Raw genomic sequence first — 144,179 nt, 5'->3', positions numbered from 1 at the left:
TCCTAACAGGCCGGATTTGGTCACCACGGTGCCAAATCTGCCTGAAGGCACATGAAGAGAGGAGAGACAATGTGAGTACAGAAACTTGCCTTCCTTAACAAGATGTGACATATTACAGCATCCCGTTTGGATTCTCCTGGCTCTGCTCAATTACTCCTTGCTGCTACCACCCAAAGATTTTGTGTTCTAGGATGATCTTATTTCTAAACCAGCTTTGTCTCACTTTGGAAATGCTTCTGAAAAACTGTTTTATCAGGAATCATGTGGATTTATCTCACCTTCATTAGCGGCTTGCTTCTAGTTTGTTATTTGTACTGGGCTGTGGAAACAGCTCTGCATTACTGTACCTCTACCAGAGACCTGAGACCAGCCAGTCTGCTGCACTTCAGGGTCCCTCACAACTAAAGGTCATCTTTTCCTTCATGCAATGGTGGGTGTCCAAGGTGGGTCGTGGGTTTGATGGCACCACATTGTCTAAGAATAGGGAATGAGGCTGAGTTCAAAAACATCCTTGAAGCCAGGTAGCTTCCCTAGAATCACTTGGTCAGCATTTCATGGAACAAGATCTGGCTCAATTTTGCTCCTGCCTGTGTGTAGTCCACTGAGGGCATCACTAGCGGATTTAAAAGCTGAGATTTCCAGCTTTTAAAGAGATATTTAAGACATTTTGCACTAGACGTTAAAGAAGAAAGAAAAGAAGTAATTTTTTTGGGGGGGGGGGGGGTTATGGGTCAATAGCGAATCACCTATAGAGAAATCAGTAAAAATTGATTTTTCTTTTCTTTTCTTTTTTTTTAAAGCCAATCCTGATCAGAAAACAGGAGGTTTGGGTTCAAACACGGTCAACAGGAGACCGAGTCGTGGAGTCCATCAAATAAGTTAACCAAGTTTGACTGCAGGCACAATTCAGAGCTCTGTCAACATTGAGGTAGATTCCAGCAGCAGACTGGCTGAAAATGGGTCAAAATGAGGAGAAAAGCACATTCCATGTTGATGATGGAATGGGGGAAAGAACAGAGCACAACAAAAGGAAACACAACAGAATACAATACAATACAATAGAAAACAAAAATAATGGAAACCTAAGTTGAGTACAGGTGACGATAGTGAGAGTTCTGGAAAAAAAAACTCCATTTCAAAACTTTAACAATGGCTATTTTTTTAGCTTCACAACTACAAAAAAAAAGATTTTTGATATGGTTAATCTGTCTGTGAGATACTTCAATATTTTTGCAGAAATTGGAAGAGAGAAATCTTCCTTTACTTAATTTCTATAAATAATGGAAATAAATTGCAAATAATTGATCTTCCGTGAACACGGAGTGAGGGAACAAGTGGTGCAGCAAGCACAACATCAACATATAGGGTTTAGGATGAGCAAAGCTGCAGGTGGCCACAAGCATTTAGCAAACAGCAGCCAAAGAATGACCTCCAAGAAAAATGTCAAAGGAAGGAGTGGCTGAGGTAAATGAATAAATGATAATTCTGATGCAAAAGATTTCCATTGCAGAGATAAAAATGTGGGTCCAGATGTGGCTACAGAATTTTCCATGTGTAAGAAAAGCTCAGAGGTCAGGTTAGCTCACATTGAAGAAAATATGCACTCTCATCCGCCTGGGATTAGAAACTCTACTTGAGTTGTTGAGGCCTCCTACGCATCCCAATTTTTCATTTTCACCCCTGAGCTTCAAATATTGGAAAAAAAGATGTGCACGACATCTTCCACAAACTCCTTAGCGGAGTCAGCGTGCTCACAGTTGACTTTCAGCAGCTCGCTGCTCATTATGGATGATAAACACACTGAACCTCCTCCCGTGCCGTAGATCTACCTCACTCCCTCTCTTTCTTTTTCAGATCTGTTGGCTCCGTGGTCCAGGATCATCATGACTCCTCATCATATCAGCTGAAGAACAGAACATTTATCAGCTGCAGTGCTCTGCTGATTATCTCTGTTGGCTAATTGACCGTGCTCCTAATTTGGAGGTTGTCGGTACAAAGCCAGGATGCTGCACTAAGATGCTATCTATGTAGCAATGCACCTGTCGCTACTTGAATGTCTGGCCCTGCAGCAGGACGTTGCTGTTAACATCTGGCCCAACTGAAACAAACTGGAGACAGTGAATATGTGAAACAGTCAACCTCTCTGGTGCCAGAAAGTTCTCGTTAGTCTATTTGCAATTATCAGATGTTTCTGAGTCAAGCAATCAGCAAATAGCAGAAATAATGCCAATCATTTCTTGTGAAGGAGCAATAACCACCAGCTTATTTCAGAGCCTTTGGCTCAGGAGCTAAATCAATAGTGGGGGAAAGAGTGCCAACAATAAAGAACAAATGCTCATGCCTTCTTTTTTACAGTGTTGAGCACCACTTTGAAAGCAGAGTTGACTATAAGCTTATACAAAATTTCATTAGTGAACTTTTCATTTAACTGATCAAATAGTGAAATAATTAAATCCCGTTTCTAGAGATCGTATTTATCAGTGGCTACAGTTGACTGAGCTCCACGGCCGGGTTCGTGGGTGGAAATAGGCAGCCACCGCACTGCGGTCACAGGTCTCAGTCTCAGTCCAGGAACAATGACATCATGGAGCAGTCAGAACTACATAAAAAACTACACACTCACCGGCCAAACCAACCTTAGACGAAAGAAAGAAAGACATGCTAATTCTATAGTGCAATAGCTAAAGCGATCTGCACCAAAGGCTGTAGTCAAATCCTTCCCTGGATCCCGAGTGGATGATATTGAGTCCAACCTCAAAATTACTTTTTAAAAGTAAATGGTAGATACAATAAAACGGTAATATATGTTGGTGTTAATGACGACTCACTGCACCAATCCGAAGTCACTAAAATGAATGTGGTGGAGTTGATGTGTAACTATTCCAAGACAATGTCAGACTCCGTAGTTTTCTCAGGACCCCTCCCTAATGTGACTAAAATGTGTATCCGCATGTCTTCATTCCACTGCTGGTTAATGAGGTGCTGTCCAGCTATTTTGTCATTACTGGTTACATTGAAATTCTTATCACTAGAAACAGGTTTTCTCTCTGTGGTTACCTGATTGGGCCAAGAATCATTTTCCAGCGGCAGTTCCAGCAGCATCGAACACAGTAAACTATAGCGATATCTCTGAAGACCCCTTTGCTAATGTTAACTCCCCTAGATTAAACCGACCTCTAAATAACACCATGGATGGACTTAGAGACCCTCTGGAGTCTCGTATGCCCCTTAACAGAACGATTAAAACAAAAGAGATTGACTGTGTGATTTAGTCCTGAAACTCCCAAGTTAAACCAAAGAACATGGCCAGAAAGGAGATGGTGCTCCACCAAGGTAGAGGACTCTCCCTTAGCCTGGAAAGTGAGTCTCAGAACATATAGGAAAGCACGGTGTTCTTCTCAGCACTGCAGCCAGGCTAACAGAGAGCCAAATCGCCACTGGACCAACCATCCCCTTAAACTTAATTAGTCATGATTTCAGCTTCTATAATACCAATATTTATGAACATTAGAGAAAAGATCTGCCAGGATCTGACCCCTGTCAACTTGAATTCCACACTAACTGGCTCATCTTTAGACTCAGATACAATTACTGTAAAACTGAAAATTGCCTGGACAGTCTCACACTCATTAGCAATTTTGATTGTAAAAGATGATATATAAATAAAGATTGATTTGATTTGATTTGATTAGCCTTTCAGTCTCTCCTCACTAATTCCTCCATCCACACCATCGATCCGTCTCTTAGACCCCATCCCAACTACACAGCTTAGGGAGATCTTTCCATCTATTACCACATCTCTGTTTAACCTAATCAGTCTGTCTTTATTATTTATTGTTCTAGCACAGTTTTTAAGGTAGCTGCTATTAAACCATCCATTCATCCATCCATCCATCCATCCATCCATCCATCCATCCATCCATCCATCCATCCATCCATCCATCCATCCATCCTCTACCGCTTATCCGGGGTCAGGTCGCCAGGGCAGCAGCCTAAGAAGAGAAGCCCAGACTTCCCTCTCAGGAGGGGCTGCTATTAAACCATTTATCAAAAAACCTACACTTGATGCTTCAGAGGTAGCTAACTACAGACCAATTTCCAACCTTCCCTTTTGTCTAAGATCCTCGAGAAAGTGGTTGCCAGGCAATCTCAGTCAGGATTCAGAGTTCATCCTACTACAGAAAAAGCACTTGTGAAAGTCGCTAAACACCTTCTGACAACATCAGATAAATGATGTCTGGCTGACGTGTGTTCTTGTCCTGTTTGACCTTAGTTCCTTGGTTTTCCCAAGTTGGATTAATTAGCCTTGAGAAATATTGTGCACTTTATTTCCTGTTTGAATCTACTTTTTGCAGAAAAACAGTTTATCCATCTTCCAAGAAAATATTGATTCCTTAATAAAGTTCTTCCTTTTAATCACACCTCCGCCATGTGTGCATCTGGGTCCAGTTTCGATCTGTGATGGACTGTTTAATGGTACTCACTGTGGACTCCTCTTTTCTTATCATCATTAATTTCATTAATTTTGAAGATAATGGCCTGTTGAAGTCAAAAGAACCACATCATCTAGATTGCACCTAGAGCTCCTGTTGTGTTGATGTTGCATCAATTCCATGTTCTCGACTGCTGGACGGTAGACAAAAATCTCTGTTGTTTTCATAGCCTCACCGTTCTCCTGCCATGCCTGAGTGTTTGCCGAAGGGACTGCTAAAGCCGCTTTCTGCTCAGCCTCTCTGTTGCCTCCAACAGGCAGAAAGGCTTGATAAGACAACTTGACAGCATCCCTCACTATTGCTGTCCACCAATGTGTTTGAGCATAGAAGCTCCGTCAAGCACTGATAACCTCACAGTCACACCTTCGATCTGCCACCTCATCAATATACTTCAGTAAAGAGGAGCTTTACCTTTTATTTTTGTGAAGAAGAAATGTTACGCTCACTCCACGACATTGTGCTGAACTCGAGTCATTACAGTCTAAATATTAATCTACCATCTAAATATTAACAGTTATAGACATTAGTTGTGCTTCATTTTTGCCAAAGATCTGCCACAGACTTGTGTTTTCACCAATCAGACAATCGCCAAGATAGTAACATGACTCCATCATCAAATAGAATTTGCCAAACATGACCACACAGTCTGTGGCAGCATTGGCAGCAGAAACTCTTACCTGTCTGATATATGTGAAGCGTTTCAGCTGCTAATGCTGCAGTATACCAGAAAACGTAGGGGCTAGTCTAACCAGAGCTTTCTCACACACATATTTACACATCCTTACACACCTTAAAAAACGCATCAATAAAACGATATGTTACATATAATAATTATTGGAGATGCTATGAAAGTGTAAGTAGAGAAATTACATCATTTTCAGCATATAAAATAAGCACTTGAAGGGAGAACCACCTGATATTAATAGTCAGATTTTAAAAATGGATAAACAATGAGCAAATGCACCTTCTCCTGAACTGTACAAGGAGCGCTGGAAGCTTCACGCTGAATTTAACCTTTGTCCCTTTTACCAAGTTGAAAGTAATTTAATGTAAAGCAAAAGTAAGTATTATGAGAACAGTGGAGAAAACTGTCAAACCCCTGGCTAATCAACTGCATGGGTTGAAAGCAAAACAGCATTTTGCTATACTGAGTATAGACTGATAACAGATGTATACAATCTGACCACAAGGAAATCGATGATACGTTTAAATACTTCTACTCAAATATATACTCTTCAGGTTGTACGACAAACTTTAATATTATGGAGAACTTACCATCCCTTTCACGAGACCTGAGGAACAACCTTGATACGCCATCACCCAGGAGGACATTTTGTAATTGGGAAAATCTCCTGACCCGGATGGGCTCAAATCAAAATGAAAAAAGAAACAAACTTTAACTGCTGACCTGTCAGCATCTTGTACTTCTGATTCTTTATATTCAGATGGATTTCAGTCAGGTCTGTATCTCCCCATTGCTGAATCTAGCCAACGACCAACTAGCTTGTGCCTCATACAGACCAAGTGTGTTACCAAACACAGATGTAAAGATTCTTGCCAATGTGTTGATCCAAAGATTGGCAATGATTTTTATTTCTGTAGATTCTCCAGATTAAAATGGAATTATTAAAAGACATCATTTGTTCTGCAACATTCATTGGCTATTTAACATCCTACATCCCCCAAAAAAATCTGTGGTACCTTCCCTCTGTGGATGCTAGGAAGGCATTAAATACTGTAGAGTTGAAATATCTTGTTTTGATGATCAAAAATTGGGCTTTAGTCCCATCTTTTTTATCCTGGATCAGAACTTTGTATAAATGTCCTCCAGCCTTGGCGCTGACCTATAGCCATTTCTCAGAATACATTAACTAGCACCGTTGGACACAGCAGGGTTGCCAACTAAGACCACTCCTTTTCACAATTGCCAGTAAACCTTTTACGCTTGCATTGTGTAACAGCAGGAGGTTGTGGGGGATATGGAAGGGAGAATTTAAACATAAAGTTACACTGTTGGCAGACAACAACAACAACAACAACCAGAAACTTATTTACTTTAACTTCTTCTAAAATTTGGTTTAATTTTCAGGATAATAACTCAATTTAAATAAAAGTGAATGTTCCATATTAATAAAGAAGCTTCTAAACTCAACTACACAGATATACTATTAAAGGTAGTGAAAGATCATTTTAATATCTTTGAGAATTCTGTCAGAAAAAATGATCTATTGCAACTTTTTTCTTTTATTTGATCACATAAAACAGATTTGATCAAAGTGGCCTCCTTTCTTTCCGACCTCAAGTGGAAGAATAAACTCAATTAAAATTAAATTGGTTCCAAAGGTGACAGTAAAGGTATGAGTTAGTAACCTCGTTTCGTTTCCTACCCTCTTAGCTGCCAAACTTTTGCTTGCATCTAAAAGAGCAACCCAAAAGTTAAACACTCAAAAATTTAGGAAAAGTTTTAGACTACAGCCTTTTTAATTTTTTTACAAAAACCCAATTGCTACTAACAATCTAGCCATCTTCTTCAGTGTCTCGTTCCCACAATAATGGGTATTAGAGAATAAATTCTACAATTATGGGGCACCTTCTTGATATTTTAGGAGAGACCCACAACAATAATTTGTGCGTAGACCCACCTCTTGTTTCTGTTATTGTTCATTTACGTAAATTCTGCCTGTATATTCACGTGTGTTTTCTAACATGGCTGTTTAGTTGGGGTTTGTGATGTGTCTCAGATGAATGTTGTTAAGATCCAAAATGATCCTCCCTTACAGTACCTGTCTTGTTCGTATTGTCTTCAATAAAAATGCTTTTGGCCCACTTAACCACTCAAACTCTTTCAGCTTGTGTTACTACAGTTTTTGGTATTTTTTTTATTTCTGTTTCTGTCTATTGATTTTTGTTTGTATATTTGTAAAGTTTAACAATAGACTATAATATAATATAATATGATTCTTTTGTGGTTCAAGGTGGTATAACCATCACCAGCCTAATGGTTTATATTTGTGTAGCTTTCCATTGTTATGAGAACCATCTTCAGTGCTTTATTACAATCATCCATATGACTTTCAAGCTTCTTTAAGTGTACATATTACTGAAAATGATCACAGACTCAAACCACAATGAATGTCTGATCATGTAATAAGACAATAAAAACAACAAGATGAATGAATTGCTAAATTGAATTGAACTACTTGTTCATCCAACAAAATGGGCAGTAATAATGCCTTAATAACAGCATGAAGCACTTGACTGTTGGTTTTCAGTTATTCTGAAACCCAGTTATCCGTCATGCTGCATTTATCTAGTAACTGTTGCAGTTTGAGGATGATTGTGTGTCCGCTTTCATGTCACGCTAACCATGCTACCTCAGAGGAGACGTGCTATTAAGTGTGGAGCTTTTGACCTTATTTCTGGGTCTCCTGGTACTGTATGTGATTTATGGTCACAATTTCCCGTCATTGAGCCAAAAGTGGTGTTTTTCTCTGCACCTTTTCTGGGTTGACGAACACAATGCTGTCATCGTTTCCACTTTCAGGATTAACCACAAAGCCAGCAGGATGAATGCTGGGGTCAGTAACTACAGTCTAGCAACTACAGTTTATGGTTCCTGCAGTGGCTTGTCCTAGCTTTACATTTCAGTGTGGGTCATAGCCTCCATCCTAGTAATTGTGGCTTGTCAGCTGAAGCAGATGGTTAATCTTGCTGCTGTTGCTACCTTTGACACCCTTTACAGATTTGATCTTTCTGTTGAAACATGTTAATGGTGAACAAATCTGCAATTTTAATTCAAAATGAATAATATTTACATACATTTCCCATTTGAATAGGATCACCTGTCCCTTCAGCTCAGTTCTATGGGGCATATTAAGAAAGAAATGTTAAACATGTTTCAATGAGGTTTTTTTTTCATCTGCCTGGCACATCTAAACACTATGCAGCAACAGTACATGACCTACTTCCAAATCACATTTCTGCAAACTCAACCGGGTCAGAGCAACTCCAGCCAGGAAGAATATGGATTTATATCCAGTTTTCAGTTCGGTTAGTGTTGTTCCTGATTTACAGCACTTAAGTTTCTTTCTATATCAGTAACCTCTATTGTATTGTATTGTATTGTATTCTATTCTATTCAGATCCCTACACACAGGTCACAAAATAGAATGTCTTCTTTGAATGGTACTGACTGCCTTCAAAGTTTTTCGCCCTCGGATTCCACTGACTTTGACAGTTTGATGTGAACGAGTCTCCGCATACATCTGGCGAATGAAGCAGGGGAGCGGCTGTTTCTGGGAATACTGGAAGTCTAATAGGTGAAGGTGGCTTTTAACGTAACAGAAAATCCACAGTGTTGAAGTCTCTGTAATGCAGCAGAATGGACTATTGTCCACTATAAACTTTGTTTTGACATGCTGCCCCCTATTTACTCAACCATAAGAATTTTGGATTGAGGCCTCTTTAGTGAGGATGATGCACCATGTTAGAGGGCCAAAATGGCTTACAAATAATTTGAGGAGCCCAAAATTTAGTCTGAGCTGTTATTTTGACGTCCAAATTATCCAAGTGTCGGTCCAGTTGAGCATCAGCTGGACGCACAAGTCTGCTCCATGGAGGCACCACCTCACAGGCGTAATGTAGATGTTCCTATTATTCTCAATTACATCAGGAACCTCAATCCACCTGTTGTTTAGATCTGGCTGGTTAGTCGGTTCCTGAATCACCCAAGGTCATGATTTGGATCTTTGTAGTGAATCGGGACTAATGAGTCACTAGTGACCCGTATCCTATCCCCCCCCCCCTTTTTTTTATTTTACCAATAAACACTATTTACAATTTAAGATCTGAGGATTTCGCTGGCAAGCATTCACATTTAACTCACTGGAAACACCAGACTCTCAAACAATCCATCTGGATTGGTTCACTAACCCAAGTCAAAGAATCACCAGAAAAACCGCCAACTCAAAGACCTGGTTCACTGATTTCACTCTAGTAGTCAATCATTGTAATAAGTGGTTAAACTTTCTATTGTTTGTCGTGTCGCAGACAGGAATATGCTGATATTAATAACAATAATAATAATACTGTAATATGATGATGAATATTATTATTATCGCTAAAACTATATATGGTAGGACAGACTAATGCAGGATATTTTAACATAGCTGCAGTTATATTAAAATTTGCTGAGTATATATAAATTACTGTTTACATTTTCTTTCTTAATATCTACACATTTTCTTGTTGATTTGCACATCTTACATTTTTGAGAATCTTGTGTTGGATTTAAAACAGTGTTTTTTAATATTAGTCATGAAGCCACATTTCCAGAATTACTACAAAGACTGTTGTTGATTCTGCAGCTCATAAGGCCACAACACTGTCTGTTTCTGGTCAGTCCGTCAGTCACTCAATCTCAATCTTCACATACTCCATTATCCAAATGATACTTTAGAAAATGTTGCCTTTGGTGTGAGAAGGTGGATTTTTTCCCCGAGCTCCGACAGAAACAGAAAAGGATGGAAAGCAAAAACTAAAGAAAAAAGGGAGAAAAAAAAGGTGGAAAAGCTGAAAAAACGCCAGTGCTGTCTCTGTTTGGCCTCCCTTGAGGGGAAAGCTTTTGTAGCACCTCTCTCATCACTTCACTCACTGCTCCCTCTGAAAATAGCACAGATAAAGGGTGAGAGAGCGCATCACTGAATTCTTAATATCCTCAATATGGACAGTGATGCTTTTCTGTCAGTTGCAGGCAGTGTTGGGTTTGACCACAAAAGCATTACATATAATGTGTCATTATGAACATGAGGCTGCAATTAGGGAACAACTCTAACCTGTCAATCACGCAACAGGACGCTTTAATTGAAAATTTGCAATTAAAAGGAAGGGATCCTTATGCTTAGGGCCATCATGTGCTTCCTTTCGCTTTGGGAATATTGAATATGTTCTTATCCAGACATTTTGTTCTTATCCAGAGTCCACTTTTATTTAAATCATTACAAAAACATTAAGTCGGCCTGAAAAGCACAAAAGCATTCCCAGACATATTTGTGTGGGAATCTTATCCCTTCAAATGTGATTATTGGACTCTGGAACTGGTGCATGTGGTCTCCCTTGGAGAGTGTTGGCAGGCTGTAGGGAAAACAGCCCATACTGACACCCCTGCCCCGAAACACCCACAGACTACCAGAGGGTTGAAAAAGCAAAGTAGACAGTGACTGTTGTTACTAACTCTGTAGTTCCAGTAACTATCATAGACAGACAGATTTACATAATTAGAGGTTTGTCTAATCATTAGGTTAACATCTTAGTCATGCTGCTATAGGCCAAGGCTGCCGGGGTCCAGAAACATGATCACCTGACAGGCCTGTCACCCCACTGGGTCATGCTTTCCTCTCCTCTCCTCTCCTCTCCTCCTCCCCATCAAGTAGACTAGTGATGCTATGTCCTGTGTAGTTTTTCTGCCCCCCCCCTCTCTGTATCCATTTACAGGTATCGCCGCCTTCAGAGCTGTATACTGACCTCAGACCCCGCTGACCCACTCAACCAGCAGCTTATTCAATTCAATTTAATTCAATATAATGTATTTTTGTATGTATATTCTATGCTCTATGCTCTCCTCTCCTCTCCTCTCCTCTCCTCTCCTCTCCTCTCCTCTCCTCTCCTCTCCTCTCCTCTACCTCCCCTCTCCTCTCCTCTCCTCTCCTCTCCTCTCCTCTCCTCTCCTCTCCTCTCCTCTCCTCTCCTCTCCTCTCCTCCCCTCTCCTCTCCTCTCCTCTCCTGTCAAGGTTTCTTCCTGTTAAAGGGGAGTTTTTCCTTGCCACTGTTGCTTGTCTGAGGTTAGACCCTGGGATTCTGAAAGCACCTTGAAACAATTAGGATTGTAAAAGACGCTATATAAATAAAGATTGATTTGATTTGACTGTGACAAACCGCATGAAACATAAAACTGAAAAAAGAAACTGTCCCTTAAATCAAACATGATGATGCAAAGCTACTCACCTGTGTCAATACTTTCTATATAACTGTTTTGTTTTTCAGCTCAAGGTTGGTTTTCCAGGATATTTTCTTTGTGACTTTACAACTGAGTTGGTCGAGAACTACAGCACCATCATTCACATTCTAAAACAGACAAGCTGCCGCTTTTTAGTTGATAAATTCTGAATGTAACAATGATCCTACTTGATCACTTTTCACAGCTGATCACTGATCATGGTTGATCAGTGGGTCATAGTTGATCAGTGGTCACAGTTGATCAGTGGATCACAGTTGATAAGTGGGTCACAGTTGATCAGTGGACACAGTTGATCAGTAGCTCACATTTGATGAGTCGGTCGCATTTGATCAGTGGGTCACAGTTGATCAGTGGTCACAGCTGATCAAAGGTCATAGTTGATCAGTGGGTCACAGGTGTACCAGCTTCGTCTTTGGAGAAAAGGGAAACAGTTGCACTCTGCCTCCATAGAAGTATAGAGTTTAAGCTCTAGCATAAATGGCAGATGTCTGAGTCCTACTGCCTGCACCGCCTGCCTGTCATCTCCAGCTAGAGAATAGAAAGTCATAGCTATTTGCCTGCTCCTGTGCTGCGTTCAAGCACTGAGGGTGTACAGCCAAATAATGTGAGTGAAAGCAAGGAGTCAGAAGAGATCTGTCTCTCCTCATGTGTTTGCCTACATGCATTAATTTTAACATTTTCATTCATTCATTCTTCATTTGGCTTCAGCCTGGCCTGAATTTAGTACGGAGACTTGACGCCCAGGGCACTGAGAACACAAGCAAAGATGAATTGCCGCAATTTATCATTAAAATGTTTGTGCAGTGCATTTTTTTCGAACCCGGCTGACATGATTATGTTATTCATTGTGTTGTTGTCCGTGTTGTGGCTGCACAGCTTCCCTACAGCTGTGGTTGGAGGTGGAAAGTCACTTGTCACAAGCATCAGTATCTTGGCCTCAGCCCTCATCCTGGCTGGCGCAATATTTGGCTGTTCAATGATGGACAATTTACTCTCTTAGTTAAACACAAACATACATGCTGACTGCTTGTTTTGGTGCACCTAAAGATCTGCACCTTACCTCAGATACGGCAGTAATTTAATGCCTTCTGGAACGTAAACATGACACAACAATCCGGTTAAGGAAAACAAGCATGGACCACAGCCACTTCAGATACTAGAACACATTTTTAACAGTGAGGTGCCTGATCATTACCTCATGGATGCCTTAAAGGTACCATTATTCCATTTATCACCATGCAAATAAAGTAGATTAACAATCCATCTCCATGAAAACAAGATTTTAAAAAACCACAAACCAACTCTTTATGAGATGCACTGATAAAAAGAACGACAACACTTTATTTGATCATCTTCAACTGGATATAAGAGTAGTCTCTGAGGGAACAATGGCTCATTCACAAGCACAAATAAATTCCTCAGTAACTCACAAATTCAGTGTATGTTTGTCAAAATCAGATTCAGAAAAAAACAACAATTTTAGCTGTTCAGGGTAAATGTTGCACCATCCTAACTTAGCTCTCGACAAACTGTGCGTGCATGTGTGTGTGTGTGAACATATGTCACTGCCATAGCACCAGTTGTAAGTAGTAAATTCTCCATCAAGACTTGCAGTATGATTAAATAGTGGTGCCTGGCCACATCCATCATGACACATAATCACTGACTAGGTCACATGGGTCATGGCTACACAGCTAATGGAGTTCATACGTAAGAGGGTCTGACCACACAATATATTTAATAGAGAAATCAGCCTGTGTAATTGAACGAAAGCCAATTATTTAGAAAAGTGAGACATTGTTATTTTTAAATAAATGTTCATCATTCTCTTGAGGCAGATGTTTCAGAGGCAGATATCCTAACATCAGAAGTTGTTGGAATCACTAAATTCATCCAGAAGGTTGAGCTGTCCCGGCCCCAGGAACGGAGCACAGTGAACAGATGTTGTTCTGGACAATATTGTCCTCCTGTTTACCACCATGCCTCATCTCTCACTGCTTTTTCCTTATTGGCTAATATCACCAGCTGACTTACATTTTTAAATCTTTTGTCCTTCAACCGACCTGATACTCAAGTTCTGCAGCATGTGTGTCCAGATGTATTGTTGTTCCCATGCATCAGCATTGTGCAACCAACATGTATATATCTAACATGTACAACTAAAAACATGGTTTCATAAGGTTTAGTATGAATTTGCCACTTCTTCACCACACACATGGTGAAGGCAGGTCTACCCATGGATGAGTCACCAGCTCATCCCATGGCCCTGTGTGAGCATTTGTGGGTTTGGTACCTTGCTCAAGGGTACTTCAGCACTGCTGGGTATGGATGGGTTCATGGATTAATGATGGATGTATGAATGGTGAATGATAGGTTGATGGCTGAATGATGAATGGATGATAGATGGATGGATGAATGGATGGTGAATGGATGGATGGATGGATGTTGGATGGATGAACAATGAAGAGATGATAGATGGATTAATGGAAGGATGATGATGAATGGATGGATGAATAGATAAATTAATGGGTGACCTTTTCTGCTGAAGTCCTCAGAAGCAGGCTTTTGTGCTCTGAAGCCTTCTTCTCCTGGTCTCCGCTCCATGTTTGTTGGTTACCATCCATCCTGGACTAATAAAATAGACGGTATAATAGATGGAGTCTCCATCACTTCTCCTCCACCACTAAACGACAGGTCAGCCCTCCTCCCATCACCCTGCTGTCTATCTGTCACTGCAGTGATGAGCTGCAGAAATACCTTCATCCTCTTTTTTTCCTGAGAGTTGAAGAAGCCTTTATAATGAGTCAGGACGGGGCTTATCTCTCCCCAACACCTGTACCTGTGGCATAAGGCCTCATGCTGAATGGGAGGCAACAATGGTGACCTTTGTTCAACTTCAAAGGATGCTGCCAGCAACTTGATGAGAACCATTTTTTTCTTTGATTTGAAATGACAATTGACTGGCTGCAGCTACATACATGTGCATTATACGTGTTGTAATAAGAGCTGGCTTGCAGGACTGAAGCCTAATTCCATCCCATTATTTCTCATACCACAGAGAAGGAGCTACCTTCGGTGTAGCTCTGTGCTGCAGAGCCTCTCGGCAGACAGCCAGTGAGTCGGCGCAGTGTTAAAACACTTAATCAATATGTAGATTTTAATTAGCTGTCACTGGGCCTAGAGTACAACAGGGTAATAGGGATTTGTTCATGACAATCAAATCCCAGGCATGGGTAAACGCTAACAATGTTCTTATAATTGCAGTTGTTGATTGTTATGGATACGGCTCTTGAGTCACAGCCTCCCCAGAGGATGAACAGAAACACTCACAAATGGGTAAAATGTTGGAACTTGTTGCTTTCCAAATTTATATACTGAGAAGTTGTAATTGTATGTTAGCATCCGGACAGAAACAAGGCTGCACTAATATTATAAGTCATTAAGCAATGAAATAAAAATGGCCTTATTGGGTGAGCCTTTGCCCGCTGCTTATATTTAAAAAGCCCCTGGATCACTATAATGTCGGCATTGACTCGATGATCATATTTGACATGATACAACCCATCATCGTTCACAAGAGACCAAACTGGGAAAACATAGCCAGAGAGTGCATTACAATACCAGGAATCTGTGTTTCAGACAGTAATGAAACGCGGAAAATGGTGGGACAAAATAATAAAAGCTAATGAAGATTCATGGCTTCGTTTTTTTAATCCCCATCAATTTTTAAGAGCCGTCATCACAAATCAAAAGAATGTCTCATATGCAATTTATGTCCCTCTCCAGAGTCGCCTCTATGGCTTAGCTGATGAAGACAGCGCTGCCTTGACTGTCTGAGTTCACACTGATGCTGTAGTAACATGAAGAAGGTGGATCTCAGTGTGAATGTGGAGTGTGGATCAATATTTGAATGACTGTTGAATAACAGCGCTGTCTTTAAAAACAAAGATGTGAATGACCTGCGGTCTTCTCGGTAACACAGATGTTTTCTCTGGGCCTGTAGGCTTTTCTGCTTCATCTGCTGTTCTTTCCTGCAGGTTTCCCTGGGGTTCCATGCTTGGGCCTATTTTCTTCTCCAAGGCGTTTCTTCAGCAAGTGCACATTTTCCATTTCTATAGAGTATTTGCATATTGATATGGCCCTGAAGCCATGGGACATACTGTCCACCGAACCAGAGACCTGCACTTTGTTTGTGCACCAATTTACAGTATGTACATTTTTATTTTTTTCTTCACTTCAGATTTCAGCCATGAATGCCTCTGTATGATGGCAGAGGGTAAAAATCCGCTCCCTCTCTCTCTCTCCCACTGCTCTCTTTATTCTCTCTCTATCTCTCTCTCTCCCTTGACTGATAGTGATTGAGTGTAGTGAGCGACTGTGATTTCTCTCTATTTTCTGTATTTTGTTTGTGATTTATGTGTTTAGTGTTATTAGTAATTGGGGGGTCGACAGGTTTTTTTTTGGTGGTGGTGGTGGTGTTGGTGGGGGGGCTCCACAATGAACAGTGACTTGTTATTTTCCTGGATGAAGGGTCCACAGTGTAGTGGATGGTGGAGAATAGCATTGTCCTCAGAGATGCCGTCACACCAGTCTTTTGAATCCAGTGGAGCACCACAGCACAGGTGGCACTGGGCTGCTCTGGCTACATTGATGGATGCCCATTCAAGTTGTTTTTTAGCCTAGAAAACAGGAATGGTCAGAAGAAGCTCACCAACTACTTGCATGCTGATGACACCTCTGCCATCACTGAGGCTCCTGGGAACCAACATCACACCACATGTCATTATGAAGAACTTTTTAAAACTGAAATGGTGGCGGATCTCATTGCTTTGCGGAGATTATAAGGTAATCTCAAGGTGCTAGCTTTCCAATACAGGGAAGTGGACATATGATACTTTGGACATTGACACTGGTCTTATTTCCTTAGACCAGAAAAAGGCATTTGATTGGGTTGAACACCAGTAGCTGTGGAAGACACTTGCTGCCTTCAGGTTGAGCCCAAGCTTTATTGCCAGGTTTTGTGTTATATACATGATGTTGTGAGCATACTGAAATTTGATGGTGTTCTAGCTGCTCCTTTCACTGTCCAGAGAGAAGTGTAGCACAGAAGTTCTCTCTTTCTGGAAAGCTGTAGTCTCTGACTATTGAACTACTACTCCACAAGTTATGAAAAAGTTTGACGTGGGTTTTTTGTGAGATTTCCAGGGTGTTTTGCAGTGGTAAAATGGACAGTTTCCTGATGGAATGCTGATGATGTCATGGTGGTTTTAAATACCCAGAGAGACATTCAGGTTTTAGAGGAAATGATTGAGATTGGTGAGGGCCATCTGAAGAGGTGGAGATGGCTGTTACCCTGCATGTCATATAGAGGTAGGACACTAGTGATCAATAATCTGGTGCACCGGGCCAGCAGGTGTGCTGGCTGCAGTTGGTCCAGTGGCTGTTGAACAGACCCCAGGATCTGGTGTGGAGGTCGCTGGCTTGGCTGACCCTGCAGGGCATCGGCGGACTGGGATTACAGGATTTTACTGGATTTTAAGACTGTGAGTATTTTTTTACTTTTTTTTAATCAAGACTTTTTAGCAACTGGACGCTGCTGTGGAAGCAGAGGGTCCAACATGAATCCTTGTTATGACTACTGAGGGAACTGATAGGCCATGGAGGTTTTCTGTGTGCCCTCTCCTGGGCAGGAGCAACAGTTACCAAGGCTCTGAGTGTGGCAGGAATTACCACCCTGGGAGCCATGCTGGAAGTGACTGGGCCTGACCTGCAGGAGGCAACAGAGCTGGAAACACATCTGGGCTGGAGATTGAGGAGAAACATGGAGTGACTGCTGAGCCACCTGAGAACCTGTCTGATGGGATGAGAATGGCAGCTGCTGAGAGAACACAGCCCTCTTCTTCCTGTCCTGCTTCCTTTTCTCCTCCCTCATCATTCCACCAGGACCTGACCAACAACATTGAGAAGACCCTGGAGAAATTGAGGGCAAAGCTCTGTCTGGACTGATGGGGTGGAGTCTGATCCGACAGAGGCTGCAGCACCAGACATGGTTGCACTACGCGTTCAGAGGGCTGTCCTCATGCTCCATGCTCCTCTCTACTCTGCACTGACTACATGATCCTTTCCAAAGCCTTGGCCATCTGTCTGAGAGAAGCCATAGAGCAGGCTTTGGTCCTTTGGTACCAGAGTACTGTGTACCTGGCAGGTCCATGGTAAAAAAAGGTCTGACGCATTTGGGATGTTTTTGAAGTCTCCAGTTCATTTGGAGTGAATGTTGGCTTGATTGCTTTAGAAAAGGCATTTGAATATGTTTAACACAGCTTTATGTGGGAAAATTATGAAGGTTTTTGTTCAGCACTGGTCTGTAGCTAAGATCCAGGACCTGTAAGTGACTTTGAGGGTGTGCTGAAGATCAGTGGCAACTTGTGGTGGTTTTATCTGCTTGCACTGTTGTTTTTATAAAAGACCATTTGGCTGTATATGCAGTTTTAACACTTACAAATAGATGTGTTGTGTCGGCTGCAAGAGTGAACTGGGGCAAGAGAGAGGCTCTGGATGACACTGAGTAGTATCAGGGCCTCCCCGTTCTCCCTCATGGTCTGACCTGGAGGAGAGATGGCCTTAAATACCTGGTGTGTATCTGGGAAGTGAGATCATGTTAAGAAAAAACTGGGAAAATGTTGTGGAAAGATAGAAGAGTAATGGTTAAAATGTAAATGGCAGCACTCACAAATGTCGTACAGAGGAAGAGTGCTGGTTGTAAACAACCTCAAGGCCTCGCTGCTGTGGCAACATTTGGCCTGTTTGGAGCCACCACCAGGCCTGTTGGCCCAAATCCAGTTAAATCTGGTCACCTTCTTCTGGGACAGATACCACCGGGTGCAACAGTCAGTTCTGTTTTTATCTAGAGACCAAGGGGGCCAGGGCCTCATCCACCTAGCCAGTAGAACAGCCACCAGCTACAGTTAGTTCCTCACAGGGTCTTCTGAGTGTGGAGGGAGGTGGCCAGCTGCTTACTCAAATGTGTGAGCAACATGGGACTCGGTGCTGCTCTGTTTTAACTGATTTTAAATGTTTAAAGTTTCGTGGTTGCCTTCATTTTATCAATATTTTTAAATACTGTGCTCTTTTTAAATACAAAAGTATCAAAGACTCTGTCTCTGTCCTGGCTGTTGAAAGAGCACTGGGCAGATGGTGGTAAAGCAGCTGGTGGATGTAGCAGGGCTGAATCGTGCTGATGCTTGGACCCTGAGTTCTGTGTTGTGACTTTCTACCAGTCTATGCGACTCGTAGAAAGAGCTCAGTCTGGAGCTCTGGAGACAGGCCTAGGTCTGAGAAGCTCAGCAGCCATCTCCTAAACATCTGCTACATGGATAAGCTAGTGGAATGGGACTGCTCAACAGAGCTGCCACTGAGTGGATGGAAAGACTTGGTGGACAGAGTCCACAGTGGGGGACTCTGTACAGACATCCAATATACAGTAAATATAAGGACTGGAGACCTTCAGCGTAGGATCCTGCATGGTGCCATCGCCACCAATGCTTTGACTTTGGTGTTAAATGCTAGTGTTACGTTTTAACCCTTTTGAGGGGGGGTTAACGTAGAGACTAACAAGCCACCAGGGAAGGACCAAAACAGTTTATCAAGATTGTGCTTTATTTCGTAACACACGTGCATACATCAAGAGTGGAGGGAGAGGTGGAACAAACGGGTCTGTGCCAAAACAAAAGTCAAAAAACAGGGCATCTGAAAACATCAAAAACACAATGGTGGCCACAGCCCATAACCTAGTGTAACTAACAATCATAACCTACGTGCAGCAATGTATGGGGTACCCCGTCCTTACCTCGTCCCACCTGCCCTCCACAACCTCTCCCTGTTCAACACTGAGCGAGAGAGCAAGCCCCCATGAAATTAGGGGGGAGAGCCTTTAAAGCGGGCCTCCGCTGGTGATTGGTCAGCTAGACACAGGGGAGCCAATCCTAAGATCCCCGGAGTCCACAGGTGGTGTCTATCTTCCTCGTCACCAGCACTGCCTTTCGGTGTTCCACCACTTCTCAGCCTCTGGATGGCGCCACTCTGGGAGGTCACCAGCAACAAAGAACACAAAGAAACACCAACAACTCCCCTGACACGTAACACTAGTATTTCTCATGTGTGTCCATTCTGATATCTGTCTGAGAGTTTTTAACACTGAGGCTTGAATTGTGCTTCTACAAGGCAGCTGCAGGGACATGGAAATGTCTTGAGTACAGTGTCTGAACAAGAGGAACTCAAATTCACAGCCAACCTCACTAATGGTGTTTGAGTGATTGCTTTATTAATTCTACTGTAAATGAAAGTGTTTTTAAAAGGCTCTATGTCTCTCTCAGCTTCTCTCTTTCTCTCTCCATCTCTCTGCCCCTTTCCCTCTTTTTATGTCGTTGTCAGTTGTGAGCTTCCGTTCTCTGGTAACATATTGCGTCTCTTCCTGTCTTCTCAATTGTTTGTTGGTTGCACTGTGCACGGTGTGTTGTATTCACTTTACTTAAAATTTAACACTTGGGACATTCTAGTCATCTGATAACAGTGAGAAATAACCCATATTTAACAAACACAGGGCTCCGCCGATTATCAGTGTTAGCATGGCCTCACCATCTGTTTCACCCGGTGTCTTTGTCTGTTCAGCGTGTGAAATGTTTAGTTACTCCTCTGCCTCCTTTAGTGAAGGAAATAGGTGCAGAAAGTGTAGTTTATTTACGGCTATGGAGACGAGACTTAGTGAGCTTGAGACTCGGTTCCGCAGCTTGCTGTTAGCTACAGTTGCATCAGGTAGCCAGGAGAAGCTAGCTGCTGCGTTGCCGCCTAGCATAGCTTCAGCTAGCGGTCCCCCGGCAGCAGCCGAGCAGCCGGCTAGCCAGGGCGGCTGGGTGACGGTTCGCAGGAAGTGTAGCCCAAACCAAAGGCCCAAGGTACCACCCGCTTCCCGTGGCTAATTGTTTTTTCCCAGTCGGCGACACACCCGCTGAGAAACTGACCCTGGTAATTGGCGACTCTGTTTTGCGCTACGTGAAGCCGACTCCAGCGACCATAGTTAAGTGCATTCCGGGGGCCAGAGCAGGCGACATAGAAGCCAATCTAAAGCTCTTGGCAAGAAGTAAAGATCAGGAAACTACTTACGCGGCATGATGCTGAAAAGTTAGTCCATGCATTTGTTACTTCCAGGCTGGACTATTGTAATTCTTTATTATCAGGGTGTCCAAACAACTCTTTAAGAAGCCTCCAGTTGATCCAAAATGCTGCTGCCAGAGTTCTGACAGGTATTGACAAAAGAGATCACATAACTCCTGTACTGGCGTCTCTTCATTGGCTGCCCGTTAAATTTAGAATAATTTTTAAAACCCTTCTTTTGACCTACAAGGTCCTCAGAGGCCTAGCTCCATCCTACCTGGAGGAGCTAGTGAAACCTTACCAGCCCAATAGGCCGCTCTGCTCTCAAAATACTGGTCTACTTGGTCTTGTCCCCAGAGTCTCTAGGAGTAAAATGGGGGCCGAGCATTTAGCTACCAGGCCCCCCGCTATGGAACCAGCTCCCTGTCCAGGTACGGGAGGCTGACTCCATCTCTACTTTTAAGATCAGACCTAAAACTTACCTCTTTGAAAAAGCCTATTGTTACTAATTCTGCAGTTCCAGTTACCATCATAGACAGACAAACTATCACACTTAGGGGGTCGTCTAATCATTAGGTTAATATCTTAGCTATGCTGTTATAGGTCAAGGCTGCCAGGGTCCAGAAACATGATCACCTGACAGGCCTCTGTCACCCCACTGGGTCATGGTTTCCTCTTCTCTTTATTGTGGTGTTTGCGAGTTTATATTAGTTTATCGAGTGTTTGTGTGAGTGTGTGGGGCGGCCGACCGCGTGCGGCCGCCATGGCGGCCAACGCCGGTTTAACCGGCTTGAGTCGGAAGCACGGAGTCAAGGTGGGTGCGGGCTCCGTGCTTAATGTGGAGGAGGTGGCGCTGGCTATGGGCCAAAAAATTGACCACAGCTCAATTAAATGTGCTATGAATAGGGCGGTAGTGCTGTTCCTGGCCAAGGTGGAGCAGGTTAACATGTTAGTGGAGACAGGGATCATGGTGGTCGGACAGTTCGTCCAGGTAACTCCGCTAATACAGCCGGCGGCACGGATTTCCCTGTCCAATGTGCCGCCGTTCATTAGCGACGAGTTTCTGGTACGGGAGCTGTCTCGGCATGGGAAAGTGGTGTCTCCCATCCGCAAAATGTTGTCGGGGTGTAAGTCACCGCTGCTGAGGCACGTAGTGTCTCACCGCCTGCACATGGTCCTCAACAATAGGGCGGAGGAATTTAATTATCATCGTCCGAGTGGACAATTTTGATTACACACTTTTTGCAACCTCCTCCGCCCTAAAATGTTTCAATTGTAATGAGGAGGGGCACCTGGCCAGGGCTTGTCCTAGCCACGTTGTTCCGGCCGTGGTGCCCCCGGCGCCGCGGCCCGCTCCGGTGGCGAGGCGTCGTGGCTCAGTGCGTAAGGGAAGCTCCGCTGCCCCGGATGGAGCGACAGCGGAGTCGCAGATGGAGGAGAAGCGGGACGAGTGTGTGCGTGAGAGTGAGGTGAGTGGAGGGAGCGAGATTGTGGAGATGGCGGTGGAAATGGATGGTGAGAGTGGTGAATCAGGGGGGAAGCTGGATTTAACTGGGGAGGTGTGTGATCTGAGTGGTGTGATGAGTGAGGTGGTGTGTGATTTAAATGAACTGGGGGAAAATGGTGAGGTGATGGGTGAAACAGTTGAACTGGATGAGGCAGGAGAGACTGGAGACAGGATCCAAACGGGTGAGCAGGGTACAGTGGGTCAGGTGATAGGTGAACTGGATGGGCCAGGGATAGTGGCTGGTGAACAGGGTGAAGGAGAAGTGAGCACAGGTGAGTAGGGCGAGGGAGCAGTGAGCACAGGTGAGCGGGGTGAGGGAGGAGTGAGCACAGGTGAGCGGGGTGAGGGAGTGGCTTGTTCCCGCAAGCGGAAAAGCACCATGAAGGACAAGGGGGGCAAGACCGGAAGGCTGGAGGATACAGCAGCAGACACAGACACCAGCGACTGCGAGTCTATATCGGACGGCCGTGAACTGTCTGGCACAATGCCAGACAGGCAGGAAATTGACCTGTACCCCTCAAGCTTGTTTAAAAAGTTCCTTACCCAGACCAAGGGCATGAAAGGCCTTGATCTGGGAACATATTTTCCTGACAGGCTCCGTTTTATCCGGTCAGCGAGCTTTTTAATTAGAAATAAGGCAACGTCAGGCCTCACCGACCCTGAAATTTACAGGCTCAGGAAGCACATGGGCAAAGCAAGAAAACAGCTAAATTGAAGAAAAAAAACCACATTTTACCATGTTTCCTTGTACTTATTTTTTACTGTCTTTGATTTTAATCTTTCCCCTCGGCATGAACACATTCAAAATGGGAACGTTGAATGTCAACGGAGCCAGGGATGCAAGAAAACGGGCACGAGTGTTCGACACAGCAAAAAGAAAACGCATTGATGTCCTGTTCCTCCAGGAGACCCACAGCAACTGCGGCATAGAAGCTGTCACAGCCCCTTTTCCCCAGTTCCCTCCTGTCCCAGTACTTTTCCACTGCCCTGCTCACACCACACCCTGTGGTCACCACACCTGCTCTCAGTCACTGATCACCACACCTGCTTTCAGTCATTGATCACACACCTGCTCTCAGTCACTGATCACACACCTGCCCTCACTCATCAATCAGCTCACCTACCAGTGTATATATTCTCCAGCCTCACACTCACTCAGTGCCAGATTGCTCTTCTGCTTTCATGCGAGACTTTCCAGCGTTGTTTCCCTGCCGGATTACCCGTTACCGACCCTGCCTGTCTTCGTTCTGCCTGCCTTCGTTCTGCCTGCCTTGCCTGTTCCCCGGACAACCTACCTGCTTTCTGCCCCTGACTACGACTTCTGCCTCAGCGTCTCTGGTTCCTGTCTGCTCACCTGGTTTAGATTTCTCCGCCCGGCTCGGACTTCGCTGCTGCTCGTCCCACTCCCCGAGCCTGCAACCCATAGACTTTGTGCGGGCCCAGAGCCTGAAGAACGGACTATTTCCTGTGTTTCCTTGTCTGCCTGAGTTCCTGTTTGCCCGTGTGTTAATAAAAGTCATTACTACGGTCCAGCTTTCCAGAGTGCTGCATTTGGGTCCAAACTGCACCCGTCACAGAAGCGGACTGGGAGAAGGAGTGGGAAGGACAGGTGCTGCTGAGCCACAACACCACCCTCAGTGGTGGAGTGGGCCTCCTTTTTTCAAGGGGCTTCACTCTATCGTCCCTGGAGGTGGAGCATGTGGTGAGGGGACAGTGTCTGATGGTGAAAGCGCGCCTCCAAAACCACTCCTTGGTTTTTATTAATATGTATGCTCCCACCAACGGCACAGAGAGGAAGAGCTTTTTAGAAAAAGTTGGCACTGTTTTAAATGGTTGTGGGAATGATTTTTTTTTATTCCTGGGTGGGGATTTTAATTGCACAGAGTCTTTTTTAGACCGCAACCATGCAGAGCCTCATCCAGCCTCGCAACATTGTCTGAGACAGCTGGCCTATTCTCAAGGCCTGGTGGATGTGTGGAGGACGATGCACGCAGACAACAGGCAATACACTTGGTCCCGCTTGAGTGAGGGTAGGATCTCCTCGGCCAGACTTGATCGATTTTATTGTTTTAAACATCATTTTACTGTTGCAGCATCACGCCAGTTGGTTTTAGGCGAAGTCGCCGTGAAGAACATCTTGCCCAAGAGTGCATACTGGCATTTTAATTTCAGTTTAGCTCAAGATAACAGCTTTAGAGATGTTTTACTTCTGGTTGGGGTTTCGAGAGGAAAAAAATCTGATTTTACGTGCCTAAGACAGTGGTGGGACCATGGAAAAGTAGAGATACAGCTCCTGTGCCAGCAGTATACTCTCAATGCCACGCAGGACACACGCAGGTCGATCAAAGACCTGGAGATGGAGATAGTGGAGCTAGAGGCGATTGGCAACTTCACAGGAGACCGAGGGTGTATTGAAACCCTCCAATCCAAAAAAAATGGCCTTGGCCAGCCTGCTGGACAGTCAGGTACAGGGTGCACTGGTCAGGTCCCTGATTCAAGACCTCACTGAGATGGATGCTCCCTCTAGCTTCTTTTTTGGGCTGGAGAAGAAGCGCAGACACAACCTAATAATCGATTCACTGTTATCGAGCACAGGGCAGGAACTCGTAGAGCCGGGACAGATAAGGAAGTGGGCAGTGGAGTTCTTTTCCTCTCTGTACGAGAGTGAGTACCACAGGGATGACGGCTTGTTCGACGAGTTCTGCGGGGACCTTCCTCGGGTCTCTGGAGAGACAAACTCGCGGCTGGACAGGCCGCTGCAACTTGACGAGCTCCACACCGCACTGCTCGGCATGAAAGGAAGGAAAGCTCCAGGTGTCAATGGGCTCACGGTAGAGTTCTTTAAAGCCTTCTGGGACATTGTGGCCCACGACATGCTGGAGGTCTTTAACGAAAGCCTGGCCTTGGGTTCCCTGCCATTGTCCTGCAGGAGAGCGGTGGTCACCCTCCTGCCAAAAAAGGGCAACCTGCCGGAGATTAAGAACTGGCGCCCTGTGTCTCTGCTGTGTATGGATTATAGGATTCTGTCCAAGATGTTGGCTTCCAGGCTAAGAGAAGCTATGGAGCAGATCATCCACCGGGACCAGACTTACTGTGTGCCCGGCAGGTTCATAGTAGTTAACGTCCACCTAATTCGAGATGTTTTGGAAGTCTCGAGATCATTGGATGTCGACACTGGTCTCATTTCGCTAGACCAGGAAAAGGCTTTTGACCGGGTTGAACACGTGTTCCTCTGGAAGGTGATGGAGAGGTTCAGGTTCAGCCCTGGCTTCATAGCGATGATCAGCGTCCTGTACTGTGACATTGCGAGTATGCTGAAGTTCAATGGCAGTCTGTGTGCTCCCTTCAGGGTGTGTAGAGGCGTCCGGTAGGGCTGCGCCCTCTCCGGAATGCTCTACGCTCTCTCCCTCGAACCCCTTCTCTCTAGGATCTGTACAAGCGTGGATGGCCTCTTTTTACCCTCCTTTCACAGAAAAATAGTTTTATCTGCTTACGCAGATGATATAATAATAATGGTGCGCAGCCAGAGGGACGTAGATATTTTATCTAATTTAACGGTTTTATTCAACCGCCTGTCCGCGGCCAGGGTCAACTGGCAAAAGAGTGAAGCCCTGGCCGTTGGCAGGTGGGAAAATGGTCTGCCGGTCCTTCCCCAGGATCTTGCCTGGCGGAGGGACGGCCTAAAATACCTAGGTGTTTTTATTGGAGATGAAGAAACCGAAAAAAGGAATTGGCTGGACGCATTAGCAAAAGTAGAGGGGAAAATTCAGAAGTGGAAATGGCTCCTCCCCCGCATGTCTTACAGAGGCAGGACTTTTGTCCTGAATAACCTGGTGGCCTGTGTGCTCTGGCACCGGCTCAGTTGCATGGAGCCACCCTCGGGGCTACTAGCACAACTGCAGACAAGAGTTCTGGCCTTTTTTGGGGGGTGGGGGTGTTGTACTTGCCTAGAGAGGAGGGAGGACAGGGCCTCATCCACCTGGCCAGCAGGACCGCTGCTTTTAGAATACAGTTTGTACAGAGATTTTTAACAGGGCCGGCAGACCTGATGTGGAGAGATGTGGCCAGATGTGTCTTCAGACGGGTGAGTAACTTGGGGCTGGATGATGCTCTGTTTTTAACTGACTTTAAATTCTCAAAATTAAATGGGCTACCTCCATTTTATCAAAGTGTTGTTAAGGCATGGGCCCTTTTTAAAGTTGAGAAAAGAACCAGCTCTGACTCTCTGTATTGGCTGCTAAGGGAACCCACGGTGCACGGAGCCAGGCTGGACGTCTCGGCCGAAGCCACGCCGAGGGTGACGGCTGCACTGTGGCGGACCCGGACCTTACTCCTCCAGCACGTAGTGGCCGTGGCAGGGCCAGACCTAATGGGCACGGAGGCAGTGGGTTCCCTGTTAGGCATCCACTCTACCCAGGCAGCTGAGGGGGTGCTTCGGCTATGGAGGAATAGACACAGCACGAGAGAGAGGCGTATCCTTGAGGAATACGGCCAGGGGACCGAACCCGACAGCGAGGACCCCTTCCCGGAGATCAGGCTGGCTGCCCACCTCGGGAATCTAGACGGTCCTCTCCTCAGACCAGCAAAGACCTTCTCCCTGGTAGCAGTCGATAAGAAGACCTTATACAACGACTGTGTGAGGGTACTAAACAGGAGAGGACTGTCGAACAGGAGCACCAGCGTGTGGGCTGATCGACTGGGAGGGGATGGAGCCCGCCCCTGCTCGAGGGTCCTTTACAAGCCGCCCCTGAAGAAGAGGACCGGGGACCTCCAGTGGAGGATCCTACATGGGGCTGTCGCCCTGAACGCTCTCCTCTCCAGAATGAAGACTGCTGTGTCGAACCAGTGCCCGTTTTGTTCCGGGCGAGAGACTGTTTACAGTGAGTGTGAGAGGCTCACTGTACTTTTTAATGTCATGAAGGGAGTTTTTAATGGTTTTAAGGATACCTTTTCTATTAGAACTTTTATTTTTGGTGCAGGATACAACACAAAAGCCGCTCGTAACAAGTGGCAACTCCTGAATTTTATCTGTGGTGAGGCAAAAATGGCAATTTACGTCTCCAGGAAAAAAAATTTCAAAAACTGGAGATAGTGATGGCGCTGTAATGTCCGGTGTAGGCTGACGTGGGAGTTTGGGTTTTATAAAATGAACGACCTCGGCAAATTCCAGGATATATGGTGTCACAAAAATGTTTTATGCACTGTGACAGAGGATCTTTTGCACTTTGCACACCCCCTGGTTGGATAAATTGTATTGTATTATTGATTTCTTAATATTTATTTATTTATTTTCATTGTGGTTGGTGGTATCATTATTATTATAACTATTATTATTACTATTATTGTTATGATTATTATTATTACTATTATTGTTGTTCTGTGGTTTTTCTAAACGGCGTTTTGTGGCCCTGTGTAAATTTGTGAATTAAAGTATTTTTGTAAAAATCAAAAATCTCTTCTCTTCTCTCTTCCTCCTCATCAAGTCAACTAGTTATGCTGATTGTTGTGTAGTTTTTCTGCTCCCCCCCCCTGTATTCATTTACAGGTATCGTCGCCTTCGGAGCTGCATCATGACCTCCAGCCCCGTTAACCCACTCGGCCGGCGGCTTGCATAAATATTGTATTTTTGTATGTGTTTCTGTGCTCTGTGCCTCTCCTCTCCTCTCCATTCTATCATCTACCTGTCCTCCCCCCTCTCCTCTCTCTCTACCCAGCCGGCCATCAGCAGGAGGGCCCCCCTACATGAGCCTGGTCCTGCTCAAGGTTTCTTCCTGTTAAAGGGGAGTTTTTCCTTGCCACTGCTGCCTGTCTGGGGTTAGGCCCTGGGATTCTGGAAAGCGCCTTGAAACAATATTGATTGTAAAAGACGCTATATGAATAAAGATTGATTTGATTTGAGATTGAATTGATGTAAAGCCAAACCCCTTGTTACTTGCTTGGCACTTTAGTGGTTCCTGGTGGTGGGTAAGTGTAATTGCAAGTATAATAGGGAAAGGTTTGTGACGTCACCACGCAGAGGCGTGCCTTCCTCACCTGCAAGGTGTTTCCAATTGTCCTCATTCCCAAGTTAGAAAAGCAATGAGACAATTCTCGAGGTGTTTGCTCGCAAGATCTGGAGGGACAGTTGGTAAGCACCATTTTAATTTGTTTTAAGCCTTAAATTTCAGTGTGTCGGAAAAAAGACGTAATACTGTATTGTGACTGCGCTGATCGTTGTGTTAGAACGTTCACTTTCACAAACAGCACTGTTTACAATTAGGATGTTGGTGTTCAGTGAGAGGTGCAGGCCCAAACAGGTATATTGTTGTAGTTTGTAGCGACTAAAACACAATTAACCCTGGTTGTCTTAGTGCAATTATGGTGTAGCCTACTTCCTTGGTTACATTATTGCGACTTTGCACATTTATATTTATAACTATTGGGTTTTATGTGTAATATGTCTGAATTTCTTAAATATGTTCATTTCTTTATTGTTAAGCAATTTCATATGTTTATATTTTTCTTTTCTATTTCAAGGTTTTTCACCTAGTGGCCACTGGGCTACCTGCTGTGATCTTGGGCTGTCTGTAAACTAAAAGTCACCCTGATGAAAATGTTATAATAAAGGGAAAAAGAAAACGGAAACCCAGACTGTTGCCTCTGAGTGAAACCCTACTAAACCTTCAATCTTGCAATTCCTTTCAAGTTGGAAAATAAGGGCAAATAAAAGAGAAAAGGAAAACCTTTACCCCCAAAAATAACTTGACAATTGATGTCTTGCTCTCTCTCCCTCTTTGTCTCTCTGCCTTTCTTCCTGTGTTTATGTCCCTCTCTCTGTCTCTGTGTTGATGATGCTGGGAGCCTGTTGGGCCCGTTGCCAATAATTAGATCTCAGTGAGGCTCATCCATATGGCCAAGATGTTCAGCAGTCACCTCAGGACCATTTAACACGTCTGTTTAACATTCAACACCTTGTCGAGAGTTAGTCGAGATCATTTCTATCTATGACAATGGAACAATCATTTAGTCATGAACACTGATTTCTGCTGGCTTTATGTGATCATGCTCATGCACAATGTACAGCATATTATTTAGGTAATGGGTATGAAATATTTGCCTAATAATTGCCTAATAACTAACTTAATTAGTTAGTTATTCTTCTCTGACTCATCTGGCCTCTTCATAGGTCTCCATATTTGGTGGAGTTGGTAACCACAATGGGTTTTTCAATTTGTCTTCATTTTCATCATCCACTCTACCAATAATTATTATTGCTTTTTTCCTATGTTCTTCATTTTAAAAGCCTGGACTCACCCCCAGAATCTGCAGTCAAGCAGGTCAAGCATGTTAACAGGTCAAGCATGAAGGCCAATCTAAGACTCACTCCCTCCCTGACACCCAGGACTTCATTGTGAAAAGAACTTCATATTGTCTCTTTCTTTTACAGTCCATTCCTCATAATATCTTCAGCTTCCTTCTCTCTTTCTCTGTGGGTGCTGAACTATACTTTGTCAGAAGGTATGCCAGAGGGCAAAACATGCTTGGGTGAATTTATTTGCACTTGAATTGTTATTGCACTTTGGTTATATGTCACAGCTGGAACTGAAAACAGATGGAGGTCAAGTCATCGGTACTCATAATTCATGAGTTACTCATTTGTATGTGTTTGTGTACTACATGCCAAAGGTATTCAGACATGCTAAGGGAGTTCCTGCTGGTGGCTGCAGTCAACATATTTGCATGGTTCTTTGGCTCATGATGGGAATTTCAAATCATTGGTTACTTTGGTAAAGCATGTGAAGAGGAGCAGGAATTAATACTGTTTTCTCTAACTGGTGGGGCATTTGCACTTGCATCTGTTACTAGTGTTGACGTGTGTCCATATCCCTGCGATGGGGGTATGAGTAGAGTGTGACTACATTTGGCAATGGTTATTTAGACAGAGCATTTACACTAATAAAAAATATCTCACAAGACTCTGCAGACTCTATTGTTACAAGAGCAGGCTCGTCCACTTCTTGTATCTTAATGATAACATTTAAAAAGATAAGAGCCATCTGAGTGTCACTGCTGGAAAAAATAGTTCAAACTAAATATTCTCCAGCATCACTATATTGAGGCAAAGAACCACAAGCTCCTTCAGAAAGTGGTTAACTGAGGCTGAGGAAGCTCCAAATGATTTCCTTTAATCTGCTGACTGAGGAATGCTACACAGATTATTAGGCCTCCTCTATGTCCTAAAAGAGCTGCAGCATAAATAACATATTTTGTGTAATGATGAGGATGATAAGGTACACATCAAGGAAACTGGAGGCCACTCTGAAGCTGCTAAAAGAGGAATCAATAAGAAAGTCTGTGCAGAAGTTGCAGGACAGCATAGAGAAGGTCTTGGATTCGATCAAGATCATAACAGATTGTGACACAGTGAAAAGGAATATGAAGTATATAACTGAGAACCTGGGAAGGGTTATTATTATTGAATAGGTTCAACTGCCCCCACTGCCACTGTGGTTTGCAATGTCACCTCCACCTTGCCAGTTGGACTCCCAATATGCTCTTTATTTTGCTATTAAATAGTTCCTAAATCTTATTTATTTATGGCTTTGAAGTGTACACTCTATGGACTGTGCACATTGTTACTGTTGGGCTTTTCCTGGGAGAAGGGAACTGCCCACCCTCTTATGAAGCCCTGCTGGATGAACTGTCACTCTGCCACACAATAAACCTTTGCTGCTTGTTGTTATCTGTCCAGCTTCCCTGTGGATACAGCCCTGTCTTCTGCTGTAACCAAAAAACATACAAGCCACCACCACCAAGGTTTGATACCAGCTTCCTTTATTTCAACAGCCATGTCACCTGAGGATGTCTCACCAGAGCCAACAAAAGCATCTTTTACCCACTCAAAGAAAATCACAGGTTAACTGTGAAGCTCAAAACCAAAAACAAAGATCTCCTTGGGATCCCTCTACCTGCTCACAGCCTTCCGTGTGCTCGTTGCTCACTCCACTGGCAGAGCCTTGGTCTGTAGCAGGCTCTACACCAGAGCTAAGCCAAAGTTTCAATCAATCAATCAATCAATCAATCAATTTTTATTTATATAGTGTCTTTTACAATCAAAATTGTTTCAAGGCGCTTTCCTGAGTCCCAGGGCCTAACCCCAGACAAGCAACAGTGGCAAGGAAAAACTCCCCTTTAACAGGAAGAAACCTTGAGCAGGACCAGGCTCATGTAGGGGGACCCTCCTGCTGATGGCTGGCTAGGTAGAGAGAGAGGAGAGGAGAGGAGAAAAACTCCACAAGAATCAGCATAACTAGTCTGCTTGATGAAGAGGAGGAAAGGAGAGGAGAGGAAACCATGACCCAGTGGGGTGACAGAGGCCTGTCAGGTGATCATGTTTCCGGATCCCGGCAGCCTTGGCCTATAACAGCATAGCTAAGATGTTAACCTAATGATTAGACGACCCCCTAAGTATGATAATTTGTCTGTCTATAATAGTAACTGGAACTACAGAATTAGTAACAATAAGCTTTTTCAAAGAGGTAGGTTTTAAGCCTAATTTTAAAAGTAGAGATGGAGTCAGCCTCCCGTACCTGGACAGGGAGCTGGTTCCATAGCAGGGGGGCCTGGTAGCTAAATGCTCGGCCCCCCATTCTACTCCTCGAAACTCTGGGAACCACAAGTAGACCAGCATTCTGAGAGCGGAGCGGTCTATTGGGCTGGTAAGGTGTTACTAGCTCCTCCAGGTAGGATGGAGCTAGGCCTCTGAGGACCTTGTAGGTCAAAATAAGGGTTTTAAAAATTATTCTAAATTTAACGGGCAGCCAATGAAGAGACGCCAGTACAGGAGTTATGTGGTCTCTTTTGTCAATACCTGTCAGAACTCTGGCTGCAGCATTTTGGTTCAGCTGGAGGCTTCTTAAAGAGTTATTTGGACACCCTTATAATAAAGAATTACAATAGTCCAGCCTAGAAGTAACAAATGCATGGACTAACGTTTCAGCATCATGCCGCTTCAGTAGCTTCCTGATCTTTGTGATGTTTCTCAAGTGAAAAAGGCACTTCTAGAGACTGATTAATGTGTGAGTTGAAGGAGAGAAAAGTTACTCCTACATTCCTCACAGAGAGACTAGATGTTAATGAGATACCATCTAGAGTGATCCTGTGATCTAATCTATCCCTGAGAGGTTCGGGACCAAACACCATGACCTCAGTTTTTCCTGAGTTAAGGAGGAAATTTGAAGACATCCAGGACTTTATGTCTTTAAGACAGGTCTGAAGCTTCACTAACTTCTCTGTCTCCTCTGGTTTCATGGATAAATAAAGCTGAGTGTCATCAGCATAACAATGAAAATTTATCCCATGCTGCCGAATAATGTTCCCTAAGGGAAGCATGTACAAGGGGAAGAGGATTGGTCCAAGTACAGAACTTTGAGGAACTCCATAGCTAACCCTACTGTATGAAGAGAGATCACCATGGACATGAGCAAACTGGTATCAGATAAATATGATCTAAACCAGTCTAGTGCTGTCCCTTTAATCCCAATCACATGTTCCAGTCTATGTAACAGGATGCTGTGATCAACTGTATCAAAAGCAGCACTGCGGTCCAGCAGAACCAGCACAGAGACCAGTCAATGATCTGAAGCTATAAGAAGTTTATTAGTAACTTTAAGAAGTGCTGTTTCTGTGCTGTGATGAGCTCTAAAGCCTGACTGAAACATCTCAAACAGGCTGTTTATCTGCAGGTGCTCCAGTAACTGAGTCACCACCACCTTCTCAAGAACTTTAGAGATAAAAGGAAGGTTGGATATTGGCCTATAATTTGCTAACACATCGGGATCCAGTGATGTTTTTTTAAGCAATGGTTTAATCACTGCCACCTTGTAGGACCGGGGTACATAACCTGTCACTAAAGAACCATTAATCTGGTCCAGGATAGAATTGCCTATCATTGGTAAAACATCCTTCAACAGGTGTGTTGGGATGGGATCTGAAAGACACGTGGTGGTCTTGGATTTTTGAATTAGCGATGACGCCTCAGAAAAATATATAGGACTGAAGGAGTTTAAGGGCTCGTTGGAGAACCTGTATGTTCCCACAGTCAGCACATCTGGTGATGGTCCAGTTGTTGGGATGGCCTGGTTAGCTTTTTCTCTGACAGCTAGAACTCCATTAGTGAAGAAGCTCATGAAGTCTTCACCACTAAGGGAAGAGGTTAATTTGGCCACAGTGCTGAAAAAAAAACTGGGGTTGTTCTTAATTTCCTCAATTAAAGAAGAAAAATAAGCTGTTCTAGCCTTGCGGAGGGCCTTTTTGTAAACTAATAGACAGTCTTTCCAGGCTACATGATAGCTGTCTATTTTACAAGAATGCCACTTTCCTGCTTGAGGGTCCTGATGATGATATGATGATGTGAATTATACCAGGGGGCACACCTCCTCTGATTTACTATTTTCTTTTTCAGGGGGGCAACAGAATCAAGCGTGATTCTCAGTGAGGTTGCTGCACCTTCAGCAATAGAGTCAACCTCAGCAGGACTAAGATTATAATGATTGATCCCTGGGGAAACACACAGTGGTCCTGGGATCAACGCAGGGATCACTTCCTTAAACTTATCTACAGCATTATCTGAAAGACATCTGCTATAGTAAGACTGTGCTGTGAGCATAGAAGAATCCTTAATCATAAATGTAAAAGTGATCAAAGAATGGTCTGACAGGAGTGGGTTCTGAGGGAACACTGACACATGTTCTACCTCAACACCATAAGTCAGAACTCGATCTAGGGTGTGGTTGAAGTTATGAGTTGGTAGGTTTATCTGCAGGAGGAAACCAACTGACTCGAGTAATTAAATTAAGCCATTTCTAAAGCTGTCATTTACAACGTATAAAATTAGCCAAATTACTAGAAATGAGAGAGGCACCATCCCGTGTGGGACGGACACCATCTCTCCTAATCAGACCAGGTTTTCCCCAAAAAGTGCTCCAATTGTCTATAAAGGCCACCTGGTTTCCGGGGCACCACCGTGACAACCAGCGACGAAGCAATGACATGCAGCTAAACATCTCATCGCTGGCCATATTGGGGAGGGGACCAGAGAATGCTGCGGAGTCCGACATCGTTTTTGCGTAGTTGCACACCGACTCTATGTTAATTTTGGTGACCTCCGACTGACAAAGCTGGGTGTCGTTGGCTCCGACGTGAATAATAACTTTACCAAATTTACGTTTAAGTCTCGCCAGCAGCCATAAATTTGCTTCTATGTCGCCCGCTCTGGCCCCCGGAATGCACTTAACTATGGTCCCTGGAGTCGGCTTCATGTGGCGCAAAACAGAGTTGCCAATTACCAGGGTCGGTTTCTCAGCGGGTGTGTCGCCGAGTGGGGAAAAACGGTTAGCCACGGGAAGCAGTTGGTGGTGCACCGTGGGCCTTTGTTTTGGGCTACGCTTCCTGCGAACCGTCACCCAGCCGCCCTGGCTAGCCGGCTGCTCGGCTGCTGCCGGGGGACCGGTAGCTGAAGCTACGCTAGGTAGCTCCGCAGCAGCTAGCTTCTCCTGTCTACCTGACGCAACTCCAGCTAACTCCAAGCTGTGGAACCGCGTCTCAAGCTCGCTAAGTCTCGCCTCCATAGCCGTAAATAAACTACACTTTCTGCACCTATTCCCTTCACTAAGGGAGGCAGAGGAGTAACTAAACATTTCACACGCTGAACAGACAAAGACACCGGGTGAAACAGACGGTGAGGCCATGCTAATGCTAATAGTCGGCGAAGCCCTGTATTTGTTTAAAATGGGTTGTTTCTCACTGTTGTTATCAGGTGACTAGAATGTCCCAAGTGTTCAAATTTTAAGTAAAGTGAATACAACACACCAAGCGTTTAATATTAAGTAAAGTGAATACAACACACCAAGTGTTCAATATTAAGTAAAGTGAATACAACACAGTGTGCACAGTGCAACCAACGAAAGATTGAGAAGACAGGATGTGACGCAATACGTTACCGCTCTGGGATGAGGAGCTGGATGAGGAGATGAGAAGTGTCCCTCATCAATCCTGTGGTTGTACTGCAGCAGTCAGCTCCTCCCCATGAGATCAGCACATTGGACAAAATGAGGCCCTGCAGTTGTACATCCTATTCCCACAGGCTGAAGGAGTGTACCTGCAGGTCCAATCTCTCCCTGAACTGTGGAGCAAAAGGACACTATGTTTTTTTTTTTGCCAAATTTGACCGTCAAAATGCTTACCATGCCATCTGTGTCAGAAAAGATAAATGGCCTTTAACACCCCCAACCAGGCATGAGTATTTCGGATGCATCTTCTTTTACTGGCTTTACCATATCAGTTGCTCTTAATTGAACCTCAGAAAGGATCTGTGAGCACAAATTTTAAGGTCTCACTGAGTCATTTTTGTATTGCACAGTGGAATTTAGTCAGATATACTGTATATTATTATTATTACTGCCGTTCAAGCCACAGCCATTTAGCAGTTAACATGTGACCTAATCTAGGGAGACAAACTGCATCAGTTGTCTAAATTGTGCACATTTAATTACAATCAAACTGTTATGCTCAGGAGGACTGGCGGTCAAGTGTGGCGGAACCCCAAAGAAGGCCGACAGACACGGGAATTAAAAGTAGCTCAGACGATTTTAATGAAACAAAATAAGGACAGGAGGGAAGAAACTAAATGAGGAGGGAGGCCGAGACAAACTATGGGGGGGCGTGGGGGAACGTCTTGGATGCGGCAGACGAAGAGAGGGCGAGAGTCCGCGGGGGAGTCCAAGTGTCCAGAGGCCAGGGGGAATCCGTCCGAGGAAGGGGAAGAGGAAGAGGGCAGAGGAAGAGGGGCTAGGAAGGTTGCAGAGGAGCAGGGGGAGATGCTGGAGAATGCTGGGAGTCGCAGGGAGACACAGAGAGGCGCCGGGGGTCGCTGGGAGTCGCTGGGAGATGCAGGGAGACACAGAGAGGCGCTGGGGGTCGCTGGGGGTCGCTGGGAGTCGCTGGGGAGCCTGGAGAGATACTGGGTCGACGGTACGTGTTGCCAAAACACCAGTTAGATCAAGCACTGGCCTGAGTGCAGAGGGACCTTTTATGGGTGCAGAGTCGTTTGGGCGGATTGGGTGCAGCTGGAGGAGAGGGCACGGGTGGTAGTGGTTGAGCTGATTGCACAGGAGGAGGTGGGGCCAGAGTAGGAGTCACAACATAAACTTCTCTAACGTTGAACCAACTCTTGTCTGCCCATCATGTAACAGCATTCAGTCATCAGCTTCATGGAACAGAGTAATATATAATATATAATATATAAGGTCATTTGTACAGATCATTTGGCTAATCTAGAGCTTCTCCTTGCATTGTTTCATGCTCTATGAAAATGAAGAGAGCGTTGACGTTTCATTGTCATCAGTTACTTTTGGTTACTTTTGGCTCATGTTGTTTTGGTCTGTTCTGTGGATGAATGAAAGACGCTTTCAGACAATGGAAATGGGATGGTTAAAATAACAACACATATACCCAGATTAATAACCATAAAATAAACCAGGAACATAAATCAGAGCTAGGAGACAAACAAAGACTGAAAAAAAAAAAAAACATGAGGAGACAGTCGTGGTAAATTTCTTCTGGTGATAGTTCAGATGTGCTGATAAAAAAGGAATCTTCGTAGACACCGACTTGGTTATGAGAGATGTTTATTGGAGAGAACAGTCAGGTATCAATTGGACGCTGCAGCTTGTCCGAGGGAGGTTTTGCGGTCCCGATGGTGAAGATCTCCGAAGTGCTTTGTTCGGTAGACCCTTATATATGATCAAGTAAACACATTCCTTTCTTGTGACCTCGTGACACAATATAACCAACCAAATGGTATAGAGTCCAGTCTGAGGGCCCAAGAGCCTGTGGACCCCTGTACTCCTTCACAACAATTCCCCATAGGGGAAAAACAAGACATTAAATCACGAGCACAGAAAAGCATAGGTGACAGGACACAGATGGAACATATTTGAGATGGTGCCAAAGTGTCTGAAAAACAAGTTAAGATCTTACAGAGGTAAAGGCCTGCTGAGGATCAATACACAGGCTTCAGATACTACACAGTCTTACATGGACTTGCACACTCTACTTCAGACTGAGAACAAAACGATGTCCATCAAAAACACACTCTCGTAAAAATGTGACAGAAACACAAATGAGTTTCTAAAATAAAATGCATTTTATGCTGACGGTAACTGGATTCATGACAGTTCTCTGCAAAAATGGCTCATTTTTTATACATGGTGTGCACTGACGTGATTTTGATGATATGCAGGATTGAGATGTTGGCAGGAAGTGAAGAACAGTAATTGGAAATGATGGCAAGCGAGTATTCAAAAGCATTGGTTGAGCCTGTGCATAGCCGAGAATATCTTAAAATAGTAAAAGATATGGGTTATGATCTGTACATACTGAAGGTAGTGATTTTTCTGTGCTCTTGTCAGAACAAGGGCCTTAATTTGAGGCTTGATGTCACAGTTGCTGTTTCCCATGATATCATAACACACTGCTCTGTATTTTTGACACTTTTAGTAAGTAGTTTCATGACAGTAGTCTTACAGTTCACAAATTTTTAACCCATGTACACTGCCGAGTTTTGTTAAATCTCTGTGCTTCCAGGGACTAATTTCGGTTGGTGCAGCCACAGACAACCCAAAACTTCGACATGATCTCAGTTTTTTCGATAAGCAAATCACCTCCTGCCTCCCATCTGCAGTTGTGATGTCACTCGCAAACTACCTATTTGAGGATACATTTGAGGATACATTTTTTGCTTTTCATGAACTCTGCAAATCAACCTACTCAAATATGCAACAAAACCTTCATTAATAATTGATTGCTTGATTCAGCTGCTGCGTATCAAGTCTTTGTTAGACTCCATGTGTAATTGCCAAAGGGAGGAAGTGGCTTTCAAATGCTACGATTTTTCATTAAACTTCTGACAGAATAAATATTTTATTTCTAGGAGATGGAACACAAGAGAAAAAGAAAGCTTTAGCATTTACAACCCCCACCTCCTGAGTTTCAAAGAAAGCCACTATTGCAGCTGCCTCCTCTGTGAAATTGGTTTAAAACTATGTAGAAATGATGTCACCTAGCATAGCTTAGCTATTATAAAATACACATCTCAAATGAATGAAGAGTGGAAAAACCCTGAGATCATTATTCTTAGTAATACCATTTAAACAGGCCAAAACAACAATTAGTTTTATTTTTCTTGGGAAATTTGAAGCACTTTTTTTTCATGAAACAATATTTTCAGTGTGAATTTGTTGACATTTGTTCGATTCAACGTTTGTTCTGATGCCCGCATCACTGATACTGTAGATATTTTAGGAATTTGAGCAAATAACTGTTAACATCAAACATTTGTTGAGAATTTTTTTGGCAATTTGTCACCCTTAATTGTTTCAGATCAACATACAGTTTAAGTTTAGACAAAGAGCACTGGTATGAATACAAGGTCCTTTGGCCTTTAAATGATCGTTTCATTATTTTAGCCAAACCCTACCTGGTAATTGCTCTCTAACTGGTGGTCCAGTTAGGGAGTTTTCCTCCAGGATTTTCCAGTAGACAGCAGAAATTATAGTTCCAGCATCACAGCAGGTGGTCCAGGTCCTGAGCTCAGTCCCAGTTCATCATCCACCACCACCACGTCTGTCTGCTGGTAATCAACTGTTAGTTTGACCACAGATTAAGGTTTCACTTCCCAGTTAACAGAATATTCTCTCAAAAGTCTGGGATGTTATTTCAGCAAATATGAGGGAAGCCTTTGTGTTCCCATGAAACCATTTTCCATGGTGTCTTTCTTGTTGTTGGGAACTCTGACTAACAGAGCCCAGTGAAGCCTGCAGTTGGGCTTTGTAGACCTTTTTCAGAGTGATGTGTGAAGATCTCGATGAATTTGTGTCTCATTTATTCAGTATTTGCCACTCCTGTCGAGATGCCTCACTTTTAAAAAAAAAAAAAAAAGAATTTAACTTGTACATCATTTTTATTTTATTGCGTTAAGAAAGTATTTATTTTCTTTATCACAAATTTTTACTTTTAAAAATACAAAACAATGGAAGCAGATCCTCAGATCACAGTATATTCATTTGATGCTTTTATTTTAATCTCCTTTAGCAAGTAAATTCACAGAGGAAAAATTCTATATATATATATATATATATATATATATATATATATATATATATATATATATATATATATATATATATATATATACACACACATACATACATACATACAAAAAGATCACACTGGGGGACACGTCTTTCCTTTTTGTCCCTTTTTTCATCCACACTTCACACATTTGAGAGTGCTCATCATGTGTCCCTCATATGGTTCCACCTCTCAGAGGATGCAGACGTCAGGCAGAAAATGAGGTCTGCAATTTAATGATGCACAGCCATCGACAGGCCTCCCCGATCGCCTTGCACTTCAAAAGTGATGGATACTAATGTATCACCAAAGGAAAATCTGTCAGGAAAGGAGAAAATGGAATTGCCCGAATACAGGAAGAGGACAAGCAGAAATGGAGCAAAATGACCCACCAATATATCAGTGATGCCTTAAAATAGGAGGAAAAGCAGCATGTTTCTAAAAATGTACATGTACTGAGAATGGGAGTTTTTTGTATGGGAGTATGACTTCCTCATTGAGGATACTGTGTGGTGCAGGCAAAGAAAAGAGATAAAATCACTTCCAGTGTCTCACTTGTCCATTTTCTTTTTTTTTCCTGCATGAGAAAGCATCCATCTCAGACAGAAAAAGCCTTATTCTGCCTCCGAGACCTGGGCGAGAGGGTATTGTTCAATGGAGCAAGGCATTTCCTGCAGCAAATGAAGACCAAAATCCATCCTACAGCCTGAATTATTAACAACATACAGGATTAAGAATCCTGGGATTTACCAGAGACAGGGGAGGAGAGAGGAGAGCAGAGATGAGAGGGAACAAGGGAAGGTGATAAGAGAAGCTGGTGATGAGATGCAGGTCAGTCTCATTGTCTTTTATCAGATCAGAACCATTAAGCCCTCTGCAAATACCACAATGACCATTCCATCCTCTGACTATAACTGGAAAGAGAACTTTTGGAAATCAGGAGTATTCATGTCACAGTCTGCAGTGTAGAGTCCATCATAGCTGCTGCTGCTCTGTCAAAGCACAAATCATGTAGAGCAGACTCAGATACCATATTCTCCGCTGATCCTTGTAAAGGTTATAACATTAGAAGTAACAGTGAACATTCATTTCATCCCAGCTCTGGGGCTAATACGCAACATAATCTAGGAAACTGAAGAAATTGGATGACTAATGTCTGCCTTTTGTGGTTTTCCAACATAAATTGGAATAAGTAGGTATAAGAATAATACCAACTATAATTATATCAGCTGTCTCAAGAGCTTTGCTCCTATTACATTTAGCCATAAGTCTTAGAGACAGCTGCTTAAATATACTTGGATTTAATGTATGTGATCATTTCATTACCAGACGATTTTTTTTTTCTGTAAAGTGCTGCTATGACCTAATTTGGATTCCAGCACCTTTGGCCCTTTCTTGTTTGTTCTCTGACCGAGAGGTCCTCCGCTGGATATCCCAGGAAGCAACACATCCCAACTAACTGTACAGAAGCAGTACATTATTAAAGTAGGAACACATAAACTATGCATTTTCAGCATCTAACCTCATGTTTTCCAGGAGTGAAATCAGCAAATTCCACCGAGAAAAGTTGAAAAATATTCTTGAGCTGCAGCTTCATGGGCACCGACATTCAAACAACCAAGATGAAATCAGAAGCCTAAAGACTTGAGTGAAAGCTAAGATTGATGTGCAGCTTCTACTTGGACTGAAAGAGTTGGGATGTAACTCCCGTTGAGTCCCCTAAATGAGACCACAAAGAGCCTGAAAGGTTCTGTGTGTACAAAAACAAGTACAAACTGTTGGCGCAGAAAGACGACTGCATCTGTCAAATGATGAGAAGGTGCAAAGTAGTGGGAGTTTCTGCAAATGTTTGCAGCTGGAATGTGATTTATCAAAGTGGGACGTGCTTGGGATGCTTCTGCTCTATATTACATTACTGCAACCATCTTTTCACTGGACTGTCACAACATTCAGAGGGAAGACATCGTCTCATACACAATACAGCTGCCTCACCTCTGGCGTGTGTATATGTATGTGTGTATATGTATGTGTGTATATGTATGTGTGTATATATATATATAGTGTGTGTGTATGCATGCGTGTATATGAGTGTGCATATGCATGTGTGTGTATGTATGTATGTGTGTTTATATGTATGTGTGTGTGTGCATGTATGTGTGTGCTACGTACACAACTGTTCCTGTCATATGTTTAAATTGATGTTGTTTTTCTTTAGTCTTGAAATGCTTCATGTATCTCTTACAGGCCTTTTAAAATATAAAACACACACAAGACGTCTTCGTCATGGAAGCTGCTCTGAACATAAAGGAGCCCTGCTGTATCTTGATGAGGATCTATATCAATGAAATATCTGCAATGTATTTGTATATCTGTTGGATGTCCCTGTGTCAACCGGCACCGATCCCTACACAGAATAACAGAGGGTGTCTATTTCAGCAGTCACTGGGCAAGAGGCTGGGCTAGACCTTCGACAGGTTACAAACACACACACGCACAAACAGAAACAAACTTTGGAGCCAAGAGGCACATTTTTAACCAAGCCAGTGTGCATGAGTTTGGGCTGTGACTCAGGCAGGCATGGCGATAACCAAATAGATGGAATCAGAACCCAGAATCTTCCCAAAGCTACGCCATAGTATTAACCACTACATCCCCATACCCTCTTAATTTATAACTGATCAATATATTTGGGACATTGTCTACATTACAAAATTGTTGTTAATGACACTTGACATAAAATGCCTTCAGCGTTCTGTTGTATTTACTTAATGTGTTGCTATGTTTGAACTTTAGGATATAAAGGTCAGGGGGACATGGTAATTCTTAAAGTGTTACTAACCCTCTAACCTGACTGCAACCACACAGAGATAAAAAAGCTTGAGGGTAGAGATGAGGACAGGGGTCTGGAGGGAGGGTGGTGAAGGCTGATTGAGACATTCATGCGGGCAAGACTTGAGAAACAGTGGAGGATGACAACATTCTCAAGCTGGAGCCGTTCAAGACAAAACATGAAATAGATGGATTTGGAGCTCGGCATATACCAGTACAACAGCAGTTAATCTGTGTGAGAGGATATAAGGAGCAGAAGATCGATCAATCAATCTTTTTTTATACAGAGTCTGTTACAATCAAAATAGTTTCTAGGCTCTTTCCAGAATCCTAGGGCCTGACCCCCAACAAGCAACAGTGGCAAAAACTCCCCTTTAACAGGAAGAAACCTTGAGCAGGACCAGGCTCGTGTAGGGGGACCCTCCTGCTCATGGCTTGCTGGGTAGAGAGAGAGGAGAAGGGGGAGGACTGTTAGAAGATTAAATAGGTAGGAGAGGAGAGGAGAGGTAGAGGAAAGGAGGGGTAGAGGAGAGAATAGGCATAGATCATACAATACAATACATACAGAAATACATTATAATAAATAAAGTATGGTATGCAGCTCTGAAGGCGGCGATACCTGTAGATCAGGGGTGCTCATTACGTCGATCACGTAGGTAGTACTGGTCGATCGCGACGTGACATTAAAAAATATCAGCCTATCATTCATCCCGTCACTTGATTGATATACAGGGCAGCCAGTTAGATGACAACTGAATTTGACATTCAGGTAACCAATCAAGTGCAAATGACGACGCTAAGTGCAGCAGAACTTATGATGTCAGCCTATCATCAATCCCGTTACTTGATTGACATACAGGGCAACCAGTCAGATGACAACTGAATTTTGACCTTTAGGCAAACAACGGTGTTAAGCGCTAAGCTATTCAGCAAATTACCTCTGATTTTAAGCCATCGCTAAAGCTTATGGTCATCAAAATGAATGAGGGAGCGGGACAAAGTAAGAAGACAAAAACATATCACTTTCATATAGGCCATTGCAAACATCTACTTTCTACATGAAGATTATCAAGTCCAAATACCGTTCCACCATGACTGATGAACATTTGGAAGTGTGCTTGAGGCTGGCTGTCAGCAGCTACTGTCCGGACTATGCATCCCTGGCTGATTCAATTCAGTGCAAGTCATCAAAGTAAACTTTGGCAATTACAAAAAAATTGTTAACAGTTAATTATTATGTGTGTTTTGCAATATTGGCTCATTCGGTGATGGAAGGTACATCAACATACATTGTACATACAAAGAATCCTCAATACATTTGAAAATAATTAGATGTTTTGCACTTTTTGTGGTGGGTCAGATCAATTTGAATTGGTCATTTTGTAAGTAGCTCACATGCTGAAAAAATGTGAGCACCCCTGGAGTAGAGTCTTCCCTTTGGTGGTGTGGTGCCCGAAAGAAGGTCAATCGCGCAGTCATACGGTCGGTGAGGAGGAAGGGTGGTTGCCCGGGCCATGCTGAACACCTCGGCAAGGTCGTGGTACCACTCTGGAACCCCGGCCAGATCTGGAGGTGTGACGTCAGAAGCCGCGGTTGCCTTCGGGGCTGGCGCTGACGTCAGGCAGGACCGATGACACTCAGCTCCCCACCCTAGGATCTCCCCTGTCTCCCAGTCGAGTTGCGGGTTGTGGCGGAGCCACGGGTAGCCCAGAACCAAGGGAAAGTGCGCTCCCTCCAAGATATGGAAGTGTATCTCCTCCCGGCAGTTGCCCTGCAGCAGCATTGTCACCGGGCCCATCCAGTGACGGATGTTCCCTAAGTGATGCCCATCCAACGCTTGGGCTGGGATGAAGGACTTGTGTCTCGTGTCCAAGGGCCAGCTGCCGAACCACCTCTCCGCCGATCAAGCAGGTGTCAGCACCCGAATCAACAAGGGCAGCTAGGTCTTGTGGCCCCCCGGGAAGCAAGAAGAGAGCCTGGAGTGAAATACTGGGTTGTCGAGGGGAAGCAGAAATAGGACTCACCAGTATTCCCCCAGTTACTGGTGAGTCTGGGCTTTTACTGGACAGGTCGCCAAAAGATGACCTTGTCCACCGCAGTAGAGGCACAGGTGGAACTGACGCTGCCGCCTGCGCTCCTCCCCTGTGTGCGAGGTGCGGCCAAGCTGCATGATTGCTAAGTCAATGGCCCCATCCAGCGAGCTGGGAACGTCGTAGGCCACCTTAATGTGGGCTGCTAATCCGTGCAGGAAAGTGTCCACTAATGCGGCAGGGCTCCACTGGCACCGGCTGGCCAGGGTGCAGAAGTCAATAGAGTAATCCGACACAGACCGCTCTCCCTGGCGGAGTGCCAGCAGTCGACGTCCTGCAGAGGACCGGGAGTTCCCCTGCCCGAACACCTTGTGGAGCTCGGCAGCAAAAGCGGAGAAAGTGGAGCAGGCCTCCGATTGATGCTCCCACTCTGCCGTTCCCCAGAGCCATGCCCGTCCGGAGAGATGAGAGGTGGTGTATGCTACCTTGGCTGCCTCAGTAGTGAACGTGCGGGGCTGCAGGGAGAACAGCAGGGAGCAATTCACCACGAAGGCTTGCATGACTCCGGATTACCCTTGTACCGCTTGGGTTTGCCAACCCGAGGTTCGGGGCCCTGCTGCAGAATTACAGGAGCTGACGCTGGTACGGGGGAAGTGGCGGGCACCGCCGGTTCCAGGTGAGCTGACAGCCAGCTGAGCTGTCCAAAAAGTGCCGCGAACGCTTGCTCAATAGCCACCGTGGCGCGTCTCGCCTCCGCAGCGGAAGCCTCCACCGCCTCCTCATGCTGCTAAAGGATTCCCTCAATCCATTCCAGTCGGTCCAGTGAACACGGATTGTGCGCTGGGTTCATTATTGGCCAGATCGTACTGTCACGGACCAGATGAGAACCCAAATGCGACACCAGAGTTTGGCTAAACACCGCTTTATTGTCAGAAACAGACAACAGACACCATTCACCGAGGAGCGAGCAGAAGAGAATAGTTGGAGACAGGCAAGGTCGAGATCGGGCAGAAGGCAGACAGAATTTACCGGGGAGCAGGCAAAATAGAATGGTCAGGAACAGGCAAGGTCGGAACTGGGCAGGCAGGCAAACAGGAATACGCTGGAAAGTCATCTGAACACGAATAATGATCTGGCAGGGAGCAGGTGTGCCTCCAGGGATTAAGAAGAGGGCTCATTAGAGTCCTGATGCACAACAGGTGTGCGGGGTGAAGCGACTCACGGGCGAGATTGCTCGCAGCTGTGTCAGAATGCTGAAAAAATGTGAGCACCTCTGCTGTAAATAAATACAGAAGGGGGGGAGCAGAAAAACTACACAAGAAATAACATTACTAGTCTACTTGATGAGGAGGAGAGGAGAGGAGAGGAGAGGAGAGGAGAGGAGACCATTTCCCAGTGGGGTGACAGCGGCCTGTCAGGTGATCATGTTTCTGGACGCCGGCAGCCTTGGCCTATAGTAGCGTAACTAAGATGCTAACCTAATGATTAGACGACCCCCTAAGTATGATAATTTGTCTGCCTATGATAGTAACTGGAACTACGGAATTACTGACAAGAAGCTTTTTCAAAGAGGTAGGTTTTAAGCCTAATTTTAAAAGTAGAGATGGAGTCAGCCTCCCGTACCTGGACAGGGAGCTGGTTCCATAGCGGGGGGCCTGGTAGCTAAATGCTCGGCCCTCATTTTACTCCTAGAGACTCTGGGGACAAGACCAAGTAGACCAGTATTTTGAGAGCGGAGCGGCCTATTGGGCTGGTAAGGTTTCACTAGCTCCTCCAGGTAGGATGGAGCTAAGCCTCTGAGGACCTTGTAGGTCAAAAGAAGGGTTTTAAAAATTATTCTAAATTTAACGGGCAGCCAATGAAGAGACGCCAGGACTTATGTGATTTCTTTTGTCAATACCTGTCAGAACTCTGGCAGCAGCATTTTGGATCAACTGGAGGCTTCTTAAAGAGTTGTTTGGACACCCTGATAATAAAGAATTACAATAGTCCAGCCTGGAAGTGACAAATGCATGGACTAACTTTTCAGCATCATGGTGGGTCAGTAGTTTTCTAATCCTTGTGATGTTCCTCAGGTGAAAAAATGCACTTCTAGAGACTATTTTGATGTGTGACTTAAAGGACAAATTTTGATCAAAATTTGCTCCAAGATTCTTCACAGAGAGACTAGATGCTAGGGAGATACCATCTAGAGTGATAATGTGATCTAATCTATCCCTGAGAGGTTCAGGACCAAACACCATGACCCCAGTTTTTCCCGAATTAGGGAGAAGGAAATTTGAATACAACGATCAATGATCTACTCGGAGAGGAGAGGAGAGGAAGCCATGACCCAGTGGGGTGACAGTGGCCTGTCAAGTGATCATGTTTCTGGACCCCGGCAGCCTCGGCCTATAGCAGCATAACTAAAATGGAATAGATGGAATAACTAATCTATCCATCCATCCATCCATCCTCTACCACTTTCCAAGGTCGGGTCGCAGGGGCAACAGCCTTAGAAGAGAAGCCCAGACTTCCCTCTCCCCAGCTTCTTCATCCAGCTCGTCCGGGGGGATCCCCAGGCGTTCCCAGACCAGTCGAGATGTTGTAGAGAGTCGACATAGTCTCTCCAACATGTCCTGGGTCTTTCTGGGGGCCTCCTACCGGAGGGACATGCCCTGAACACCTCACCAGGGAAGCGCCCAGGGGGCATCCTGATTAGGTGCCCAAGCCACCTCATCTGGCTCCTCTCAACTACTCAACTACTTTTGCTTTTGTTTTTGGTGCGTTCGGTTCGTTTCATTTATCTTCATCATGTACGTAAGACTTGTGGAGTTTGCACTGGTGGCTCTACTTGTTTTTTCACTTTTCAATACCGTGTCCGGAGACCCATCGCGGAGCCGCGGCTCGCTTGTTTACAGCAGGGATCAGCTGTTCGCCCTGCGGAGCTCTGCGCCGCTGCCCAAGGAGCGACCCGATGTGCCCCCCGAGCTGAGGAGGAGGAAACGGGGATGCCGCGCCGGGGTTGAGCGCTGTGCCAGGAGGAGACGCTATCGGCCCGTCCTGCCCTCCATCATCATGGGGAACGTCAGTTCTCTCCCCAACAAGATGGATGAGCTGGCGGTCCTGACCCGGCATCAGCGGGGGTACCGGGAGTGCAGCCTGCTGCTGTTTACGGAGACCTGGCTAACCGCGCTAACTCCGGACACGGCCACACAACTCGACGGATTTACTCTTCTACGGGCAGACAGAAGCAGGGAGAGTGGTAAGAGGAAGGGAGGAGGACTGGCAGTGTTTGTGAACGATAGATGGTGTAACCCTGGGCACATCACTATCAAGGAGCAGCACTGCTGTAAGGACATCGAACTGTTAGCCGTTAGCGTGAGGCCTCACTACCTGCCGAGGGAGTTCACACATGCCCTTGCGGTGGTTGTGTACATCCCCCCCTCTACTAACGCTGATGCAGCCTGTGATGTCATGCTCTCAGCAGTGAGCAGGCTGCAGACACACCACCCTGATGCCCTCCACCTCATCTCTGGAGACTTCAATCATGCCTCTCCATCATCTTCTCTGCCCAAATTCACCCAGTATGTCACATGCCACACCAAGGACAATAAAACACTGGACCTCTTCTATGCCTCCTGTCCCCCCCCCTCTCTCATGAACTTCAGCCCACACATTCCCGACACTTCACACCCTGGCCCATGCCCATCCCCCCCACACCTCCCTGCTCCAGCCTGTCCCTCACACCACACCAGGTGAGGAAGGCCCTGAAGAAGAACAGGGCCAGGAAAGCGACGGGTCCGGATGGCATCAGCTCCAGGCTCCTGAAGTCCTGCGCAGACCAGCTGTGTGGGATCTTCAGTCACACATTCAACCTAAGCCTGAAGCTGGGGAGAGTGCCACAGCTGTGGTAGACGTCCTGCATCGTCCCAATGTCGAAGACCGCACCCCAAGGAGCTCAACAGCTACAGGCCGGTAGCTCTGACGTCTCATCTGATGAAGACGCTGGAGAGACTCATCCTCGATCACCTGCGCCCACTGGTGAGCTCCTTCATGGACCCGTTGCAGTTCACCTACCAGCCGAGCATCGGGGTGGACGAAGCCGTCATCTACCTCCTCCACACCTCCCTCACTCACCTGGGGAAGGCTGGAAGCACTGTGAGGATCATGTTTTTTGATTTCTCCAGTGCATTCAACACCATCCAGCCCAGGCTGCTGGGGGACAAGCTGCAGGTAGCTGGGGTGGATCACCACCTCACAACATGGATTTTGAACTACCTCACACAAAGACCACAGTTTGTGAGGGTGAAGGGCTCCGAGTCAGATCGGCTTCTCTGCAGCACTGGTGTGTCGCAGGGAACAGTTCTGGCTCCTTTCCTGTTCACCCTCTACACGCCCTTGTCAAGAAGGGCAATAGCAGACTGTTCCTGCTCAGGAGGCTGAGGTCTTTTGGAGTGCAGGGACCACTCCTGAGGACTTTCTATGACTCGGGGGTGGGATCAGGCATCTTCGGTGGGATAGTCTGCTGAATTAGCTCTGTCCGGGATGTCCCCTGGACTCGGTGGAGGTGGTGGGAAACGGGAGGATGATGGCTAAGCTGTCATCCATGTTGAACAACACCCCCTACAGGACACCCTGACAGCACTGGGCAGCTCATTCAGTGAGCGGCTCCTCCACCCTCGCTGTGTGAAGGAGAGGTATCGCAGATCTTTCCTGCCGGCTGCTGTCAGACTGCACAATAAACATAATGCCCGCTAACACAATCTGAATATTATATATTCTGATCTGTATATTGTATTCACCCTTTGTACTATGTACAGGTTTACAGGGGCCGAGTATCCATTTACCTGGATTATTGTAAATATACTGTACATCCTCTTTGTATATTCCAAATTCTATTCTATTCTATTTTATCTTATTTTTCTCTGCGTGCTCTTGCTGTTGTTGCACTGTAAATTTCCCCGTGTGGGACAATAAAGGACCTGAATCTGAATCAATGCGGAGGAGCAGCGGCTCAACTCCGAGCTCCTCCCGGATGGCAGAGCTTCTCACCCTGTCTCTAAGGGAGAGCCCAGCCACCCTACGGAGGAAGCTCATTTCGGCCGCTTGTACCCGTGATCTTGTTCTTTCGGTCATTACCCAAAGCTCATGACCATAGGTGAGGGTAGGAATGAAGATCGACAGGTACATCGAGAGCTTCGCCTTTCGGCTCAGCTCTCTCTTCACCACTACGGAGCGGTGCAGAGTCCGCATTACTGCGGATGCCGCACCGATCCACCTGTCGATCTCCTGCTCCATTCTTCCCTCACTCGTGAACAAGACCCCGAGGTACTTGGACTCCTCCACATGGGGCAAGATCTCCTCCTTGACCCGGAGAAGGCACTTGACCTTTTTCCGGTTGAGAACCATGGCCTCGGATTTGGAGGTGCTGATTTTTATCCCAGCCGCTTCACATGCGGCAGCGAACCGATCCAGTGATCGTTGGAGGTCACAGGCTGATGACGCCAACAGGACCACATCATCTGCAAAAAGCAGAGACCCGATCCTGAGGTCCCCAAACAGGACCATGACTGCACCTAGAAATTCTGTCCATAAAAATTATGAACAGAATCGGTGACAAAGGGCAGCCCTGGCAGAGACCAACCCTCACTGGAAAGGAGTTCGACTTACTGCCAGCAATGCGGACCAAACTCTGACACCGATCGTACAGGGAGCGGACAGCCCGTATCAGCGGGCCTGACACCCTATACTCTCGGAGAACCCCCCACAGGACCCCCCGAGGGACACGGTCGAATGCCTTCTCCAAGTCCAGAAAACACATGTGGACTGGTTCGGCAAACTCCCATGCACCCTCGAAGACCCTGCTGAGGGTGTAGAGCTGGTCCACTGTTCCACGCCCAGGATGAAAACCACATTGCTCCTCCAGAATCCGAGGTTCGACTATCGGGCGGACCCTCCTCTCCAGTACCCCTGAATAGACCTTACCAGGGAGGCTGAGGAGTGTTGTTTTCCTATAGTTGGAACACACCGTCCGGTCCCCCTTCTTCAAAAAAGAGGGACTACCACCCCAGTCTGCCAATCCAGCGGCATCGCTCGAGATGTCCACGTGATGTTGCAGAGTCGAGTCAACCATGACAGCCCTACAACATCCAGAGCCTTAAGGAATTGAGAAGTGATTGGGAAGAACGGCCCCCCCTGATCTGAACCCGAATGGTGTTTTGTTATTGGACTTGTGTGCTCGTCTCAGATTGTCCATAACAAACACCTTGTTCAGGCATAAAGGCATCCACAACTGCACTTGGCACCAGGACACCTTAGGCTGCAGGTTGATGATCGACTTTGTGGTCATGTCATCGGATTTGGGGAAGGATGCTGGACAGACCCGGCTAACCCAAACATATTGTGAGGGTCTGCTGGGAACGCCTGGCAGAGTCTCCCGTCCCAGGGAAGGCGGGGGAGTGCAGCTACGGTGGTTGCCGAGGCAAAGATCTGGGCATGGGAAGAGTTGGGTGAGGCCATGGAGAACGACTTCCGGATGGCTTTGAAAAGGTTCTGGACCACCATCTGGCGTCTGAGGAAGGGGAAGCAGTGCACTGTCAACACTTTACAGGTATCGCCGCCCTCGGAGCTGCATAATGACCTCCGGCCCCGCTGAAGTGATTGTATATCATATTTTTTGTGTGTGTTTCTGTGCTCTGTGCCTCTCCTCTCCTCTCCCTCTCCTCTCCTCTCCCCCTCCTTCTCCTTTTCCTCTCCCTCTCCTCTCCCTTCCTCTCCTCTTTCCCCTCCTCCTCCTTCTCCTCTCCTCTACCTCCCCTTCACTCTACTTCTCTTCTCCTCTCCTCTCCTCTCCTCTCCTCTCCTACCTATCCTATTTTCTACCTGTCCTCCCCCTTCTCCTCTCTCTTTACCCAGCCGGCCATCAGCAGGAGGGTCCCCCCTACATGAGCCTGGTCCTGCTCAAGGTTTCTTCTTGTTAAAGGGGAGTTTTTCCTTGCCACTGTTGCTTGTCTGGGGTCAGGCCCTGGGATTCTGGAAAGCGCCTTGAAACAATTTTGATTGTATAAGACGCTATATAAATAAAGATTGATTTGATTTGATTTGACTGTGTATAGTGGCGATGTGCTGCTGACCTCAACTTGAATGTTGTGATTCGGTGGAAGGAATACTTCGAGGACCTCCTCAATCCCACCAACACAGCTGTGTATCCAGTGAGGATAACTGATCTAACCCCCTCAAATATTACTTTTCAGATCATACCTTCATTTTCCTACAGCCAGAGTTTTGGCCTGAGAATCGGGTTGTTGAGGTTCTCCAGCCACAACTGCCTCCCAAACCGGACCGGCACCAGCTGGTGAGGATACTGGATGGTGGACGTACATTGCCATTTTAAGATCAGCCTAGCCTGGTTGCGTGGGCAGAGTCCAAACCCCCAGGCGCATCCTTGTGAGCCCCAACCCCAGGATTGGCTGCAGAGTCACGGCCAGTAGGGCGACTTAAACATCATTATTTTGCAATTTTAACGGTGAGCACATGAACCACCTTTAGTCTCCAAGGAACTATTTGCCATGGGAGACCCTACAAGGGGCATGGACAAAAAAAGCTCTTAGGATCATTAGACACTCACATCATTAGATCATTAGACACATTAGACTCCATCATAGGAAGTGGTTCAAGGAGGTTCAGTGAGGCAATGATTCAAAAGCAAAAGGTAAAAATGAATTACCGGTGTTTTGTGTTGGTCAGCAGGAAGCGGTGGGGTGGAATATTAGTTGGGTGGTTCCTATACAGGTGATCTTAGCACAGTGACTGTGATGCAAGTTTGATTCTGGGCTCAGGACCTTTCTGTGTTTGTGCACGATCTCATTGCGTTCCTGTAACAGCCTAAAAAACCCTGAGATTTCTCAAATAAGCACTGGCAGCCTATGAGCAGACTTGCAGAACCAGATGGTTCGTGCATAATTTTAGACTTTTCACGCTCTTCTATGATGGATAAGATCATGCCGTGTATTCTCAGCCGAGTGACACTAGTAGTGTGTTTCATTTTGACACCGTATTAGGACAGTTTTCTTCCTCACTAAACTTTTTAGGGTTATATGTTCTCAAAATGTGCTCAAAAGGGCCCTCTCAATTATTTTATCCTCTCTTTTTAGCCTCTTTATTTTCTTCTCTATTTTATTTAAAAATGGACATACCAGATTAGAAGTGCTCGTGAGGGGAGACGTGTGATGTTTCTGCCGCTGTCATGCCATCTGGTTGAGTAATGATGCTAAGTTTCAAAAGGCTGACGGCTTGTGAAAATTTCATCAGCATGAGAAATGTCTGTTTTGTCCTCGATATTGTGTTTACTGCTATCAAGATGTCTGAGCTCTAAAACACTCTCTGGGTTTGCGCAGTAGGGTCATATTTACATCATACTAGTTGGCCTTTTATAGGCCTTTGCCATCAGTGTGGTCTCCAACATTTCAAGACCCAAAAGTGTCCACTTGCCATGTCCCAAGTGTCTGAGACTGCACAGACTTAAAATAATGAGCTTCTTTTGCAGTCGGGTCATGAAAGTGACAAAAGCTTCTTCTGAGTTAATCAAAGCCACTGATATTTGTTGAGTTGGGTAATATTGTGTATCGCCACACAAAGTTACAAGCTCTGAAATTCTGACAATTTTACAAACTGGTAAAACTGGGTTCACTACCTCAAAACACTTGAAAACACGATGAAAGTGTCATTAAAAGAGAACAATTAGATAATTCAGCAACTACAATTTGGGACCTTGGTGATTTCTCACATCATTAAGGGAGGGCAGAATCCTGCTAGCATGCTAACATCAGTCACTGCTTCTCTCCTCCAAGGCCTGATCGACAACCATAAGCCAGCCTACAAGAACACGGCACCACATGTTTGCAACAAGCAGCACACAACCTGGTGATGAGTGTCAACAAGCCAGTGCAGGTGTTCTTGGACTTGGTAAGCTCTTGGCGAGGACTCACCTTCACTCTTGGCTTCCTCCTAACCTGTCTACTCAGCGATGGTCATTAACCCTCATATTATATTGGAAAAAAATTACATTGATGATGTTACGGGTCAAAATGACCCGTACTTTGTAAATGCCTCAAAAGAGCCAGGAAAATAGGTTAAACTAAGAACTACTTTATTTTAGATTATAGGAACAGTTAGAAAATTGATATTCAATATAAATTTTAATTTCAAAACTATATTTAAGGACTATTTAGCTTAACCCTTCTGTCATCCTCCCAGGTTAAAATGATGCAATTCTTCCTTTTTCCTCATCCTCTTTTTCTTCTCTCTTCATCCTCCTCTACTCCCTTCTTTTCTGTCTTCATTCTTGACTCAAAGAAAGCACAGGGTTAAAGATTTTCCCTCTTCATGAACACATTTCTTTTTAACTTTAACATTCAATGTTCAACATTTTCATTGTTCTCCACATGATGGTCAGAATGTTACTGTTTGCCTTCTGCAGATGTAATTCTTGCATTTCACACAAGAGGTACTTGTTTTACTGTCCTCTCTGGAGGGACAGACCTGGCATCTTTTCCTTTCTTTTCCCACCTGTGTCTACTGGAGGTTGATTGGGTGACCTGAGCTTGACCTTTTCAATCATGGCTGCAGCCACTGGGGATCGAACTGGCCTGGCTCGTGTCTGGATCTTGGGAGTGACAAGTGCTTTGCCGAGTTCTTCCAGGAAAAGCCAAAGCCTGTATAATTTGTTGGAATTCCATTGCTGGTTGATTTCAGTCCACAGGACATAGGCATTATAAGCAGACATGTCCAAAATGTGGCAAAAAAATAAAAATAAAAAAATCAACAAAAGCCAATGGGCAGTCTTGCGCTGGCAGCTGTATGTTGCTATTACTTTGACCAGATTGTGCACCCCTCCTTTAGTGGCATTATAATCCAGGATCATTTGTGGCTTCTTGTCTTCTCTAGAGATGCATCTTTGTGCATTGTACTCATTACATTACATTACATTACATACTGCCCTATTACCATGCCCGGGTCAAATTGACCCGCGACATCATCAACGTAAGTAAGTAAACAGTGCACAGACATTCCAAGACACACCAACGTGTCCAGATTTTGCACACCTGTTCATGACCCTAAATGAGGAAAAGTCACCAAATTTCATGAAGAAAAAAAAAGATAAAGATTTGGAAGGATTTTGAAAAGATCTGGACAACACAAAATCTGAAACAGGTCAAATTTACCCTTAACATAATATGAGGGTTAAGAGGGCTCATCAGAAGCCATTGTATTCCCACTAAATCAGTGAGAGTGACAATCAAAACCATTTTATCTTTCTCCTTCTCTCAGTGGAAACCTGCTTGTCAGGAACAGGGTTATTTATTTATTTATTTATACTTCATTTGCTTGAGGTTACCTGACATGTTAAGGAGAAAGCTGAGACCCAGCAGATGCTGTTTATTTAACCGAACATTTCTCCAAGGCAGTACTGTTCTTCAAGCAGAAATAATCTCATTGGTGAATCCCAGTGGCGGTAAAGCTGAAGTGGGTGCTCATTCTGCTCTGGATGCTGATGTATTTTGCCCTGATATAAATGGTTAAAAAAAAGTTTTTAAACTACTGGGGAAAGAAGAAGTACTTGGACTCTCTCTGGATTAATAATTTAGGGCTCATGTATTGCAAGCATGTTGCAATCTTCTCTAAATACACCCCATAATGCTGAGATAGTTGTGCTTCCATATGTGATATGATGAGGTTAGGATTTATCATGAAGAAAGGACACCAAAAAGATCCCAAGCTATGGCCTGATCAGGCAGTTGAGAAGAGTAAACATGTAGCTAAATAATTCAATAAATTTGGTTGGATGAAGAGAAATATGTTGCCGTTGGAACTCATCAAGTTTTGGATGCTGCAGCTTACATAGATTCAGTAACAACATTCTGTCTCATAGATGAATGGATGGCGAGACAAACACACACATATATGCGTGACACCATATTTCATGTTAGCTTTTATGTCAACATTATGCCTCATGTCCAACAGTTGTGTGGACAGTTTCAGAGAATATTTCCTGGTTAACACATCAATAACCTGATTCTTGTTGCAAGGACCTGGAACATTTTCCAACTTTTAGCCAATTTTCTTTTACTTTGACCAGTTTCAATTGGTAACTATTATTAAATGTTGTTGCTGCCTCTCATTCTTTATAGTTGCTGTCCAAAAGGTAGAAGAGACACAATGAAAGAGAAAGTCCCTCTGTTGGAGCAAAAGTACCGCTGCTGTTGAAACAACCTTGGACAGGGCTGTGCACATAGACACACCTGTGTTCTCACAAATGCATCTGTACACAATACAACTCAAACACACACACAAATGTGCCCGAGGTGAAAAAGCTGGTGCTGCTGAGTCTCCTGACAGTCCTATAAATCTGATGTCAGAGGTCCTGAACTCTACAGTGGAACAACAGGAAATATGGCAACGCTAAACAAAGGCTAAAAAAGGAGCAATGGGAAGACAAAACTCTGTCTTCACAGGAAAAAACTTCACTTCATCCTTCACCGCAACGTGCTGTGAGCTCTGGACTGTCAGGCTCTTTTTAAGCAGACTGTGGGCAGCAGTGGGTATGGGTCATTCGGACCCTGCACAAACGCAGATAATCAGACTCATATTACAAATTAGCTTCAATGTTCTGCTTCAAGGACTTCAGTGATATTATAACTGAATAGTAATTATGTAATAGGGGAAATTAAGCTCCTTCAATAGTATCATTGGGATGAATGTTATGTCTTATAAGGGGAATAATAATGTTTATGATAAAGATGCATAATCATTATCTTTATAATGATTTTTCTGCTGTAATTATTACTTTCTGTCCGTTTGCCTCCTTACCACAGTGTCCTCACTCCCCGGACACTTTGTTAGAGTAGCAGGCTGAAGGGCTTTTGCTTTTAGAACTAGGAAAATTCTTCTGTCCGATTTTCAACAAGCTAGCATGTTGTCCCCATGTCCGTGTGTCCTGCCACCCCACCCCTGAGACCATGCTCAGGAATATGATGGATAGATTCAAGATTCCAAAGATCTTAAACTGTGAAAGTTCCAAATCTTCTCTGATCCAGAGGCCAGTGGAGCCTTTTACTGAACGCTGCACTCACCAAAGGGAACTTTCCTTCTTTTCTAACTCTGACACATGTTTCATATGTGCTCCATCACATCTGACTGGAGCTATTTGTCAGCTCATGCACCAGCAGTAAAACGTCTCCAGGGGTGAACATCTGACATTATTTCAGATGAACAGTAATATTATGTGGCATGTGAAAAGAAGGCAGGGATTTTTGATAACCGTTGATAATGCTGAAGGCCAAGATGGGAGGAAAAAAATGGAAATGAAAATTATCAGCCATGTAAGGCAAGAAGACACACCTTCAGGCCTTTGCTCTGATCAGTTTGTCCTGGCAGCTTGACAGCTTCCTCGATAGCCAACTGTTGACTGCGTCTATCGGCTCCTTTCAAGACAGCTGGTTGAAAGTGCCTCATTTGGAGTGTCACTACTCAATTTTCAAATGATATCTCAATTTTCCACCTGTCAGATTATTATTTATCCATTCACGCTGGCCTCACCACTTTCTGCTCCTTTTGACACATCGTCGTGGACACACTGGGAGGATCTGTGTGGGTGTCAACATTTGCTGGAGTATTTGTGCTACCCTGGAGGCCGCCACTTATTCTCTCCTCTCAGATTGTCCTTTATTCTTCCAAGCACGTAACACAGGAAGTGTGTGTGTTCCTGTGAGTGTGTTCTATCCCAGAGACAGGTGGCGTATGAACTATCTTCACTCAATTTCTAGTTTGTCACTGCATTTTCCATCATGTTGTGAGGGATTAAATTAAACAGCGCTATGCCAAAGTGTGCGGGTTCTGTGCAGCTGTGAATGTGAAGTTGCTCAGCAGAGGCCTATTTTGCAGGAACTGAGCCATTCTTTACAGTAAATAAGTCTTAAGGAGCTTCTCACCCTATCTCTGGGGGAGAGACCACACATCCTGCTCAGAGTCCTCCTACTGGGTGTTACTTAACCTGGAAGGATTTGCTGCGATTGTGATTGTGTCTAAATACAGAAGACTGGAAGGACAGCTGTCCTCTTCACCAGGGGACAGTGAAGGAGAACACAGACAACAGGTTATTCTGGTTTGCCTCAGAATGACAGAGGAGAACAAACATATCTCCCAAGCAGCCACGGCATCCTGGAGGAACATTAAAGCTCGTGGTTGCTGGTTTCCAGTTGACTTGCTCAGATGTGGCCCTGACCAGCGGTTTGGTGGCTCCCTGGAGCGCATCAGTCATATTGGCCATCACACACCTCCTGTTGTTCTGCTGCTCTCTGCTATGATGCTGCTCTGTGCTACTGTGCTGCTCTGTGCTATTGTTCTACTCTGTGCTATTGTGTTGTTCCATGCTATTGTGCTGCCCTGTTCTATTGTGCTGCTCTGTTTTGCTGCTGCTACGTGCTATTGTGCTGCTCTCTGCTATTGTGCTGTTCTGTGCTATTGTGCTGTTCCGTGCTAGTGTGCTGCTCTGTGCTGTTGTGTTGCTCAGTGCTGTTGTGTTGCTCAGTGCTATTTTGCTGTTCTGTGCTATTGTGCTGCTCTGTGTTATTGTGCTTCTCTGTGCTATTGCGCTGCTCTATGTTATTTTGCTGCTCTGTGCTAATGTGCTGCTCTGTGCTTTTGTGCTGCTCTGTGGTATTGTGTTATTATGCTACTCTGCACTATTGTGCTGCTCTGTGCTTCAGAGCTCAGTCCCACCACCTCCCCACCATCCTCCTGGGGACTGTGTTTCTTGGATCACTGTGGGGGCCCTCATCTTCATTCCCTGTCATGTCTAAAAAGACAATTATCAGGGGTGAAGGCACAAGACTGACCCTGATGCTAACACTCCTTCTGTGTTGCTAAATTGTCACTCTATTTTTGCGAACAATTTTGTGCAATAAAGTTTATTTCAGCCAAGCAACTATGGGTTTAAGATGTAAGACTTTTTTTATGGAGAGAAAAGGTCTGTCTCTCAAACTGGTCACAAATCTGTGTAAATATGTGTTAACTGGCACGCTAACTTCTCCTTTGGCCAGATTATCCATGCAGCTGTCAGATGTGGTTTATAGACAGCTTGACTATTGGCAGGAACTGGAAGACACTGTCATAAAGGCTGATCTGAAGCAGCCCAGTCATGCCGGATGGGTGACATTTAGGATGAGTCTACTAGCCATTAAAGAACTGGTGAGTGTTCAAGTTTGATGAATGGTGTACAGAAATTCGGTCCAGTATAATGAGGTGATAATCACGGATGAATGGCACAAAAATGGACATCAGGACATCCCTATTGCACACCTTCATTACAACGATAGAAGGAAGAAAGGGGGAGAGCCCCCCCCCCCCCAAAAAAAAATATTGCAGAGAAAAGCTTCATCCATTCAGCATTTCTAACATCATGGCTTCTGTTGAAGGTTTGGAGAATTCCCTCATTATTGTCTGTTTGCAGGCATGATTTGCTGAACCTCTCTTAAACGTGTCGTTGCTTTCTTCATTTAAATATTCGGCCAGCAGAACCACACTTTAAGCTATTGATAAAGGCGACAGGAACTTTCAGGGCTTGTTGATGACAGATATATATGCACTGGAAAAACAAGAATAATCAGATCTGGCGCTTTCATGATTGTACAGTCGTATATGGTAACATTCCAGGTGTTAAAATGTGATCTTGGACCATGTAATAAAATAACAACAATGTCTCCATTCATCTCAGCTTTCTGCTAAAATTATCATTTCAGAGGTTTGCTTGTCATTCAGTACACAGAAGACATTTTGATGGGGCTCTGAAACAGCTGACCTTCATCTAAGATGAACTCCAACATGAATTTCAAAGTGCCACTGCCTCTTTTATTCCAGTCTTCTTTGTCTTGTGATCCTATCATCACAGCCTTGTCAAACTGGCTGAAAGTGCTCGTGGGACAGGACGAGATCCTGATGAAATCCTCACTGAGGTTTGTTGATTTCTGGGGTTACTTTCAAACATAAAGTTCCCTTTTTCATTGCGAAAGTTCATTGCGAAGGTTAATTTGCAATCCTGTCTTAAGGAGGAGCTTTTAATCACTCCGGGTCTCAGACCCTCAGATGGAGGATGTGTGGAGGACACGTGGGACAACCATCTATGAGATGGTTGGACCTAGTAGACCTCATGCTGTTCAGGTCAAACTGGACCCATTTCAACAATTTACAAGTGTAAAAATATTCTCAATATCATTGTTTTTGGCTCAAATTTGGTGACTCTCCCTAAAGTGATCCTACAAACACAAAAGTGAAAAAATAAATAAAAATTAAAATTAAAAAAAATATGTTTGTATAGCTGCTACGAGTTTCTGCACACTGAGGCTGTTTCCGGTCAAATTTATTCATATTTATTGGTTTGAATTTGCCATCTACCAGTGTGGGTCGGACCAAGGAGAATAGTGGGTTTAGGGAATCTTGGCACTGTACAGAGCACAAAGTGATGTGTGACAACTTTTTCACCTCTCAGGAGTTTCTGACCTTGGTCAGATGCTCCTCAAGAAGACAATGGTTGGCACTGTGAGGTGAAACAAAGCTGAGCTGCAACAGCCACAATTATCTCACAGATGCAACAGAACTAGAATGTCAGAAATCCAGCCATAATCCTTGACCATAATACCACCAAAGAAAGCGTGGACATCCCTGACCAAGGACCAGGTCCATACAGCTGCAAGAAGGGTGCCCACTGGCCCCTGGCGATACTGATCAACAACTCACACAAGAAGCCAACAAGACGGGACAGAAGAGAAGGAGATGCAACTTCTACCCTGCAGAGAAGGACGGCAAACAGGGAGAACCTGCTGCAGCCACGGGAAACACACGTGCACGCTCCTCTCACGTAGAGTTTAGTGCTGCTGCTGTGAACACAGTGAGTGGTCTGTAACAAATGCTGGAAGTTTAAAAATACATATTATTTCATGTTTTGTGTTGTAATTGGAAAATATTGGATGAATATTGGTAATAATGGTTTCTTGCTATGTAGCAGCAATGACAGCGTTTACTGGTAGCACTGGTGAAACATGGTTATATTCTCATTTCCACAGGTTTCAATCTCAATAAAATATATTTCACTGGCTTTTGTTTTATATAAAACAGGACATGATATCATCTTGATGAGTCTTTTTCCTCACAAACCAGTGTTGTAAAAGAGGGCACCTCTGGTCCGGGTCAGGACCAGGTCAAGGCGTAGCATATAAGCAGCAGCTAAGGTTGAAAGAAAAGGGGTTTTGTATCAACTGCAGCCTTTTTGGACTGTCGGCCTGAGGCTCCGACATCACATACACTTCATCAACATGTTCAAGACGAGTCACTGTTCAGACTTCTGGTTCAAGTATACAAACACCTGTAAATGTATCCAGGTGGTAGCCTGAGCAAGCTGACTTCCCTCTAAACGCACATTCCAGCTAGCCTTGTAGATGTGCTGACACTGACTGTGCTGTTGGCACTCTGGATGATGGCTGGAGACTAGAGAGAGATGGAATTAGCAATTGTTTTCCCTCTGAGCGAGCCGATCACACTAATGGAGAACTGGCTCTTCACCCTTAGAAGTGTTCTCAGGAAAAAAACTATTTCATCAAGGCAAATTTGAAACAATTAAACATTAGATAGAACAAAGCGAACAAGAGTGATATTCAAGAACATTATGAATTCAACAGCATACAGAATGACCTAATTTTAATGTTTTTTTTGTGTAATTCTAACATCAAACGGGAGTTAAAATTGCGATGCAATCATTAATCTAGGCGGTCACTTGCCGTCTGTCATCCTGTTGATGTTGTAGATCACCTGGAAAAGGCTTAACATCACAGGCCACAACAGAGGTTTCCAGAAACAGACAGCATGAAGAGTGTCTCCTTTTCATCCAAAATAAACTTGTTTTTTTGCCATGTTCAGCAGGTTTCTTCCATCAAGGTTCCACCTGTCCCTTTTTACATGCTGTTCCACTTGCAGCTCAGGATTTGGTGCAGAACCTTTGAGCACATTGTCTGGGAGTGTTTGGGAGTGTTGGCCACACCTTTCAAACTTTGATTTCAGTCAAGCTAACACGCTGAAGGTCCAGCATTAGTGAGCCAGAGGCAGGGATGTGCACCTGCTCCACTGCTACCAGGAGCAGCTCCTCCTCACCTGCCTGTAAATCACTCTTAAAGGTCCATGAGCAGAGGAGAAAATGCAGATTTAGCCATAATCCAGTGATTTGGAGGGCAACAGATACTGTATCTTCTTTACACGACTGTGAAGGCAGACTACCATCATGTCCAAACATTTCATATTCAGGCTGAGCTCCTTCTTCAGCCATTAACATGCAGGAGGTTCTGCTCCGAATCATGAATTAAGAAGGAAGGTCAAGGTGAATCTGACAGCTCACCGTGTAGTAACACTCTCAACTCACACATGCAGCACCAGCTCTACATATTTAGTAGAATCGTTTGCAAGCCCTCAGATTCTCAGACAAAGAGAAGCAGCATCCTCTTGTATCCTGTTGCATTAGAACAGAGGAGCTGCTCAGGATACCACTGGTTCTTATCCATCTCATCTCTATGCCCATCCTATCCTCTCCTCTCCTCTCCACTTGTCTCCTCTCCTACCTATTCTATCCTTTACCTGTCCTCCCCCTTCTCCTCTCTCTCTACCCAGCCGGCCATCAGCAGGAGGGTCCCTCTACATGAGCCTGGTTCTGCTCAAGGTTTCTTCCTGTTAAAGGGGAGTTTTTCCTTGCCACTGTTGCTTGTCTGTAAAGCACTTTGAAACAAGACGCTATATAAATAAAGATTGATTTTATTTAAAGATTAATCTACCACATCTTCAATGTGCTGCTATGGTGTGAGAGGCTACCTTGGTTCAGAGGACAAGCAGAGTTTAGGTTTCTATCCAAATGATCAACATAAAGGTGATTTGGGGTGATTTGTGCCACTCATTAGAGTGGCTCAACTCCCCCGCTCATCCAAGATGGAGACCTTTATTTTGGATGAGCGGGTGATTTGAGCCACTCTGATGAGCAGAACATCCTGCCAGTCTGGACTGGAGCAGCTCATAGGTGGTTGGGAGTTTTGCTGTGTCCTTGTCTGCTGGCTCCCTCCTCCATCATGTGCTTACCCTACCTGGATGTCCACACCTGTGCTAGCGTGTCTCCACCCCTACCTGAGATATGAAGCCCTGTCTTCTGTGCCAGCAGTGCTTATGCTGCAGCCTCCTGCTCTGCTCTTTACCTGACATTGACTGATAGGTCAAATGGACTGTCTTGTTACCCACATCAGAACATTTCCAAACACTCTTTATTATTCCTGAAGAGCCACACTTACTGGGACAGTATTATGTGAACCTTGAAAATGCTGTTTTAACTGAGGTCAGCTTGGCAGAACAATCCTTCAACAGAAATAAAAAGGAGAATATTCAACCTTCCAGAAGCTTTAAAACACAATACGAATCACACACGCCCTCATTCCTGAGGTGAGGCTTTGGGCAGAGATAAGTGCCGCCGTTATCGCCCTTTCATTATAATAAACAAGGTGGGATACGTTTGTCCCACACTGACAATAGATAACCAACAGAGGTCAGACCACACACGCACACACACACACACACACACACACACACACACACACACACACACACACACACACACACACACACACACACACACACACACACGCACACACACACACACACACACACTCCTAATGCCTACCTCTTCTTCCTTTGCACTTTGGAAAAATGGATGCTAGCTGATGTTAAGAACAACACATGGGGATGATGAAGGGTGTTGGTTCTCCATGGTCAGAACAGGGGCTTTACATCAAACACATGTAAAATGGATGTCCAGAGGTTACAGTTCTGAACTTTTTGAACCGGCCTTAAGTCTTCTGCAGCCCATCCTAAAATGTTTCTTTTGATAGCTTCTGATATTCTTGCTAGAGGCGGAAGGAAGATGATGTTGCTGCTCTGAACATCCTCTTGCAAAGAGAAAGAAGGAAGGCAGCAGGACAAGAGAGGGACTGTTTGTCGCAGCCTGCATCGCTTGAATCTAGGTAGTCCAGGAGGTGACTCTCAGCCAGTAGAGCCCACCTTTCACAACCTCTGCCCAATCATTTGAGCTGCCCGACCTCCAGCATTGTTGCTTGGACTGACTTCCGTGATGGACACTGCCTGTTCTTGACCAGCTTGTCCCACCTCTGTCCCGGTAATTACCTTGTCCCTGCCCGCTCCCCGCCTGGTCTGTGGCTCATTACCCGTTGGATCTCTTATGCAAGGGAATATTTGTGTGGAGTATTTTGTGTTTAGATCTCTGTTTGGATCTAAGGGGAACTGTTTTGTCTTTCATAAAGATACTTCTTTGAATAAAACTTGACAGTGTCTCGTTTCAAAACACTGAATTCATTTTTTACAAGTGCTAAATTAGACGTGAACTCCTTCACTACCGTCAAGCGAAGCAGCCGGTTTGTTTTGGTGGATGGAGCCGAGATGCAATGCAACCAGTTTACTATCAGGGCCAGCTGTGGTACACACATGGGTTCTCGAGCCGCTTTTCCTCTCGTGGCTACTCAGTGCCAATCAACTGGGTCTGGCATGAGTCAGAACTATTTTGTTAATGTTGGTCTCCTCGTGCTGTGATTGACAGTGGATCGATGTCACTGTGGAGTCATGAGAACAGCTGGGTCCGAAGACTCAAACCCGCCATTGCTCAACCCTCCTAACAGTGACAATTTGTGTTTCTTTAGTTTAATATGAAATAAATACACCAGCGGACATAAACAAGATGGTGAGAAGAGCTAAAACCACCAATGATGGTGTTTCTATCCCCACACAAACAACCTGAAGAACACTGGTTGAGTGTTGAGTCATCACTGGTTGAGCAGCAGCTGGATCACTAGTGCCAAAACCACGTTTCAATTGGCAGCGGGACATTTTTTGTCAACTCCTTCCATCATGGCCACCACAGCATCGAGCCTCATCAGTACATTACCAGAACTGGGTGCGGTTCCCAGCAGTCACTAGGGGACGTGGGGATGCAGCTCATTGAGGGGCACAAGCCATTTAATCACCATTTGTCTAACAATAGATGAGATTTGATTGTAGAATCCTGACAAGATGCTGATCCTGGCGGACCTGGGAGGCACCGGAAAATGTATTTTATGATAAATGATTGAATCACAGCCTTAATTAATTTGTCTTTTGAAGTGGGAGTGAAGCCCTAACATGAAAAAGGTTGAAACCATGAGGGAAATCTTCAGCAGTGATGCCCCTGAAGGGGTGTTTTAAAAGTTCTTTTCAAAGTGCAAACTTCATCCTTAACAAACCAAAATGTAGTTACTCAGTGTTGAGGCTTTAGCATAAGTGTTACTGTATCAGGACTGCATTGATAAAAAGGCAATAAGAATGAACAAATAAATGAAGGCTGCCTCTATGTGCTTCCTGCTTTTGAGACGACTGTGCTGAAACCATTGGATCAAAGCATCAAACAATCGGAATCGATTAATAAACTCAAGAGGATGTCATTAATCCCACACAGAGACTCGCAAAAGGCACTTAATGGGTAATGGAAGCTTTTGAAAACACAAACTTAAGTAAGGTTATGCTGCATGTAGTTTACATAGAAACACCAGATCGGGAGGAAAACCTCATTATTTGATGGAGATATACTGTAGAAAAATACAGGAAAAAATAAATCAAGAGTAAATTGACTTTGTTATTTACCCCACACACAAGGTGTGACACATCTGGCTGTGTGGATGTGCATCTGGGGAGAAAACGTTCACAGTCACCCCGAAGATTAAATAAAACCAGCTGGGCTACTGAACCATCGAGCAAAGGCCTCCTCCAGCTCAGCTGCATCTGAGCCACAGAATATAAATCCAGAAGCAGAGAGGAGAGTTTGCAGCAGAGCTGCACCTCCTGCCTTACTTGTCGTGATAACCTTGCAGAGATGCCTGCAGCCCCAGCCAGCCAAACATACTGATGAACTGGCTTGAATATAAAGTAGTTGCACATGTTCATGCTAGGGGCGTAAAATTATGTAGATTATCTTGTTTTCATTTTGAATATTCAACAAATCAATTTATTTAGTCAGTTTAAACTTACCTTTAGCCACACTTCAGGATATCAAGAGGAAAACATTTGTAATGATTAAAGCAGCCCCCCTTGAAAAGTCATAAAAAATATGGCCTTAATAAAAGGCCATATTTAGAAGCAGTGGCTGTCCACAGAGGACAGGACCATTCAGACAAATGGATGGGAAAGCTCCTCTCAGGTCCAAACTTGTGAGCTCATAGCAAAGATGTGCAGCCCAAACACAATCAGGAGCAGCAGCATCCACAACACAGCAAAGAAAAGCACAAAGTTAGTTCAATTATGTCTGAGAGAAGCCATTTTGGGGCCCATTTAAACCAGTTAGTTCACCAAAGGGACACTTGGGATAGTTCCACAGAGACAACCTCTGAATACAGACATCGACATAGACTTGTGTGTCTGTGTAGCAAGATCGCCTGATTCTAAAGGGTCCACAGTCCTCTATTAACAGACTTATACTATTTTTCACAGCAATTCAACTGGGTAATGACCAGTTTAATGTTCCTGTTCTACTCAAGGAAATATAAAGCAAAGAGGCTCAGATTAGCTTCCAAGTTAAGGTGCAACGTTCACCTTATGTGGTGTTATGTTAGCTTTTTCTTTACTTTTTTCTCCTCTAGTTTCCGAAGTTGTAAGTTTTCATTTTTGTTTAAGTCCTGTTTTTTCTTCGGTTTATTTTTTTTCCTTGTTTTAGGTCTTTTGTGGTGGCTGTCCCGTTGTCTTGATGAGATTGTTTGTTAATTTGTGGGTTTCCCAGCAGTTGGCCACCTCCCATCCAGCAGGCCATCCTGACAAAGCAAAATTGCCTGACACACAAAGGTCTGCAGACGCTGCTGCTGCCTCCCTGCTGGGCAGGACAAGAGCAAAACATAACCTTCAGATGAATTTGAGCAGAATAAAAAGAAAGTTTAATGAGTAAAAAAATATTTTCACACACTGCAAGAAGTTTTTGTTTCACTAACCCTAACCGACCATGTGAGAGGGAGACTTCTGCTGGATATCCACTTGGACCATGAACCAAAGGTGTCACACATACTCAGTTATACTCAGCTAATGGTCCTTGCAGGTGTTACCCAGGAAAGCTGACATCTCTCATTCTTTTTCAAATCATTGATTCTTTATATTATGTTTAAAAATATTTCTCCTTCTAGAAGCTGATGTGATCTCTTTTTATGTCTGGTAATTCCGATGTGCAGGCGGCCTCCAGCACTCTGGAGTGCCCACTGGCCTGAAGAACATGAGGACAACTAACAGCCACAGGTGAGTGTTCAACCACTCTATCATCCTGGAATGTTTCTCTTAGACATCTAAGAGGAGGAGGAGGAGAGAGATGATCAGCTGTGAAGACGGGAGCTGGTCCTCATAGTCCTATTGTTATTGTGGATGCACTTGCCCTTCCTCTCTCCCTCCTTCTCTCTCACACACACACACACACACACACACACACACACACACACACACACACACACACACACACACACACACACACACAACACACACACACACACACACACACACACACACACACACACACACACACACACACACACACAGCTCTGAGTTGTAGCACTCAACAGAAGTGAATCAATAGCTCGTTTAACACTGCAGGAGTTCAGTGACAGCACGAGTTCTCAGTGAAAGAGGAGATGCAGATGAGCAGAGTCCAGCCAATCACCATCAAAGTCTTACGAGAGAAAAGCAGAAGAACAGGTCCAGCGGAAGGGGTAGGAGGGCAGGACACAGAGACAGCAGAAGAAAGGGCAGTAGAGAGGCTAACAATAGAAGAAAGTAACAATGGCTGTGTGTACTGCTTCTGGTGTGTAGAGCTGTTGTCTCATGGAAACTCAAAGAATGTCTTCTATTCTGTGTCTCTTCACCAGGAAAAAGAACCAGGAAAGAGTGGACCATCCCCAGAGGAGTGCACTAGAAAAGACTGTTTATTATACAAGATGACCTCCGGCCCCGATGACCCACTCGGCCGGCGGGTTGCACAAATAGTGTATTTTTGTATGCATTTCTGTGCTCTATGCCTTGCCTCTCCTCTCCTCTCCTCTCCTCTCCTCTCCTCTCCTCTCCTCTCCTCTCCTCTCCTCTCCTCTCCTCTCCTCTCCTCTCCATCATCTACCTGCCCTCCCCCTCTCCTCTCTCACTGCCCAGCCTCAAGGTTTCTTCCTGTTAAAGGGGAGTTTTTCCTTGCCACTGTTGCTCGTCTGGGGTTAGGCCCTAGGATTCTGGAAAGTGCCTTGAAACAATTTTGATTGGAAAAGACGCTATATAAATAAAGATTGATTTGATTTGATTGATTGATTGATTGATTGATTGATTGATTGAAACTTTGGCTTAGCTCTGGTGTAGAGCCTGCTACAGACCAAGGCTCTGCCAGTGGAGTGAGCAACGAGCACACGGAAGGTTGTGATACAAGACAAGATACAAAAAAGTGCTAAGTGTCAGTATCTTTTCTGAAAAGGGTCAAATTAGAGTAACCCCAGAATTGACACGATCAATGTGGGAACCCCTGATGGAAGGAGACCGGGAGTCACCTGAATCCCCGAGAAGTTGATGGCATCTTCACAGATATGAACCCAACAATAGACTGCAAGTTTTCCCAAGACTCAATGTGAACCAACCAGTCAGTCAGTCAGTCAGTCAGTCAGTCAGCCAGTCAGCCAGTCAGCCAGTCAGTCTCTGGGTGCGTTTTGCCATCTACTGCATTAGAATGGCTTATATTTCCAAATTAAAGTAAAAATACACCCAAACTGTACTAAAATGGTGGCTTTCCCTCAACGGGCAATATTAACGCACTCTCACCCTTTGATGAGGACACACTGCTGAGGAAACCAGCCAGACAAACACATCCATCATCATGATCTTATCGCTGGACAGAATGTGGGAGTCTCCAGATTATGTTGCTGCTTCCAGATATTTCTCTCTCTGTGTCATTCCCTCCAACCCCCCCCCCTCTCTCTCACACACACACACACACACACACACACACACACACACACACACACACACACACACACACACACACACACACACACACACACACACACACACACACACACACACACACACACACACACACACACACACAATCAGTTTATCTCTTAATTTGCGAGCTGTGAAATGGAGCTTATTTTGAGAATGGAGCTGAGAATTCAATCAATCAGTGTTGGGCTGCTTGCTAAAGATTAAACAGGGACTGATGCTAAATTAGGAGCTCAGTCAGATCTGGACCAGTGTGAATGTCAAGTGTTTGATTTGATTCTCACAGTTTGGCCTCAGCAGAACTCAGGTGCATTTTGATACTGAAGAGTTTTCTGGAGTAAAAGCAGCTGAGTTAAACAGGCATGGAAAAGACCAGTTGTTGAACACTGTAATCTGTCCTGAACTGCTGTTATTAATCTAAATTAGTAAATTGACACATCCATGACTACAGCATGTCTAAGCTCTTATGGTGGCCTACAGCCACTATTGCAGCTCCTAAATGTTGGTGCGAAGCAGACATTAATTCTGCCCCCCCTTCGTCATTTTAGTGAGGCCTCATTTGTCCAGGTAAAATCTTTGAGGACAAATTCTCATCTACAAACGTGACCTGACCAAGAATGACACAAACATAGAAAAAGCCAGCAGACAGAAACATGTGCAGTGTGCAAGTAAGTGCAGGTGGGAGTACACCTGTGTAGGGTTAGCACCAGCAGCAGGCAGCACTGCTCTGTCAGACTTTAGACTTAAAAACAGTGAAAGATGTCATGGATGCAGGTTTAAGACTTTTGAGCTTGTTGTACATGGATGAAGTCTGGTGGACGAGTGTCAAGTGCTCCAAGAGATGTTTTCAAGGCTAATTTGTTGCTACTGAGGTGAAGGTTATCAAAGAAGTGCTCAACAGAGGTGCAGCTGAGTTGAGGAGTGGAAGCTGCAGTCTGAGATGGGATGGTGTCATCAGTGTACAAATAGATTCAGGGCCCAACCCACAGCTGTTGCCATTTCATTAATATAAATGGAGAATAAAGTTGGGCACAAGATAGAGCCCTGAGGCACGCCTTTGGACATGGTGCAAGATGTCTCCCAACTTCCACTTTTGGAGATGCTTAGTGATGGTTTGCTCCTAAAATAAGTTGCCACAAGCAGAGATTGAGAGCCAAACAACTGCTGCAACAATGTGAGTGATACGAAGGTACAAGATGAGTTTGATGAGTGGGAGCATGTCCTGTCAATTTAGTCTTCCAGCAAAATATGCTCTCTCAGGTGGGGAGAGTCGAGTCTAAGATGCTGCATCTGTGGAGCATCCGAGTGGCCCCAGGGAGAAGACCACTACCAGACCTGGGAACCGACTCTGATAGAGGGCAGGGTCCAGAGAAGAAGCTGAATTTAGAGTGTCTACAGACATAAAACAAGTCATAAAATCAGCAGAACAATCAGCATCATATCATGACTTTTAAAGAAGATCAGGCTGTAATTGGTAGGACAGGTCCAGGTTATAGCCAGCATTGGAGGCCCTGGTTGGAGCTACTGGGAATGCAGTGGTCTGCAGGTGCAGAGCTTGGTAACAGCCAAAGAGCTGGAGTAACCAAGCTAGCAGGGGTCCAGGATGTAGCAGGGGAAAAGCCAGTCTGGAGTGCTATCTGAAAATGGGCCTTTGGGACTCTACTAATCAACCAGACTCACATTAAAGCCCGATAAATCCAGGTCAACATGATTCTGGCGATATGAGAAGACAGGTTTCCTCAAATAAGTGCAGGCGCTGCTGTCACTTTTACAGCCAGTTTCATGTCTATGGACACTCTAAATTCAGTTTCTTCTCTGGACTCATCACAGTTTGTATCAAAGTTCAGAGTGTTGTCAGTGAAGATATTTATGTGTTAACACACTCTGACCATTTAAGGTTGTGACGTCTGGATCAGGGGAACCATTGAGAAAGTCAGTGACCCAAGTTCATCATACCAGTCAAGGAAATCACAGATAACTGGGCCATGGCTTGATTCTTTGTCTTGTCATAGACTGATAATAATAGTCTGCCTAATTTAAAAGTCCTTCAATCAATCAATCAATCAATCAATCACTCTTTAATTATATAGTGTCTGTTACAATCAAAATTGTTTCTAGGCGCTTTACAGAATCCCAGGGCTGACCTCCAACAAGCAACAGTGGCAAGGAAAAACTCCCCTTTAACAGGAAGAAACCTTGAGCAGGACCAGGCTCATATTGGGGGACCCTCCTGCTGATGGTCTATCCTCTCTGTTGCTCTGTTACCACATGGTAGTGTAAAGTACAAACAAAAGAAGGATCCAGTATAAGAAGAAGCACGATCAAAGAGGACTCCACTTACTATCACTTCTTGTTTCCTGTCGGTTAGTCCAGAGTCCAGCCCACAAGAGCCTCAGGGTCAAAACATGGGGTTGGATTGTGTTACAAACAGATGACAAGATCATATTTAAAGGTCTAGCATATATTCTTTTCCCACCAGTTTAAAGAAGGGTGGATGTGACATCCTCTATACCTCTGTTAGGTCTACAAGCCAATTACATAAGATTGAGGTCCCACTTAGCTTCAGATTTCTCTAATTTCTCAAAGATTTTCATCAATGTCAGTGTGAATGGTCTGAAATCACTTAGTCTTTTAGTTGAGCTGATATTGGGATGGGGATAGCAACAGCATCTTTCCAGACTCTTGGCACATGCTCCACCTTCAGGGACCTATTCAAAATATACTCACAATATAAAACTAGAGCTCAGCTGGTGTCATCAGGACCAAAGGGAGCAACATGCTTTTTCTATGTTCTTTTGGCCGATGAAAAGGCTTTGATTGTTATTTTGTGATTCAGGCCAAAATCAAAGGTGGGTGGAAACCGTCGGAGGGACTTATTTATACCCTGATGAAAAAAACTTCACAGCCTGACTTATATTTTTACCCTATTAAAGCACATTTTAAAATGTTGAACTTCCTTCAGATTACAGAGCTGGGCCAGGAGAATGCAGCGTTCTTTCTTTACTTCTTACATTACAATTCCCGAAATTCCAAAAATGTTCAAAGGACAACAATAAAGAGGTTTGTGTTGGATTAGCATCATTCTCTTAAACGGCTCCCCCTTCTGATCAGCTCCACTTCTCTGTGGTTGTTGGAGGGAGATCACAAATGGTAGTCGCCCACTGGGGAGTGGAAAACATCTGAAGACGCAGATGAGTCTGCTGCTTCAATGCTATAAGCTGAACATGTGATAACACAGCAGTGCAGCGTGGGGCTCCTGCCTAATAATAGATTTGTGGAATATATTGTAATATTCCACAAATATTTGGTCTCTAACTGCTGAGAGAATGATCAAGTCTCTAACTGCTGAGGAATGATGAAGTGGGGAGTCAAAATGGAGCAGAATCAGCCAACAGTAGTGAGACTTGTGATGGTGTTTCTGCTGGTTCCTGACAACACTGTGGAGAGGCCTCCTCATCTAACCTGCCAGCAGGTGCATTCACAGTCACATTATTCCTGCCACACAATCATGGTCTGAAACACAACTCCAGATTTCCTCAGCCTCTCCTGAACCATCAGTCCGCTGGATATCCATGTTGGCCTTATCAGACTGTGGCCAAAGACACAATGTTTCTCATCAATCAGCCAACAATGAGGTTCCAGAGCAACTCAAACACCCTGACTTGCCTCCACCATGAGGGTGACTGTCACACACACGCCTCTCGTCCTTGGACTGTTTCTTAAGTTCACACACGGATGAAACAACAAACAGAACTGATTAGTGTTAGTGTTATCCTAGCAAGCATGTCCCTGTTGTGGGTCTAAATAGATTCAAATTTCAGCAGTCAACAAGGTGACATAAGACACAAACAGTATTCCCTCAGAAATGCACGTATGTCACATAAAAACAAAATGATCTGTCCTTTATAACTGTGCACTAATCAATCAGCAGCAGAGTTCAGGGATACTTTAATGTCTCTGTGGACAGGAAGCACCATGAGCTGGTCCATGTGATGAAGATCCCTCCACTGACGGATGCAGGTCAGCCTGTCTGAGCAGGACCCAGATTGTGCCAGGAGTTGCTGTGGTCTCAACAGCTTCCTCTCTTTATGCTTTATTCATGCTACAATGTGCCACAAAGTCACCGATCAGGAGTCAGACAGGGCCAATTCTGATTGACTGTTTACAGTCTGGCTCCAATTATCACAAAGAGGTGGGAGGGAAGCTAGCTGGCTAACGGACAGCAACCGTGAACATGGCTGCATCAAATAATGAAGATGATACCTCATAGCACCAGGTGAGCTTCTCATTAATAACTCGGTGTTTTTTTTAGTAGACTATCATTGTTTGTTTTGATGGAACATAACATGATCTGACAGTTTCAGAATTGTTTTTGCTGGCGAGAAACATCCTAGCCAACTTATACTTATTGTAGTTAGCTAATGTCACAACAGAACTGGTGAGTGTAACTGAATTTTTCACCGGTCAAAGTATCCTAAACTGACTTTAATCATGATTTAATGCAATAGAGGTAAAAGGAAACGTTAACAATTATAAAACGAGTCATAGTCGTGTTTAAGAGGTACAGTAACTCTCTTCCAATTTATTACCTCACTTGAATGTTTTTGGAGGCTCACTTATACAATTATGCCATTTAGTTCACGGATCATTCCCAGGAGAGCTCCAAACATACTGCATCAGAGGTAAAAAAAATAATAAAAAGAAGCCAACAAGCATCTTGTTCAGCTAACCAGCAAAAAACTGTTGTCAATTTTTAATCTCCTACCTGTCGTGTTTCGGTTTCTGGACGGCATCCGGGGGCAGGCCGATCGCTGAGGGGCGCGGAGCCTCCAGCGCACCTGCGGCTCGTTGCGCACTAATGAGCGTCTACTTAAGGCCACCCCTCCTAGCGGCCGGTGCCGGATTGTTGCTTTTGTTCGCGCATCTAGCTCCAGCTCCCCGAGATCGCCTGTCCTTCGCCTCATTGTTCTAGTTTTGTGAGTTTTTTTTCCTGTGCTTAGTCACCTTTTTTCAGTTTTTTTCCCCGTTGGTTTTTTCCCATTTTGAATGGTGATTTTTCGTTCGCTCTTTCAGTTGATACTTTTCCCGAGTTTTGTTGTTACTTTTTTTTATCTTGCTTTTGTTTGCACTCTGCGCCTGGGTCCTGGCCTGCCAAACCGCTCCATAACACTACCAAAATAAATCTGATAAACTGTTGCCAACTGAGGGCCTTCACCTTCTCCATGAGAAGACAAACGGAACTGTTTTTTTTTAAAGATTTACTGAACCTTTGGTCTTGAGACTTTGTTATTGTGTTATTAGATTTATTTCCTTCTCTCCACTTTTGTCTTTTTACTTTACTCTAAGAATAAACTTTAATAAAAAGCAACAGGTTAGTGACAATTAGATCCTTGAGTTTTACATCATGTGTTTGGCAGATATTGCTGCCCTGCATATTGTTTCCATCCATAAACTTGCATATTGCATGGAGTTCTTGCTGAATCTACCCCGGACTGCAAGTACTCCTCTATAAAAACCTGTTATGTTTAACTATATTCTACAGACATATTATCCTATGCTCTCAAATGAAGGTGGAAGTGGTTGACAAAAGCTCAGTCATCCACCAGTAGTGGAGAGGGACTGTAAAAGCTCTACTGCTGGGTTGGTGAAGGTTTCCGTCACCTCTGTCTTCTGACTCGCAGTCCTTTTCAAGAACGCCAAAAAAGACCTGTTGCCATGTGGCGCTGTTGCAGATGCTCACTGTTCGCGTCAAGACATGTCGAAGCAAATTGTTCTCTGCTGCAATGATTGATGAGAAATGAGTCATTTTTTTGTTAAATTAGTTCAGGAAAATAGTAGGAAACACTACAAATTGCTGAGTAAAAGAATATTTTCCTATTTTTAACCAATGAATCTGCTGTCTTCTGAAGAGCTGTGTTTGGTGGACTCTTGCCTCCTCCTTTAAATTGAGAGACAACAAGACATTTTTCAAATGTAGGAAACTGGCTGATGTGTCCAAAAATTACTCTGTTTTTTCCCTATCTGGGCTGTCCAGGTCCGACTCCTGACTCCCACTGTAGGCATCAAGCTTGTACTGATCTTCCTCTGGACAATGTGATAGAATTCTCTCAAGGCTTCAAGTATAACTGTCCAGGAGGAGGACGAGTCTAAAGGTATAGCTCATGATCAACCAGGAACTCAACATAATCCACATTTAACGGCAGCTGATTGAGAGCAGTTTGGAAAGAAGCTGTCATCTTAACAGTAAAATCAAGACTCTGCTTCTCTTCCACAACATTCAACATCATGTCAAGAATGTTAACTATGATAATATTGGCAGTGGCTGGTCAGCAGGCTGAGCAGCATCTTTCAGTTATTTAGTTAGTTTTAGCATTCTATCGAGAGACGCACACACATTATTACATATATGTGTGTATGTATATATATATATATATGTATATGTATATATATGTGTGTGTGTGTGTGTGTATATATATAAAATCTCTTCCTTGCCCTCGTGGGCGGTGCCTCCTTCCTCCAGACTCCAGAGGCCTGGGAGTCTGAGGGTTCTGCGCAGGATCTTAGCTGTTCCAAGGACTGCGCTCTTCTGGACAGGGATCTCTGATGTGGTTCCTGGTATCTGTTGGAGCCATCTACTCAGCTTGGGTGTTACTGCCCCTAGTGTCCCAATCACTACTGGGACCACTGTTGCCTTCATGCCCCACCTTCTCTCCATCTCCTCATTCAGCCCTTGATACTTCTCCAGCTTCTCGTGTTCCTTCTTCCTGATGTTGCTATCACTCGGGATTGCTACATCTATCACCACCACTGTCTTCTGATGTTTATCCACCACCACCATCTTGTCAGTCTGGATCTGGAAGTCCCACAGGATCTTGGCCTGCTTTTTCTCCAGCACTTTCAGGGGTGTCTCCCACCTGGACCCTGGGACCTCCAGTCCATACTCAGTGCAGATGTTCCTGTACACTATGCCAGCCACCTGGTTATGGTCCGTATATGCCTTGCCTGCTAGCATTTTGCACCCTGCTGTGATGTTCTGGACTGTTTCAGGGGCATCTTCACACAGTCTGCACCTGAGGTCTGTGTATATATATATATATATATATATATATATATATATATATATATATATATATATATCCCATGCTGATATTGAGCACTTAATTAACTTTTTTGAAAGAAACTCCTCTAATTTAGCCAATCTAAATACTTTGGTGTGGACGTGGTGTGGAATTTTTTCGCATGTTAGCTAGAACAGATAGCAACAACCAAAAGAATCAACTGCTGCTCTCCAAAGATAAAATATTGTTAACCTAAGCCAAGATAAAGGGCAAAAAATAATATTAACTGGAACAGTATTTTAACCATGGCAAAGACAAGTTCAAAAATAGAAATCAGACAAACGGACGGACAGACAGAGGAACCGTCAACCAGCTCTCTGAGGACAAACCCTCTGAGGGAGCATGGGGGAAGACCTGAGAAACAAATCTTGTTTCTGCCCACGTATGTGTCTTGGACAACAACCTGAGCGCAGTATCAACTATTGTTCCCTCAAGCTGCTTTGGTTTTTGTGTGATTAAACCTTTACACAAAATAGAACAATTTGGAGCACAAAAACAAAATTTGTTTTTGTATTCCAAACTTCCCATGAATTGCTCAAAGTTTTGGAGTTGTCAAGGTCCAACCTTCTCTGTTTGCATCTTTTGGTCTAAATCACGGACATCAATCAAAACGGTGCAACAACTGCAGGAGACGATGAATCCTCCTAAAGAAGGATGTGTTGGCTGTAGAGCAAAGCTCCTGGATGAGCTGGTCAGTTGCTTCCACAGTGGAAAGATCTCACTGTACATTTGGACAGTGATGCCAGCTGGTGCCGTGTGTTGACTAGAAAGGCTTTCATGTCAACATTGTTCCTTGGTGTCTAAATGAAATGATACTGTAGTTGCGTAAAAAATGAAGGATTAGGCAGAGTTGGACCCGAAAGACCCCTGTTTCACAGCCAAGCTCCAAATCCTAATGAGCTGCTGTGGGCACCGCCCACAGATGGGCATTGCCCCACCCAGACAGCATGGTATTGCCCTCACACATTATGGCACAGTCCACAAATGGTTATCTGCCCATCTGTTCTGCCAGGAGGAATATGTGAGGATGGCGTTGCCTGACCACACCTTCCGTGCACATGACAGAGGTTCAGGCAGTTGTGTAGAGGTGAAGCGAGGATAAATGGCAGATCCTTGCACTGGTAGCTGTGGTCGTCTGGGTCGAGATAGCCAGCACCAGGGAGGGATTATTCAAGCCACCTGCACTGTTACGTAACAGTCTGGCAGAAATTCGACAGGCACATTTTCAGTGACATTCTCTTACTCTTCACTAAACATTAAGATTGTTTTTGAAGCTGACACGGGGGGAAGGGGGGGGGGGCACTCTGGATAAGCAAATATGTTGAAGCACTGCCAGAAGGACTTTTGTACAATATGTCCTCTTTAAGATGAAGTTTTGTTCATTTCATGTTATCCAGCACTGTCTAGAGGAGAGCTGAAGCTGTAGCCTGTTTTTAGGAACAGAAAGCTATCATTACCTCGCTGTGACAGCCCCAGATCTTTCTCTTTCTGTTAAAGCATGCAGCTGCGTAAATACACAGGTCACAGCTTCCTCACCTGAACATGCAGCCTTTTGTATTATTTATTGTCCATAAGGATTCAATGAAACATGCCAGCTGTAATGTTCTTCACTGACTCGTCAATATGCCTCAAGACATTTGTTTCTCCTAAGGAAGAAAAATACTTCAATTATGTGGTTAAATATTAACACTTGATGTATATAATTTTAGCTTGTGCTTGGTTCCCTTCAGTTCATCATTTCTCTCTTGTCCAGACCCGAGGCTGCTGCTATTGTTGGCATTAGCAAAAACATCTCTGATTGGACTGTAAACATTCAATTTTACCCCACATTCAACAACTCCACCACCTTGCCCCCTGTTGAGCTGTGCTGCCATGCTTGTTAGCCTGCTAACGGCTGGGGGCCACTCTCTTTCTGCTCTTTGCTTGTGAGATCACCCATTTCTGGGTTGCTTCACATTTGGAAAGGCAGAGTTAGTGTAAGGGTTCCCTTCTCCTTCCCAGAGGTGCACACCGTTGCTGCAGATAAGTGCGGGTGGAGGTTTATTTAGCCTTTTCTTACCCTCAGCACTTTTATTATTAATAATCAGTCCCACCAGGATTTTAGGACACAGCAGCTTTTCTAAAAAGTTGCAATAAAAGTTGCCATCAGTTCAACTCTGCACCGCTTTGCTCTGCTTCAGAACATCTCAGGCATCAAACTGAGAGACGACAGCCTGCCTGTCTTTGCCTGCTAGTAGTCAGGCTGTTTAGCCAGGGACAGAGGGTCTATTGCTCCATTTTTGTTTCCTCCAGTATTGTAGTTTTCTTTTTTTCTCCACACAGTATAATAAACTGCAGCTTATGGAATAATTCTGGACTGTACACCAGCAAATATTCCTCATAGCACCCGCCTGCTGGAGCAGCGGGCTGGGGGGTGGGTCCTCAGATGGATCATGCTCCTAAGACTTGCTGGAAAGATCACCTTTTTTATTCTTTTATCCTCCTTCAGATTCAGTGGGGCTTTTGTCCTGAATGCAGTTTCACTGGACCAGCTCTCTACTTTTTAAAGCTGCTGGAATGTGCAAGGAAGCAGCCTATGGTTGAGCTCCTTGATTTTTTGTGTAGATGGGGATTTGGTGGGAAAGAGTAGGAACTAACTGTAATGTTTGGGGTTTGGTTACCACGGAATTCACGGCCTGTTTTTTCAGATGATGTAATTCTAAGGCCAGGTTGCACTGTAGCTTTTAGCGCATGCTGAAGGGGTTTGCAGTCAAGTGTGAAATGGTTGGGACAGGGTTCAGCGTCAACAAGCTTGAGGCAAGCGTCTGTGGTGCACAGCTAGAAAACGGTGAAATAGTGAAAGGTTTTTCCTAGAGTTCAAATACTCTGGAGTCTGTCTCTCTCACAAGTGTTGGCAATGTCAGAACTGAGCCAGAGAGCGACCCCCTTCCAGGACTCCCCCCCCCCCCCCCCCCCACACACACACCTGGTTCACTCAGCTGTAGTCAGGTGACCAAAGGAATGCGATCACAAATACAAGGAGCTAAAAGGGTCTTCTGAGGCTGTGGCCCATCACAGAGACAGGGGCAAGGAGCTTGTACGTAGCATCATTTAAGAGGTCATTAAAGCAATAATAATGAGGGTCAGGTCAGGTGAACCCTGAGCAGCAGTAGTCTGGAGCGAGGAAGAAAGTCTTTCTCGATCGTACCAGTTTTCATGGCCCAGTTTGTTTAGAATGATGTTCCTTTCTTGTGATTCTGTTTTTAGGATGGAATGGGGTTGTGATCTAATCTTCCCAACGCTGTGCCCCCACTACTGATGGAACTGACCCTCCATTGATGGATTCATCCACACTCAGCATGAGAGCCTGGGACATTTCTCTTCCAAAACCCGACTTTACCTCATTGATGAGCACATCTGCTGATTTGATGAAACCACACAGGGATTTTTTGAGCAGAGGCTCAAAAATGTGTCCGTGCATTCATCTTCAGTTGGTGAGATGATTTTAAAATTGTCTTTTCAGAATGTATCACTAACACCAGCAAAGTGGACCAGATTATTACACAAATATATTAGTCAAATCACAACAGCAATTTCCTGTGAGCTTGACTGGTCCTGACCCAAGTCCATCCTGGATTTGTTAGCACCGTATGATTGTCCAGACCCCTCAGCTCATCAGGGACAGCTTGCCCTGTGTATGCCTTGTCTTAAAATATTAGGACATGTTGACTTTTCCAGGGAAGAGTTATTGTACGTATATTATGAACTGCTATGTGTATATAGTGTTTAGACCATGGAGGCTGCAGGGTCTTTGCTATGGTGTGTCGCTCAAACTGGGTATACTGGGTAAACTGAAAGAAATCAGATGGTGGATTGTGATGGACAAGTTTGCTGCCCAGATGAAGCTATACAGCAGGAGAGTTGCCATGCTGACAGTGTGATAAAACCTTTTAAATAACACCATCAAACATTATAAATCCAGTTGTTATCTTGTCTTTTCAAATTTATTTGGTCATTCTTCTGCAGACATCACCACTCTCCCCATTTGTCCTCAGTTGTGACCTGACCAAGAGTTTGCATGAGCCTGAACATGAATTCTCTGCTTTCCCTCTCTGTGCTTGGTGATAATTGTGCTGCTGCAATGAAGTCATGGGAACTTTTCAAAAGGACAAACTCTTGAAAAATACAGGCCGATTTTCAATCTGTGGCATTAAAAATGTGCCGAGTGGAGAAGAGTGTCATTAAAAAGGAGAAAGGTATAGCTGCCTTGAATGACACATTCACAGCAGTGGGAAGTGGCTGCATAGATGTATAAGTGGTGAGAAGAGGAGCACAAAGTCTGGGGATAAGAGAGGGGGCATAAATATGCATCACCTTGGGTATCTTTGCAGAGGCGCTTTGACATATGCTGAGAGCACCAGCTGAGGCTTCAGGCACTGCCTTTAAATTTAGCGCAATCCTTCGTCGGACGCTGAGAAGCTTTTACTGGTTATGTGCTCACCCCTGGCTGTGTGAAAAGCTACATCCACTAGACAGTCACAATGTTACCAGTCTCTAGTGCATCAAAACCAATATCAGCCCCTTCTAAATTAATTAGCAACCCTTGCCCTGGCCTGCCTCTGTAATAAGTCTCACAGGGAGCAGAAGTGATGGGCTCGCCAGCATCCTCGCCCACCCCTTCACGTGGCCTGACAGCTTTTTTCTCCTCAGCTCTGGTCTTCCAACATCCCTCTCCTCCTACATGGGGACAGATGATAAACCTGTGAAACAATCGCTCTCTGAATTGGCTTTGTGTCAGAGAGAATTAAGTCATGTTCTCTAATGGTGCGTAAGGAAAAATCTCTGCAAGCTGCTGGCACCACGGAGATGTAACATGACTTTTGAATATTAGAGCCCACAAATCAAATGTTAGGTCACATTGAAGCAGCTCTTTAATACAACGGGATGGCCAGGGATGCAGGTATGGCGTCTTCTTTGTTGTGTCCAACATCACTGCACAACACCATTATAGAAATTGGCTATATAACTTAAGCTGTGACCCCTTTTCAGAATGAGGTTGGAATCTCTCCATATTGAATCTGCCAGAAACTCCTCAACACTGCAGTAAATTGACAGCCTTGCTAAAGGCCTGCAGGGTTGGAGGACATCGACGTTATACCTGTTTTCTCCATGCGTTCTCCTCAACTCGTACTCATTGTCCTGTCTATCCGATTGTTCTCATTTCCATCAACCTTTTCTCTGTCATTGTGCTTAAGCTCAATCATTGTGCTCACCTAATTCTAAAAGAAGCAGACATTTTGATTAGTTTATTGCACGTCATGTTTGTTAACAGCTTTGCAAGCAGAAGAGAGAAGGTGTGATAGAATCAAATCTCAGATATAGGTAACAACACAACCAGCTCGCATTAGATCTCAGAATATAAAACACAAAGTCCTCAAGCACAGCATTGTTCCACAAGGTCGAAGAAGGTGAATGTAGATCCTTTCACTGATTCATTCTAATATATGCACACGGGCTGTGCACTGTTTGTTTATAGAAAGGCTTCCACCTCTTATGTCACTGATCAGAAACAAGCAGAGGCTGTTTAAACTGGTTTCCTGTGTTCTAATAGAATGCTAAACAAAAGTGACCTGAAAGGATGATGAAAAAAGGGAATGTGTATAGTACCAGTAAAAGGAGGCTGTGACGATAAATGTTGGGTGAGTGGGTGTTTGATCTGACTCCTGAACCCTACACCTCTTTGGACTGGGCTTCCCATCTTTAAATGAAATTCCTTCTCATAAAAAATGATAGACCATTTGTCATCTGGCAGCTGTGAGTCACGTGTAGAGTGGTGGTTCTAGTGATATGAAGGTCATTGGTTTGATCCTGGGCTCTGCTGTCTGTATGTGCAAGTGTCCTTGAGCGCTGAACTGAAGCCCTAGCTTCTCCAAAGGCTGTGTCCAGTGCACCAATTAGTTATATCTCCTGATGAGCTGTGACTCTGTGACAGAGTATCACTACAGACTTGTGTGCATATAAGTGCATTAAAAATAGGGACTACTTATCATATAGTCAGAAACAGGTGAGGAGGTTTCCTCCTTTTACATAGCAGATGCAGAAAACGTCCAGTGAAATGTAGGTGCTGCATTCCTGATTTTAGTGTTGGCACTGTCCTGTTCTGGCCCGTCAAGTGTAGATTCCTTGGACTTGTCTCTTCTGCTCCACACTGAACCACTCTGCTTTGTGGAACCAAGACAAGGCTGAAGAGAGGATTTAGAGGAATTTGGTCCTTCAGCTCATTTCTTCACTGACAGCCAGGTTAAGCAGGTTTGTGTTGTTTGTTTAGTAAGAGTAAGAGTGCCAGATTTTTTAGGAATTAGACTAGATTCAACCAAACCAATTCCTATTCTAAACATTTGGCAATTAAAATAACCATGTGCAGCAGCAGATGTGGACCCTCAGAAGCAGAAGTGGAGCCATAAAGGCATGGAGGAGGAAAGAAAGAAGTAACAGAACATAATTTACTTGAATTTACTTCATAAATTTAAAAACAATTCTTAGATTTCAGCGGACTAGTTTGAAAAAGACTGACAGAGGATTAACAAAACCCAGTTTGAAAAACACCAACAGAGGATTAACAAAACCCAAACGGCTAAACAGTGTTTGAATGAACAACAACTGAAAAGATCTAAATGACCTAAAAATGGATCCTGCCACATTTCTCACATCCTCAATCGTTCTCATCAACTATGCAAACATAACAGTTGCTCAACAGCAAGACAAGTTTTTTTGAACAGCTTAAATAGAGAAAGAGAAAAGCAACAGGTGTGAAAAATGATCATTTCACATCCAATAGTGGGGTGTTTCCCTAATTTTAAAGGTGCACTTTTAAGCACCTGTGATGCAGATGATGGTGTTTCAGAGAGAAGCTCATTTATTCACAGGTAAATCCTACTCTCTCAAGAAAATGATCTGGGACCCAGTTGTACCACTGAGGCTTATTTTTCATCGAGTCGACCAATATTTCATACAAAGTCTCTCCACATAAACATGTCTTTGTCTTTTTAGTGACGTTAATGTGCAGCTTGTTGGCTGCTTTGGCATATAATATCAATGTATAAATGAACAAACGCAACTTCATTAAACTATGAAGTATATTATACAAGGAGATGAGAACTGTGTTAAATTGAAGGGGATATAATTGTGGTTTATTTACATGGTATTTTAATAGAAATGGAGTAAATCACCAAGCAAATAGCTGCAGTTTTTCTTTTGCTCTTCTCTATGAGCCACAAAACACTCCTTTGTCTGTGTTTGCTTCAACATCAGTTGGTCAAACAGGGATTCAGCCTTCTGACAGATCGTCCAATCATCATGCACAAACCCAGCGTCATGCCCTGCCCATGGACACAGGTGAGGGCGGGGCTTGGGACTCAATCTATCAAATGAGCATTTAGTTTTGCTGCAGAGATAAAGTGCCCTCTGTTTCCTTGTTGATGTCCACAAATGCTGAACTGCACCAGGTTTAATGATGGAAATGCTGCAGGAGAACATGAGGGAGCTTCAATCTTCCTGAGAAGAGGATTCTGAACCAGCTCCTTAGACTGTTCTCGTGTAGGACTAAATGTATCCAAAACAGTAGAGATTTGATAATTTATTTTTTGACATTTTAGAGGAAGTTAAGCTTCCCTGTCGTTCAGGGAGAAAGATAGGAATTTGTCATAGTCCCGACGTGAGGACATAAAGATGTCCGGAGGTAGTGCTTGTCAAAGTCTATAAGGCCATTGCACACTACGTGACACAAACCACAGAGTGAGATGTTAATTGACAAGTAAAAATCATCAGCATCAGCATCTTTTGATTCCTTTGACTTGCATTCAAAGGGACGGTGATGATGATCTCACAGCAATAAATAAAAACTGCAATCACATTTTACTGAAGGGGACAGAAATCTCCATTTTCTGAAAATGAAATTCTTTCTTTGCTTACCACTTTATCTGTTAGCCAGGGTTCTTAAGCAGCCGTTCAGTGGGAGCATTCTTTACTCTAATCCACATGTAGCTGTGGCAAGGATTTTCAATACTCCATAAATTCAGAGCTTATCTCCAGACAGTGACTAGTAAATAGTAAGCAATTCTATCAATCATGGAGCTCCCTGCTGTGTGATTCATAGTAATGTGTTTCCATTTAAAACTCCCCCAGGGTGAAGGGGAGAGAAGAGCAGCATCAAATTCTCCACAACAATCAATATGTGGAGCTCCAGCAGCTCCTGCCTCCACGTGCCCAGGGAAAAGAAATGTATTAAGGTAAAGAAAAATGCATTAGAGTGAAATGTGTTGAGGTGAAAGGAGAATAATCAGGAAGAAGACAACGCAATGAGAGGCTGGAAACATGAAAAGGTCTGAGTGGAGTGGCTTTAGAAGGCAGCTGTTAATGCAGTGGTACATTGATGACAGCTGTAAGCTCCTGACACAACTCCCTCCTTCACTTTCTCTGGTCACATATTCAGGCTGGTACACATCATGTCACCAAACAGAAGATTTTAGTAATTGTTTTTCTTCTACATTGGTTAGTTTCAAAATATTTCAGTGACCTGTGGAGCTTTCCATCTTGAACAGAGGGGTAGCAACAATTTTGGCCATGTTTGTAAGTGTTCAATTTTGCCCCAAGGTAATTCACACATCTAAATTCTATATAAAACCCTTGTGCTAATCATTGGCACAAGCGAGCTGGAGTCTATCCCAATGGGCACTGGGAGAGTGGCATAGGTCCACACAGACTCATGCAGATTACAGAGACCTACGACGCAAATCTATCATCAATCCAAGTTGTGACATATCAGTTTGAAAAACAAATTCATTTGTTTTGCATGTGAATTCCTCCTGTTTTCTTCTAAGGCTCAATGGTTAAATTTTAAATCATTTAACTAATTCTCATTAGATTTATCAGGGAGCATAACATCCAACCAGTATTGACTCGAGAAAGAGATCATAGCCGGCTATACAGTTATCCTGCTCAACCTTGCCTTGAGTGTGTTCATGAATGCAGTTGGGCCAAAATCTAGAGGCCTCCTGTTCGAGTCTGGAATTCGGCAGCCCCACAGCAGAGCCTTTTGATGTTCCGAGCCTGATGTTCAGAGACCCGAAACATCCTGAGCTCTCAGGAAACAAGATAGCTGATGGTCAACATCAGGTCAACATCATGGTGTTTTCTCCAATATACTTAAGGGTTGGAAGGATGTTTCCATGATGATGTGTGCCAAATGTAGAGTTGTGTATTCTTTCCAATTAATTACTTTCATCAGTCCATAAATTTGTATGTAAAGAATCACATGTTCATATCTGTACTTGCATTCATGTTTGAGACACCGATGAGACTCTGAATGAAGGTGGGGTCAACCTTGTTGTTTGGATCAATGCACAGCTCCTAGGTTTCCTCCATTGCACCTTCCCAAGGCACCGTGAGCTCAATGATGTAGACAAGCTTTGGTGAGACTGCCCACAAAAGAAGGTCTGCTCACAGGTAGTGATCTCACCTGCAAAGCAAAGCTTCTGGCACAAGTCTACCAGCAGTTCCCAATACTTTGTCCTGCCTGATCAGTGTCAGGTCTTGTTGAGTTGATTCTGGGTTCACCCTGCCCTCTCTGACAAATTATTTATCCTGCTAATGGGATGAAAGATGAGGAAGGACTTTCTAAGCACTGCTGCAAGACACTTTAGGATCTGGTTGTGCCGACAATTGGTCTTGTAGCCCGCTACGATACAATTCAATGTTTCTGGCCTTGGACAGAGAGGGAAGGCTAGGGTTTTTCCTTTCCACTGACCATTGTGAAGGGCTACAAACGTGTTTTACTCTTAGACACAACAATTTTACAACAGCAGATGTCTGTTAGATAAGGCCGAAGCTCATTTAAAAAAATCCAGTTGTGAACCCCTGCACCACCATGTGCCATTTCATTTGAAATTAGTCTTGCTGAGGTTGACTTGCTTCTTGCAGCAGCCCCTTTGCAATCTGTCCCTGATACTGTAGAGAGATCAGCAAATCAGAGGAATAAACAAAACTGGTTCCTGTTACATGTAGAACTCCATCTTCATCTTGAGAGTGCCAGGACACCTAAACACTTGGTAATTGCCATGTTAAACTTATTACAATGATTGACTATTAGAGTGAAATCAGTGAACCAAGTCTTTGAGTTGGCAGTTTTTCTGGTGATTCTTTGACTCGGGTTAGTGAACCAATCAGACAGACTGTTTGAGACTGGTTTATCCAGTGAGTTAAAGGTGAAGTCAACAGCAGTTTGCCAGCAAAGTCCTAGGATCATATATTGCAAATAGTATTTATTGGAAAAAAGGGAATAAAATCGGAATATGATTCAATAGTGACTTGTTATTCCTGATTCACTACAAAGATCTGAATCATGTGTTTTATACATGGGACTCAACAGATGAAAAGATCTCACCACTTGTAGCAGGTTACTGCTTTGAATTGATGATGACAATAATGAGGGAATGTTGAAACAGGCAGAGGGGTATTTACTTATTCACTCTCACAACATGAAGACCAGCCTGAAGATGATGCAAAGCAAAATAAAAAGGAACCAGAGGAACTACATCTGACACAATCCTCATCAAATCGGCCAGTCTTCCAGTTTTCTACATCTCACATTAAGCCTCAATAGAGGACCTCCACAAGCAGCATGAAGCAGCAGATCAGAAAGTATAAGGAATGTTGAGATCTGTGGCACAGCAACAGGCCCTGGCTGTGCAGCTGTGCTCAGAATTGGACGTTGGCATTTCGTCACATCTGGTTCCTTGTGCCAATTTACATGCAACAGAGAAAGTCAGATAACTGATGGGAAGATCTCCTCCTCCTCAACACTAGGAGTCAATTTGCATATTTAAGATGTCCCCTTTCTGGTTGACCACATATTTTTTCAACTGGAGTCAAGAGGCAGACGGCATCTCTAACAACAGGAAGATTGAGACTGAAGCTTTGTTCATCTCGTACAGTTTACTAAGATGAGACACATGCTGAGGTCATACACCAGCGTGGAGGTGGTGGAGCATGAGAACACGTGTTCTGTAGTTTAATGACAGCAAAATGTTACCATGGAATTGTTGCACTTCCTGCCACTGATGGCCTTTTTGAAGGTTTCGATTTTTATTTCTCTTTTATGTTTGAATCCTGACATCTTTGAAAACATCGGTTGACTATTTAATGGTGAACAAAAGAAAATTATGTTTTCTCTATTTATAATATTTAAGTTCTTAATAGTGATTCACAGAGCGCAGGGCTACTGCAGTTAGAGTCCAGGCAACTTTTCTTTGTAATTTGTCACAGCTGCGGGCGGCCCCTTGGGTCCTCTTTCACCCCGCGCACCTGTGGCCAATCAGCGCAATCACAAGGCCCTTTTAGGTCCCTGCTTTACGCTGCCTCCCCGCCAGATTGTTCTCTGTAGTTCACATGACTCTCCAGCGTTTTACTGCCTGCCTGTCTGCCTGGTCTAGACCCTGCCTGCTGCCCGGTAAACCCAACTGCCTTCTGTTTCTGACATCGCCCGTGGATGTACTCGCCCAGTCCCCGCTTCCCAGTGGGTCCAACTCTGCCTGCCTGTACAACCCTGAAAATAAAGCAGTATTTAACCGTACTCTGGTGTCGCTCTTGGGTTCTCGTCTGGTCCCTGACAGTACAATCTGGCCATCAATTAACCCAGTGCACAACCCGTCCCCGCTGGACCGTCTGGAACGGATCGAGGGGATTCTGCAGCAGCATGAGGAGGCGGTGGCGTCGTCCGCCGCAGAGACGAGACGCGCCGCGGAGGCGAATGAGCAGGCGTTTGTGGTGCTCTCCGAACAGCTCTGCTGGCTGTCAGCACGCCTGAACCTGGCGGCGCCTCCCACTCCTCCCCTACTGATGTCAGGTCCTGTGTTACTGCAACAGGGTCCCAAACGTTGGGTGGGTTGGCGAACCCGAACGCTATGAAGGCGATCCAGAGATCTGCGACACCTTCGTGGTAACCTGCTCCCTGCTGTTCTCCCTGCAGCCATGTTCGCGACAGAGGCTGCCAAGGTAGTGTACACCATCACGCACCTCACCGAATGGGCGTGGCTCTGGGGAACAGCCGAGTGGGAGCGCCAGTCGGAGCCTTTCTAAAGCTTTCTCCGCTTTCGTTGCCGAGCTCCACAAGGTGTTCGGTCTGGGGAACTCCTGGTCCTCAGAAGCATGTCGGCTGATGATGCTCTGCCAGGGAGGGAGGTCAGTGTCCGACTACTACATCAACTTCCGCACACTGGCCAGCTGGAGCAAGTGGAGACCGGCCGCATTGGTGGATACCTTTGTGCACGGGCTAGCAGCATACATCAAAGACGCACTGGTGGTATATGGTGGTTCCCGGCTCCCTGGATGGGGCCATTGGCCTCCGAGTGGATCTGCGGGTTCAGGCTCGTCTGCGGGAGAAACGTGAGATGAGGCACCTCGCGGTGGCAGACGAGTTCTCGACAGAGGCCGCTCCTCAGCCAGCAGCACCTTCTGGAGAAGAGGAACCCATGCAGCTGGGCCACACCTCGCTCACAGGGGAGGAGCGCAGGCGCCGCCGCTGGTCCAACCTGTGCCTCTGCTGCGGTGGACAGAGCCAATTCGTGGCAACCTGTCCAGTAAAAGCCCAGACTCACCTGTAACTGGGGGGATACAGGTGAGTCCTATTGCTTCTTCTCCCCAACAACCCCGCCTCTCGCTCCAGGTTCGCTTCCTACTTCCCGGGGGCCCACATGACCTAGCTGCCCTCGTCGACTCTGGTGCAGATGCCTGCCATATCGGCAGAAAGGTGGTCCGGCAGCTAGGTCTCGAACGCGAACTACCGGTGTCTTCCTTCCAAGCCCAGGCGTTGGACGGGCATCACCTGGGGGCATCCACCACTGGACGGGCTTGGTAATAATGTTGCTGCCTGGCAACCACCGGGAGGAGATCCACTTCGACATCCTGCAGGAGATGCTCCTCCCCTTGGTCCGACAAGGGGAGGTCCTGATACGGAACCTCGACCAATCAGCGCAATCACAAGGCCCTTTTAGGTCCCTGCTCTATGCTGCCTCCCTGTTAGATTGTCCTCTGTAGATCACATGTCTCTCCAGCGTTTTCCTACCTGCCTGTCTGCCTGGTCTCGACCCTGCCTGTCCCCGACAATCCTACCCTGACTGCTCCCCAGTAAACCCGACTACCTTCTGTTCCTGACATCATCCGTGGACGGACTCTCCCGGTCCCTGCTTCCCAGCGGGTTCAGCTCTGCCTGTCTGTACAACCCTGAAAATAAAGTGGTGTTTAACCGTACTCTGGTGTCGCTCTTGGGTTCTCCTCTGGTCCCTGACAGTAATGTTTTGATTTTGCATTAACTGGACAGATCCAGTTAATTTAAATTTAAATTTAAATTTTTTAAATTTTCCAGTATTACAGCTAAATAAATGCTAACATAAGTTAAATTGGTGTCTGCACAATCATACTTTAATGTACCTCAGCACATTTTTGATTATTTTTTAATAAACAATTTAATTTTAAATTCAGATATGTGAGCAAAATGACTTTCAGTATTTGAAAGGAAATTTACATGTAAAGCTTTAAAGACGTTTCTATTGGAGTCACCTAAATCTACTCTGCTTTTTGTCAGTTACAGTTTTTTTCATATTTTGTAAGGAGCCTGTTGGAAACACCAACATTTGTCAGATAAGCGGCGGGGGGAATCAGGATTGCATCAACAAAATAAAATGTGTCTATCTGTCTGTCTTTTTGGACATGATTATTCAGGGTTAGCTAAGTGTAATAGCATTACTGCCTTTCTCTTTTTCCCAGCTGAGCAAAAGAATTATCCAACAAGTGTCCTCAGCGCCTGTGAGACAAGCACTGGGAACTTCCCATTATCAATCAGAGTGGTGCTGCGTGAGCCATGTGAAGGGTGCACCAATCACAGCAGCACTGTTTAAACCGCCTCAATAGAACCGGCTCAGCAGCAAACTGATGAACCCGAAGTCTTGGGGCGACCCCCGCAATTCTGAGCTTCTCCAGAGTCTCCACGTGTTATGTGGCCAATCCACTTCCTCCCTACTTGGGGCAACATAACAGCTGACCAGCTGGGTTTACACACTTTGTCCATTTTATGGACAGTGTTCACCATTCATGGTGAACTTTATGATTTATATGTTTCCTTTTTCTCAGAGATCATGGATCAGTGACGCGAGAACTATGTCACTTTAAACATGTTGGAACATTATTTCTCTGGTTACAGCCTGATGAACTTATAAACGAGTCTTTATCTACCTCCACATCCAGGTCAGTCGGAAAAAGATCAGAAGGCAACTCAGCACAATTCTGGACTCCAAAATGTCTGTGAAAACCAAATTTAGATTGTGAAAGTGGATGAATTGTAAAGACACTATGTTTTCTAAAAGCATTTGTTTATCACCCTCAACAGACAGGAGTTACTGAGCAGCATCCCGCCGGCACCTCTCATCCAGCAGAAACAGTTACGTATCTGCGGTGAAAAGTTCCCTGACTGACATTTTCTGCCCTCTTCCGCTTTGTAACTGGAACTATAACTCAGACTTTTATATAATCTCATTATCCAGAAAATTGCTGAAAGATGAACTCCACCATGTATTGAGCAGGAACTCTGCATTTTCAAGACTTTCTTTTTTCAGCTCCTGCTGTTTATGTTTTAAGGCAGCCACTTTGTGCTTCTCTTCAATTTACTTCTCTTTTGCGACATTATGCAAGATAGATAATGGCGTGAAGGCACCATCCACCGAGCAGCTCCGACAGCGAAGGTAAAATTCCATCCTCACAATCCCGATCAGAGAGCAAATTAGCCTGTTAAAGAGGATATAGTAGCATATGTTGTTTGTTTATGCTAAAACATTAGCATGACAAGAAGAATTGATGAAAAGGAGATGAAAAACATGACATAATGGGGGGTTGGGGGTCCACTGTGGATGAGTCATCACAGGGCTCTATGTGAGCATTTGGGGGACCAGTACCTTGCTTAAGGGTACCTTGGCAGTGCTCTGAAGGTGTTCTGGCTTCTTCTGAAGACTGAGCTACTACTGCTCCACTCCACGTTCTAAAATATTGATTAAAATAACAGAATTGACATTGTCTAGTGTCCAAATATCTGCAGTTTGGTAGTAAGAGTCTCAGGCTCATCATCCAAAACAGGGTGCTACTGGTAAATGCTAAACAACCCCCCCCCCCCCCCCCCCCCCAACTTCAGGCACTTTACCACAACACTCTTTCATATCTTCTGCTTTTAGATCAACAGAATGCAGTTTTATTACCGTAGTTATATTTTTTTTTTAAAAGATGACCAAGCAGAACATAGAAGAGTAATACAAATGCAATTCAACCTAATAAGGCTTAGAAAATTGTTCTCCTGTTAATCTTGTGAAAACATAATCTTTCAAACTGACACATACTTACAGTATACTTCTGAGCAATACATTGAGATTAAGATTCAACGTGTAAGCCACTCGCAAAAGTGATAAATAACTGGTCTGACTTTGGCTTTCAATATCCATAAACATATGATCAGAACACCATCATGCCATTTTATTAGGATGAAATAACTTTAGTTGGATGTGTCTTGTACATTTTCAAGGTAGCTCCAGTCTTGTTAGCAACATGATGCTTAAGGTTGTGATGCGTATCAGTGCGTTCGGACTCCCTCAACAGGAAAAACATCAGGTGCTCCTCCACAATAAGAGTCCACAATACTTGGATATCTAAGAGAGCCAGGCTGTGAGAGCCCCCCCTCCCACGTCCCATTTACTCCAGAGGACCTAAAAAGTTGTGTTGAATGGCAAGTTCCAGCCTGCAAATGTTATTTTAGACAGTTTTCCCCCAATTTGGACATGCTGCTCCACAGAGGAAGGTGGGTTGTACTAATGTGAACCTTAACAGCATCTGGTAGCCAAAAGCCTCCCAGCTGCCTCAGGTGAATACAGAGAGAAAAGAGAATGAATTGTAAAGGATAAACTTTTGCTGAACTGGAGGTATTTAATAAGGGTTGGGGATCAGAAAAAGCGCATCTGGTGTTGATATATTTAATCCCACTGCAAACAACCCTCCTCTCTCTTGCTGCCATTGATCATTTCCCTGTGCTCAATCTCCTCCATGAAGAGATAATCCTGCTTCATAATGCCCCTCAGCAGCCAATCCTAGCCAATATTCTGCTTTATTACAAATGTTGTAGGCATCTGCATCATGGCAACCTGTGTCAGCCTCAACAACAGACCTGGCTGGCTAATATATGGAGCATTCTGGAGGTTATGCTGTGCAATCCTTTGTTCATTAAGTGTGAGTTAAGTTGTCATCTGATCAGATCTGTACAATTCCATCCCAACCCCAGGCAACGTGTTAACATTCCCTCATTAAAGATATTAAACCACCTGCAAAAGAAGATGCGGATTCAGCAGGGGGCGGTGTGGACAGATGCCTCTTCCACTGAAGTAGCTGTGAAGTCAACGTAAAGATGTTCTCGAAGAACTGCAAATGGTCTTCGAGATAAATGGACCAGAGGGTTTAGGAGACATGGTCAGCAGGAAAATCTGCCCAACAATGATGCAAGGAGGTGAGTCAAAGTGGCAGAAATGAGAGACGTTAACCTCCAAAAAGTCAGCGGCACCTTAAAGTGAGTGCTGCCGCCCAAAATAGGCCAAAACTAAAGTAGAAACTCGACTAAAATGCTGAATCACTGCAGAGATAGCAAATAAAAGCAACTCACTGACCAAGAAAACTGTTACTGGAGGAACACATCACCTCTTTATTATCATCTATTTCTCATATTAGCTCATTAGCTCACAGGGTACAAAAAGATAGAAGTTGTAAACCAGGATGAGGAGCTAAAACCAACATAGCATGAAAACTCTTTTGAAAATGAAACAGCAACACACTTTAATGTAAAACAAAACCCATAAAAATGATTAATGTATTAAAAATGTGTTGGTTGATGCAGCAAAACAATGCAGCTGCTCTGTTTCTAACTCAGCTAATATGTTGAGCAAGTGCGTGCAAATTGGTGTTGATGACAGCTGATTGAAAGAGATGACGATGAGCATGGTTAAGAGAAAGGAAGCGTGTTGAGCTGGGCTGGACCTCATGGAGCTTTAATGTGTTCCGGAGGTCAGCACTGTGATGTTAGAATGACACCCGTTCAGGAGCACAGATGCATGCTCCAATTTAATCAACACATTAGGGTTTGCAGCCGTTGCCTTATTATCTGTGGCTCGTTTGGTTTTGTAGCTTTTGGGCTCACACCTTGACACTGACAACAGTGACATTATAGAAAGGTTCTTTCTGTGGTTCTGGCTGTTCTCCCTCACCGTCAACGAAACACATCAGCCTACTGAACCTTAGCCGGGCTGCTTTTATGGCATTGAACAACCCAACTGTATCAGGTTCTGTATCAGGTTCTGCTGTGTTTCCACGCAGGAGGGATTGACTGTATGCAGCTTCTCTCAGGTCCGGGGGCTGCACCATGTTTCCACAGAAGCTGGGAAAGACATGAAAATGAGCTTTACATTAATGTCTGTCGTCATGTTTGCAGTTCAACGTTCAGCACTAACATTCTCCTCTCACTTCAAAACATTCCTGAAGAGGGCTGTGTACTTTCTTAATCATCCATGTCATAGTTAGAACCTGATACAGAACATGATACGGTACCTGATACAGAACCCGATACAGAACCTGATATGGAACCTGATACGGAACCTGATACAGAACCTGATTATTCCTGAAGAGAACTTGGGCTTATGCCAGCCAGACACCACCAACTCCTCCAGCCAGGACGGCTCAGCCAGGTTAACCAGTCATCTTCCTCTTTCTCCTGCACAGTTGGGTTTTCCTGTGCTTCTCATCTCTGAGCGTCTGAGAGCCAGTCGAGCTCTGCTCTGCTCTCAGGCAGCTGCCTCAGCTTCACAAACTCTCCAGGGGCTTAAATCAGTTTTGGATCAATACTGTTGAATGAATCTCAACTGGCTCTAGAGTCACTGATCCCGGCGTCATTTTGGATCTGGATTTACGAATGCTGGTTCGAGTGCGTCTACAGTAAAGATAAATTTATGGCAGAACCTTCCTGCCCTATAATGCAGCTGCATGAGTAGACACAGTCTGGAGGCTACAGCTACCTGGATCGGGTCAGTACTTTTTTGGTGACTAGTTTAATTTTTATGTTAATTTTAGTCTCTTAAAGGTCAGATTGACCGGGGGATCAATGTCACTGTGGAGTCACGAGAAGCAACGTTTTTTTTCTTGATTTTACCAAATAAATCTTAATGGCTACAAGCAAGGCCACGTCCTGGTCCAAGAGAGGAACCAGGGGATATAAAAGGGACATCCAGAACAGCTAAAATAACCAAAGATGATTATCGGCCACTCAAGGAAAGAAGTGGAACAAACGGGAATTACTGGAAGTGGTTTCATCAACTTGAAGTTCTTTACCGTACTGACGGAGTCGAGGAAATGGGAGACAACGTCGCTTTGACTCAATCTCAAAGTTATTGGAACCTAAACAGACTTGTTTGCTTCACGATGAGCTTACTGTGAACAAGCGAGTACCATATTTTCACAACCATAAGGCGCACTGTATTAAAAGGCGCAGTTTCAGTTATGGGTGCTATTTCTGTATTTAAAACATACATAAGATGCACCGTATTATCAGGCGCATGCTAAAACATACAGTAAAAAATGACAACGGAAGTAAAACAGTGAGCTTCGACACATTTATTGAACAAAATATTCATTCTTCCACCTCAAAACCATCAAAGTTTTTATCTTCTGTATCTGAATTAAACAGCTGCGCTATTTCAATGTCCAACATCCCGAATTCCTCTTCTTAATCATCTGAATCGGACTCACCGACCGGTTCCGGTTCAGCATTGATTTTGTGAAAGCTCTTACAGTACATGAAGACGGTATCATAGCCCAAGCGTCTACAATCCATCCGCATATGGTGGCATAACTCGCCCGCCTTCCGTCATCCAGCGCTCTGTCTGTTTCCGTGGCAGCCGAGAACCACGGTGAACGACGACTTCTCGTGCCCCGTTGTGCGTATTGCCACCGTGCCGGTCCCTTTTTCTCCACTTTGTGGGTCAAAGGGATGTTAAAAGTCAGAGGGATCTCATCCATGCTGGTGATGTGGCTGGGCGCGGTTATCTTGTTGCGGCAGTAGGTGCGGAAGATGGCCACCCTCTCCTGGTAATCCGCGGGCAGCCGCTGCGCAACACTTGTCCTTGCGCGTATGGAGAGATGCCGCCTCCTCATAAAGCGAAAACACTAAGATTGCTCGATTGCCATCTTCAGCCGCATATTCGATGGCCTGCAGTTTAAAGTAAGCCTCATTCATACGCGTATCGCTTGACCGGCGCCATTTCAGGGGATCCTTACTCGTAGGTGTGCTGCTAATCGATTGGCGGAGCGTTTACCCTAGTGCACCCACCAAAGGCGCACAGCAGATTTTGGAACTCAGCCCACACACAAGGCGCTCCATATTATAAGGCGCACCGTCAATTTTTGAGAAAATCTCAGTGTTTTATGTGCGCCTTATAGTCATGAAAATACGGTATATCTAGAAAGTTAGCTTGTTTTTCCACTGTATGCAAACAATGAGCTGGCTAGATAGCCACCAGTACTAACTCCATTTTGCGATGACTTCAGTTCTGAGAACACTTCGATCCAGCGACATTTCATGAAAGAAGCTAATGATATAATTGGTTATAAAGTTGGTTAAAAGTGTTACAGTTAAATGCTGTGTGTGTACTAAAGTTATGTACTTTTTCCATAAAGGCTGCTTCCCACATAAAGGAGTTTTATATCATATTGTTTCATATATATATTTATTGCATCATAATTTCTGTCTCCTGTGTTCAGACTCGCTGCCATGTCATCCATGCTGTGATTCTGTTGCATGTCCCCAGTGTGATGAGAGCTTTGGCCTGTTTTGTTCAGGCGGAGATGGGAGCCTGGTGTGCTAAGAACCACTGGACCATGGATCCATGTGCTAAAACTTCTTAGTCTTTTTCTTGGCAGATGTGTAGCGATGATAATCGGTTCATGACATGTATCATGTTCAATGTTCTTTCACGTTCCACAGCAGAAAATACTGTACATGACTGTCATTTTAATTATTAATCAAGCTATTCCTGGAACTCAGCCCGTGGAACTGATGCCCTTAAGAATCCCTCTGTTAACCTACTAAAACTTGTAAGTCCTAAATCAAGTGTTTTTGACCAGAGTTTCAGTGCGTATTTAAGTGCCGGTTGACTCAAAAGCACAAGAGAATGTGTGAAATGATTCATTGAGTGGTGCTGTTGCGTGATAAATATCATTAACTCAAGATAATCGAATTTAATTGGACATCTGCGTCCCTGCTTACACGGTAAATTTAAACGCACCCAGGAAGGGTCTGATGAACATGACGTGATCTTGGCTTAATGAAACGGCAACTGGGATGTCTGTCCAAGTGAATACTGATGAGACACACCGCCACTCCTGCAGCCAACGCAGGCCAAGAGTTGGAAGCATCTGTTGCCACCTACTCAACTGAATAAATGCAAGCCTATCAAGAGTCAGTGGCCTGACAAAGTGTAGTCAGAGGCTGGGAGGGTGGGGGGGGGGGTAATCTCAGGACAGCGGAAGTTATTGTTTGGATGCCGTTATGTACAGCGCTGGAGAAAAAGCTGCCTTGTAGCCGTCTTGGACTAATCAAAGGTGAAACTGGCCCCTTTTTCAGAACACAGAAGGTGACTTGAACGGGTAGCATCTCATCATCAATACTAATTACGAGCCATTTAGAAGATAATTGGAGATATTTAATGTGGAACTACTTATTTACATAATCATAATCAGGTTCACAACACATACACAAACACAGCTGTGCAGAAAGAGCCGCCTGAGCTGGGAGGGTCAGAGTACACCGAGGTATACTCCGATTGCTGCTCCCAACCCAATCCCAACTTAAAGGCATTCATGCAGTTTCCTGATGTAACTTTGACGTGGATAGAGATCACAAGTTTCACTGACAACAGGTTGCTTTGGCTTTAAGTGTTTCAACGGGTGTTGTTATAACGGGTGTTAAACCTGTGTACAGTGTTATTCATGTTACAGAACAAATCTCTGAACTGCTCCTGTAGTGTTCGCTATATGCTCATATTATAGTTGTTTATTTACTGCAGGGCATCATGTTCTAGGACTACAAGTCTTTCAGCCTGTCTCTACCAGCTCTGATTCAGTCTCAGAAGATGTTCTGTCCATTCTTCTTTGAGAAGCTTCTCCTGTTCAATCAGCCTGGATGGAGAGTGACTGAACTCCTACCTTCCTACCACAGCTTCTCTAGAGGACTTCAGACCGGGCCAATTACAGACCAAGTCTGCTGGGTCTGTCATACATAATCCCAATAAAAGTTGAAGTTGAACACAAGATGATAAACGGAACAATGTGGAAAAGTTGAGTTGGTCTGAATACTTTTAGAAGGCTACTTTAAAAACAGACAGTGGAAAAGACTTAACGTCTTTAGTGTTGGGGTCTGGGGTTCTGGGTTGTGTGTTTGGTTTTTCTTGCAGGGGGCGTGGAGGAGCTGATAATTTGCTACAGCTGGCACTGTAGGCGGGCGCACCTGTCGGCAATCTACACCTAGCCACCTATTTAAGGACGGAGCGCCTGCCTACCAGCGTCAGAGAGTTTTGGTGGTCTCTCTGGTCTCCACGTTGCCCTGCGAGTGTGGAGAGTGCGTGGGACTGGACTCCTGTGTTGGCTCCGCTCTGGAGCTTTCTGTGCGCCCTGGAAGACTGGACAAGTGCTTTTCTGCGGTCCAGGAGGATTGCCAGCTAGAGTTGTTTATGATTAAAATCTATTTTCTTGGACTTTTTATCACTGTTTTTCCTGCTTTCGGGTCCTGTAACAACCCAAACCCTAACATTTAGGTTTTATACCAGACCCGCAACTCTTGGAGGCCTGTTGGGCCAAGGAGCACCAAACGTGTGCAGTTACCACACAGACAGATGTTACATGTTTATCTTGTCACTTTTTTGTCAAACTAATGTCACTAATTTAAAATCAATACTGTACTGGAGAGGTACAGTGGCTTCGGTGTGCATTCAGGTACCCAGAGCCAAACAAGTCAAAACCAAAATTCAGTCAACTGGAACACAAGTTGCTGCTGTACCATTAAGTAGGGAGAAGGTTGTGTGCCTGTTGGACTTGAGAACACACCAGCCCACATATGCCTACATACAACACAGCTATAGTGATGACATTTGATTCTATTGGGTGGATAAATGATGAACCATAAACTAGTAGTGCGCAGGGCCTGTACACTGGGCTGATTGATACTGGCCTTTTAAAGCCGTGATTTTAACCTGGACTTCCCATTTTTTCTTCCTTCAAACTCCTGCTGAGAAGCATCTCTAGAGGATCCAACTGGACTCTGGGATGTCTGGAGAGCTGGAAATCTTATTGGAGCATCTCCTGACTTCTCCTTTCAATGACTTCTCTGAGCTGCTTCTAGTCCTTCTGTTACAGCTGTAGGAAGACTGATGAACCAGAGAGTGGAGCTCCAGACACAGGTGATTTTAGACACACATCAGCTGCAGTCAGGTGATCTCTACTTCAGCAACAGCTGGAGCTGTGTTGAGTTACACAATTGATTTCTCATTAATTGCTGTGATTTTACTTTTGATTATTCTGTCCTGGGGGAGGGGGTTCTTCATTCACTAGCTCTGTTGTCATTCCGTCTCTCCCCTGCTGTGTATTACACTATGATCACCTTCCACCCCCCATAGCTGCTTCTCATCGGTGATGGTATTTATACAGGTCCTCCCTGCACTGCTTAGGGAGCTTTAGTCACACCTTCCGGTCTTTTCTTATATTGGCTATTCTAGTTTCTGACTCTTTTTTTGCCTGAAACCCTTCTGCATTTACCCGCCTGTCTGGATTCATGTGTTCCAGTGAGTTCCAGTAGTTTTTACTGGTAGCTGCTCTTCGTCTTGTCCTTTTGGCTTCTTATCTTTCAATGTGAGTGTGTGACATTAGTTCAAAAACTTGCCTTCACTTAGACATGAGAGGAGCTTTTTTGTGAATTCACCAAAATTCCATTAATAAAAGCAAAAAAAGTGGAAAACATCCAAGGAGGTAAATGTACGTAAATGTATTTATTTAAAAAAAAATATGAACTATTTAATGGTAATAAATGAAGCATAATTAAACAACCAATAGAAAAGATATAGAAAGCTAGCTTATAGTCTGCTCCAGGCTGGTGTAAGCAGCCTTCTCTTTGTGGCCAATTTAAGTGGAAAATGTCAACCACTATTGTAATGCAAAGCTAACCTTTTAGTGCATCAATATGCTAGCTTGTCATACGGACACATACAACAGCTTTTATTCTCAGTAATGCTGCTGAGAGAGATCCCCTTCAGTCTTCCGCACACTCTTAACCCCACACCCAAGACTCCTTCACATAAAACATATTTGAGTTAGATGTATATAAGAAAGATATATTTTGCATGGACAACAAAATATTTTACTTCTACTTTTATTCCAAAATGTATTTCATTATTTGGATAAAAGATAGATTTTAATATATCATATATAGAGTATATATTATTAAATGGACATTTGAATAAAAATGCTAAACAACTGCATTTAAACATATAGTACAAAAGCGTGAAAACACTGTTTATATGTGTGTGTAGATACATATGTTTGTATGTATGCCTATGTAGCATTTATTGCTTTTTAAATATCATCCACAAATGTGTTGTGTCATGTTCAGCATAAAAGTAATGCATTAACAGCAGGAAAAGGAGTGGCATCAACCGTTAGCGCCACTTCCTGGCTAGTACCATAGCATGTGAAGGCTGTGAAGAGGTTTTCAGGTCATGTTGGAGGCTTATGGTTCCTCGGGTTAGTCCAGCTCAATTTTTGGTTTCCTGGGCACCCACGGCTCTTTGGAGGCCTGGTTGTTCTGCACCTTCTCTATTTTAGGATGAGGGAGGTGACTGGGCTCAGGGGAATCTTCATTGTTCCAGCAAGATGTTTCTGTGGCCTTCTCCAGATGTGCACATCCTCCACCTCTCTCTAAGTTCTGGAGGCAGCTCAGTCTGCTGCGAGGCCTTGAGTCTTTTAGGTTCATGTCCGATCAAGCAAATTCACCACAGACTCCAGTCAAAGTGGAGAGCCATCTTAAAACGGATCAAGAGACCTGAAAGGAGCCCAGAGCTAAAGTTTAAGGGCTCCAGAAAGGATCTAACTACTCATCTGTGTGTTCCGAATTTAGTTTTCCTTTGCTGTTAATAAGCCACAAATCTGCATTCTATGATTGGTCTTTCTGGCTGAATGAATGCACCTTGGAACCAGGCTGTGGTTGCAAAAACAAGCTTTTCTATCCCACGGAGCTTTACGCTGAACCGCTGAGGTATAGTTGTGCAGCAAACATCTCGCATACCGATTTGATAAAATGTTGCTTTTCACATCAATATATCCTGACACAACAGAAAGATGTTCTTGACTTCCAGATCAGTTCCTAATACAAAGTTCTGAATATCCAATAATGCACTCAGACCATCTCCAGGCTGCACATTCCTGTTTAAATAGTTACCTTTTCAGATATTCTGTCCTCAAAAGAGGCTGAAGTGTAGTGGAGAGTCACTTAACAGGTCATGATTGCTCTGGTGTGAATGCAGACTAAGTAGTGCAGTGAAGCAAGTAATGGGAGACATTGACTGGAGAAATGGATGACTCCTCTGAAGTCACCTTGAGTGAAGAGAACTCATCATTCATATGCCAATCAAACACACACACACACCCGAACACACACATGACCTTTTTCTCCTCGGCCAATCAAGGTCTATGTCAGAACGACACCAGCGAGCTTGTACAAATGTTCGCTGTGATGCATCAGTCATGTCTTCCACCAAATATGTCCCATCATCACCAAAGCTGACCCTGTTGACAGAGATACACTGTCTGGCTCCAGCACATGCACTGTTTTGTGATTCATACAGAATGTCTGGGATCAGGCTGCTGATCTGGCTGCTCCTCTTCACGCCAGTCTGAATAAGAGCAACATGTCAGTGGTCTTTGTCTCCTCTCTATCTTTAATCACATCACGCTGTGATTTTAGTAGTCCATCGAACAGAGGACGTTAATGATCTAAAATGCGCACTCAATGGCGCGCTATTTCCAAGAGCGCGCCAAACCTCCGCTTTCCAGAGTCAGTGTAGCATCGTAGCAGCAACACAGAGGTCACAAGGTCACAACTCAAAGATTATATGAAAGCAAGACTCTGCAGAGCTAATGAAGGTTCTTTATTTACAGTCTACTGAATTTCAGTTCTTTTTATGTAATTAACCCTGTGTGTGTGTGTTTGTGTGTGTGTCTGTGCCTTGCTGAAACGCTTTCAAAGTATATTTAAAGGTTATTCCCCTCGATGGATGTACTGGGTACATTTAAATACAACCTCTGAACCCATAATCAGCACATTTACCTTCCATTGTAACTCTGACCTCAGTGACGCCTCAAGTGGTGCCAGCGTAGACCGTCATTTAAGCCCTCGGTGTTGGGAGAGCAGCGGATGTGGGCAGCACATAATCATGACATTAATATTCATCTTATGTTTACAATGGCTGACAATTGATGCACAGTCTTCAAAAAGAACTTCAAAAGGCAACAGATAAAGAGCAGCATCCAGCTGTACGACGGCCTTCATTCCACAAACTTGTACTGTAAAACATGACGCTACTACTAGTCAACACGGGGGCCTTCAGGAAGGCCACCTGCATGACACTCCACAGGTGGAAGAGACTGTTTCCACCTAGATGTCCTGCCTCTTAGACTTCCTTCATGGTCCCACTATCTCCCCCTCCTCGCAACATCCCACCCTCCCTTTAGAAACAGTCCAAAGAGGCTTAACCTCCTTTCAAAAAACGAAAGAAGGAGCCTTTATTCTCTGTTCGCACACATGATAGCAGCTACATACAGTCCATCTGGGACTTGGGAGCGTACTTAACGTAATGTGACGAGACAAAGGTAAGCAAATATATAGTGTTTAGCTGTATAAGTAAGTATCTGTATGTATACATCTGTAGGCAGGTGCTCTTGATGTGAATGTGTAATGATGGAATGGCCAATCAGAAGTGTTAACTGTCTAGGGTTAACTGTACACAACACATGTGTGTTAGCACACTGAGGAAACATAATACTTTAGAAAAAGACATCTGTCTTTTTCTATGGCATCGTGTTTCCTACGGTTCTATACGGGTGCATATAGAACACGAAGAACCATCACACAATGAAGAATAGCCTGGTTCATGCTTATTTTTGAGGAAGTTCCTACATTTGATGTCGCTATGGAGTCAACAGGATGATGAGAATGTTATATTATCTTACCACCTGAACTCTTCCATGGGTAAAATGGCGCTTTTCATTGATTCCAATCTAATAATAATAATAATAACAATAATAACAACAACAATAATACTAATAACAATAATAATAATAATAATAATAATAATAATAATAATAATAATAATAATAATAATAATAATAACTTGTCCTCTGAGTCTAATGCCTGCTTAGAAGGTTGAACCAATGAAACATGCTAATGTTGCATACAGACGCTAATATAGCACCATTGTTTATAGTAATAGACTGCACAGGAAAATGAATCTATGTGTTTATTGGCTTTATGAGATAAGTTGTAATGATTGTTATACCTTTTATTGATTACATTGTATGCAAAAGGAACGCTGCCGTATTTATTTAGGAAAAACCCCACTGTGCCGCCTATCCCGGAATGTCAACATCTTGCATAGTAAATGAATTAAAATAGAAAAGCATTGCTGTTTTCACGGATGCTTTCAGTTTGTTAAAAGCAGTGAAAAATGTAAATGTGACTGTAGATTTAGGAATAAACTCTTCCAGCCGATCAGTTGTATCTTAGAGTAGCACAACAAGGACATTTGATCACAAAGAAAAAGCAGAAATTTTTCAACACTTGAAATCCCTCCAAAAGACAATTGGAGTTTTCCTCTTAACATAAAATGGCTGAAGAAAAAGCAGAATATCCTTTAATTCCATTCCAGTGAGGCAACGGCAGCACAAGCCGGGGCATCTAAGGTAAAACCACGAAGCCAAGGGTTAAAGACGGCACCACGCTGACTCTCCCTAAACGACACGCCACGCCATTTTACCTGCTCTTTATTTCCCTGTCATTGCAAACCACCTCCAACTTCCTGCTCACTCGTATGCCACTCAAGGACAAGAACAATAGTAGTAAAAGAGCGGAGGCTGAAAGTAAAATGAGGAATCAGTCTCCCAGCAACATTAAGGGAAGGTCATTGTCTACGGGCTTACCCTGGGAGAGAGGCGGAGGGCCTGAACCTGCCACAGCCTATCCACAGCCACTGGCTACGGGACCTGCAAGAGACCAGAACAACAAAGACAGTTTGTGACAAAGCAGCGGCGTCGTAGTCACAGAGGAGTGAAATCAAATGTGACATTTTTCATTTATTTGTAAATGCCTCCTTGGCGGCACACTCACACGGAACGACGGTTGGGCTCGTACCAAGTTAAAGAGAGCTGATGGCAGAATAGAGGGATCCTGACAGAGGTTGTAATGAGATGCCGTATTAGGGCCGCTCTCTCATCCTCTCTTCCCTCTCTCGCCCAGGAGCACGCCCTTCACTTCCAATCTACAACCCTGACCATTTGAAAACGGTTAACCTTGTGGGAAAAACTACACTAACCCTCTTTTGTGCTGAAAAAAAAAAAGTCATGCTCTGTTTACACTGGTTACGAGGACTTTTGCGTATCTGGAGCTTTAGGAGGGTTGAAAGAATTCAAAGTGGCTCCACAAATATATAACAGTCAGGGTTTTGTATTCTCGCTTGTCTATGCTTACTAAAAAAAAAAAAAAGCTAGCAATGTTTCACTTGTTTTCCAGACTTGAATGGTCTGTGGGAATGTACGGAGTAGTGCTGCAGGATTTTACAGGCGTAACTACGCATCTCAGCTAGCTTTAACTTGTGTTGTGCTGTGGTTGGGAGACTGTTTATTAATTCATTTTTTCTGTTCTATACTGTATACATTTGTGTGTAAATATATATATATATATATAGGCACATCATTTTTAATCCGCCATGATTTAAACCATTACTCCAAAATGCAAAGCATATGCTATAAATGGATATTTGGTTCTAAAAATGCAGCCAAAAGGAAAGTCTTTATTCAACCATTGATAGACGTCCTCAAACATGCCAGCAGTCTCCGTGATACGATTCCACATTAAACATTTCCATTCAAAAAACACCACAGTTTTAAGCCCCAGTCTAGCTGCCTGCCTGAGGATTGGCCATCCCCATTACCCACAGGGTGAGTGTCTGATGGCAGAAGGTGCAGGGATGTCCATGTGCATTATCTCTGTATGTGTCCTCACTAAGTACTGCTGTGTAAGAACACTGATTTGGTCATTTCCGGATGATGCACGTGTTACTGCAATGTACGTGAAGCCCCTCATCTCAACAAGAACTGGACCACTTGAAGTCCCCCCTTAGCATTCCCACCTGTGGTTGACACCCTGTTGTAGAGGTCAAGGTTTCTTCTGGTTAAAGGGGAGTTTTTTTCTTGCCACTGTTGCTTGTTGGGGGTCAGGCTCTGGGATTCTGGAAAGCACCTAGAGACAGTTTTGATTCTAATAGACGCTGTATAAATAAAGATGAATTCACATGAATTGCTAGTGGTCGACCTGGTGCCACCACTGACATGTCTGCCACTCCAGGCTGTGTCCTAAACCCTCTATCAATTGAGACAGCCTCTTGCTGCTGGTAGTAGTGGCACTTTTTCACTACTGAGAAAATTTAAAGCAGCCTTTATTTGTGATGCCAATTGTCCACACAGAATCACCCTCTGCCTCTCTTCTTCCTCACAAGGATGACCAGGGATGAGTGACTGTCAACAGGTTTGATCACTTGATCTGGTAACATCTCACATATCATATCCTCTGTCACATAGCATTTTTTGAGGTTAGGGGCGGCTTAGAGCCACTGTGAACAACATTGTGGACCGGCCTGGTATGCTTACAGTCTTGGCAGCAATGACATCTGTGTATTACTGTCAAGAGCTGGGTTTTGGTTGGGAGAGTGGACTGATGGTGCCTTAAAGGACTTTAGATCACATCAGTGAAATAGCAGAACCTGTATCCATTAGGTCCCAGCAGGGTTTACCATTAAATTGGCAGTTGAGAAAAAGTCCATTGTTGTTGCCTAAATACCCAACCAGTGTGCAGTGACATCCACAGTGGTTCCCAATCTGGGTTGGGGCACCAGTCAAGGCCGTGCAAGAGATTGAGGGCCACGTGGCCACGGCTGCTCTGAGGATGATGAGTTGTCAAACATATTTGTGCACATTAAATTTAAAAAAAGAACAATTACACACCCAACTAGATAAACCAAATTCTTCATAAACTAAATTAAAACGAGTTAGGCAGTTTAATCTAAACAAACCGTCCAAAAAAACCTTCAATGTTTAGCTAGCATGTCCTTAAGCAGGGCTTTAGTTTCTTCCGTGGACTACAGACAAAGAAATGATAGAACACCCTGAAAAATGTTCAACAGTTTATTAAAGATTTCATTACATGTGTATTTAAAATATTTGTGTGTGTGTGTGTGAGAGAGAGAGTGTGTATATATCAAAATGTATTATTCTTTAAGATATAGTTTTCAGTCTGATTTGATGATGGAAATGGGTTCAGTTTTAGCAAGATGATGAGCCCAGATGGCCCAGAAAGTATGCTGGAAGGAAAAAGGTCAGGAGCCACTACTGTAGGGGAGCAGTAGGCTCGCCCACTCAACTAGGCTGGGTGTCCCTGGTCTTTGGTGTGGGGCCTCGCCTGTTGTCTGAGTTGGAGCCAGGATTGATTACAAAGGTGGCTGAAGACATGTGGAAGGTGAGCCCAGATGTTGAAACTGCAGTTGTTAGGGTTGAAACTAGTTGACTTCTTCAGCCACTCATCTCCCCGTTTGTTGGCAACCATCCTGATGTGTGGTCTGGAAGTGGGGGCTTTCTACAGAGTAGGAGCTGTGGAGAGCACCGGTTCAACTCATTTAGTTTCACTGAAAACCTCACGAACTGAGTGAGCTGTGGACATCTCTTTGGTGTGAGTCCCCACAGGAAAGAATGGAGTTTCTCTTCAGCTGCACCTGTCAAAAAGCACATAGTCATGTTGGACAAGGAGCTGCCTATCTGCTGCAAGGTGACTTGGCTCTTTCCCTCCTGTTGAAGGTGGTTGGCCAACTTCTCCGTGCTCTTTTTTGGGCCAGAGTCATTCCCAGAACCACCTCTGTGGTGCATGGTTAAGGCCTGGAAATCTTGTTGCTCTGCAGAGAAGTAGCTGCGACACTTTTCCTTCCAGCGCCAGCATCAGGGACAGGGTCAGGGTAAGGTCAGTGGCAGCTTCCTCACTGCTCCAGCCACTGTACCATTCTGCTGGTTGGATGTTTGGCTGTGGAGCTGGTATTTGGTGTTTGGCTGTTATGCCTGGCAGACTGGGTAGGGTCATTGGGGATGGTGGTTTGTTGGCCGCTGTACTACCCGTCTCCTCCAGGGGAAGTTAGACCCATGGTACTTGTAACAGCAGACTGGAAAACACCCTGCATCCTGTTTGGTCTTTCTGCTTTTCTATTTTAGAGAAGCTTTGCAATGACACCAATGTTGCAAGATGGTGTAGAAATACCACCAAACCCATGGGAGGTGCACCTGCCCTGCACAGCTTTTTATTCAACCATGTGAACGGAGGTCGTAAAACATGTCAGTCACCTATTTATGTTGGCAATATCACTTGTAAGTTTCCACATTTAACATAAATTCTACTCACAGTCACCCTGTTAAACATCAGTTACACAGCCAAAAAACAGAAATACACGTCACAGTAGGCGTATTCCCATGAGCCTTTGTTTCACCAGCACACTGCTGACCTTCATGATAAGGTGATTGCCTCCTGCCCTCCTACATTGTCATTAATCATGTGTGTGTGTGCATGTAGTTTTGATTAAGTTGTAGACATGTTGTGGAACACCCTTCCAATTTTTTGATGCTTCACACGCTATGTGTTTGTTTTCATTTCAAATGACAACCACTCAAATTGATGACTGAGTTCTGATTTCCTGTCACAGAGGCTGGAAAGATGTTCAGGAAAAAGAAGAACTTAATGTGTCCACCTACAAGTGTGTGTGTCCTCTAAACCATTCTGCCACATTTTGGGAGTGTGTCTTTTACAGCAGGCAACAATGAGTTATGTACTTCATTAAGGTCCGGTAATTTTCTTCCCGGATATCTTGTCACCTTGATTCCATCCCAACAGCTGTGAGCTAAATTTAGTGCTGTGGTGCACAATGCTAAAGCTAGTCATAACAATGAGACTATGGTATTCGGCTGAAGCTACACAAGGTGCCATTGAACGTTAGAAAGCATTTATATATCCAAGAAGGGATCCATCCGTGGCAACTAATTATAGTTGTAATCACTGGGTAATGATTTATCATCACTTTGATTCCATGTCTAGATTCTAAGGCTAATTAAAAAGAATTATGAATTTGATTTTTATCATTCAACAAATGTCAAAAAAACCGTTTTTCGACATGATGATCCTGACTCAATGAAGGTGGAATAGAATCATGGATGTCATCTTTTAATAGGGAGTGATTCATTGCAAAGGTTATTTTAATGAAAATAGACAGTTTTATAGCCAAATGTGACGGGATTGCTTTTTATACATCACTGTAAGACCTTCACTGCAGCAATGCGGTCAGCAGGAACAAATAAGACGATCAGATGCTGGAGCGTTATTCAAGATCACCTAAAGCTTTTATGGAAAACATTTACCTGAGAAAACGTGTCAGCTCAACGTCCGGTGCACAGTGGTTCTCCTTCAAGCTAACAGTGGTGCCGATACTCCGCATGACAAGTAGAAAATGAGCCACAAAGACTCCGCCCCCTGCTTTAGTCATCCAGGCAAGATAAATACATGTTGTGTTTCATGCAGTTTACCTATTTAGAGTTGAATTTGGTCACATACAAGGCTGATTTTCAGCATTCACTTAATGTGTTTCAAGAAAATGTAAGTTTAATTTCCCAGAAAACTTAACTAAGGGGGAGTGACCCCGCCTGGCACGTTAAATGGACTAGCAACTATATTTGTCTCTGTGCGTGTTTGGGGGGCTGTTGTTAAAGCCACCATTTTCCTATTTCTCCACGCCATTGATGCTTGACAGGCTGTAATTTCCATTCTCTCACTCCAGCGGAGCCTACTGAGCTGAGGATTATGAGATGACGCTCTGGATTTTTAAGTACCCTCTTCATCTTGTTTTAAAATCTCTATAATATCTGAGCATAAATAAAAACAGATGCCTTTTTACGAAACAGCTGAGTAGTGAAGCTGAATAACATTGTGCCTCGGTGAGTGCTCATTTCTTCCCACCTTAACTGACTGAGCACCTCCTCCAGTGTCTGTCAGAGGAATTCTGCTTTGACTTATGGCTCCATGACAGCAAGGACGGAAACTCTTGGCTAAAGCACTCATTTTTAATATTTCCCTGATAGAGTGAATTCGATCATTCATCTTGTCAATATTGTTCATGCATGAGTGGGTGGGGGGCTTCTAGATATAGCTGTATAGCAAGTTATCAATGCACTCAAACTGGTGCCGATTGGGAAAAAAAGATTAAATGGAACCTCTAAAATGAGTTCATCAGTATTAATAAGTAATGCTGGAGATGAGATTAGAGACAATGATCCTCGAGAGATGAGGCTCAAACTCTGAGTGTGTCACACAATAAAACAAGAGGAGCTTTGGAATCATCTCCATGTGGACCAATCAGGGCAAAGCAGTTCCTGGCTAGCCACGCTTCCATGGTAGAGTTAACTAGCACAGCTATAGTACCAAACATGGGGGTAAAACCTTTCAGTTGTTCCATGTGGTTTGAAAGAAAAGCAAAACAAATGTTACAATATTTACCTGACAATTTTATGGCAAAATGAATAATGTTCGCCTGAAAAGACGTGACTTTGTTTAAAGAGGTACGAATCCCCAGGTGGCGTTTTGGGGTGGCCCCCGCCTCTAGCCGGAAGTTGGCAGAGGGAAATTAGGTCGAAGATGATTATAAGCCTTCACCCGTATGCAGCTGGGACAGGCGCCAACACCTGAATCCAGTCAAACACTCATTAAATCAGTAATTCACTGCAGAATGATCTTTAAACGCTACTCCTGAAATGACGAGATTTTGACATGGATCATGTTCACGTGGCTGAGTTCTCTACCTCCTGCAACCCTCAATCATTACAGAAGTAATGTAGCACAAGAGGGAAACAAAATGACCGGCATGTAGAAGGTTCAATGAGCCAATAATTACTGTCGACTTTTCCTTTGTGATATCGACAGGACATAAACATTAGGAAGGTCAGGTTACTTTTAACAGCAATGAGCATCCGTGGATTGTGTAATGCTTTAAATGGCAAAAGACTTTAATGATCTGCAATTAGATAAATAAATAGATCTAGAAGCTCGTCATGCTAGCAGGATTAATTTGTCACAACTTTTAGAATCTTGTGCTGTCCTTTCTGCAGGTCTGCAGCAACCACATCAAACACTGCAACAGCCAACAGTCCACTAAAGTCTGGATGTTCTAGTTTACTTGGATAACATCAGGAAAATCAGGGAACGTTAGATGTTTTGGAGATCAAGTCAAATATTCGACCGAGACGGTTTCGATATGTCAGTTGGTCACACGTGTAACGTAAGAGTAGGACGGGATCATTGTGTATGAACGATGCAAATCACCCTCTTGTACTGTCCATAAATGTGAAAAGTGAATGACAAACAGAAACAAAGTCATGTTTTCAGGCTGCTGCAACCACGTACACAGCGGTGCACCAAGGACATGTCAAGGTGATGACCTGGGTGTCAAAGGATCTTGCTAGGGGTTTGCTCAGGGTAAAGTGAATAAAAGGCACATTGAGACCCATCCCGCACTCTGACCCTGACCACAAACAAACATCAGCAGCTCTCCCACCCCTCTCCACTGACCCCCAGCTCCTCAGGACACAGAAGACCAGGAAGGCTCCAGGTCCAGATGGCGTGTCACTCTCCTGTCTGAAGGTCTGCACTGACCAGCTGACCAACATCTTTACTCAGACCTTCAACAGATTGCTGTGTGAATTCCCCTCCATCACAGGACTAAAAGGCTACAGCTCTGCCACCCTGGGGTCCCAAAGACGCTTCAGAGGCTGCTTTTGTCTCAACTGAAGGAGCTGCCAGGACCGTGCCTGCTGTTGCCCCTGCCCTCACCCCAATGAACATCGAAACCTTTCCAAGACTATCCTGCTGTAAAAAACAAAGATATTCATTCAGTAGCAAATTGGTTATTTTATCTTGCTTTTTATCTACTGCCTCACCATTTATTGTGCCACTATTTTACTACTGTAAAACCACCATCCACTTTGTCTACATTTTAGTTTTGTTGTGTGTGTGTCTGTGTGTAACTGAGTGAAGGTAACCAGAGAGAAATTCCTTTTATGTATGCTGATTTGTCAGATAAACCACCAGTTTCCCAGATAAGGCCAGGTGCTGACGTTGTCTCTGGCTATCAGCCTTTTCTGCTCACAAAATTGAATACTAGAAGCAACTATTGAACTAAAACTAAACCTGATCGTAGACCACAAATGTTCTCCATACATCATGTTCTCCAAACATATAGAAATATTGCACTCAGCCACAAAGATCAGTGCAAACCCTTAACAGCCAGGTAGCCATGAAGGGACATCAAAGATTTATGGGTGGCTGAATTGTTTACACCAAATGTTTAAGGTTTTATAAAGGTAGAATAGTCCCAGTTCCCAACAGGTAGTAGTGGTGTATTCCATGCCTCTGTCCCTCTGATGGAAATCTAGAATGTTAGATTTGCTCAGGATGCTCAGTGATGAAAATGAAGAGGTTTCCTTAATTTGGGTCAAGTTGATTGAGAGCTTGTTGATGTCAAACCACCTTTTTATTTTGTCAAGTTTTGATGTGATTTTGTGCTAAATGAGTTCTAAATTCTCAGCATAGGATGGATAGGATGAATAGTTTAGGACCAAGCACTGATCTTTGAGGAACACCACAGGCAATGAGTTCGATTCGCCCACGTTCACAAACTGTTTCCTGTTTCTAAAGTAACTTCTGAACCACTCTTGCTGTTCCACTCGTTCTGCATCATTCCAGGGTATTGATTAAGATTTTATGCTTTATGGAGCTTTTTTGAGGTCTATGAATAGTTCTACTGAACATTTCTTTTCATCTGTGGCATTTGAAATTTCCTCCCTGAGTTCTGGCAGAGCGAGAGAGGTTCACTGGTCGGACCTAAACCCATCAGAGGGCAGTTTTTATTTGTCTCGGTAATCATCTGAGCTGTTGTTGGAGGGTTTTCTGTGATCTTTAGGAAATGTGGGGGAAAAGAAGTGGGTCTGTCGTTTGTAAAGTTATAATTATCTCCAGTTTGGTCCACAGGTTGGACTTTTACTATTTTCATGCTATTAGTAAAGTGGCCAGGCTGGAACGACAGATTGAAAATGCAGTTTCATTTATTTCTGCTTTAAGGATGATCGGGTAACGTATTGCGTCACTTCCTGTCTTCTCAATCGTTCGTTGGTTGCACTGTGCACGGTGTTTTGTATTCACTTTACTTAATATTGAACACTTGGTGTGTTGTATTCACTTTACTTAAAATTTGAACACTTGGGACATTCTAGTCACCTCATAACAACAGTGAGAAACAACCCATATTAAACAAATACAGGGCTTTGCTGACTATTAGCATTAGCATGGCCTCACCGTCTGTTTCACTCGGTGTCTTTGTCTGTTCAGCGTGTGAAATGTTTAGTTACTCCTCTGCCTCCTTTAGTGAAGGGAATAGGTGCAGAAAGTGTAGTTTATTTACAGCTATGGAGGCGAGACTTGGCAAGCTTGAGACGCGGTTCCGCAGCTTGGAGTTAGCTGGAGTTGCGTCAGGTAGCCAGGAGAAGCTAGCTGCTGCGAAGCCGCCTAGCGTAGCTTCAGCTAGCGGTCCCCCCGGCAGCAGCCGAACAGCAGTTAAAAGTTCACGAAGCACAGAGCAGGGCAGCGGTCAATCACCATAATCTTATTAAAATTAATACTAAAGCACAAGTTGGAGAAAATAATATCACAATTAAGTGTGGACTGTTAAATATTAGATCTCTTTTGTGTAAATCCCTGTTAGTGCACGACCTGATAGCGGATCATCACATTGATCTATTTTGTCTTACTGAGACCTGGCTTCAGGAGGAGGAGTATGTTAACTTAAATGAATCTACTCCTCCTACGCATCTTAATTATCAGATTCCTCGTGTTACTGGTCGAGGAGGGGGAGTGGAAGGAAACTATCACTCCAAGTTATTAGTTAATCCCAGACCAAAACATGGCACCAGTTCATTTGAAAGCCTGACTCTTGGCATCACCCATCTGAACTGGAAGGCAGAAAAGCCACTTCTGTTTGTAGTTGTATATCGGCCCCCTGCTGGGCCACATTCAGAATTCCTATCTGAGTTCTCTGATTTCTTATCTGACTTGGTCCTTAGAACGGACAAAGTCATTATCATTGGAGACTTTAATATCCATGTAGACGTTGTAAATGACAGCTTTAGAAATGGCTTCATTTCACTACTCAAGTCAGTTGGTTTCCTCCATAAACCAACCAACTCATAACTTCAACCACACCCTAGATCTAGTTCTGACTTATAGTGTTGAGGTAGAACATGTGTCAGCGTTCCCTCAGAACCAACTCCTGTCAGATCATTCTTTGATCACTTTTACATTTATGATTAAGGATTATTCTATGCTTAGAGCACAGTCTTAGTATAGCAGATGTCTTTCAGATAATGCTGTAGCTAGGTTTAAGGAAGTGATCCCTGTGCTAATCCCAGGACCATCCATCCATCCATCCATTCTCTACCGCTTATCCGGGGTCGGGTCGCGGGGGCAGCAGCCTAAGGAGAGAAGCCCAGACTTCCCTCTCCCCAACTACCTCCTCCAGCTCATCCGGAGGGATCCCCAGGCGTTCCCAGGCCAGCCGAGAGACATAGTCTCTCCAACGTGTCCTGGGTCTCCTACCGGAGGGACATGCCCTGAACACCTCACCAGGGAGGCGTCCAGGGGGCATCCTGACTAGATGCCCAAGCCACCCCATCTGGCTCCTCTCAACGCGGAGGAGCAGCGACTCTACTCCGAGCTCCTCCCGGATGGCAGAGCTTCTCACCCTATCTCTAAGGGAGAGCCCAGCCACCCTACGGAGGAAGCTCATTTCAGCCGCTTGTACCCGTGATCTTGTTCTTTCGGTCATTACCCAAAGCTCATGACCATAGGTGAGGGTAGGAACGAAGATCGACCGGTAAATCGAGAGCTTCGCCTTTCGGCTCAGCTCTCTCTTCACCACAACGGACCGGTGCAGAGTCCGCATTACTGTGGACGCCGCACCGATCCGCCTGTCGATCTCCCACTCCATTCTTCCCTCACTCGTGAACAAGACCCCGAGGTACTTAAACTCCTCCACTTGGGGCAGGATCTCCTCCTTTACCCGGAGAAGGCACGCCACCTTTTTCCGGTCGAGAACCATGGCCTCGGATTTGGAGGTGCTGATTCTCATCCCAGCCGCTTCACATGCGGCGGCGAACCGATCCAGTGATATTTGGAGGTCACGGGCCGATGAAGCCAACAGGACCACATCATCCGCAAAAAGCAGAGACGCGATCCTGAGGTCACCAAACCGGATCCCCTCAACACCATGACTGCACCTAGAAATTCTGTCCATAAAAATTATGAACAGAATCGGTGACAAAGGGCAGCCCTGGCGGAGGCCAACCCTCACCGGAAACGAGTTCGACTTACTGCCAGCAATTCGGACCAAACTCTGGCACCGATCATACAGGGAGCGGACAGCCCGTATCAGCGGGCCCGACACCCCATACTCTCGGAGGACCCCCCACAGGACCCCCCGAGGGACACGGTCGAATGCCTTCTCCAAGTCCACAAAACACATGTGGACTGGTTGGGCAAACTCCCATGCACCCTCGAAGACCCTGCGGAGGGTGTAGAGCTGGTCCACTGTTCCACGCCCAGGACGAAAACCACATTGCTCCTCCTGAATCCGAGGTTCGACTATCCGGCGGACCCTCCTCTCCAGTACCCCTGAATAGACCTTACCAGGGAGGCTGAGGAGTGTGATCCCCCTATAGTTGGAACACACCCTCCGGTCCCCCGTCTTAAAAAGAGGGACTACCACCCCGGTCTGCCAATCCAGCGGCACTGCCCCCGATGTCCACGTGATGTTGCAGAGTCGAGTCAACCACGACAGCCCTACAACATCCAGAGCCTTAAGGGACTCTGGGCGGATCTCATCCACCCCCGGGGCCTTGCCACCGAGGAGTTTTTTAACTACCTCGGCAACTTCAGCCCCGGAGATACGAGAGCCCATCTCCAGGTCCCCAGGCCCTACTTCCTCACTGGAAGGCGTGTTGGTGGGATTGAGGAGGTCCTCGAAGTATTCCTTCCACCGATCCACAACATCCGAGTTGAGGTCAGCAGCACACCATCACCACTATACACAGTGTTGACAGTGCACTGCTTCCCCCTCCTCAGACGCCGGATGGTGGTCCAGAACCTTTTCGAGGCCGTCTGAAAGTGATCCCTGTGCTAATCCCAGGACCACTGTGTGTTTCCCCAGGGATCAGTCATTATAATCTTAGCCCTGCTGAGGTTGACTCTATTGCTGAAGGTGCAGCAACCTCAATGAGAATCACGCTTGATTCTGTTGCCCCCCTGAAAAAGAAAATAGTAAATCAGAGGAGGTGTGCCCCCCTGGTATAATTCACATATCAAGACCCTCAAGCAGAAAGTGCGAAAACTAGAAAGGAAGTGGCATTCTTGTAAAATAGACAGCTATCATGTAGCCTGGAAAGACTGTCTATTAGTTTACAAAAAGGCCCTCCGCAAGGCTAGAACAGCTTATTTTTCTTCTTTAATTGAGGATAATAAGAACAACCCCAGGTTTCTTTTCAGCACTGTGGCCAAATTAACCAAGAGTCACAGTGTTTTAGATCCACGTATCCCCTCTTCCCTTAGTGGTGAAGACTTCATCAGCTTCTTCACTAATGAAGTTCTAGCTATCAGAGAAAAAACTAACCAGGCCATCCCTACAACTGGACCATCACCAGACGTACTGACTGTGGGAACATACAGGTTCTCCAACGAGCCCTTAAACTTCTTCAGCCCTATATATTTTTCTGAGGCGTCATCGCTAATTCAGAAATCCAAGACCACCACGTGTCTTTTAGATCCCATCCCAACACACCTGTTGAAGGATGTTTTACCATTGATAGGCAGCTCTATCCTGGACCAGATCAATGGTTCTTTAGTGACAGGTTATGTACCTCGGTCCTACAAGGTGGCAGTGATTAGGCCGTTGCCTACAAAAACATCACTGGATCCTGATGCCTTAGCAAATTACAGGCCGATATCCAACCTTCCTTTTATCTCTAAAATTCTTGAGAATGTGGTGGTGACTCAGTTACTGGAGCACCTGCAGAGAAACAGCCTGTTTGAGATGTTTCAGTCATGCTTTAGAGCTCATCACAGTACAGAAACAGCACTTCTTAAAGTTACTAATGATCTTATAGCTTCAGATCATGGACTGGTCTCTATGCAGGTTCTGCTGGACCTCAGTGCTGCTTTTGATACAGTTGATCACAGCATCCTGTTACAGAGACTGGAACATGTGATTGGCATTAAAGGGACAGCACTAGACTGGTTTAGATCATATTTATCTGATAGATACCAGTTTGCTCATGTCCATGGTGTTCCCTCCTCATACAGTAGGGTTAGCCACAGAGTTCATCAATGTTCTGTACTTGGACCAATCCTCTTCACATTGTACATGCTTCCCTTAGGAAACATTATTCGGCAGCATGGGATAAATTTTCATTGTTATGCTCATGACACTCAGCTATATTTGTCCATGAAACCAGAGGAGACAGAGAAGTTAGTGAAGCCCCAGATCTTTCTTAAAGACATAATGTCCTGGATGTCTTCAAATTTCCTCCTCCTTAACTCAGGAAAAATTGAGGTCATGGTGTTTGGTCCTGAACCTCTCAGGGATAGATCAGATCACATGATCACTCTAGATGGTATCTCATTAACATCTAGTCTCTCTGTGAGGAATCTAGGAGTAACCTTTGACCAAAATCTCTCCTTCAACTCACACATTAAAAGATTCTCTAGAAGTGCCTTTTTTACTTGTAAAACATCAAAGATCAGGAAGCTACTGACGCGACATGATGCTGAAAAATTAGTCCATGCATTTGTTACTTCCATCCTACCTGGAGGAGCTAGTGATACCTTACCAGCCCAATAGACCGCTCCGCTCTCAGAATACTGGTCTACTTGTGGTTCCCAGAGTTTCTAGGAGTAGAATGGGGGCCCGAGCATTTAGCTACCATGCCCCCCTGCTATGGAACTAGCTCCCTGTCCAGGTACGGGAGGCTGACTCCATTGCTACTTTTAGATCAGACTTAAAACCTACCTCTTTGAAAAAGCTTATTGTTACTAATTCTGTAGTTCCAGTTACTATTATAGACTGACAAATTATCATACTCAGGGGGTTGTCTAATCATTAGGTTAACATCTTAGCTATGCTGTTATAGGCCAAGGTCCAGAAACATGATCACCTGACAATTAACTTCCCAATTTCATCCTTCAAGCAGGGAAGGGTTCTCTTATACATTTTGGTTTTTGTTCTTTTTGTAACATGGGCTTTGGCTTTATGAGAAGTTTTTAACTAGTCTAAATGGTATTGTTACTCAATACTTTGCTCAGTGTATTTGTTAAATTTCACTCTTCATTATAATAACAATGATAGCTGCTAACGGGAGTAGATGAGTGGTGCCTCTAAATGGTTCTGGCACACAATACAAATGTGGTGAAAAAGACCCAACTTAAAAGTTTTAGAGATTCAATCAGGCTTTTTACTAAATGTTAATTAATCAATGTTTTTAATTTGTATTTTTCTGCAATTTCTTTCAGTTTTTCTATCTGACTTGTCCCAGTTAATGTTAAGGTCACTTCTGGAAATAATAATTCCCATTTTGGGATCGCAGTGTTTTAAAATAGGTTTAAATTGGCCGTAAAATAAATCTTTCGCAGAGAGGGGTCGAAAAAGGAAGTCATAGCTGAGGACAGTGTTATGTTCAGACAATACATTCTTCAAACTTCTACAAACTTCTACTTGCAACTTCATTAGTTTACATTTGAGATTTCCATGTCTCTCCTGGCTGCATTATATCCTTTAGTACCGGTACTCATAATTGCTGTTTGTAAGCAATCATTTAACCAACTTGTTGCAGATACACAGCATCGCTACATCAGCAGCAGTAGCCACACATGCTGCCTCCAATCTCTTCTGGAACAAAAATTGGGTCCTTGCTGCAGCAATCAGCAACATACCAAGAATCAAAAATACCCCTTTTGTTGAGGTCCTCCATTGTTTGCCTACATGCTGGCCTGTGCTCTGTAAACCACTTTGCTACTCTTTCTGCAAATAAATGGTCCCCAAAAAAGTACTGGCTCCGAAAAGCGAGTAGAGTAGAGCAAATATCATCGGTGGAAATGGACAAAGCTACAACCGGTACTAAACGGCGGTCTAGCCCAAGGGCCTACATCCCATTTATACAGGCCACTACCCTGAAGGATTTGAAACATAATTTTGTTCCAGGGCTTTCAACCCAGGGACTTAAACCTTTCCCATTTTCATTTAAAATCCTATTAATTCAATTGCTTGAAAAACACAATCAGTTCAAAATAGCATTTGTATAAATATTATCATTACAAAATTCTGTTCTTTGATAGAAACAGGTTTTTGTTTTTGGTAGGGTGCCCTAGAAGGACTTGAGAATTCACTGTTGATCTGGACCGGAAAAGGATCCCAGCAATACTAATTCCATTGTCCTTCAATCCTTTGCAGTTTGGTTCCCCAAGTTCTTTCTATTTGCGGAAGGATCACCCCCACCCTCACAAAATGAAATTAACTGGAGGGCCTTTGTTTTTTGGGGCAGACTGCTGCCCAACAAAGGATGAAGGCACACAGTTCACGGTCCTCCCAGGATTGGACCTGCATCTCAAAAAATAGGACAAATCAGTTGTAATAGCCAGGTTTTAACCCATAGAGGACAGCCACTCTTCTCACATTTTTCATACAAAATATGCCTCATTTTGACTAAAATGTCGAGAGGCAAAACCAGACGGTCCTGATGAAATGTATAAAACGTTTGAGATGCTTTTTCAAAAGAAAAATGACATTCATCAGAGACTGACCCCTCAGACTGTAACATTGATTAATTTCTGGAAAATAAATACATTTTTAAAATTAGTTTTACAAAGAATTTGGACCCTGCTAGCTACACTATTCTACAAAATGGTAACACAAACACAAAAGAACACAAAAGAAAATAGCTAATTGGGCCCTCGCATAGACACTGCAAACATAAGCCTGCTTCTCAAACTGGGCAAAGACCCAACTCTGCCCTCTCCACTGTAACAAATGTCCATTGAATGAATGTCTGTAAAATGATGACAGAAAAAAATCTGTGAATAGAAAAAGAATCAGGAAGTGTATATTTTATCTTGTTATTTAATAAAGCTCCAAATTATATGAAACTGTTAATTTTACACTTTAAATGTGTTGAAATAATATTGTATTATTTATTTTAAGATGTAACAAAAAACATTGTGATATAGTTGAAAAATCATCATCGTAGTGTTAAAATAAAGTTTTTCATTTAAATGTTAAAAAATAATTATTTTAAACCACAGGTATTCCTATTCATAAAAAAAGGGTATGAAACTTCTTTACTTGTGCTCACAATAGCCTCGTCAAATTATTATTTGAAATGTTGTAATATCATTATAAACGCCGAATGTATTAACACCAATATGCAGATTCAGAATAACAGATTCAGGTCGTGAGATCAGGTACAGAAGAGCACCAGCAGTCATGTGGACCCAAGCAGGCAAGATTTACAGATGAGGTAAGCTGAATGCTCCTCTCAGTCTAATTCTAAGTTTCTTTATGGGACACTGTAACTATTTTCCTCAGGTTTTTTCGCTTAGTTTTAGCCACGTTGTGTCGAGCTGGCATGTTAGCTTGTTGCTAGCATTAGCTAGGTAATAAGTTGCAAGTATGTCACTGCAAAATGTTGCTTGTTTAAAACTGCCTGCACCATGACCACATCCTGCCACTAGATTGCAGTGTGTCATCATCATTTAAAACTTAGATTGAAAGATTGACAGGTGATCCCAAAATGGAAGAGAAAGATTAATGCACATGGATGGCAGTTTCCAGACAGATTGGAAGGTGAATACATTTGTGTGCTTCAAGGACAAGAACTGAAGTCAGACGTTGGAGAGTATAATCGACATCGGGCTGTGCTATCTTTGCCAGTCCCTTCAGCACGGCATCACTAGAACGCTCATTGCCTTCAGCTGGACTTAATTGAGCTTCAATGGGACTGTGACCTGAGAGCAAAGTTCCAGGATGATGCAATGGAGAACCAGGCCAAGATCAGCAAGCACAGGTGATACCATCACTGATGACAACCTCCATGCTGACACGGTCAGACATCTGTCATGATAACACATTGGTAAACAATTTAAAATCCATGTTCAAATATTGTAAAATGAATAGAATAGTTTAACCGGGTGCAATTTCAGGGGTGTGCTTGTGTTTGTTGTTCAGAACATGACCGGTGAAGACAGGGTCCACTTGATGTGTTCAAGGACAGGCAGCATATCCTAATCATCATCCACTCGTAGTTTTAAACTGAGACAACCCTTATTTTGAACTTATTACATGCTTAATGCAGTTGTTGTTTCCAGGTTTATGTGTTTAGGCAGGCAGAGGTCATGCAAGGCTGTGCGCAACCATTTGTTCACACATGTTCTTAGTGGATCACTATTGTTGTGCGGACATTATTCTGACCCCCTCCACTGTGACAAAGCAATTTTGAACAAATTTTATGTCATAACTTGTGTTTTGATAATATTTTTCTTTATTTACTTGATGGAGTAATGTGGGTTTCTTATCCTCACAAATTTAAAGGATTTATGTTATAGTTGCACAGCAAAAAGCAAACACATTTTTTTTACATCTATAATGCAAAACATTTGTAGCTTGAGTAAGAAAAACACAGAAAATATATTATATATTTGGGTACACTGTATTTGGTTCAATATCTGCAATGCTGCAACAGTCCACCAATACTGTAACTCATTTATAGTCCTAAAGAAGGGATATGTGGATCTAAAACACTGTTGTTCATTTGGCCATAGTTCTGAAAAGAAACCTGGGGGTGAGGTTATAAACTAATCTTTGCCCTTTCTGCTTGAGGGTCCTAGTGTGTAAATTATACCAGGGGGCACACCTCCTCTGATTTACTATTTTCTTTTCAGGGGGGCAATTGAATCAAGTGTGAGTGATGCACCTTCAGCAACAGAATCAATCAAATCAAATCAAATCAAATCAAATCAAATCAAATCAAATCAATCTTTATTTATATAGCGTCTTTTACAATCAAAATTGTTTCAAGGCGCTTTCCAGAATCCTAGGGCCTAACCCCCAACAAGCAACATTGGCAAGGCAAAACTCCACTTTAACAGGAAGAAACCTTGAGTAGGACCAGGCTAATGTAGGGGGACACCCCTGCTGATGGCAGGCTGGGTAGAGAGAGAGGAGAGGGGGGAGGACAGGTAGATGATAGAATGGAGAGGAGAGGCACAGAGCACAGAGCACAGAAACACATACAAAAATACACTATTTATGCAAGCCGCTGGCCGAGTGGGTCAGCAGGGCCGGAGGTCATCATGCAGCTCTGAAAGTGGCGATACCTGTAAATGATGTAAATGAATACAGAAGGGGGGGGGGGGGGGGAATACACAAGAATCAGCATAACTAGTCTACTTGATGAGGAGAGGAGAGGAGAGGAGAGGAGAGGAGAGGAGAGGAGAGGAGAGGAGAGGAGAGGAGAGGAAACCATGACCCAGTGGGGTGACAGAGGCCTGTCAGGTGATCATGTTTCTGGACCTTGGCCTATAACAGCATAGCTAAGATGTTAATCTAATGATTAGACGACCCCCTAAGTATGATAGTTTGTCTGTCTATGGTAGTAACTGGAACTGCAGAATTAGTAACAATAAGCTTTTTCAAAGAGGTAAGTTTTAAGTCTGATCTTAAAAGTAGAGATGGATTCAGCCTCCCATACCTGGACAGGGAGCTGGTTCCATAGCAGGGGGGGGCTGGTAGCTAAATGCTCGGCCCCCCATTCTACTCCTAGAGACTCTGGGAACCACAAGTAGACCAGCATTTTGAGAGCGGAGCGGCCTATTGGGCTGGTAAGGTATCACTAGCTCCTCCAGGTAGGATGGAGCTAGGCAGAAACATGGCCCATTCAGACTCAATGTCCCCTCGGAACACGATCAAAGCTCTGTTGGAGGTGGGAGTTGAAGACCAGCCGGAGGGGTTCCTCCACCAAGCGTTCCCAACAGACCCTCACTAAGCGTTTGGGCCTGCCAGGTTGGATCAGGTGGGGGGGGGAGCCACCGCGCGGGCGGTGCCCCAACCACACCTGATCCAACTCACCACCAGGTAGTGATCAGTTGACAGCTCTGCTCCTCTCTTCACCCGAGTGTCCAAAACATATGGCCGCAGATCAGCTGACACGACTATAAATTCAATCATTGCCTTCGGCCCAGGCTGTCATGGTGCCAAGAGCACCGATGAACAACCTTATGTTTGAACATGGTGTTAGTTATGGCCAAACTGCAACTAGCACAGAAGTCCAATAACTAAACACCACTCTGGTTCTGATAGGGCAGACCGTTCCTCCCAATCACTCCTTTCCAGGTCACACTGTCGTTGCCCACGTGAGCGTTGAAGTCTCCCAGCAGCACGATGCGGAAACGGCACTTCTTGCGGGTACTCTGAACTATTGTTTGGTGCATACGCACAAACAACCGTCAGAACCCGTTCCCTGACGCAAAGGTGCAGGGAAGCAACCCTTTCGCTCGACCGCGAGAACCCCAACGTCGAACTAGAGAGTCTGGGGGCAAGCAAAAAGCCCACCCCTGCTCTCCGTCTCTCACCCTGAGCAACTCCAGTGCCCAACCCCCTCTTAAGGACTTGGGTTCCTGAGCTGACGCTATGTGTGGAGGTGAGGCCGACCATATCTAGTCGGTAGAGCTCAACCTCCCCCACAAGCTCCAGCTCGTTCCCCGCGAGTGAGGTGACATTCCATGTTCCTAAAGCCAATTTCCATAACCGAGGATCCGACCGCCAAGGCCCCCCCCCTTGGTCCGCCGCCCAATCCACACTGCACCGGACCCTTCATGCTACTCCTGCGGGTGGTGGGTCCACTGGAGATGAGAGTGTCCACATAGGTGGTTCAGGCTGGGCCCGGCCGGGCCCCATGGACGTAGGCCCGGCCACCAGGCGCTCGCCATTGAGCCCCAGCCCCAGGCCTGGCTCCAGGGTGGGGCCCCGGTAACCATCCGGGCCGGGTACGCGGCTTCCCTTTTAGATGTTCCATGATGGGTCTTGAACCATTCTTTGTCTGACCCTTTACCTAGGACCAATCTGCCTTGGGAGACCCTACCAGGGGCAAACTGCCCCGGACAGCATAGCTCCCAGGCTCATTAGGGTACGCAAACTCCTCCACCACGAGAAGTTGATTGTTCACGGAGGGTTTTAAAAATTATTCTGAATTTAACGGACAGCCAATGAAGAGACGCCAGTACAGGAGATACAGTGAGAGTAAAAAGTATTTGATTTTGTTGGTTTGTCCACTAATAAAGACATGATCATTCTATACTTTTAATGGTAGATGTATTCTAACATGGAGAGACAGAATATCAAAAAGAAATTAATTTGAAAAAAGTAATTTATTTGTTTTTCATTGAGGGTAATAAGTATTTGATCCCTCTATCCAAAAGCACTTAATATTTGGTGGCAAAGCCATTGTTTGCAAGCACAGCGGTCAAACGTTTGTTGTAGTTAACCACAAGGTTAAAACACATATCAGGGGGAATTTTGGCCCACTCTTCTTTGCAGAAGAAGAAAATCAAGAAAATAACTTTAAAGAATTTATTTTAATTTATTTGTTTTTCATTGAGGGAAATAAGTATTTGATCCCCTAGTATGCATTAGGAGTTCTGGCTTTCACAGACCAGTTAGACACTCCCAAACAACTTGTTACCTGAATTGAAGACACCAGGTCTAACAAATCACCTGTATGTAAGACAACTGTTCACAGAATCAGACAATCAGACAGATTCCAAACTCTCCACCATGGGTAAGACCAAAGAACTCTCTCAGGACCTCAGAGACAGGATTGTTGACCTGCATAAATCGGGAATGGGCTACAAAAACATTAGCAAATTGCTGGGTATTAAAGTAACAACTATTGGTGCAATTGTGAGAAAATTTAAGAAGTATAACATGACCATCAATAGACCTCGGTCTGGTGCTCCACAGAAGATTTCACCTCGTGGGGTGGCAATGATGCAACCACACAGCAGGAGTTAGTGAATGACCTCCAGGCAGCTGGGACCAAAGTCACCAGGAAAACAATTGGCAACACTTTGCGCCGCAATGGATTAAAATCCTGCAGTGCCCGAAAGGTACCCCTGCTTAAGAAGGCACACGTGGAGGCTCGCCTAAAGTATGCCAATGATCACCTCAAAGATGCACAAAGTGATTGGGAGAAGGTTCTGTGGTCAGACGAGACCAAAATTGAACTATTTGGCCTAAACTCTACTCGGCATGTGTGGAGGAAAAAAAATGCTGCCTATGATCCCAGGAACACTGTGCCCACCGTCAAGCATGGAGGTGGAAACATTATGTTTTGGGGGTGTTTCTCTGCCAAGGGCACAGGGCTACTTCACCGCATCACTGGGAAGATGGACGGAGCCATGTACCGTGCAGTGCTGAGGGACAACCTCCTCCCCTCTGCTAGGAAGCTGAAAATGGGCCGTGGCTGGGTCTTCCAACATGACAATGACCCAAAGCATACAGCAAAGGCAACAAAGGAGTGGCTCAAGAAGAACCATATTAAGGTCATGGAGTGACCCAGCCAGTCTCCAGACCTCAACCCAATTGAAAATCTATGGAGAAAGCTGAAGGTCCGAGTTGCCAAGCGACAGCCCACCAACCTTAATGATTTAGCGAGGATCTGCAAAGAAGAGTGGGCCAAAATTCCCCCTGATATGTGTTTTAACCTTGTGGTTAACTACAACAAACGTTTGACCGCTGTGCTTGCAAACAATGGCTTTGCCACCAAATATTAAGTGCTTTTGGATAGAGGGATCAAATACTTATTACCCTCAATGAAAAACAAATAAATTAAAATAAATTCTTTAAAGTTATTTTCTGGATTTTCATTTTGATATTCTGTCTCTCCATGTTAGACTACATCTACCATTAAAAGTATAGAATGATCATGTCTTTATTAGTGGACAAACCAACAAAATCAACAAGGGATCAAATAGTTTTTACTCTCACTGCATGTGATCTCTTTTGTCAATACCTGTCAGAACTCTGGCAGCAGCATTTGGATCAACTGGAGGCTTTTTAAAGAGTTGTTTGGACACCCTGATAAGAAAGAATTAGTCCAGCCTAGAAGTAACAAATGCATGGACTAATTTTCAGCATCATGTCGCGTCAGTAGTTTCCTGATCTTTGTGATGTTCCTCAAGTGAAAAAAGGCACTTCTAGAGACTGTTTTAATGTGTGAGTTGAAGGAGAGATTTTGGTCAAAAGTTACTCCAAGATTCCTCACAGAGAGACTAGATGTTAATGAGATACCATCTAGAGTGATCATGTGATCTAATCTATCCCTAAGAGGTTCAGGACCAAACACCATGACCTCAATTTTTCCTGAGTTAAGGAGGAGGAAATTTGAAGACATCCAGGACTTTATGTCTTTAAGACAGGTCTGAAGCTTCTCTAACTTCTCTGTCTCCTCTGGTTTCATGGATAAATAAAGCCGAGTGTCATCAGCATAACATTGAAAATTTATCTCATGCTGCCAAATAATGTTCCCTAAGTATGTACAAGGTGAAAAGGATTGGTCCAAGTACAGAAACTTGTGGAACTCCATTGCTAACCCTACTGTATGAGGAGGGAAAGCCATGGACATGAGCAAACTGGTGATCAACTGTATCAAAAGCAGCACTGAGGTCCAGCAGAACCTGCATAGAGACCAGTCCATGATCTGAAGCTATAAGAAGATCATTAGTAACTTTAAGAAGTGCCGTTTCTGTGCTGTGGTGAGCTCTCAAGCCTGACTGAAACATCTCAAACAGGCTGTTTCTCTGCAGGTGCTCCAGTAACTGAGTCACCATCATCTTCTCGAAGAATTTTAGAGATAAACGGAAGGTTGGATATCGGCCTGTAATTTGCTAAGACATCAGGATCCAGTGATGTTTTTTTAAGCAACGGCCTAATCACTGCCACCTTGTAGGACTGGGGTACATAACCTGTCACTAAAGAACAATTGATCTGGTTTAGGATAGAACTGGTAAAACATCCTTTAACAGGTGTGTTGGGATGGGATCTAAAGGACACCTGGTGGTCTTGGATTTCTGAATTAGCGATGACGCCTCAGAAAAATATATAGGGCTGAAGGAGTTTAAGGGCTCGTTGGAGAACCTGTATGAACCTGTAACAGAGTCGATCTCGGCAGGGCTAAGATTATAATGATTGATCCCTAGAGAAAACACTCGGTGGTCCTGGGATCAGCACAGGGATTGCTTCCTTAACACTAGAAGTCCCAGAGAGCGGCCATTTGGCCTTTTTACCTAGAAAACCCACAAGACGGCCAATTGGCCCCAAGTCCCCCCTGTGGACACTCATTTTGTTATGGAAATGTGGCTGTTAGTGGCACACGGCCGGAGCCACATGAACCTGTGTGGGGGAGGGGACATACCTTACAGCTCAGGAGGTTCTTTTGAGAGCAAGTTTTAGTTGTGAGATGGATAAATACCTCAGTGAACATAGCCATAAAGACTTAAACTGGACTATGAGCTGTATGCAGTGGAAAGGATCAACAGGAAGGAAGGGATCAACACACTGACATTTATTGTTAAAAAAACAAAACATATTTACAAAGAATGAAAAAGCAACTTTTTCCCAGTTTTGGTGTGGAGGGTTGTTGCAGAAGTAATTGTTATTTTTGTGCTAAAAATAGTAAAAAAAAGAAAAAGAAACCCAAGCATATTTACAAAGAATGAAAAACCATGCATTATGAGTGAAATACATTTGAGCAGTCACTCACAATCCTGGCACTGCCATTGCTCCTTTCGGCATTTCCCACATGTAAATCGGTAGCAGTCAACACAGCGCACAGTTGCATTATTGTCCCTACATTTAATTTTAGCCTGACACTTGGCTCTTTTTCCTAGTTGTGATGTGGAGGGTTGTTGCCGAAATAATTTTTGGGCCACTTTTGGGCCTTTTTCTTACCCAAGTGGGTTTGAGCCAACTCTCTTGCAAGCTCCAGCAGGAAATCCACCTGTCTCTCCTGCCTCCCGGTGCATAACTGATAGAGCACGTGTGCATTCAGTGCTGCCATATCTATCATGTTATAGAACACTGCTACTGGCCAGCGCCGTGTTCCTGCGCGGACAGTGTACCCTCGCACCATCTGGTCCATGACATCGACGCCGCACTTTGTTGTGTTGTAGAGTGTGATGGTGTTTGGCTTCTTTTTGGTGGTATCCTGTGTCTGAATCATGCTGTGCATGCTGCTGAGAACAGCTGCTGAAGCGATAGTCCATGTGCACTGAGGTATTTATCCATCAAACAATTGTCTGGTTGCAGTCGATGAGTCGTTATGGTCACATGGGACATTCACAGGTTCACAATTTAGAATAGAATGTGTTTTTGTCTGTGTAGATTCTCAATCATCCAGGTCATTGTATCATTGTAGATTTCTCTGTCAACTGGACTGGGTTTCTTCTCTTGAAGACATTTCGCCTTCTATCCAGAAGGCTTCTTCAGTTCTGAGTGAATGTGTTTTTATTCCTCATTCTCTGTAAGGTGTGACCCCCTCACCCCACACACTGCCACTAACAGCCTCATTACCATAACAAAATGAGTGATTAGTGTATTCGGGAAAAGTGGTCAGGCCAAATGGCCTCTGTGTGGGTCTTCTACGTAGACAGAAAAATGCTGGGACTTCTAGTGTTAAACTTAGCTATAGCATTATCTGAAAGACATCTGCTATATTAAGACTGTGTTCTAAACATAGAAGAATCCTTAATCATTAATGTAAAATTGATCAACGAATGATCTGAGAGGAGTGGGCTCTGAGGGAACACTGACACATGTTCTACCGCAACACCGTAAGTCGGAACTAGATCAAGGGTGTGGTTGAAGCTATGAGTTGGTTGGTTTATCTGCTGGAGGAAACCAACTGACTCAAGTCATGAAATGAAGCCTTTTCTAAAACTCTCATTTACAGCATCTATGTGGATATTGTCAGAATTGGTTCAGATCACTGACAAACTAACACAAGAAAGGGAGATTTGATGCAAATGTGCAAAAGGGAGATTGCAACAAACAGTATTTTATTATGACAGGCAACAAAACATAGTTTTAAAGTCAAACAAGAATAATAGATGAATTGCAAGGCGCTAAGCCACGAGCAAAAAGAGAGAGAGCAAGCTGCTGGTCCCCGCGTAGCCTTTAAAAATGCAGCTCTGCCCTCTTGGTGACACACACCAGAGTCCAATAATTTAACCAGGTTTTGTAAAAAGAGGTTGTGAGAGGCACCACCCACACACCCATACTGACTCGGAGTCATTACACCCCCCTTTAAGAAAAAAACCCAAAGATAACCATTATAGCAACAAGCCGGGTTCGTTCATCAGGCAGCATGACAAGCTTGTCGGATATATGGAGCTCCCTCCAGAGTCTTTCGTTGGGTTTCGCCAGCCCCTCCTGCACAGACTCCCACCAGTTCAGCGTCGTCTGGAGCCTCCGCTCCTTTGCACTCAGCACGTCCCTTTTCCGCTGTGTCATGTGAGCCACATGTCTCCATTGCTGAGCAGTACTTAGGATATGTAGGCAGGTGTGGTAGGGTTTTTTACAAGGATCCTTGGTTTTTGATCTTCTGCCATTAACTTACCCTACTGATGAGGCTAAGATTGCGTTTAGTGTTAATTTATTATCAGGGAGGGCTGTGCAGTGGGGCAATCAGATACCCACTTCTGCGCATTTTTATTCTTTTAAGGATGAGCTTAGGCGCGTGTTCGATCACCCATTCAGAGTGGAGAGGTGGTGGCTAAGATTCTCTCCTTATATCAGGGGTCCACATTGGTTGCACATTCTGGCTGCAGACAGTGGTTGGAAGGGAGTCTACATTAAGGGGCTTGGGGAGGAGCTGAAGGATGAATAAGCAGCTAGAGATGAGACACCAGACCTCGAGACTTTGATCTCTCTCACAACGCACCTGGTCAACCGTTTCAGGGAGAGATAGAAGGTGAGGTCCAAGTCTAGTCGTTTTCCTCCTCTCACTTCCCCAGCAGTTTCATGTGGTCCCACAGACAGTCTGCTTGAACAGATGCCTACCCTAAGTCTGTCAGCTGCAGTAGAGTAGTAGATGCAGCTGGGCCAAGCTAGACTCACCTACTCTGAGAGGCAGAGGAGATCTGAAAGGGTCCGCTTGTATTGTTGGCAATCAACAATCAACAGACAAGCCAAAAGAATAAGCTGACCAGCACATGCATGAGTGCTGGTGAAGAGAGCCGCATCCTGTTCTTCGTCCTCTCACCTCACACTCCCTGGTACACTCCTCTGGCTTCACGACTCCATCTGTCTCTTTCTTAATCAACTCTGGCGCTGATGACAGTTTTATTGGCGTGGACATGGTCAAGCAAGCCAATATCCTGAGGCCCTATCCCAGCCAAAGATCATCCTGGTTTAGAAGGTAAGGTCCTGGATGAGGTAACCCACCCTGCAGCACCTCTGACCCTCATCATGTCAGGTAATCACGGGGAGACTGTCCACATTTTTCTTTTTCACTCATCTTCTTCCCCAGAAGTCTTGGGCACTCAATGGTTAGCCCGCCACAACGGGCGGTTTAATTGGTCAGCCAGAAGGTTTATTAGTTAGAGCGGTACCTATCATTCAAACTGAGCCACCACCCGAAGTCCCTGATTTCTCCACAGTATCTATCAAATACCAGGACTTTGGTGAGGTATTCAATGAGCAGTGTGTTGTCTCTCTACCCACTCCTCAACCCTATCATGCTCAGGAGCTGCCTCCTGGCAAGTGGAGAGGAGGGTCTTGGAGACCCAACGGACTGCACTGGATCCTGGTAACGGGGCTCCCAACCATCTCTTCATTCCGGACTCGGTCTGATCTGATGTCCTGCAGAGGGGGTATTCTTCTATGCTCACCTGCCACCCTGGCCTCACTAGGACCCGACAATTCCTATGACAAAGCTTCTAATGGCCCTCCATGACTGGAGGTACCAGATCTTTCATCTTGGCATGTCCCGTGTGTGCCTGTGGGTAGTCCTCCCATCAATCTTCAGCTGGCCTCCTCAATCCTCTTTAAATCCCACAGATCGCATATTGCTGTGGATTTCATCATCAGTCTTCCCCCCTTGGACGGAAACACCACCATCCTCACAGTGGTGGATAGGTTTTTCAATTCCCATCTGCAGTTGTGACAGGGGGCCTCCTGGTCAGTCATGTATTCTGTCTCCATGACTTCCCACGGGATATTGCATCTGATCGGGGACACAGTTTACATCTCAAGTTTGGAAAACCTTCTGCAACGCACTTGGTGCCTTGGTGAGTCACTCCCCTGGTTACCACCCACAATACAACAGCCAAACGGAAAAGACAAACCAGACACGAGATTGCCCTCCGATGCATGACTACTCAACGTCCGGCATCTTGGAGTTCTTTCCTGCTCTGAGTGGAGCACACCCACATCTCATTAGTCTTAGCCTCCACGGGGATGTCTCCTTTCATGCCATTGGATATCAGTACCTCTGTTCGAGTTCCAGGAGGAGGAGGTGGCAGTGCCCTCTGAACAGGCCAACCGGCATCACTGCAAGAGTACGTATAGTTGGGTCCGCTATGCCCTCCTAGGTGCTTCCTCACAGCCTCAGAGGCAAGCCAACTGTCACCACGTTCCAGCCTCATCCTATCTGCTGGGCCAGAATGTCTGGCTCTCCTCTAAGGATCTGCCCCTCCAAGTTGACTGTGACTTGTGTCTGGAGACAAGGAAGAGCTGAAGACTGTGCAGAGGAAACTGAGGAGGAAGATCAGACAGGAGAAAGACAACTACAGGAGGAAGATGGAAAACCAGCTGCAACAGAACAACATCTGTGGGGTATGGAAGGGACTGAAGACCATCTCGGGCTTCAAGGAGCAGAAGTCCCAACCTGTGGGTGACCGGGGGTGGGCTAACGACCTGAACTTGTTTTTCAATAGATTTGATCAGGTACCCACCCCTCCCCCAGCCCAGTCTCCTCTGCTGCTACCCCCGCCACTGTCTGTGCCCGCAATCCATTGTTCCTCCTGTCCCCCCTCCCCCTCTCTCATGAACTTCAGCCCATACATTCCCGACACTTCACACCCTGGCCCATGCCCATCCCCCCCACCAACACCTCCCTGCTCCAGCCTGTCCCTCACACCACACCAGGTGAGGAAGGCCCTGAAGAAGAACATGGCCAGGAAAGCGACAGGTCCCGACGGCATCAGCTCCAGGCTCCTGAAGTCCTGCGCAGACCAGCTGTGTGGGATCTTCAGTCACACGTTCAACCTGAGCCTGAAGCTGGGGAGAGTGCCACAGCTGTGGAAGACGTCCTGCATCGTCCCAGTGCCGAAGACACCGCACCCCAAGGAGCTCAACAGCTACAGGCCGGTAGCTCTGACGTCTCATCTGGACGCTGGAGAGACTCATCCTCGATCACCTGCGCCCACTGGTGAGCTCCTTCATGGACCCGTTGCAGTTCGCCTACCAGCAGAGCATCGGGGTGGACGATGCCGTCATCTACCTCCTCCACACCTCCCTCATCAACCTGGAGATGGCTGGAAGCACCGTGAGGATCATGTTTTTTGATTTCTCCAGTGCATTCAACACCATCCAGCCCAGGCTGCTGGGGGACAAGCTGCAGGTAGCTGGGGTGGATCACCACCTCACAACATGGATTCTGGACTACCTCACACAAAGACCACAGTTTTTGAGGGTGAAGGGCTCCGAGTCAGATCGGCTTCTCTGCAGCACTGGTGTCCCGCAGGGAACAGTTCTGGCTCCTTTCCTGTTCACCCTCTACACCGCGGACTTCTCATACATTACATCTTCATGTCACCTCCAGAAGTTCTCTGATGACTCCGCTGCTGTCGGCCTCATCACTGATGGGAACGATACGGGGTACAGGGAACTTATTTAGGACTTTGTGGACTGGAGCCTGCGGAACAACCTCCAGATCAACGCTGGCAAAACCAAGGAGCTGGTGGTGGATTTCCACAGGCAAAACAACCCCCCGCCCGCACCAGTGAACATCCTGGGAATGGATGTTGACGTGGTGGAGTCCTACAAGTACCTGGGTGTTCACCTAAACAATAACCTGGACTGGTCACACAACACAGACGCCCTTGTCAAGAAGGGCAATAGCAGACTGTTCCTGGTCAGAAGGCTGAGGTCTTTTGGAGTGCAGGGACCACTCCTGAGGACTTTCTATGACTCTGTGGTGGGATCAGCCATCTTCTACGGGATAGTCTGCTGGTCCAGCAGCATCACGGACAGGGACAGGAAGAGGATGGACAGACTGGTGAGGAGGGCCAGCTCTGTCCTGGGATGTCCCCTGGACTCGGTGGAGGTGGTGGGAAACGGAAGGATGATGGCTAAGCTGTCATCCATGTTGAACAACACGTCCCACCCCCTACAGGACACCCTGGCAGCACTGGGCAGCTCCTTCAGTGAGCGGCTGCTCCACCCTCGCTGTGTGAAGTAGAGGTATCGCAGATCTTTCCTGCCGGCTGCTGTCAGACTGCACAATAAACATAACACCCGCTAGCACAATCTGAATATTATATATTCTGATATGTATATTGTATTCACCCTCTGTACTATGTACAGGTACACAGAGGCCGAGTATCCATTTATCTGGATTATTGTAAATATACATCCTCTTTGTATATCCCAAATCCTGTTCTATTTGATTTTATCTTATTTTTCTCTGCGTGCTCTTGATGTTGTTGCACTGTAAATTTCCCCGTGTGGGACATTAAAGGATCTGAATCTGAATCTGAATCTGATTGTTTCATCGGCTTAATGGTAAACATAGGTCTATAGCGTCTTCTTGTGACTTGTACCTTCCACACACACACACACCCCTCATTTGAAGGAACGATGTGCACTTCATGCACCTCACCTTTTCTCCATGCAGTGAATGGTTATCTTTTCATGTTGATTTAAAGTCCTGTTTAAACACCATGAGCTGTTGTTTGTCTGCTTACGGGTTAAGTCTGAAGTGCTTTTCTAACAGTAACCAAGCGCCATCCCTCTCGTATCCTGACTGTATCCAAGGAAAATTGAAGCGCTGACTACACAATGAAAGAATTTTGGGCCTCCATATCCCACAACACTCTAGAATTAACCCCTATGATGAAAGGCTCAAACTCACTCACCTCCACCGCTGTATGCTCATGTGCACTTACGCTAAACATAATGGGGAAGAAACACCATTTTTATACCTTAACAGAGATGCCAATCCTTCCAATGACCCCAATCCACAGCAGAAATTGCACAGGTTTGAACATCCTGGCTGCACCAAGGCTGTCATTTCCTGTGCCGGACCAGACTTAGAAAATGTCCTGTGTGTAATACTGCTGTCATCACCTCATTGTTTGTGCACCAAACTCATGAAATCGTCAGCCAAGTTTTCAAACTGTTGCATATTAATGAGCGAGTGGTTGAATTGTGCACACATTCTTTATTGGTCTGTATACCTGACAATCCAGTATCTAAATCCTTGATTATAGGCTTCTGGAACATTCTGAAGGATAGCCATTGCTGCCAGCTCTTTTATTATTTTGGAGGTTATTAATAGCTTCACTAACTTCCTCCTTTGTGATATCAGCAGTTAAGATGTTTTTTGTTCTATGCCAGTTCACATAAAGTCTAGTTCATTCAAAAAAAAGCTCTGGTTTCCTCTTCAACAGCAGCTGGAGGCTGTGTCTAGAGATCTTCATCACATCATTTGAAGATGTTCCCAATCTTTTCTGGCTTGTATTTTAGCTCTCCTGTAACTGGGTTCCTTATTTTGTGGATAGTATTAATTGTTTTCTTGTACATTTTGCTGTCCATTCCATAGTAGCTCTGATTAATATATACTTTTTCTATATAAATAAGATATCATTAAATTCAGTATTGATGTCACTGATTTGTCACAAATGTATTTCCTGATTTTTTTGTGCAATGCTGTCTTATTCTTAATTTCCTCAGGTTTTGGGAATACTTACTGTAGATTTTTACTTTCATTTTCCTTAAATGTGTTATTTTTGTTTGTAATATCACCCGAACAATCACCTTCAAATCTATTTGGTGTTTATATGAAGATACAGTATGTTCAGTTATGGTCCGATAATTCTGCTGATAGTAAATTCTTCCACTCTATGCTGATATATTCTTTAGTAAATTTTGCTGTTTTCTGTATTGAGTTCAATTTCCACAAATCTAGCATTGCTATTTGAGATAAGGATACTTTATTGAATTTTGATGTTGGATTTCCACTTTTCCTTAGACTTGTCGTGTCAATTATGTACTTCCTATTTATGTTAAATTCTGCTCCACATATTAGGAGTCCTTCAGCTTTATATGCAATATTATTGAATAGAGATATAAAGGGTTAGGGTTAGGGTTAGCTAACCCTAACAATTAAGGGTTTCATCTTCTGCCTCTGCACAAACTAGCTCCTTGCTAACTACTCACGAGGAGTTTTTACTGTGAGACCATCATTTTGACCACTGACATGAGAGGTGCCCATGAAGCCGACATCTTCTTTATGATTCATATCATCAAACACCGTTGATGCTTTGTCATGAAGCACAGGCTTGTCTGAAAAGACAGACTTCTGAGTGCACACATACTTGTCTACCAATGCAGCTGCTTTTGCAGCATCATCAACACAATTAACCAAAGTGAAATTGAAATGTTGAGGAAGAGTCAGAATCAGAATCAGAATCAGAAGAAGGTTTATTGCCATTGTTCATGTGATACACAGTATTACACAAACTAGGAATTTGTCATGGTGTGCCGCTGCGACATTCAACATAACACTAGACATCAACACCACACTAGAATAAGATAAATAAAATAAAATAAGACTTATATACAGTATATACATAACGAGCTAAGCCAACATGTCTGATGACCTCGTTCTCCTAAATGACAAAACCTTTGTTGTTTAACTTCTGTAAATGTATGCCTCACAGGCAGCAGTTTCTGCCTTTTCAAAGTCAGGACAGTCCCCAGTTTGAAGTGAGGAATAGAAGCTTTAAGAAGAAGATTTAATTATATAAAAGAATTCTCCATTTCTGACTCAATTCCTACCTTCTTTCTATGTTGCACAGCACATAGAATTAGAAAAAATACTGGATATCAAGAGACTTTGAGAACATACATAATAAACACTCTGCTGATCCTGATGCAAAATGTTGCAAATGCAAATAGGTACTGTACAATTTTAAAGATAAAACTAATGCAGGCACTTATGTCATGGCCTGTGTGTTGGTGCCTTTTGTTTGTGTTTTGTGTTCCTGGTTTTCTCACTAGGGGGCATGGTGGATTCACCTGGGTACCTTTCGCTGGTGACCGTCACACCTGCAGTTGGTCACCAACACTCTTCAAAAGCCGCTGCCTCCCAATCACCAGCGTCTGATCGTTGCGTCGGCTTTGTGGTAAACGTGGGTCAATGGTATCTTCTAGTGTTCCGTCCCTTCAAGTAACGTTCCCTGTTTTTCTCACGTCTGTTCCTATGTCACCACGCGTCCCTCATTCAAAGGAATGATCTGCACTCCGCGTACCTTTTCACTACCTGAGTTAATTAAAATCTTGCGTTCACACCGTCAGCTCTTGTTTGTCTGCTTACAGGTCCTGCCTGAATCGAACCCTAACAACTTGCATGCTAATGCTGGAGCTAACAGGCATCATGGCAACATTCCTGGTTTGTTTACACAAATGCTAATCTTCCTTGCATAGATTAGAGAACTATAGTAACTGATGGCATTTGAATGCTGCATTATCACATTTAATGTTGGCAATGGCAAACTAAAACTAAACCACTCTGCCAGAGAGGTGCAACTTGCAAGCAATGACAGATGGATGACAGACAGGAAGTTCAGCCAGACTTTTATCAGTATAATTGAATGCTGCTGGTGGATTCCATACACTTATGAGGAGCATTTTGAGATTACATAAATACCAGAAAGGTAGGAATTGCTTGAGAGCAATATAAAACCCATCAAGTCTGTCTTTAGGAAAATCAGAGACAGGAAACCTCTTAATTTTCATCACTGAGCATCGTGAGCAACATTCTAGATTTGGACAGCAATCATCTGCATATGGACAGATGCTTGGATTTTTTTGTAAAAAGGAAACACGAAATACAAGAGTGTTGACTCGAGGAGACTGACATACCCAACAGTGCAGGACAAAATTTAGCTAACTGGTGGGACCTATTAGAGGGACACAAACATGGAATGCACCACTACTTCCTGCTGGGAACTGGGACCATTCTACCTTTATAAAACCTTAAACATTGGTTGAAATAAATAGTCACTTTTGCACCCACACATCAATCACTCGCCATCTGACATCTGTCTGTGTTTCATTTGTAGCTTAATGCAATGTCTGCATGTCTATGTGTGTCATTTTGTGTCTGCAATTGATGTTTGATCAGTTCAGTTCAATTTAAATGCTCTCATATTCATCTATATACTCTGTCCTGACTTCAATGAAGAAGAAACTGACAGAAAAAACTAAACACCCACCTCTCCCTCTTTCTCCACTTCCCCTACCCTACCCAGAATTATATATCCATGTCTCATAAGTGCTCCTATTACTGCCAGAGCCTGTCTTGTTTTCTCTAGTCTTGTTGATCATGGATACATTCCATCAAGACCTGATGTTTGTGTGGGCATTGACTGGATGTCTGTGTTTCCCAGGGAGAGGGATCCTCACCTGTGACTCTGCTTCAGGATTCTTCTTTGTCATTAAAAGTATTTGTCCGGGCCGACTGGTGGAGGGTCTAAAGACAGAGGGGATGTCAACTGTGCTGATTGTAAAGCTCTTAGAGGCAACAATGTCTGTGAGCTTGGGCTCTAAATAAAATAAACTTTTAACATTACAAAAGAATTGAAGGTTACATAGTTAAAAAGATCATTTCTGTTTACCGTATTTTCACGACCATAAGGCGCACTGTATTAAAAGGCGCAGTCTCAGTTATGGGTGCTATTTCTGGATTTAAAACATACACAAGGTGCACCGTATTATTAGGCGCATGCTGAAATATACAGTAAAAACAGTGAGTTTCGACACATTTATTGAACAAAATATTCATTCTTCCGCCACAAAACCATCAAAGTTTTCATCTTCTGTATCTAAATTAAACAGCTGCACTATTTCAATGTCCAACATCCCGAATTCCTCTTCTTAATCATCTGAATCGGACTCACCGACCGGTTCCGGTTCAGCGTTGATTTTGTGAAAGCTCTTACAATACATGAAGACGGTATCAAAGCCCATGCGTCTACAATCCACCCGCATATGGTGGCATAACTTGCCCGCCGCTGCCTCTTTGTGAAGGAGTGTGCGCCTTCCGTCATCCAGCGCTCTGTCCGTTTCCATGGCAGCCGGGAACCACGGTGAACGACGACTTCTCGTGCCCCGTTGTGCGTATCGCCACCGTGCCGGTCCTTTATTCTCCACTTTGTGGGTCAAAGGGATGTTAAAAGTCAGAGGGATCTCATCCATTCTGGTGATGTGGCTGGGCGCGGTTATCTTGTCGCGGCAGTAGGTGCGGAAGATGGCCACCCTCTCCTGGTAATCCGCGGGCAGCCACTGCGCAACAGTTGTCCTTGCCTCCTCATAAAGCGAAAACACTAAGATTGCTCGATTGCCATTTTCAGCCGCATATTCGATGGCCTGCAGTTTAAAGTAAGCCTCATTCATATGTGTATCGCTTGACCGGCACCATTTTAGGGGATCCTTACGTGTAGGTGTGCCGCTAATCGGTTGGCGGAGCGTTTACCGTAGTGCACCCACCAAAGGCGCACAGCAGATTTTGGAACTCAGTCCACACACAAAGCGCTCCATATTATAAGGCGCACCGTCGATTTTTGAGAAAATCTCAGTGTTTTAGGCGAGCCTTATAGTCGTGAAAATACGGTAATTTCTACTAAAACAAATGGCTGCCATCATTGCATTAAATTGGAATATGGAGTAATTTGGTGTATTAATAGCCATGTATTGTTGATTCATATTTGTCTTTTGCCTGTCCTGAAAGCATCTTAACCCAGTAGCATAATTGCTTGGTTTCCAAGTGTCTTTACTCGCAGCAGGAAATGTTACAGCCTCATCACTATTCCTTGTTTCTCTCTGCCGCTTGCTCTGAAGCAATCCATCCAGTTGTCTCCTGTGATTGGCAGCTCTGTGACACCTAAGAATGACTTCTTCCTCTGTCATGTTTCTGCCCTCTTCATTTCTCCTGTGTGCCTGCATCATCTCCTTTTCCTGCTCAGGGACTTATATTTGCAATATAAGGAGTAACAAGCAGGACACAATCACATATATTTGTTAATTTTGTTTTTTTTTCTACATTATTCTATCATTTACAGGGTCTGTGGGGCCATTGGAAGAACTTAATCAATGTCTCTGTGACAAGAGGCCCTGATTGATCATACTCTTATATACAGTGTTCATAGTCCAACAGGCGAGGTGGAGGGGCAGCAGCACGTGTCAGCAAGTGTCTCTTCACTACTGAGGAATTATGAAAAGAATTATACATGAAAGGAGAATTGCAGGGTTTTATCATTTGTGCAGCGAGGACATTCAAATATTTTCAGTGGAGTTTGTCCAAGAAAAAGACAATTCCAAATGTGTTTATCCCGAGCAAGGAAAGATAAAGACAGTCTGAGTCTTCAGATTCTACTGTGTGAAATGATCTTTCATTGGTCATACACTCTTTAGAATGGAAATATTCTCATCTATCTCTGCCCCCCTCCCCTTCCTCGCCTTTTCCTTCTCAGCATTCTCATGTGTCAGGGTTGACAGAGGTGCTCTGTACCTGCCCTGTCACATCCTGAGGGTGAGTGTGTGTGTGTTGTTGGCAGGGATGACAGCATGTAATGCCTGCAAATGCAGCAGATGAAGAAGGTGAAGCTGTCTTATTTGAAGAGAAAACATGTTCAGAGAATTGATGAGGTGATAATTATAGGTTCAAACTCGGTTCAAACAAAGGTGAAAGATAAATGAATGAGGCCATCTTTGGCATTTTGCATCTTGTGTTATCTGTTTCCATGTATTTTGTTAGTTCAGGAGTATAGTACATCCAATTCTCCAGTTCCAGAAATGTGTGATTTATAAATGAACAAAGCTAAACTAGAAGGTGTTCAGAGAGTTCCCACCTCTGCCAAGGCTTAAAACATCAATCATTCCCTCCAGTGATTTGGAATATCATGACGGAAAAATTAGCACAAATTCAGCCAAATCCAGCCTTGGTTGATCCAGTCACGGTAACCTTTCTGTTAATTTGAGAAACCAAGAGTTTTTGGAAATATATCAAATCCAAGTAGCCTGTCAAGTTTACAAAGGGATGCAGACACATGTTTACCACATATTTACCTCCAATATTCGTTAAAAAGAAAAGTCATTACTTACAGCAATTGGTGCAGTGGTCATAACCAAGACACGTTAATAAGTCCAAAACCCAAAGCATGAGGACCAAAACAGGCCAGGAGAATAAAGGGACGATCACATTCTGAGTGTGAACATTAATGTCAAACATGTGTTACCATCAGTGTCTGGATGCTGAAGCCCAATCCTCTGCCCCTTCTGCTTCTTTATGGAATTAAGTCACTGGTCCCGTGAACCTTGACATGAAATCAATGTTGAAGACTTCTGTTCTATTGAAACTTCAGGAGGGACAAACACTTCTAAACCCAGGAGGACCAATCACAGCTCTTCTTTACCCAGGAGGTGTTGTGGCCAGGATTGTTCTATTTCTGGTATATGGTGACATTATCTCCATCCTAAATGTTAAGGTTCCTGAACCTTGACGGAGGCATGGACGGACGGGAAGGAGGGGGGCACTCTGCTGTCTGTCCAGTGTGTGGTGGAGAGGGTGATCCTGTGTCAATGGACAGCAGTTTATTGAGCATATCCAGCCTGCTTGATGATCTTATCAAGTCAGCCGGTGTCGCTGGCTGTAATGCTGGCTGTAACACCCAGCAGCAAAAAAGATGGTGCTGGCAGCAGCAGACTGGAGGAAGATCTCCAAGGGTTTTGAAGGATCTGGTCTGCTGTCCACCAGCACTGCCAGGTGTTTACAGTCCCCCCCCCCCCATCTCCGCAGGCACTGACCTCAACCTAATTAGTCTAAGTGCTGTGGACCGCCCAACATGGAGGCTTGTGACAAATACAGTTTGTGAAAACAGACAAAGTAGAACACCAATGAGGACATGCAGTGATACAGTACCTGTGTGAGGGGGAGAAGGTCACACCTGAGGCCAGCACAGCTACCGCCTTTCCGGTCCCAAAGGTTCCACTTTCTCATTTTTCCCATTTCATGTAGACAAAAACTATCATGTGCAGGTCACAGCGTTCACCAGGTAAGCCCTCTCAGACCATTAAAAAGTCTTTTTCAATAAGATTAAATTAAAATAAATGTGGTGAGACTCTCTAGAATGTTTACATAAATTTAACTGATTAATAACAATATGTTTAACACAGCTGATTGTTTTAGAGTTTTATCATTGCTGTAGTTAAAGAGAACAGGTGGTACGAATACGACCAGACTTTATTGCCACATTTAAATGGGGAGAAAGAGAAGAGCTCAGATGGGAGGGATTAGAGTTGAGCTCCCTTTCACTTTTTCTTCTATAGTTTTTTTTTTCTATATGTTGAGAAGTTTTAAGCGGTGCAGGCGTTGAATTGTTGCTCCTTCGAGTGTCTAATCAAGTGATATTGACTTTTGTTTAATCACACAGGTAATACCAGTTACCACTGTGAAACATTAAGTGTCCCAGTGCATTATTGATCTTTGCTTGGTATCACAGATTCGAAGCTCAGTTTTTTTTTTCACACTTCAGCTCTTTTATTGCTCTCTTTCTCATCCATCATAGAAGCATGTGGTTTTAATTTCACCGTTTCTATTTTCGGTTCAGTCGTGTGTTTTTAACTTATTCTCCCTCCCAGTTAATTAGCATCCTGGTGAAAGCTCATACATCATGTGTTGCTGTATGTACCCCTGTCATCTCACTGCACTTCTACTCATCCTTTACTTCTTCAAGGTCAAGTCACAGGACCCCTACAGGCTTAGGAGTAGAGGTCCTCCATGCTGCTCTGATGAACTTATTTACTCCGTAGATACCAAATGTACTTTTCGCAAGTCACATACACATGTGGTTGGATGTATATATATTCATCATCTATACATTTGTTTAGACACGTGAATAAGCCATGTTGTAGCTGCATTTGAAAACATTTGTGAGGAATGAAAACAGGCTATCATGTAAAAATGAACAGAGGACAACTAAATGATGTGTCTGAGGGTCCTTTCACAGACAATAGCTACAATTTCAAGTCGCTTTTTTAAGAATTACTTTCATCGAGCTGCTGACAACCAACCTAATCAAAGGCATGTTTTATTTTTGTGAGAAGAAAAGTTCCTCCTGGAGAACATGAAGCCGTTCTTTATTATTCAGGCATTAAGGGGATCTGGCCAAGCTTGTCATGCCACACAGCATCCAACCGTCTGCTGTTGTTGGTGCAGAAAGGCTAGCTGTCAGATTTGTTAAATTAGCTTCACCATAGACAGTTCCAACTTTCTCCACTTCTACAGAGACAACAGGAACAGGCCGACTGCCAAATCTGATTAAGCTCAAAGAAATTCAGACGGACAGGCTGAGAGAAGCATCAGATCCTCTCAGATTTAATTTGTTTGGCTCAATCAGGGCAGGCTGATCGCTTGTAGACATGGAATAAAACATGCAAAAGAAGCCCCATTCATTTGAGAAGGCAGTTCCCCTTCGCAGACAACATCAGCGCCATCAGGTCAGATAAATGTAAGAACACATAACAGCAGCTATTAATGTTAACTGCAGAAGAAGTATCAGACATAATTTCTGGGTCTTAACCCTGCATTTACATTTGTTAATCTATTCTTTCTGTGTAAAACGCAACATAAGATCAGTGATGAGGCCCAAGTTGGGATGGACTGTTTCGCTTCAAAGCAGCTCATCACATGCCGGGCGATGCTATGTTTGCTGTGATAGCTTGTAATCAGTAAACAGATCTCACATTAAGTCCATTGCAGCTTTTATTTTCTGCCCAAGAAGCTTTTTTGAGGAGAAGCTCAGCCTTGAACAAAAGAAAGAGACAGCACGCTGATTATAATTGCCTTACCTGAGGGTGGCATCCAGAGGACTGACGCGACTGATGCAGAGAGTCAGCAAGACCCAATTAAATTCAACACAGGCAATGAACAAAGCTGCTCCTGCATGTGTTGCAGGCAATTGAAGAAAACAGTGATTAAAACTTTGTGTTAATGTGACTCATTTGCCTTAGAGCAGGGCAAATTTTAGATATCTAATAAGAGGCTGGGGAATTTTCAGCTTTTTACCTTAAAAAAAATCCCATAAGTAAATTCCCATTATGTAATTTAGCTAAATGTCTTGGTAATAGAAGCTGAGGGATCCCATACAGGCTTGTGAAAGCATCAGAAATTACTTGTTTTTATTGTATGATTTTGCCATCATTGCTCCAACTGTGATCTTTAATTGTACTGTGAAACTTTACCATGTTCACAAGTTGCACTGAACCTGGTTCAGCACCTTTGACACACCTGGAAATGGCACTAATACTGAAGCAGTGGGCTGAACCTCCATAAAGCTTTTACACAGCTAAAGGTTGGTGTCAAGAAAGGACAAGTGAGATGTTCAATTGGGTCAGAAATGCACGTATGTACATAACAAGGAACACTGGGCTGTGCATATCTATACATTTATCTATATATGGTTACGTCCTAGTCTGGGGGTTTGGGACCAACATAAAAGTGACTGATTCAGGAAGTCAAAATAGCAAAGAATGATTTACTTTTGTAAAAAAAAAAAAAAAAACCTAAAAGGTTTCTGGTTCTAAAGATGGGTGAACAAAAAATCAAGAGAAGATTGTCTTCAGGGTCAACCCAGAAACAAGCTAACCCACTGATATAACCAATGAACTAAACCCCAAGTCAAACAAAAAGGAAGAGATGTTTAGAAAATAAACTAAAAAAAAAACCTACGAGACCTGGACCAGATCCAGTAAATGCAACGTGGTCAGGGAAGCCTAAAAGAATCATAAAATAAAAGCAACAGTAAATAGCCAATGCACTTGGCACAAAGTATCCTACCAGATGATGAGTGAATCTAAATAAGACTTTTTAAAATCCACCCTGCATATGACATATGAACAGGGCATATGAACGTTTGCACTATAGGTGCAGCATTACATAAATGTTCTAGTTGTGAAACGCTGCTGAAGTATGCAGCAATTACCAAACGTTGTGCTGCTCACGACAATGGCCTTGGGACAGCGGCGGCAGCAGTGGCAGCGGCAGGGGCGGCTGCACAGCTAGATCAAACAGTCATGCTAAATTAAAGAACGGGTTATCAGACCAGGCAGGAGTGTTTGATGTGCAAAGATGAGATGCATTATTATGGTAAATAAGCCTGCCTTATCAGGCTCTTCCTGCAGGGCCTTGTGGCTGTGCGACTCACAGTAATGCATGCCCTTGGTCAGGCAAACACACACACGTACACAGTGAGAGTACAGCAGCAGTATACACTCATCTCCGTTCAGCTTCCACACGGCAGTTCCACAAATATCACTGTGTTTTCATTTGCCTGTAATCATTGGCAAAGAGCAGAAAAATGTTGCCCATTTCCAGGGAGAATACATTTGATTGATGTCCAATTAATGCTCAGACAAAATGTAAGAGCTGTTTTTGCAAGTAAGTGTCAGAGTCAGAGGAGACCAACCACAGCCACAAACCTGTAGTCTGCAGGCAGAGGAACGTGACGCAGGCTTTTCCAGCTCTCATCATGCATCAGTGGCACTGAAATACAAACAGGTAGAAGAATCTGCTCCATGATTCACACTCTAAAACTCTGCCACACACTCCCACCCAAAAAAATTGGTCTGATTGGTCTCCCATTGGTACTTTTTTCTGAAAAAAAAAAAAACCCAAAAAATGATGTTAACACTAAAAAAGAATGATTTAGATGAAGCAACAGCGATCTCATCAGGGGACAAGATATTTTCTTTTAATTTACCAAGAAGGGATTTAAAGATTCTAAGGGATGCTGAAGGAAAAGTCTCAAAGAGCCACACAGTGAATAAATACAAGGCCTGGACAAACTCAACAAATAAGGGACAAACTATCAGGGTTTCTGGGTTGTGTCGGTCGTTGTCCTGCAGGGGGTGGTTTGGGGCACAATTGGTGGCAACTGGCACTGCTGGCGTGCTGCCTATTTAAGCAGGTTGCGCCTGTCTGTCAGTGCCAGGGTGTCTGTTTGTGTTGTGAGGTTGTCTGTTTGTCTTGTCAGCGTGTCTGTTTGTCTTCCTCGTCGTGTGCTGGTGTTCTGTGTTTCCTGGAGGGCCGCTCCAGCTTCGTGTCTCCTGGAGGGCCGCTCCAGCTTCGTGTCTCCAAGAGGGCCGCCCCTGTTCCCTGCGCCCTGGAGGGCCGTCCCTGTTCCCTGTGCCCTCCGCAGTCCTGGAGGGCTGCCCTCGTGTGCTCCACAGCCCTGGAGGGCTGTCCTCGTGTGCTCCGCAGTCCTGGAGGGTTACCCTCGTGTCCCTCGTGTGCTCCGCAGTCCTAGAGGGCTGCTCCCGTATTCCCCGTGTGCTCCGCAGTCCTGGAGGGCTGCCCTCGTGTTCCTCGTGTGCTTCGTGTTCCTCATGTTCTTTGTGTGCCCCCTCCCCCCTGTAAATAAAGCTTGTTTGACCATTTTACCACTGTGTCCTGGCCTGCGTTCAGGTCCTGATCAACCCGTCCATGACACAAACACCATTTCTGTTGTGAAGAAGATTTTGGAGTTTTCCAAAACACTTTATTTACTAGTTCACAGGGCTTTTCACCAAAAAATACCCGGAAAACATAAATAAACCAGCAAACAGTCACTTGTAGAAAAAGCGCAAAAATCAGTCTGACAGTTTCAGGCCAGAGGGGGTCCATCCCCATATGGAACTATTTTTCTGGTCTTACTTATTATCTATTGTTCACATTTATTTAACAGTCTTTATTTGCGCTTGCATGTACAAAATATAGTCATCAATCAAGCAGAATGTAAATGGGATCCACAGTGCAAAAATTAAAAGATTAAAATAATTAAAACAATAGATAAAA

At 44.2% G+C, this 144,179-nt stretch overlaps 1 protein-coding gene and 2 long non-coding RNA genes across 4 annotated transcripts; 1 reads left to right on the top strand and 2 right to left on the bottom strand.

Annotated features, from left to right (window-relative positions):
* Positions 1–35,136: 35,136 nt before the first annotated feature.
* Positions 35,137–103,006, bottom strand: LOC115247191 (uncharacterized). Its single transcript, XR_003886247.1, has 3 exons — positions 102,952–103,006; positions 102,765–102,827; positions 35,137–35,327 (listed from the first exon to the last, which is right to left on the bottom strand). It is a non-coding gene; the product is annotated as an uncharacterized lncRNA (long non-coding RNA).
* On the bottom strand, positions 53,373–73,632 carry LOC105418701 (uncharacterized). 2 transcript variants are annotated; one of them, XR_965787.2, is made up of 3 exons: positions 73,067–73,632; positions 53,743–53,888; positions 53,373–53,517 (listed from the first exon to the last, which is right to left on the bottom strand). It is a non-coding gene; the product is annotated as an uncharacterized lncRNA (long non-coding RNA). The 2 variants fall into 2 exon arrangements; XR_965786.2 differs by lacking the exon at positions 73,067–73,632 and adding an exon at positions 59,968–60,084.
* LOC115247187 (uncharacterized) lies at positions 72,310–88,695 on the top strand. The gene is made up of 4 exons (XM_029828003.1): positions 72,310–72,577; positions 78,666–78,892; positions 83,583–83,686; positions 86,888–88,695. Exons 2-4 carry the CDS (start codon positions 78,737–78,739, stop codon positions 87,360–87,362), a joined length of 735 nt encoding a protein of 244 aa, XP_029683863.1. The 5' UTR covers positions 72,310–72,577; positions 78,666–78,736; the 3' UTR covers positions 87,363–88,695.
* Positions 103,007–144,179: the final 41,173 nt, after the last annotated feature.

Source organism: Takifugu rubripes, chromosome 20, assembly GCF_901000725.2.
Source record: "Takifugu rubripes chromosome 20, fTakRub1.2, whole genome shotgun sequence".
Lineage (NCBI taxonomy): Eukaryota > Metazoa > Chordata > Actinopteri > Tetraodontiformes > Tetraodontidae > Takifugu > Takifugu rubripes.
Note: the sequence above shows the minus strand (reverse complement) of the source record. Positions and strands in the feature narration are given on the sequence as shown.

Coding starts and splice junctions, on each gene's coding strand:
- LOC115247187 (XM_029828003.1), top strand. CDS start 78,737: ATGGATTCATCCACACTCAGCATGAGAGCCTGGGACATTTCTCTTCCA. Junction 78,893..83,582: donor CGTGCATTCATCTTCAGTTG/GTGAGATGATTT, acceptor AAACTCCCCCAG/GGTGAAGGGGAGAGAAGAGC. Junction 83,687..86,887: donor GGGAAAAGAAATGTATTAAG/GTAAAGAAAAAT, acceptor TGCCTGGTCTAG/ACCCTGCCTGCTGCCCGGTA.